General features: G+C 41.1%; 3 protein-coding genes across 3 annotated transcripts in view; 1 reads left to right on the forward strand and 2 right to left on the reverse strand.

Annotated features, from left to right (window-relative positions):
• The window catches only part of vsig8b (V-set and immunoglobulin domain containing 8b), a 5,533-nt gene extending 4,181 nt beyond the window's left edge, over nucleotides 1–1,352 (reverse strand). The window contains exons 1-2 of the mRNA XM_034091738.1: nucleotides 1,236–1,352; nucleotides 807–886 (exon numbers count right to left, since the gene is read on the reverse strand). Of these exons, the coding sequence (XP_033947629.1) occupies nucleotides 807–879 (73 nt within the window). The 5' untranslated portion in view covers nucleotides 880–886; nucleotides 1,236–1,352. The remainder of the gene's footprint in view (nucleotides 1–806; nucleotides 887–1,235) is intronic.
• A 20,644-nt stretch (nucleotides 1,353–21,996) lies between these two features.
• Nucleotides 21,997–25,178, reverse strand: lrrtm4l2 (leucine rich repeat transmembrane neuronal 4 like 2). The gene is made up of 2 exons (XM_034091661.1): nucleotides 24,933–25,178; nucleotides 21,997–24,520 (listed from the first exon to the last, which is right to left on the reverse strand). The coding sequence occupies exons 1-2, from the start codon at nucleotides 24,934–24,936 to the stop codon at nucleotides 22,902–22,904; spliced, it is 1,623 nt and encodes a 540-aa protein (XP_033947552.1). The 5' UTR covers nucleotides 24,937–25,178; the 3' UTR covers nucleotides 21,997–22,901.
• Nucleotides 25,179–34,127: 8,949 nt separating this feature from the next.
• Nucleotides 34,128–116,693, forward strand: LOC117452766 (leucine-rich repeat transmembrane neuronal protein 4). Its single transcript, XM_034091519.2, has 3 exons — nucleotides 34,128–34,541; nucleotides 34,978–36,567; nucleotides 115,311–116,693. Exons 1-2 carry the CDS (start codon nucleotides 34,490–34,492, stop codon nucleotides 36,522–36,524), a joined length of 1,599 nt encoding a protein of 532 aa, XP_033947410.1. The 5' UTR covers nucleotides 34,128–34,489; the 3' UTR covers nucleotides 36,525–36,567; nucleotides 115,311–116,693.
• The last annotated feature ends 27,486 nt before the right edge of the window (nucleotides 116,694–144,179 follow it).

The raw sequence follows: 144,179 nt of genomic DNA on the forward strand, positions 1-144,179 counted from the left end.
GCATCCTATCCAACTATCCAGTGAGTGCAGTCACAATAAAGCCATTTTTGAAACTGCAAAGATCTTCTACTTTTACCTCCGACATACTGAACAAATCTTTAAACAATAATTGTTCATATTCTTATTGTATTTCCTAAAGTCTCCATTGATGTTTGTGTGCAGATTTATTGATTTTTTTAAATAGTTGTTCTCCTTCCCCCCCACCCCCCAATATTTGCTCTGTTTGACACAAAGTGCTGCAAATAATTAAATCCTGCCTCCCTTTGGACTTACTAAGAGTTGTGCATGTGTTTGATAACACTTTCACTCTGCCGCTAGCATTTGATTTGACTTTTGTTTTTATTTTGTCCGTGTATCAAATTAGACAGCCTGGATTGAAGCCCAAGAGTAATTTATCCACAGGGAACAATAACGTCTCTCAGTGTCTCTCTCTCTCTCTTTATAAATGTAATGTATTATTATTATTATTATTATTATTATTATTAGTGTCTTACTTTACAAATGCACACACCAGTTTAAACCTTGGCAACAGGAGCACATTTGAAAAAAAAGAGCGAGTCATGTACATGTACACGCCTCAATGATGTCTACAATGCAATTCCCCCATACTGGGATAATCAGCTCAAAGCATCTCAGCTGGCCTGTACATTAGTGAGTCACAGAGAGAGAACCAACACCAGCTCTGTCTGTCCTTGTTTTTTATGATCAGAGTGTGAAAGATTTCCTGACAGTCGGTCATGTTGTATTTCCCTTACCTGCTCAATTAAAATCTACTACACATTCCTGGGATATAAAACGAGACTCACCTGTCTCCAGCCGGATTGTTAGCAGAAACAACACAGCCAGCTTTAGCCTTGCACTTGAGAAAACAGCTTCCATAGTAACCCTGAAAGCAACATGAAGTGAAGAAAGTGTTCAAAGGTTATTTTCTGTTACTGTTGACTTCCTTTGTATTTTGTCTCTAATTTCATAAAAAAGGAAGTGTAAAGATCTCTAGAGCATGGCTGTTAGCCACTCTTCTAACACAGTTGTTTATCTTTAATCTTTATCAGTGGGAAGTAGAAGAATTACTGCTCTCACTTGGTTCCCTTTTCGGATTGTTAGCAGAGCTAGTGAGGTCTAAAATGAATGTAAATATTAATTGAAAACAAGCAGAGGTCAGATCAAGTGTTTCTTACTTAAATAAACACTACCATGAAAGTTAAATAGAGAAAACTAAAGTAGTTCTGACATACCTTAAGGAGAATGAATAATCCACAGTAAAAGTATGTCCTTGACAGCCTGGCAGTGTCTCAGTGGAATTTGTTTATTTTGCTCTCAGGTGAAACTCAGGAGCAGTTACTAGACCACACCCTCTGTCCATAGTGCATGTGTTGGTCACTCCTCGAGTTGGGAACATTTAAAGCCACACTCAACAAGGATTTATTCCAGGAAATGTGTTTTTGTTGGTTGGAAATGTGTTAATTTGTTAACCAAATTAACCAGCGTTGTGTTGGACATACTGTTAGTATTTGCTTTGTAACCCCAGGCTTCTGTGACAGAGATGAATGATTACCTACCACTTCTGAGTTGCTCAACAAATATGTCGCTGCACTGCTTGTTCTGCTCATAAACATCTCTCATTCCATTAAAGTACATATAATGACCTCCTGTGTGTCAATATAATGTGTTATTTTGTATGCTGTGTTTGTGCATTGTTGGAAGAAGTAAGTATTTTACTCAAGTAAAAGTAATAATTCCACAGTCTAGAAATACTGTGCTAAAGGTAAAAGTCGGCTCATTCACAATATTACTAAAGTGGAAGTACAAAAGTATTAGCATAAACATATACTTAAAGTAAAACTAACAGTACTCAGTGGAGATAACTTGAATTAATGTGCCAGGTATCTTAATCTTAATAAAAAGCTGTGATTATTAAATTAATTTAATATCTGTATTAATTATTTAAACTTGCAAATTAACTAGAAATATATTTAGAGAGTAAAAAGTACAATATTTTCTTCCAAATGTTTGTGGATTAGAAGTACAATTTCAAATGGAAATACTCCAGTAAAGTGCAAGTACCTCCAATATGTACTTAAGTACAGTACAGAGTGAATGTACTTAGGTACTTTCTTCACTGCTGTAATGTAATGAATTTATTGAAATAGATTTATCAAAAATATCAACACATTGAAAAGCGGTGAAATCTTTTAACGTTTCGAATGGGCCAACGAAATGCTGAATTTCCAACCCTTCTCCGACACACCCTCCTGCTGCCACACCTAAGAACACAGACAACACAAGACACAATGTTTTGATTCATACGTCAGTGTTAAGATGGTGACAGAGCTGCAAACTGCTCAAGTATTGAGTCATTAATCAAAGTTTTATCGGGTGACTAACAGAGGAATCACTAATTCTCTGAGCTATTACAACCTACAGCCAGTATCACAACTTCTTATCAGCTATAAATGATTTACCCAAATAGAGAGTTTGATTTGGAGTTAAACATCTACAGATCAATGTTCAAGGTGTTTTACATCATCTGTTTTAATGCACACAATTCTACTGTGGCTGATGACCCAAAAAACGAAAGGAGGGAGGTTTCAGATGAAGTGGAATGGAGCGGTGAAATTACTCCATATTGATTTTGTGAAGAGTGTCCAGTAGGTGATGTGAGCACGGAGCATGACGTTTGCCATTAGGAAGTGCTGGGTTAATGCGATCCTGCCAATAATGTTCATTAACGAGATGAACAAATTACCAGTGCTCGAGATGGAACATTATCAGAGAGCACATTTTGATCAGAGAGCAAAATTAAAAGCAGCGCCATCCCCCCCAACACTTTGTTCAATGCTGTGTGTGTGTGTGTGTGTGTGTGTGTGTGTGTGTGTGTGTGTGTGTGTGTGTGTGAGTGTGTGTCTGTTTGTAAAACTGTGTTCCTGAGCTTCATTCAGTTTGCATCGTTGACTCCCCATCTATGAAGCTGTGATCCTGCAAATGTCAGGGTGTGTGTGAGGCGGTAGAGCTGCTCTAACCAGCAGGTGGTTAATTGCCCCTCTGTTGTAAGAGAAGGTTCTGGCACAGGAGCACTGAACAGGCTGCGTGACAGGACAAGGCGGGACCAAACAGACATTACTGGGACATAAGACCACCATTAAAGCTGCAGGAGAGAGCGTGTCAACAGGCTGCATGAATATATTAGTGACCTCTGGACACAGCAGCCTTTTGTCACCCGAGCTGTCTTAATCATCCAACTAAACTTCTGTAGCAAGGTAGCAAGCGTTGTCTTTCCCGCCAAGATTTGCTATAACCCCATTTATCCTTCCAGATTTGGCAAAGGTAGCCTGATCACTCCGCAGGGTAGAAAACAAACCACCTTGACAGATGTCCAAATTACAAGTAAACAGCCTCGCAGGGGAGGCAAACAAATGACCAACGCAGGGAGGGGAGCGGCTACAGAAAACAGGCCAGGCTTGCCAGCAGCCTAACTGAGATAGCATGGCAACGTGAGTCACGGTGTGTCAATGTCAGGCAGCCGGTCGGGGACATGTATTCCTCTTTTTTAAGGTGGTAGGCCACTGGGACAAAGATGGTGCTTCTGGCAGAGGGAGGTAGTCATTCAGCCTTCAAAGAGCAATGTGAGTGGAATACAGCAATATTCATGACCCTCTGAATCTCTGCAATTAAATGTCCACTCCGACAGGGAAATTGATTTTTTGTCTCTTTACAACTATCAGCCGTTATAAACAGATGTCCTGCCCATCATACTCTGCTGCCTGGGTGGTGTTAGTTACACCATGCAGTAATGAGTGAGTCTAAATCCAGTTATGTGTGTTGTCTTGTTATATTGTGAATCCGGTGTGATTATTCCCTCTCGCTGAGCAGAGCACAATTTCAGCTCCTGCTGCCCTGCATGCTCTCTATCTTGCATCCTGCAGACAAATAATAGAGGCAAATTCAAGGATTCCTCTCAGCTTCTGTGATTCTTCATCTCAGTCAGCAACCCACTAAGGAAAGGGCACAGTAACTATCAAAACATGCTTGAATGAATGAACAACACCCCAGTGGTTGCCTGTGCTACAGTGTGCTTCCATTCTTTATTAATTAGATTCAAACTATTGCAGCTAGAGACACCATTATCGGGATTTTTTTTCACAGCTACAGCACTCAAAGAGGATATAAAAGAAAATTTAGATGAGGGTCAAATGAGAAACAGAGAAAGAAAGATTAACTTCAGCCTGAGGAAACAACATCCCATACTACCTGGGCTGAAATCTGACAAGGGTGAGAGGGGTTACTACATCCAATAGCCACCAAGGACACACATAGAGAGTGTTTTTGTTCCAGTGAATCTCTTCCACTGTGAATTTCTGTCCGTGTATAGACAATTATGATCCGCAGAGAGTCCATCCAAACAAGGAATGTGTGCCAAAACCTTATCCTGTCTGAACAGAAACAATTCTGAAATTAAGCAGGTGCAGGAAAACCCTCATGAAACCAGAAGAAGCCCTGATGGTCCTGATTCATTTTCTGTAGGTCTGTCCTCAGGCATGGTTAAACTTCCAACCTCTGAACATGAAAAGGCAGCGCTCTATAAGAAATCCGGTTTATGAAATATGGAAGTAAATGTATCGTGTGTATAATACTCCATCCCTCCCTTGGTTCACAAGCTGCCCACCCACATAAACCCCAGCACAGACACACACACACACACACACACACACACACACACACACACACACACACACACACACACACACACACACACACACACACACACACACACACACACACACACACACACACACACACACACACACACACACACACACACACACACACACACACACACACACACACACACACACACACACACACACACACACACACACACACACACACACACACACACACACACACACACCTGCAACATGAGCAAAAACGGTGGACCCCATAATCCAATAAATTGTGCTTCTTGTGCTAAACCCAGTGAAGTCTGAGGGAGTCCATGGAGACTACTGTCCCCTAAACCTCGCTTGCAGGAGTGGGATAGAAACTATATTCTCTGAAATATAACTTCAGATCTCTCCTCTCCCCCGCTCTCCTTCCACGATAGCGGATATTACCCCACACATTTGGGAAATATGATATAATGATGTAATTTAAAGCTGACTTCACCATTAAAAACATTAATTAATTAAAGAAAAATTCTTGGAAAAACAGTCGTATTCACAGACTGTGTTGTGGAAAAAGAGAGGTGATGAAAATGGGTTCAATCTTCTACTTTATTGTCTGTATCCTCAGTCAATAATAAAAAACACATTTATTTTGAGTAAATTATTTCCGCAGGATTGAAACTCATATGAAATGGGTTTGTATGCTCGGCCGTGCTTGAAAGCAACATCATCATTTATAGAGTGGCTGCAATTATCATCAACACACTAACAATAGTTGGTGGAAAACAATTTGCATTTGTTTGATGCTGGTAGTCTGTGTTGTTTGCAGCAGCTACATATTAGTGAACTTGCGTCAGGCAGTTATAGTTAATTTGTGGCAGGAATAAAAACATGACGCTGTCAAACACACTCTCACAATTAGCAATAACACACTGACTGCTATTAATAATAATACATTTAATTTATATAGCGCTTCTCATCTGCCAAGACAAATCTCGAAGCACTTCACAGCAAAGGACACTGATACAATTTGAAAGATTAAAAAAAAAGAAAAAAAAAAGATAAAAGATCAAAGTCGGAGATAGCGATAAAAATGGCAATACTCCAGGTGTACCATACTCAATGTTTATTGGAAGGCCTGCCAAAAGACCAATTGGGAGGGCGCTCCATGTACTGTGTGTGCAAACTGCTGCTAATCCTTGCTCTAACCTTCGATGTAACTCCAACCTAATATAAATAATTCATAATTTTATGGAATATAAGTACTTTTAAAGTATATAACAAGAACTAACCTGCTCATGTGGCTTCTGTGTGGGAGAACTGATTTGTGCTTAAATAGTGGTTGTTGTGTCCCAAGCTGCTTTAGAAGAAGGTGTTCTTTTTCAGTCAGTCCTCTATGATTTAAATTACATTATAAAACTAATCAGATATTTAATAAAATATAGCCACAAGGTGATAACAAGCAACCAATGTAACACAATACATAATTAGATAAATCTCCACAATGAGAAGGTGTTTTGGATACACTTTTCTTTGAATGCCCACTTGGCTACTACTTCTGTTACATGATGAAACTACCGAGATATTTAATACGATTTATTCGCAAGTTGATCAAAAAGAAACCGATGTCTATCAAGACAACAAAAGAGATTCCAATGTCAGGTGTAGACTGGAAAGTAAAAGACACAATGGAGGGTGTGGATCACTTCTGTTTTGCTTAAGAGAAATAAACTTGACTTTAACCCTTTCAAAGTCTGTTCTTAATTAATGAAAGTTCATTGTAACATCGTATTAGCCTAAAAAAGTATTGTTCAGCTTTCAGTTGTAATAATCCTTATCTTTGTTGCTAGTTCTGGTTAATAAAAGCAAGATAGGGACGGCCAAAATATCGCACATGTAAGTTACATGTGTTAATCATTATGTTCACAGCAGGTAGTGTAGAGTTGTTTTTTTAAAGATTTCTCACGCAGCTGGAAAGTATGGTGAAACTATACCAAAACATTAAAGTCTTGGGACATAAAACAAAAACAAAAAGACAATAAGAAGCTCTGTGAAACTGCTTGTGACGACTGAGTCAGGTGATAATTATAAAAGGGTTTATCATTATGAATGAATGTAATTTTTTTTACTATAAAAATATTTTTAGAGAACCGGTTTAACTTATTATTAACTTTGGAATCAAACTACAAGACATTAACTAAACAAGGACGAGCCAGAATACATCTGAAGGTCTGGCCCTGACACACCAGGCCGAAATCGTCCGTTTTCGTTAGTCGGACGACGAAGCGTGCCCTGTCGCCCAAACTGAATTTGGTGTGCCTTATTAACACATGAACACTAGTGTGTAATATATTTTATTTATATTTATATCTAATAAGTACAATATAAGACAGGCTCAAGTCTCATTGGTGGGCCATAATCCATTATACTTTTAGAATTAGCTGAGGGACAATTAAAAAATGGTCCGTGGGCCGCATTTCGCCCCCAGGCCGTAGTTTGGACACCCCTGGTCTAACGCTCCCCTCTCCCACACAAACACACTCAGACACAGCATCGACCCAGATATATGAGTGGTGGATGGTGTGGGTGGATTGCCGGCTCTGAATTGAGCTGCCCATTTTAACTGGATAGGGAAAAAAGATTTGTCTGACGTGATAAAGAGAAAGAAATCCAACCAAAATAGCCGCTGCTTTTCATTTTGGGATTCTGCTGAACTGTGAACTTCCTGCAGTGAATCCTTCGCTTTGCTCCACTTAAGACACACAGACGCTGAATATCACACAGCTCAGTGAGGAAGAGATGGGCAGGAGGACCGTCCAATCTGTGCAGTTTTCTCCATTGTTCAGACGGACTGTTAAAAACAATGGTGCCGATTTTGAGTTTGAACGCTGCCAGGACCATAACAGTGCTTTAGTGCATAGCTGTTAAGTCTTCATACCCTTAAACTAAATGATTAATCATGTCTTACTCATAACAGTTTGTGAATTTACACAGAGGAGTTAGCAATCGACATATTTTATGCTGTCTACTGATACATTTTAACTGCTCCATATATTTATTCTCATTTACATCCGGCAATATATTCTCATCCACATTACAGCTCATATTTTCCATGGTAGCCAGACACATTGGATGGATAAAAAAAGCTTTGCATGTCCTGGATTTGGTTATGAGTAAAAAATAAATAGGCTTTAATTTGAAAATGTTGTCTCATTTGTTATGTTGCAGTTGAAACACTGTTTCTGCAGCAAAGTTCAATATCCTGAGTGTGTGTGTGTGTGTGTGTGTGTGTGTGTGTGTGTGTGTGTGTGTGTGTGTGTGTGTGTGTGTGTGTGTGTGTGTGTGTGATACGGTGCTGTATGCTCCATCAGTTGCATGGGTCAATCCTCATCAAGATGTTTAATGAGTGCTTTAATGACTCAATGCGCAAATGAGCTGAGAGGATACGGTTGTAGACTGGACGTGACCAGTTTTTTAGATCTGCATCGTGGTACACATCTTACATCTTATGATACATCTTTGCTTCGTAAATTAAAATAGATGTGATGCATTGTTAGGATGCATAAACGTTTATCCTGGCTTGTAGTGTGCATTGACTGCAGCGATGGTGGCTATCATGCACAATTTCCCGATTTGCTCATTAATGTGCCACTTATTTAAATGATTTTGACTTGGAAATTAGATTGCATAAATACATTGTGGAGAGACATGTTTTTTAATCAAGATTAAGCTTTTTAAAGCATGCTTTATTACTTGCGGCACTGCCAACTTAATGCAAGGTTTAAAGGAAGAGTCATATGTTTTAATTTATCATAATAAACATGGGCCCTAAAGATTGTTTTGAGTGGATCTCACATACAGAGTCATGCTGTCGGAAACACTCACTGGAGCACTGAGACGTGACCTCACACATTTGCTATTTAGTCTGGTTCAAGTTATCTTTGATCATAAAGCCCTTTTAAACTCCGTTCATGACTCTTTTTGAAGGTTACCGTTTTTAGTATAAAACAATTATGCTTGGGGCTGAGAACCGCAGACATGCTCCAGAGGTCAGAATGTATTGCGATATTGTTGACAATAACATTATTTATTCATGTTTCTGAAAATAAGTCTTTATACTGCTGTAAATATGCAGATTAGAGTAGCTAATGTATGAATGTGTTATCTGAACATGTTTTATTCATTTTGGTGCTGGTTTTGAAATTCAAATGCTTCTTCTAGATGTCATGTACAAACGATAGCATGTTAAAAGAAAATACTGATATAATTTCTACAACTTCTAGACATAATTTTCCTTTAGGGGTCGTTGACAGACACAGAAATGTCAAATACAACCATTTACAACGCCCACATCAAATAAAAACATTGTCAGTTAGTAATTTAGGCCTTTCTGCTGCTCTGGTGTGCCTTTTGTAATAAATAAGATAAATTACTAAAATCTGTTTTAAAATGTTTAACATGTTGTCTTTTTATTTTTTTATAGCCTTTATTTAACCAGGTGAAGCCCCTTGAGATCAAAAGATCTCTTTTTCAAGGGTGACCTGCAGGACATTAGTTACACATGTAACATAAAAACAACAGAACAACAATAAAGATGACATACAACATAATGTACAGGGTACAGTTTACAAAACTCTATTTACAGTGACAGGTACCATGAGTATCAAACAGCATGTCACCCAGCCGAGTTTTAAAATGATGCAGGGGAACCAAAGTGCTCAGTTTTAAACAGGTTTGCAGACTGTTCCAATTTAGTGGAGCTGCACATCTAAAAGCTTTCTTCCCTAAGACAGTCCTAGCACTTGGCACATTTAATAAAACAACATCATGAGATCTCAGGCAATACGTACTTTCAATTCGTCGAGAGATCAGAGAGCAGATATAAAAAGGTAGTTTACCCAACATGGCTTTATAAATTAACATGTACCAATGACTGAGCCTCCGTACAGTTAGTGAAGGCAGACCTGCCTTGGCATACAGGGTACAGTGATGAGTAAGTGCTTTACAGTTAGTAACAAATCTCAGAGCACTGTGATACGCAGCATCTAACTTTTCCAGGCAATGGGCAGGTGCATTCATATATATCAAATCACCATAGTCCAGCACAGGTAAAAAGGTCACAGTGACTAGCTTTTTCCTGGCTTCAAATGAGAAACAGGACTTGTTCCTGTAGAAGAAACCTAGCCTAACCCTCAGCTTTTTAAGCAGATTAGTGACCTGAAGTTTAAAAGTAAGACAATCATCAAGCCAGTTACCAAGGTATTTGTAACAGGCAACAACTTCAAGTTTTGTTCCTTGCGTAGTTACAATATCAAAAACAGGCTCTGGTGTCTTTTTTGCTTTTGAAAAGAGCATTACCTTGGTTTTATCCACATTGAAAAGAAGCTTTAATTCAGAGAGCTGAGTCTAACCAAGCAAGGGAATTTGCTATGACAACACTCATTGCACATGACAACACAAGTCACCCTAATGTTATGATGACTGCATTAATATCAGAGGGCATGAATATTGCAGCAATGTATTTTGGTTAAAAACTATTGCATCAAATCTAAAAATGAAAATCATGCTAATTTAATCAAAATCAAAATAATTCAATAGACACCCAGCAGTGATGAATGGTATTATTCTGAGAGCAATTTGGGCAACAAAGTCAACAATGAAATTCTCATCAGCTAGCCACTAAATAATGAGTTCGCTATTCCAGTAGTAATTAGTAAGTTCATGGTGATCTGCAGAAGCTAACTTCTGTGTTTGAAATGCTCCACGCCGAAGGTGTTTTATAGTCAAACCCCAATTCATAAATGTCAAGAGTTATAGATTAGACCGGGGAGCTACAGAGCAATCATTACTTCAGCTGATTAGTGTGCTATTGAACTGGATGGAGTAGTGCTTCTATTATAGAGGAGAAACTTTTCCCATTCGGGCTTGTTGTTCTGAAACAAAAAGCAGGATGATCACTGTTATCAGACCCTTGCAGGCACTCTCATGTGCAGCTCTTAAACTGATCAATATTTAAACCATGTTCTGCTCTCACGGAAAAAAAGCTTGAAAACAGCAAGTGGCTATTTAAATCAGCAGGTAGGTCTTTAACAACAATAGTAGGTGTTAGTATTTTAATGGGTTGATGTATAGGACTTCAAAATGGCACTGTTGGTCAACTGAAATTATTCGTCAACAAGTGAGAGTGTCACTGTCCTCCTGGCTAAAATGAGCAATGCATTGTGGATGGAGCTATGACCAATAAATCTAATCCTTAAGCCAAAAAATGTCAAACAGCGTTGTAGTGACACTCCTTTCAGATGTGATATACGTCCACTTCTGCTGATGGATCTTTGCTCTAATTAGCAAACAAGCCCCACAAAAAATGTCTCTTTATTATTTATGAAATACCGTCAGCTGTGCCATGCTGATGCTGATGTTACCACAGCTCTTTGGCTGCCAGAGGTCGATACAATGCTCAGTGTTGGGAAAGTTCACTTTCTACATGAACTAGTTCAGTTCACAGTTCACATATTTTAAAATGAACTAGTTCAGTTCATAGTTCATAATTCAAAATGTTGAACTAAAGTTCATGGTTTCAAAAATGAACTAATTTTATAGTTCTTTTTTCAATACGTTGCTGCGAGCTATTATTTGTCTCCTGTACGATGTTAATGGGCCATTGCAATGTTTACAATATCCTCAGAGGGCCGTACAAGTTATTGACCTCTGCTTAAAAAAACTAAAATCACAGCCCATTCATTTCATTCTGTGCAAAGAAAAAGCAACCTCCTAATCCAGATATCTCACCATGACTCGCGTATGCATGCACGTGCAGGGTGTGGCGTGACCACCAACACAGAAAGATATGGACACAAGATGTGTGCAAATGTATTTAGTTTCCTATCCATGTGAACATGGTTTAAGTGGGGGGGACCTAACCTCCTCTAGAGGGGTCCGGGGGGGCATGCTCCCCTGGGAAGATTTGTTGCACTTTGAGAGCAACATTAGGAGATCTATGGACACATCTCTCAACACCCAAACACAACTGTAAGCAGATTTTCTTTTAATGTATGGATATTTGACAAATCACTACCCTTTCAAACTGTATTCTTCTTTATTAATAACTGTCATATAGTATTTTATACCTGTTTACTTTATTCTCTTATTTTTTTTATAACTTTAAAAATGATCATATAAAGATGTGCCTTTACCTCACTGGTTGTAGACAAAGCTTCTTATATTCGTTAGCATAGCTAGCTTACCAGATGCTAATGATAACAACACAGTTATTGACTGTCTGATCAGAATGACAGATGAGCAGATCGCCACTGGGCTTTCAACTAAAGACACAGACACGCAGAAACTGCGGCATGTGTATGGACTTATCGGTACTGCAATTTCTGAAGTGCTGGAGTGGCGTTCTGGTGCTCTCCGTCAGAACTGCACCCCTGTCAGTCGAGACATATACCACGTGATGACACGTTAGGCTCGTGTTGTGTTCAAGGACCCTGACCTTGGCCAGGAAAAACAGGCACTCGCTTGTTTAATTGTTTTGCGGTCTAGATTTCTTTCATTTTTTTATTTTTTGCGTGTGTTTATAAATTACCTCGAGGGCCGTACCAAATTGTCTCGCGGGCCGTATACGGACGGAGGCCGGAGGTTCCCCACCCCTGCCATAGAGTCTCACTCTGAGCAAGTGCTGCTGCAGCTGCTCTCGGCTTCGTCCATACTAATTCATTCATTCATTCATTCAATGCTCGCCGGTTCCGCGGTTCCACATTGTTTGTTGTGAGGAGTCTGATATATTTAGTATATTTATATTTTAGTGCGACAGCCAGGGGTGACAGGCGCGTACGCGTCACAGGCAGCTTGCTGTTGCCAGATTGGGTGGTTTTCCGCATTATTTTGAAGCCTGTTTACGGTGTGTTTTAACTGGGTTTTCGGCTGAAAGGCATATGAAATCTGGCACACTTTTGAACGCCGTTATAATACAGTGCTGAGAATGAACGCACTTTTGAACGCCGTTATACAGCGCTGAGAATGAACGCGTTCTCAATTACGTTCATCTCGCGGAAATACAGTACGTTCAGTTCACGTTCGCCGCGTTCATGAACGATCGTTCATTGAACGCGTTCAGGTACATCACTGACAATGCTACAGATTACTCAATGCCACTTTACAAACAACTGTATAAGAATCTGCTGCACACAAACCAGAAAGTGGCCTGTTGGGAAAATCCCAGCGGCTATAAGGTTGAAGTTGTTAAAGGCAGTCGAACTTCCAACAGCAAATGCACTGCTCATTCATTTCTGTGTAACTTTCCCCCCCTGCCCTTTAACAGCATTCACTGTGGAGTCTCTGCGGTAATAAAGATGGGTTTGGTACGTTTTTATCTTTATTAGGGTGTTTCAGAGCACTGTATGCCTCGGCTGCTCTAATGCTGCGATCATTCATGCAGTACAGTAGCAGAGAAGCCCACAGCATCGAGCCTGTCAAAAAGATGCAGAAAGAACTTAATAAGAGCAATATATTACAGTCGTTTATAATGGCACTGTTTACGGTTCTGCTGTTACATCCTGTATGGTGAAATGACAACATTATGAGAATTAGTTTTTCAGAAGTTAATTCATTCTTTTTCTCGTGTTTCAATATTAGACAATAATGGAAAGACTGGACAGGATGTATGCCTGATTCACATTTTTTGTATTATTGTTATTTTTTGTTTCAGTTTTCTCAAGTCAGCTGCCTGTCAGTCACTCGGCAGCTGTCAAATTGTTAGACTGTCTTTGAATGAAGTGTGTGTGTGTGTGTGTGTGTGTGTGTGTGTGTGTGTGTGTGTGTGTGTGTGTGTGTGTGTGTGTGTGTGTGCGCGTGCGTGCATGTGTGTGTTTGTGTGGGTTTGTGTGGGAGGCTATCAAGCAGGGGACATTTATTTCCACAGAACTGAAGGACTTTTCCTTTTTAAAGTGGATCCTCCGCGGACGCTGCCTCACTCTCTGTATCATAGGAACCATAGTGGTGTTTTATTTTTACGAAGGAAACCCCAGTATGACTAGCTGGGCTGCTTATAAATCTTATACATTTAATTGTTGTTGGCTTTTGGTTGATTTCCTGTTAGGATTTGTCTGTGTTAGTATTTTTCGTGTCCTTTTCTATCTTTGGGTTTCCTATTTTATTTTGTAAAGTGTTCACCCCCGTTTCCTGCCTGTTTGCTTTCTGTCGGTTTCCCTCCCTGATTACCCAATTGTGTTCACCTGGTACCTATGTGTTTTCTCCTCCCTCCTCACCTGTCTCGTGTTTATGTGATTAGTCCTGGGTGTATTTAAGTTCTGTGTTTTCTGTCTCTCTTTGTCGGGTTGTCTTGTGATTTGGCTTGTCCTCGGTGAGTGTTCTGTTCTGCCTGCCTGCCTGCCTGCCTGCCTGCCTGCCTGCCTGCCTGCCTGCCTGCCTGCCTGCCTGCCTGCCTGCCTGTATATATATATATATATATATAGCCTTGAAATAAAGGAATTATTTTGACTTTAATCTGCATTTGGGTCCTACCTGCTTCCTTCGCTCTACCGTAACATTTCCCCTGTGTGGGAAACAGAGCTGAGGAAGAATCGGGGGAAATAAATCAAAGAAACAACGAAAACATCTCTAAAGAAAGCACTGTATTGCTGTTACATCATACAGTGTGCATGTACAGCAAGTGTTAGATACAAGATACCTACGTTCTGAACATGTGGCCTGAATATATATAACAATGATTTAATGCCCTGCATGTGGAAGACATTTTGTCAAAGGGAAGTATAAATGCAGCTATAAAAGGTCAAGCTTTTAACTGGCTTTATGCTACAAATGATCTCCTGATGTTAAGTAAACCAAAGCTGCAATGGGATCATTTAAAATGGTTGAGAAAGTAAACTCGTAAAATGTTATATATCGCTCATACCACAACCTTTCCTTCTGCTTCTTATAATGGCACTACGATTATATAATATAGACATGTATTATTTGGGGCTAAACTTTGAATTTCAGCACAGGAATATATTTGTCGACTGCTGATAGTCTATTTCTTTAGAAAATGCAGGGCAATTCCTCATTAAGCATCCTGTTTCAAGTGAGTAATGAATTGGAAAGTGAGAAAGCAACATTTTCCTGGGAGTGGTTTGCTTTTTACAGCACACTTAAAAGTCTTTCCGCTTTCTCACCACTAACAACACTTTTCAGACTGACAGAAAAGGAGTAAGGTTTTTTCTCCTCTGAAGGTCTGCTGTCTGAATCGTAACAAAAGCATTAGCATTCAAATGAATTGTACAGGTGACATGCCATGCACAAAAGGTGGAGTGACAAAGAAATCCTGTTTTGGAGCACAGGAGATGGGACAACTTTTCTCCCAAACTGTGCCAACTTTGAATAGTTTCATACATCACTGACGCTCATTTCAGTCAACGTTAATCATTTGAAATTGACAGCCCGGAACTCATTATGACTATGGCAAGCTTAAAGTATTTAAATGTATAAATACAATTTAAATGTATATTACGATCGTCGATGCTACTAGTACAAAATAAAGAAGGTGAGAGAAAAAAGAAAGAAGGAAAGAAAGATGTTTCTGTCTGCTGAGCACCAACCCTCTGGCTCGATAATCCTTGAAGAAATCCCTTCGAGTAGATGCCAGGCTGGTATTTGCAAATACAATAGGGACTGCAATGATGAAATATGCTCATTGAAAGGAGCTACACGCATTTATTGAACTTAGCAGCACATTAGCACAATTGATTTGCTGATAGTTTGCAAAAAACCTTTGCTTGGAGGAATTGTTCACACTTTCACACTTTTGGAAGTATGCTTATTACCTTTCTAGCAGAGCCTAAGATGGTTGATATCTGTAATGAACACAAATGGAAGCTAAAGCCTTAGCTGTTAGCTCATCATTCATTTTGAAAACACAGGAAACAGCTAACTTTGAACAAAGGCAACACTTGACTTCCAGCACCTATAAACCCACATTAAAAAAGTAATTAAAGGCAATGATCCCAAAAAGTCTTCTCCCCTATTTGATCTTTTGAACCTGATCTGACTGGTAATCGAACTTTGTATTGACGGGGAAATGGTCAGATTTGACTTAGTTTCTTAAATAGTTGATGCCATAGCAAATTATTACTCGGCTTAGTTGAATACTGGATTGTGATTGGTCAATTTGGACATTTCAAAGGTGGTTAATACTCGATAACAACGCTGCTTAGCTAAATAATGACTGTTGCTAAGGACGATCAAGGGAGAAAAGGAAAGAGGTTAAAAGACAGCACTGGATGTCAGAGAAATCAACAGAAGAAGGCAGACAGGAAGTAAACACTTACGGGAACACAGTATGGGTTCTAGCATTGTTTAAGGTCTTGTAAGTGGAAAATAAATTTTAAACAGACTTACACAGTTACAGTAAACCTTGATCAGTAGTTGTTGTTGCAGGTCCAGACGCTAGTCACCACCATGTGGGATAATGTGCAACGAGGCGGTCATCGATGCATGTCGGGTTCCATGATCACCTTGTTGGGTGTTGTTTTTTCATTAATGACCGCCTGGCTGCCTATTATCCCTTACTTATATATATATATATCAAATGGTGCTGTTTATAAAACAAAAGGAAACATTTTTGTTCTACTACTAATCAATCTACTAAGTGTGCATAATAAATCACCATAAAGACTACGTTTGTAGGAACATCGACGTTCCCAGGCAACCAGCAGATAATTGAGGAAGTTATGGATCTTGGCTACAAAATATTCCAGTATATGAGCCATCATTAAAACTGTACCTTCACCTTATTTATGATTTAGATTTTATACAGATTTACACAAGGCAGATTTAAAATAAGCAGATTCCGTTTTGATTTGATTTGCACCTAGCCAGGATAGCTGTTTCATCTCTTCATGAGCTAATGCTCTTCATTACAACTAGTTGCTGAGTTTAGTGTTATATTTACTGGACTGGATGAGAGTAATGATGATCTTTTCATCCAGCACTCAGCAAAAAAGCAAATAAGTCTATTTACCTATTTGCCTATTTTGACGATAAAATTCTATCTCTGCTGCTTTTTGGTTTATTGTGCCTACATTTTGAATCCCCAGCATTACCATTGGCAAAGATGTACAGAATGTTGCACACATGTTACCTAAAAGATGCCCAGTATGAGAAATACATCTGAATTACATGCCTGCCACCGAGGGGCTTGACAAGTTACCCCCTACAGAGAGTGTTTATAGGAAGTGCAGAGAAAACACCATATTTCTGGATGTTTCCAGGCAAGATTTATTTGATTCTGTTTTTGGCCTCGTTATCAGCTGGAGTACCTTGTGTCAAAAGCACATTTTTCATATCTTGGAGCCTATGATAATAATTATAATAATAATAAGATAATAATGTTTATTTTATTAGCTTTTCTTTTTTAATGCTTAATGTCTTTCATTTTTTTTTTTTTTGTAAAGCACTTTGAATTGCCTTGCGTTGAAAATAGCTATATAAATAAACTTGCCTTGCCTTGCCTTGCCTTGCCTATAGGCTGTTTTTTTTAAAGATTTTGTCAATGGAGTGTAATCCTATTCTTGCATTCTGCTATACATCAATACTGTGCACTCCCACAATTCTTCATCCGAACAAAAAACAGTAATGATCTGCAAGATGCCGACCACAGCTCTCCAATCAGCAATCTTTTCACAGCCACACAACACCAAAATATTTTCAAAACACAGGGAATTGGTTTTCATCAGTCACTATATGACAAATCAAACACTAATTACAATATCTGCCAAAATGATATCAACAAATCATTTGTTCTGTTCGTATTACATTTTTTGAATGCCCTGGCATATTTTCCTATTGGCCCTCAGAGAAAATGCATCATATATGCATGTGTTGGAAACTAATGAGGTTAAATTGTTAACATAGGTTCAGGAGCATGGCCACGCCTAAAACTCCGCCTCGAACCACGGCCACCCCTATTTATATCCGGCAAAACTTCCGGCCACTGCTTGTCTCCATCCTTTCAACCCACCATCCCTCTCCCTTCTAACCATACAGTTCCCCTTCCGACTCACACCGAGCGATACATCCATCCATCCCTTCTTCCCTCCCTCAACATCCCTACAGCCCCCCATCCCTTCTTCCCTCCCTCAACATCCCTACAGCCCCCCATCCCTTCTTCCCTCCCTCAACATCCCTACAGCCCCCCATCCCTTCTTCTTCTTCTTTCCTACCTTCAGCAGTCCACAGCAACCCAGCTTCTGCTTACCTTCCTCCCCTAGCAGCTAACCCCGTAGCAACAGCGCCTCACCCAGTGAGCAGATGCTCCGGTCTCCCTCTCTCTGACCCTCGCAGCGAGCAGACGCCCCGGTCTCTCTCTCTGACCCTCGCAGCGAGCAGACGCCCCGGTCTCTCTCTCTGACCCTCGCAGTGAGTAGACGTTCCGGTCTCTCTCTCCGACCCTCACAGTGAGCAGACGCTCCGGTCTCTCTCTCTCTGAACTTTGCAGTGAGTAGACGCTCCGGTCTCTCTGTCTCCGACCCTCGCAGTGAGCAGATGCTCCGGTCTCTCTCTCTCCGACCCTCGCAGTGAGCAGATGCTCCGGTCTCTCTCTCTCTGACCCTCGTAGTGAGCAGATGCTCCGGTCTCTCTCTCTCTGACCCTTGCAGTGAGTAGACACTTCACCCGGATTTGCTCCTGTGGGTATTGTCCACAGTACATGTATAATACCAATGTATACTTGTAAAAGCGCCTCGATGACCTCGAGGCGTGAAGATGGACGGTGTGGCGCAGTGTGCTGTGCAATGATCATCAGATCAAGGGGTGAAACCCGCCGCTGCTGCGTCTGTAAAGCCGGTGTGTCCTTGGGCAAGACACTTCACCTGAACTTGCTCCTGTGGGTATTGTCCACAGTTTCTGACCATTGCATGTATGATATATGTGTAATGTGTGTATATGTAAAGCGCTTTGAGTCATTGAAAAAGCGCTATAATAAATGTAAGGAATTATTATTAGACGTTCCGGTCTCTCTCTCTCTGACCCTCGCAGTGAGCAGATGCTCCGGTCTCTCTCTCTCTGACCCTTGCAGTGAGTAGACGCTCCGGTCTCTCTGTCTCTGACCCTCGCAGTGAGCAGACGCTCCGGTCTCTCTCTCTCTGACCCTCGCCGCGAGTAGACGCTCCGGTCTCTCTCTCAGGAAAAATAATACAAATAATAAAATAAACTTCGCTAGCCAAGCCGCCGGCCGCATCAAGCCGTTCAACCAGGGAACATACCGGGGTGCTCCGGACTCCGAGCGTTACCGCCGCATCTTCGCAGCACGCGCATCCCTCTCTTGCCAATTACGCGGAGCCTCCCCCCACCCGGCCTTAGCATGCTTAGTCAGCTCTCCACCATCTCAAACACCTCACTCACTGTCCTCTCCATCACGCCTCAGACTTTAACCGTCTATCACCCGCAGGGAGGCAGGATGGTGAGCAACAATTTCAATGACATAGGCTGCTCTTTTTCTAGCTGCCGCCTCATGCACATCTGCTCTTTCTGCGGCGGCGCTCATACCAGGAGCACCTGCCCTCACAACCCAGATTGACTAGCACGGCACCTCAGCACACCCGTCAAGATAAGCAACTTGGCTACCGACTCAGCGAATCATCCAGATAGTCCGTTTACTTTCTCACCAATGGCATGGTTCCCACCCAGGCATAGCAATACTGTCCGACACATCTCACATCTGCCACAACCTTCAGTCCGCTTTAACAGAACCTCACACCTTCGACACCTTACTGGCCAATGAAGTCAAAGAAGGATTCATGATAGGCCATTCGATAGTCCCCAAACAAGCACAGACTCCCCTATGTGCTCCATCTTCTCGATGACTTTCTCACAGTCACTCCACCATCCTCACCCCCCTGCCACGGGCTGAGCACACTCATACAAATATTTTGCAGACCTTGGCATTCCTCTGTCTGAGGAGAAAACCTCAGGGCCTACAACCTCCATTGAGTTTCTAGGCATCACCCTGGAATTAATGTCTTTCCGGGCTTCTCTATCCCAACATCCCTCATCCCAACATACCTCATCCCTACATCCCTTCATCCCTCATCCCTACATCCCTTCATCCCAACATCCCTCAGCCCTACATTCCTCATCCCTACATCCCTCATCCCAACATCCCTCATCCCTACATCCCTCATCCCAACATCCCTCATCCCAACATCCCTCATCCCTACATCCCTCATCCCTACATCCCTTCATCCCAACATCCCTCATCCCCACATCCCTCATCCCAACATCCCTCATCCCCACATCCCTCCTCCCAACATCCCTCATCCCTACATCCCACATCCCTCATCCCTACATCCCTCATTCCAACATCCCTCATCCCTACATCCCTTCAACCCAACATCCCTCATCCCTACATCCCTACATCCCTTCATCCCAACATCCCTCATCCCTTCATCCCTACATCCCTCATCCCAACATCCCTACATCCCTTCATCCTAACATCCCTTCAACCCAACATCCCTCATCCCTACATCCCTCATCCCAACATCCCTCATCCCTTCATCCCAACATCCCTCATCCCAACATCCCTCATCCCTACATCCCTTCATCCCAACATCCCTTATCTCTACATCCCTTCAACCCAACATCCCTCATCCCTACATCCCTCATCCCAACATCCCTTCATCCCAACATCCCTACATCCCTTCAACCCTACATCCCTCATCCCAACATCCCTCATCCCTACATCCCTTCATCCCTCATCCCTACATCCCTCATCCCAACATCCCTTCAACCCAACATCCCTACATCCTAACATCCCTCATCCTTACATCCCTCATCCCAACATCCCTCATCCCTACATCCCTTCATCCCAACATCCCTTCATCCCAACATCCCTCATCCCTACATCCCTCATCCCAACATCCCTCATCCCAACATCCCTACATCCCTTCATCCAAACATCCCTCATCCCTACATCCCTCATCCCTACATCCCTCATCCCAACATCCCTTCATCCCAACATCCTCTGCCCGTCAACATTTATATTTAAACGGTGCATATTTATATACTGTATATACTAACATTTTAATCCCAGGTATTGTCTGGGGGGCCCGTAATCAGCCCACGCAGATCATGCCGGAGACGGAACCCCCACTCTGAGTCTCCCACTGCACGGACCACAGATCGTCCTCCCAGATCATCTCCCTCATATCATTCACATGTTACTTCAATAAACTTACAAACATCAAACTGTTGTGGCGTGGTTCCTGCTAGTAAAAATATATATGGATATAAATTCTGTGCCTCCATGCCTGCCTGGAGGGGAGAAAAGCCTGAGTCATGTTTGGAAAGTGAATTATAGGAGATCATAAATCCTTATCTGGAGAACCTTTGACAAGTCTAACTTTCAACATAATCCGCACAGATGTGTAAACATGCTAATGGTTGATCACTCGGAGGAGGAATCAAATATTCACAACATGTCTGAGATAACAACCGACAGCTGTGAGGGAATGACTGTAGTAGATTATTGTTTTTTGATTAAACACGCTCACGCCAGCACTGCTTAATCCTGCCTTCCTGCTTTAACACATGCACATATGTCCCCCAGGTTCATTTACTCTCCTCGGCTCACAGTGAGCAAGATGGTGAAAACAAATGTACGATCAAGGGGAGAAGGAAAGATGGGACAAGTAAAAGATAGACCAAAGGGGTTGATATCTCTGCAATAGCAGAACTGCCTTGACCCGTAACACCCACTGTCCCTCGGCAGCCAGCCTCTATTCTCCCAATCCTTTCACAACCCAAGAGCAGTATTTCAGAACTGACTGAGTATACATATTTTATAAAAGAGTGATTCCTAATCGTTTTTTGGTTTCACGGACACTCACATCTTTTTCTCTCCTCTACAAAGAATGGCATCACCGTTTAAGGCACCACTTGCACTAAAATCAAACCGATTTACCAGAAAGGCGAGAGTATTAAACAGCGTTTTTTTACTGCATTTATGTCCCAGAGAATGACATAGGCTTCCCTGTGTTTGAGGTAATCCAGATCAAATCAATACTACTGTCAATACTGTCGAGCCAGGAGAGGACAGAAGAGAAGACAGCCAGAAAGCAAGATACGTGATGGAAAATATGTCAGCTCCTCTTGCATGCAGCTGCAAATCCAATGAATTGTATAACATCAAAAGCACAATGCATGCAGAGAAGGGATATTTTTACCTCCATGTGATGCACCAGTTGTCGATATTCTCACAACACATAACTTCCTCCATCAATTGTCAATTTCTTTCTTTTAATTACAGTCATTATCACATAGAATGCCATAGAATGCCAACTGTTATGTTTTACACAAACAATGCATGATCATAATGGAAGGAATAATCAATAAAAAGGTACTTATGAAAATCAACATAGTTATCTTTGACAAACCAAGGCCTTCATTGGACCCGACACATTTTTACAGCTTTGAAAACATCAGTCCTGAGATTAGACTTGAATATAGTTAGTTTGTTTGGCGTTCATTCACCACAATGACCAAAACGCAACTTTGTCCTCGATTCCAAATGATCATTAAATAAGAGAAAGGAGGATCTCAGGTGGGGAGAATTAATTCATGCAAAATATCTCAGGACGGGATGTCCTCCACTTCTTGGAGTATTGCTGCTTTTAGTTGCTGCACTAGTATGCCAAATGTACAGCAGTTTAGCTGGAGAATAGCATCATGTGAGAATAATGTGCAACACTGTACCAACCAAGTTAGTAAACCAGAAGACTATCATCCCGACAACACAATCACACTTTGACTCAAAGATACACTTCCTATGCTTTACAAGCTACATGATAAAAAAACAAAACTAGCAAGTAAAAAGTGGCTTTGTTGGTTGGTATCTTCCAATTGCAATAAAGTTTGACATGGAATAAGATCAGTCTTTCTACAGGTTTGCCTTCTACTGAAGAACAGGTCCAGTCATTGAGTTTGGATGGTAGGCAGCTAACCTGGCTGACCCCACCACTGTTCTGGTGTCAGTCAGAGTGATAATTAGCTACAAATATATCCATCTGTTCCAGTCTTCTTCTTATGTGCACATAATTATATTGTACTATGCCCCCAAGTATTTCCTTCAGTGCTGCAGAATCTATCATCTCAAATTAGAGATGAAAGCACTTCATCTAGTGGAAAAATCATTTTCCCCTCTGCTCAGCAATTGCACTTTGAGTCTCGTAAGGTGGACTTGGCAGCTCAGACCTCACATTCGATGGATCCTGAAATGGTGCACGTGCACGGCCTTGACTCATTCACCAGAGAGTCCATTGTCTCTGAGTTTGAATGGTAGCTCAGATAGTACTCTTGCAATTGAGAGTTAAGGTCCTGTTCCTGCTTATGGGCCTTTTTTCTGCGCTTATGGTTGACTGAGTGCTGCTGCAGCTGCCTCATGGTGTTGGGGTAGCGCCTCCACGAGACATAAATAACCAGAAGGATCAATGCCACTGACAGGAACAGGGCTACGCTGCCTGCAATGATTTTATGGAAAGCCATATGTTCAAAGTGAAGCTCTGGGATAAGCAATGTAGGGGTTTCAGGGGAGAAGGGTGATGTGGAGCTCATGTTTGTGGACTCTGTTGTCTTTCTGTCAGTCTCAGTAGGTAGAACAGATGAAGGGGATAACCTCTGTACAGGTGACTCTGTACCATAATCAGTAACACCAGAGGGAGAGGGAGGTTTTGTGATGTTCACAACTTGGGTGGAGGTCAGAAGGATTAGAGTGGTGGTTGAGAAAACATGTGAAATGTCCACACACGTTGAGTGATTCTTCACCACATCCACAACTCTCTCACCCTGCACAGATTTGGGACTGCTGCATATCATACTGATGTCCTTGGCCTCTCTGATGTTCATGAGCCACCCCATGAGAGGGCAGATGCTCGGGCTGCAGTCCCAGGCGTTACCTGCCAGGCTGACGGTTATTAGTGAGGTCCACGCTGCCACGGCTTGTACAGGCACGCTGCTGAGCTTGTTCGATTCAAGATTGAGTATTTGTAAGTTTGGCATACACTGAAAAACCGCCGGATCCAACATTTGGATTTCATTCCCTGACAGGTCCAATTTCTGTAGTTTGTGCCAGGTCCAAGGCACACCTTGATTGATGGATCGTATGCGGTTCCATTGCAAATAAAGGGCCTGGAGGTTAGTTAGACGTGGGAAAATGAAGAAATTAATCCTGGAAAATTGATTGTGCTCTAAATGAAGTTCCTTCAACTTAAACAGCCCTAAAAAGGTTGTGCGGATGAGGCTCCGCAAGCGATTGTAACCCAAGTCCAAAAACTCCAGGCTGCGGCACTCCATAAACGTACGAGTGACAATCTGTTTCAGGCCATTAGATCGAAGGTGGAGATGTTGTAGCTTTCGCAGACCATTAAAATGTCCTTGCTGCAGAGACTGCAGCTGATTGTAGGATAGGTCCAGGTTTCGAAGGTTTGGTATAGCGCTGAATGTGTTATTGTGAAGATCACTTATCTTGTTGGAGCTGAGGATGAGTTCTTTGAGTCTGCGCACACCATGAAATGTTAAAGCGTCTATATCTTTGATGGAGTTGTGGTCCAAATAAAGCCAGATAAGCTGATTGAGGTGAGCGAACTGGTACGGCAACAGAACCAACAGGCTGTTATAGCGCAGAGACAGACCCTGGCATCCCGTGGTGATGTTTTCTGGGATGCCTTGGAAGATGCCAGACTCGCAATAAACAATCTTCCCTTCGCAGCGACAACTCGCAGGGCACATCCTCTCCCCCTTGCTGAGCAGCAGCAAAACAGCTGCCTGCAGAAGAAGCCACGATAACCTCCAGTCCAACATCACAGAACCTGTTGGGGGTAGAGTGGGGCCCAAGCAATCAACGGGGTGTTTAAAAAATACGTTTAAAGACTTTTACATTAGAAAATATGATAAATATATTCTTTAAAGAGGAAATCAGGGAGGAGCAGCTTGAGGTCTGATGTCTGAGACACCAGACCTGCTTCATGAAGAATTAATAAGAGGCAGATGTTAGCAAAGGTGAGGAAATGTGAAAATACAGAAAACCAATTGCAGGGGAAATTGAATTTCAATGTACATTTCTTTTTATTAAACAGTAGGATTCCTCTTTATTCTTTAAATGTCAGAAATACAGTTTAGGAACTGTTAAAATGTGCAAGTATAATTGATCATAGCTGTCGTTTTGGCTACATGCAGCCTCAAAAGAGGGAACTGAGTCAGTAAATGTGAAAAAAAACTTACCCATCGTTAGGGGGGAAAGGAGTAATCCTCTGAAATAAAGAGCACATTAAACTGCTCTCACATGAGAAAACCGCCGTTCACGCAGCCTCAGACTCGATCCACATACCGAGCATCACTTATGTCTTCAATTACAGGAAAAAAATCAAATATATGCAAGTTTTTCCGCAGCGGTGTAAACCCTTGAATGTGTGTCTGAGGCGCGGAAACAGGACGCCCTCACTCGGGTCGGAGTTGGAGTCGCCACTCGCTATAGTTCAGCCTGCTGTGTGCGCAATAACCCATTTGAGCGCCAACTAAACCTCACTTCATGCAGTCTCTCTCTGTCTCTCTCCCTCTCTCTCCCCCCTCGCTATCTCCCTCTCCTTCTGTCTGTTCTCCCCTACTCCGATGCGTATGCGTCCATAAGCACACATAAGCCTATCATAAACATACAGTATACCAACCAGGCATGTTCAGTTAGTATTTATTTTATACCTAAATTAGTTGTTGTAATTGTTTTTCATGAATTGTCTATATTTTATTTAAATAAATATTCACAAAATATGAATACTGTAAAACAGGTTGAGATATATTTACCTTGCTCAATGGGGGGATCGTTGACGTCTAACATACATTTAAAAAGATCAAATGTGCTTTGTCCATGATGATGAAATAATATTTCCTTGATCAAAATCAACCGTTCATTCATTAGCACTCATTAAAAAAGAATCACAGGAAATAACAGGAAGCTGAGTAATGAGGATTTGGGGTCCCCATCAGCTGCTTGTTAAAATCATATTATGTGAGGAATTAGGTGTGATGTTGACACACAGCATCCGACCACACACTCTCAGGCAGCAGAGGGAGTGTGTAGATAAACAGTTAACACCTCCTGGTGTGTAGGGATGCTGCTGAAGAGGTGGCAACAGGGAAATCGCTTATGAAAATGTTAAATCAACAGAAAGGAAAAGAAAAACAGGATTTGAGTAGAGTGGGGGACACCTGTACTTCTGTGGTCATTTTCATACTCATTGTTCACACTTTGCACAGATACTCATGGCTTTGGACACAACAGTGTGGAAACAACATTCTTGAGACTTTGAGAGTCTGAGTTGTAATGTGTGGTAACAGCAGCCCCTTGTGCACACAGACAGAAGTGTCCTGTTTCAAGAGCTGCTGAATGTAATGTACATACAGCAAAGAGAGAGAATACAAAACTGGAATTCTCTACCCACTCAAATCTAAGACATACATACACATACCACCTTCACAGCTCACTTAAAAACATGGTTCACTGAGAACTACACCTGCACACACTAGTCTGTGTTGCGTGAGTGTTACATGTTGTGTTACATGTTGTGATCATGGATGTTGCCCCTCGTTTCTGTGATGTGATTGTGATGTGCTATATGTGACATGTACTGTATATAGTAACGTGTGTTGTTTATTGTTCTCTTTTATCCTCTTTCCTCCATTTTATTTTATTTTATATATTTTCTTATAACTAATGCTGTTGATATATTTTAATTTTAAGGGTGTCTATTACCATCTGGCCGGGGACAACAGCTGGAAATTAGCCATGTCGGCTAAAGCTGCACCATTTACTGTTTTTGTGACAGTTCATCGATGGGGACTGTCCACGACACTATAAATAAATAAACTAAACTAAACTAAACTAGAGAGAGAGAGAGAACAAGAACACGATTTGGGGTTATAAGAAACAAGCTAATTAACTCATATCGATGTTTGTCATGGAGTGTGGTCATATTCCTACTCAAACTGAATTTTCTCTAATGCCTGTGAATTGTTTTGAGAAGAAATGTATTCATTAAATCAGCTCCATGAACTCCACAACAGGAGTCCACAGTAAGATGTGCGAGCATTATCTATTCTGTGTGAAGATAATACCTCTCGAACTCCAGTAACACCATTTTCAAATGAATGTCAAACAAAATCATCTCTTCAAAGGGCACACTTTCGCATCATATGTCATTCAAGAAATGTGCACCTGAAGAGGAGGGAAATGTTCTGCAAAGTGACAAGCCGCAGAGTGAGGTTGAACAACACTGGGAAAAGCCATTTGCATGACATTTTCTGGTATTAGACAAATGTTCTGATAGGTATTTGTGTTTCCATCAGACAAGGAGCATAGCGTTCATTTGAGTGTTTGGAAAACCATTTCAAGACAGATATGATGTGATTTTCAGAAGATCCCCCGCCGCTCGTGCAAACACAGAAATCTCAGTCACAGGTGCTTTATTAACATTTTATTTGCACATAAAAGACAAACATAGTCGGAATATTCTGTCCAGCATTTTGTCAACAAGCAACAGACATAACAATTCTGGTGCCTGAATGAGCGATACAAAAAAAGTTACTTAGTAAGGATGAATACATGATTAAAAACAATGCTGTACTCTATATAGTAGATTTTTTGTAAGGAATGCACTTTCGTGATCTTGATTGGAGATCTTTAAGACTTTAAGATCTTTAAGACAGATTTGAATAACCCTACAAATACAAATATTTCACAAACTCCTTTGTGAATGAAGAAGAATCGCTTTAAAAAGCAGCTGACTATTTGTGTTGAACAAATAAAAGTGGAAGTGCTGAGCATGTGATTATCATCATACAGTACGTGTGTGTAAACTTGTTTTAACCACTGTGTGTGTACACTCAATACATGCACTGCAGTGTTTAAACATGCACTTAAGTACTCTGTAAACTGTGAAAGTGTATCAGGGCTCACTTTGGAGAAACAACCCGGATCCCTGCAGCCATTGTCACCTTAAAAAAAGGCTGTGCTTAATGGAGTGTGTACAGTTGTCCGTCATTGTACGTTGTGTGAGCTGTCTTTAGAGAGACGTCTCCCCTTGAATAATAGTCTCCAGTCTGAAAGAGCATTCAGACCTGGATATGATGGACAGGACCGATTTACATTTCCTCATTTCCTGTTTAAACACAAAGGGGTCTCTATGTTTCATTATGTTACAGTATGTTTTATTATTTAATTTGGTCTGTACTGTCGCCACCCTCTATATATTAACACCACAAAGGCAGATAAGTTGGTTTTGACACTTGAAAGATTAACATGAAAAATAAAAAGGTGCGTTAAAAAAACAGGTTGATGGCAGAGAAAGGAGGCTTTTATTAACAAAACTTTTAGGGAAAAGGAAACATTGAGATATCCGTTAAAGTAAAATTAAGTCAAAACAATTTAAATAAAATAAAAACAACAGCCTTCCTTTCTTACCCCTCACTGTATTTAAATTCAGCCTGCAACACTTAATTATAGATATCATATTCTACTGTTTATGTTGTAAAAAATGTTTTCGTATTTATTTTTAAATATTCTCGCACAATGCATATATTTTTAACTAAGATATAAGTTATTGCTGACATATCAATATATCTCTCGGTGCAAACAATAAATACTGTATATTTGTTTCATTAACTTCAGAATGATCCAACCCTCTGCTAAGGGACATAATCAGGGAAACCTGTTTGCATTTGACTTCATCAAGCTGCTAAACTCATACAAACTGTAATCTATAATGTATTAAATAATTGAGTCACTAAAACATTTGATTAAAAATAATAGTGTACCAGACACAAGGCACTGATCATTTGTAGCAACAGGGCCAAGTGGAAAATGAGAAAGTGGAAAATGTTTCGAGGTTCTGAATAAATGTAAAAAATGTACCTTTTCCACCTTTACTTAGAGAAGAGCCGTTATAGGCACACCTGGGAACACTTTTTGATAAATAAATCTCTTTGCCCTGTGGTACGGTGCTGTGCCATAGCGATGAATTATGAATGAGAAAATGTACAACTGAACTGCAAAAAACAACCTTTACATTTGTGATGCATGCAGGAGAGCGCTCATTTGGAGGGTACTATCAAGTGGCTGCTTGACGTAGGATTTAAATGCAGAAGCCCATTATCATCATCTCTATAATGCATCACCAGCTGATCCTCACAGGCTTCTTCGCAGAAAGGTATTTCCTTATGCATGAGAGCGCTATTCGAAAAGTTCAACCTGCTTTAACCTACTTTTATGTGTTTACTATAGTTTAACTTTGTTTACCTGTGTTTAACCTGTCTTTAACTTGGTTTACCTGTGCTAGATATAACCTGGTTTAACTTTGATACTGTGTTGAACCGTTGCTAGATTAAACCTGTGTTTTACTTGGTTTACCTTTGTTTTACATGTGCTATAGGTTTAACCTGGTTTAACTTTGTATAGCTGTGTTAACCTGTGCCAGATTTAACGTGTGTTCAACTTGGTTTACCTGTGTTTAAATTGGTTAACCTGTGTTTAAACTGTGTTTTAACCTGTCTTGAGCTTGGTCTATGTTTAACTTGGCTTGACCTCTGTTTAACCTGATACCTGATTTAACCAGGTTTACTTCAATGTGAGTTTGTCTTAAGAGAGGGGATGCTCTTCACACATGCATGCAATGAAACCGAATATGAATCCAAGTCGTCTGAACAACTTTTAGTTTTCTATCTTGAGAAAACTAAAAAACATTCCTCCTGCACTTCAGGTATTCTGACCCAGAGGGAGAACTTTTACGTGGATAAAAACCACACATAGAGACATCATCAATGAATGCTAAAGAAATGGCTTCATACAGACAGTAGGATGCCAGAGCAAAGTCAGTATGCAGCCCTTGGTATTTCAAATAACCAGTGTATGCAGTATTTTTCTTTTTTTACCCTCCCTCATTCAACTCTTCAAAGCAGCAGGGGATTAAGTGCCAGATGTTTTGGGACCAACCCTCTGTCTCCGAAATATTTACCTGCTGCTTGGACACTTTGTAGGTGTTATTTGTGGCTAATTAAGGTAAATTATACATTTAGGAGTCAGGGTCAGGGTTAATAAACCTGCTTCCACATGGTTTTAAGTCTTTCTTTGTTATAATTAATTTACTATTTATACATGTCTTCACTCTTGTTTCAGTGGGAGTCATTATGCTGCAAAAAAGCAGGTCCTTCCCTTGCTCTATTATTCAGGGCTCAGTCAGTCACAGACAGTCATCAAAGTTTCATAGGAAGCAATTTGGTTGCGGAGTTATTTGCAAAGTGAGGTGAGTGCATAAGGTGGCACCATACCTTTCCCTGGCTGGGGATTCCATGTTTTTCATGAGAAGAGAGCGGCATGCTGTTCTCTTGAGTGGAATTTTACTTGATGACGACTGTGGGAACATTACAAAAGATGACAGATGATCATCAAGGAGTCAGCGGGGCCACAAAACACAACACATTTTATTTGAGGAATGTTTTGACAAGCAGTCAAATTCCAGCTGTAAGGCAGATAAAAAGCAAGAACTATTAAACTTGGCAGAGCTTTAAAAAGTAAGTGATATTGCTTCTAATGTTGAAAGTTGACTGTTTCTAATTTAATTATTGATCCATGCAGCTCTGCATTGTTCGCATAAGCCGGAATCGCAAAAGACAGCCCAAAAAAACTGATGAAATGTAAAAGTGAAAGTGGGTCATGTCAGATTTGTTCGACAACACAAATAGGAATTGATGCACAGACCACAGGGAATACAAAAAAAACTGTGCAAAGGATGATTGCACGAGAGCAACGTGCTGTGATTGTTAAGTGATTATGAATGGAGATAACTGGCAATTAATCAATTACAGATGTGACAATATTCAGACCAACAAGTATAACACTCGGAACAACAGACCTGGATTTTATAGTATATTCATACAAATATAGAACACTTTTCTACCTTAAATATGATATATAATATAATATGATATACGGATATGTGCATTTCTGATTTAAATGGCAGAATTGAATCTAAGCAACAATAGGTTGAGACAATTTGAGATTATTTCTTGGTTATTTTCTGATATATTTTCTGATTATATGTTAATATTCTTCCCTTTTCTGTTTTGTTATGTTATCATTACATTCAGGGTTCTTTCTGGGAACGTTTATGGTATCTTGTAGAAATATTTACGCTGCTGTGCTCTTGACATTTTTTTGTATCTTATAATTGAAATGCAGTTAATTTTTATTGTAAGTACTGTATGCTGCCTTTTATTAACTTTAATCGCGCTCTCGTGGGGTGTTTGACTTTTTGCTAATCAGTACCAGATGATTTAAGGTGCTTCTGAAGGCACACAAATAGTTCTGATTAAGCAACATGTGAAACAGGTAGCTTTTAAAAATAAGTGTCATTGTGTCTGCTGGAACTGAAACTCCTTTGGACCTCAACAATAAATCGGAGGACACAATTCATGATCATTTACATGTGAAATAAATTGCTGTCTTGAAAGACGAGTGTGGGTATGTTTTTCTTTAAATTGTATGAAGAGGGGATGAGGGGTATCATAAACCACACACCCTCTATAGAGTTCATAAAATGCACTCTCTTTGAACAGAAAGCTTGGCCACATTCCCACATCCTCACCCCCACCTTAAATGGGAAACACATTTAGCTGGTTTGATGACTGTTAGTAATACAATGTAAAGCTCAGAGCTGGGTTACAATTGAGAAGGTTGATTTATGGAAGAGCAAGTAAGGCTTACTAAAAGGTATATGAGTGATATGACTCCACTTATTTTTGGCAAGTTTTACCATTAGAAATACAAATATTTAACTTAAATTGTGGCAAAGCTTTGAAAGTACTTTTCTGCGTATAATCGTGACAAACTAAGAAAGTCACAATTGTCACAAATCCTAACTGATGAGGAAAATCTGGTAAAATGTCACTTCAATTTTTTAGCAGTAATGCAGCTCAATGCTCTCTTTGGAATATGTCGGCTTCAGTTTAATTCATGTTTGGAAAGTATCTCTTCAAATGTTATATATCAGTTGTATCTTAATCTTTTGTACCATATTTTACAAAGCCCCTAAAGGTTCATGGAGAGAGCACTTTCTCGTGCGCACAAATTAATAAAGCGTGGCCTCGTTTTATTTATTTTTCTCTCTAAGAACCCTCCAGGGCTCCGTAATATTTAGTTACACTTGAGCATCATCAGACCATATTTATGTGAGTATATCCTGACGGACATTCTACATTCAAACCTGTGCGATATGTATGGTAATGCATTTGCCATACTTTCAGTCACCTTGGTGTGTGTGAGTGGAAGAGTGTGTGTGTGTGTGTGTGTGCGTGTGTGTGTGTGTGTGTGTGTGTGTGTGTGTGTGTGTGTGTGTGTGTGTGTGTGTGTAAGGTACATGCCCCGTCCTTAAACTCCAGTTAGCGTATTGATCTAACAATGGAAATTAAATCTGTGACTGCCGCTGAAGTGCTAAATGGATCAGTTTTATTTTTGTTGCCACTGATTTCTCGTCAAAAACTGTCTTCACTATGAGCTCATTAATGTCCATCACCCGTAATTAGGCTACTCATTAAGTAGGAGTGCAGAGGGACCCATTAGAAGTGATAACTTTGACCCTGACTCACAGTCCCATTATGAGGTCTTAAGACCACCCTTTGTTTACACGTGACGCATTTCAGTGTCAATAACATGCGAAACGATGAGCTGTGAAGAAATACCAGCTGAGCTTTCGTAGCTTATTTTCTTGGCAAGGATTAAAAAAGGGCTTTCAAAACCAAATAAATGAGATAAAAATATACATGCTTTGCGACCCATCTGTGGTTTTCCTTTGTTTGTTAAACCCACAACTGCCAGTCAAAAGTTGTTGTTTTTATAGCATTTCTAATTAAATAACAAACAATGCTTATTGTTAATACATTGTCAGAGAATATGAGAAAGCAAAGTAAGAAATGTGTTTTAGTTGATTTAGCTTACCTGGGGTACCTACCTGTACCTACCTGTAGAAGAAAATGTACACGATTTGTCTCGCTTGTTATTCTGTTCTATGGCGACACAAATTTGGACTCAGCTCATATTTTCATTATAGTTTACCTATGAAACACTAATTTAGATTCATAGCAGCTGATACAACTCGAATCAACACTTTAACAGGTAAGATAATTATAAATATATACTGCTGATACAGCGTCAGGTGCATTTAGGGTATACAATTGTTGTGAATGCATTAAACCATAGGCATTTCAAACCACAACCGCAAACAATTAGACTTTATATTAATAAAAAAAGTAGTTTAAGGAAAGTACATTTACTGTAATGTAATTCAATTCCTTCTTGAGGGACTTTTGTTTTATGTTACTTTCACTACATTAAAATGAACACAATTGCTTATTTTAGCCCCCTGCTAGCAATTAGTTACTTGAAGGTTAAGTTGTGACAACAAATATAATGAACTTCTGAAGAGTAATGCATTCTTATAAAGTATACCACCCAATAGTATTAAGGCAAACATTAAGGCAAGGCAAATGTATTTATAGCACATACCAACAACAAGGCAGTGCTTGACACACAACATTAAAAGCATCAGACAAAGTGAAAAAAGATACACACTATAAAAGGATGGTTAAAATAAATTGTGATGGTTGAAGAGCCTGTATGCTAGAAAATTAAAACAAGCTGAAATCAAATGAAACAGATAAATACAAGAATAAAAGCTATGTGTGCAGTGTAAGAAATCAGTAATTTGATATAAGTGAGTCGCAGAAAAGACGTATGGACAACAAATGGACAATATAACCATCGGCTGCATTCAAATTAAATGTTAATGCATTAGTAATTATATTCCAACAACATATTGTATGTATATACACATTAAGAGGTCATTTACAGCAGCATTAAGAAGGGCCATTCGGTATAATGAGTACTCTTGCTTCAGTGGTCGTGTTTAATCACAATAAGATCATAAAAATGTAACGACCATCTTTCTGTCTATTTAAGCCTGAGATTACATTTATATGAAAATGCTCAGATATAGGCTGTTCAGAGGCGTTTGACTGGCAGCTCCTCACTGAGCACAGACTACCCCCCTCCTTTAATTGATATGCAGGCTCTGCTCACGAGGACAATGAGTTGTACTTTGGTGAGGGCTGCGGAGAGTCACACATTGACCAGGAGAGGGCATCTCAAGTCCTGAAAAGAGCAGCAGTGAGCTCAGTATAATCCTACACCAACATCATTCCTGTTGCTATACTACTGATTTATTCTTGATGCCACGTTCACTGAGTGAAATCCACAGCAGACATCGCCTTATCCCCCACATCTCCATCTGGATACAACTTGGGTTTGGACTTGAGTTTATTCCTCTCTGATTTCTTCACTTGGTCGGGTTTCTGGTGTCTTACCTGGCACTTAACCTTAACAATGGGCGACTCTGTGTTCAAAATGTATCCAGCCTGCCAAAGCATGCGCTCAACAGTGTGATTCTCATGAGGCTGTAACAATCTTGAGTGCTTCCACCCAAACGGCTTTGAAAAGGTGGCAGGATGAAATATGCATCATCCAGCTGATGTTGTTCGGTAACGTAGGAAACTATAGACGGGGGTTGATGCGCACCTTTTGGAGCTACTCACATCTCCGACAGGTGTGCGGCTGTGCGCAAAGCGGATCTGACTGCGGTGCAAAGTGCTAATATTCTCCGGGCAGACAGTCGTCCTGGGTGCGTGTCCAACTGTTTGGACTAAACGCCGAGTGTATCTAACATGTGGACCTGGGACGCATGCAACAGAGAGCCCTAACCATGAGGAGGAGCCGACACCGCGCAAATATGGGTATGTATACACCGTTCCGCATGGTACTTGTGCATTTCAAGTCGTTTTCCTAATTACAATTCACTTAAAGCCAATGTCGCTGGTGTCTTTGCCCCCTGTGGTGTATGAGTGATGACTGCAGGCTGGGGGATCGGATGGAGGTTTTTCTCTCAGCAACTATTTTACGGATACTGCCTGATGCATGTGGTTATCAATCTCCTTTCCAATGTTCAAGAGCATGACTTTGACTGTGCTAATGAATGTAAATGTGTGTCTAAATGCAAATGAAGTAGGCTGCAAATAACCCCTCTGATAAAAAATGAATATGGGTTAAAATGTTTGGTCCCCTGATTCAGATAACATTTTATTCCATTTATTCTCTTCTTGTTTGTGTATAATAGTTTTGATTTCTATTTATGAGTGCTCATACGTCTATCACTTCTCTGTGTGTCTGCAGGACTTCTCTTGCTATTCAGATGGCTTGTATTCACAGTGGTGGTGCCCGCCTGGCTGCTTGCTGCTCCAAGTGGCATCCGTGAGCGTCCCTGCCCCCAGAGCTGTAGATGTGATGGGAAAATAATATACTGTGAATCCAATGCCTTCCGTGACATGCCAAACAATGTGTCTGTGAGCACCCAGGGCCTCTCCCTGCGTTACAACAGCCTGGTGAACCTCCGAACACACCAGTTTGCAGGCCTGAGTCAACTAGTGTGGCTCTACCTCGACCACAATTACATCAATGATGTGGACGGCCAGGCTTTCCATGGGATACGGAGGCTGAAAGAACTGATTCTCAGCTCAAATAAGATCACACTGCTCAAAAACAACACTTTTCATGATGTTCCGAATTTACGCAATCTAGACCTTTCCTATAATAAACTGAAGGTTCTCCAGCCTAATCAGTTTGTGGGTCTGCGAAAACTGCTCAGTTTACACTTGAGATCAAACTCCTTGAAAACTGTCCCCATGCGAGTTTTCCTTGACTGTCGCAACCTGGAGTTTCTTGATATTGGCTACAACAGGCTACGGAGCCTCACACGTAACGCCTTTGCAGGACTCCTTAAGCTCATCGAGCTTCATCTGGAGCACAACCAGTTCTCAAAGATAAACTTTGCTCATTTCCCCCGCCTGACTAACCTGCGGGCGCTGTATTTGCAGTGGAACCGTATCAAAGTGCTGACCCAGGGCCTGCCGTGGATGTGGACCTCCTTGCAAAAGTTGGACGTCTCTGGGAATGAGCTCCAAGTGTTGGATCCGAGTACGTTTCAATGCCTTCCTAATCTGCAGACTCTTAACCTGGACTCCAACAAACTGAGCAATGTGTCTCAGCAGGCAGTGGAGGCTTGGATCTCCCTCACCACGATCAGTCTGGCTGGTAATTTGTGGTACTGTAACCCAAATATATGTCCCCTAGCGGCCTGGCTCAAGGCCTTTAAGGGTAACAAGGAGACCACTATGATTTGTGCCGGCCCAAAGGAGGCCCAAGGAGAGAAAGTGACTGATGTGGTGGACACTTATAACATTTGCACAGCAACACCGGCCCCCGTCCCATTAACAACATCTCCCCTCACCTCTGCATTTCAACCTGAGCTGCTGCCTCTTCCCACAGAGTCTGTGGATGATAAGAAGCAGATCTGGAACAGGACAGCCTCCCCTACTCCCTCCGAGGCCTCCCCCACCTTCTCTTTGCCAGACACTGAGTATGTTTCCTTCCATAAGATCATAGCTGGTAGTGTGGCACTCCTCTTATCCGTGGCTATAATTCTGCTGGTAATCTATGTCTCGTGGAGGCGCTATCCCAGCAGCTTAAAACAGCTTCAGCAGCGCTCAGGAGTCAAAAAGCGCCAGAAAAATGCAAGGGAGACCGAGCGCTCCCTTAATTCACCACTGCAAGAGTACTATGTGGACTACAAGCCTTCACACTCAGAGACTATGGATGTGCTGGTTAATGGGACAGGACCTTACACATACACCATCTCAGGCTCCAGGGAATGCGAGGTATGACCGTTGCCCTCCAAAAATCCATTTCCACTGCGAGGCATGAGAGGTAAATTTTCTAACAATCTGTGGAGAAAAAACTTTATTTTTTCTCCTCTGCTCTTGTCTGTTTTGGGATAAGGAAGCAAAGGTCAGTGCATGGTGACTTGTTTTACAATATGCTGGGTTTGTTCAGTTCCATATGATTACCCAGCTGTTGTTCTGAATCATACAGTTTTCCTGCTAAAATATGATTCCCATTAGCTGAAACTGCAGAGCCAGCTCTTCTCCCTGGAGAACTTGCATTATGCACAAAGGAGACCCATCTTTTATTTTTGACATGAAACAGCCTATTGATGAATCTATGTATTATCAGCCAGCCTATTATTTATTCACAAATGGCTTGCTGTCCACACAGGAATGATAACAAATCAAGTCACTCTGTAGTTGGTCCTTTCCTCTCCTGTGTGTTTGCTGCAACAACTGTAGTGGCAAAAACACAAGTGGTGTGAATTTTGATATCTGTTTTTATTTGCTGTATCAAATATGTTAATATTTACAATCATATCAGCTGATCATAATGTCTCCTTGTCTGTCTCTAGCAAGCATGTACTTACGATTTTATTTAATCTACAAAATGAAAATAGTCACTGCAGGCTGGAGAACACTATAAAGGCCTGCAGCCAAATAAAAGATAAATTATGCATTTGGGCTCGATACCTGTCTGGCTTAAGTGTACTAATGCATTTACAAACTTCAATATGCTGATTTTGTTAATCTCAAAAAGATAACGACAATATTCGGCATCACAAGTGAAACTTTTGTCCAAAAAGTTGAAATTGACAAAGCCAGACTCCTTCACACAGCAGACTCTGAACCACTGTATGACATGGAGGGATTAAGACAAAAAGCCTTGACAGAAGGACTAATCAATCTGCTCATGCTTAATTAGGCACTTTTTCGCCTGTGTAGTCTTTTTCGTCCATTAATGCTACGCATCTGTCTTCCTCTGTCCAGTATCTTTTTTTTAAATTGGCAGTATGGTTAAAGTGTGATTAACAGGACATGTTGTGTTGAGGGAAGACATTGTGTCACTGGAAACCTAGTTGAACCTTTTGTCGGACTAACCCAACACGTTGTAAAGTCCAGAGGACATCTTTCTTCTTAGTTATTTCTGTCAGTGAAGCTCAGAGACACAGTTTTATCTAACACTCCCACACAGCTCATTAAATATATTCCATATGTACCCTATGAATCATTCCATAATATTTTTTAAGTCAGTGGATTGCACTGTAGCCTGACTCACGTTCTTGTTTTGCCCTTTACTGAGGTGAGGACACCAGAAAGACCAGCTGAAATATGTCATGGTTTCCAGTAATGTCAGCTACTTCGAGGTACACAGGTAGCTAAATCAGCTCTGTGTTAGATTATCTGTGGTAGAGCATTTCTCAAACACAAAAGTGGCTTGAGGTGAGATGGTCGGCTCATTAATCTTGTTGCTTTCATGTGAGAATGTGGCATGGGAGCATTAAATGGCAGACCTAATGGGGCTTCTACGAGCTAGAATAACGAATAGCCCATCAGAGGTAAGGAGCTGAGACTTCCCTCAGCTTTGTTATTTCTTGCCCTCTACAGTTCAAGAGGGCAGTTTTTCACAACAGTAGTTGTGAAAAATGTAATAGGATTTTGTTGTCCCTTTCTGTGTTTGTGCATATTGGGCCAAACATCGCAAGGATACATAATACAGCAGGAGACTTTCCAGACCAACAGCAGTTTTTTTCATGCAAGTAGACACAATTTCAAACTGTTCGATCAGCTGCATTGTTTAATCTATTACAGTGTCATGTTTATTACCCATGACACTTCATCAAAATTATAGGTCGCAGTACAGGAAGCTCATAATGTGCAGTGATAGTGTCTTATTAGCATCACAATACAGGCAATGAAGCACAATCTCTGCATATACAAAATAAGGTTGCTCCTCAGTTTAATTTAATGGTACACAGTAGATAGTGTAGAGAAAGATGGAAGAGATAGAGATGTTTCTGAAAAAGGCTTCTCTAGAGTTTAAACCAGTAGTCAGTATAGTCATCACCCCAACATAGTGAGCCCCCTGCACATTATTTTAGCTTTCCCAGATAGCAAGCACTTAAGCTATTAGCTGTATTTTCAATTAGGAGAAAGAGCTTTGTAAATGAAGTCTGTTATCTTCTGCACGTGCCTGGATCAGCAAACTTGTATTACATTTGTTTCTATAGGTTTCCTCCAGGACAGCTTAGCAGGTTGGTTTTGACACTGCAATCCGAACCCGGCAAGTGTGCATTTCCATGAACACTTTGAACTGTGCGGTTACACAGCCTTCCTGTGGCTCATTATTTAAACAAAAAAAAAGCCCTCTCTTCCCTTGAATGCCATCCACTTCTGAGCTCACAGAGCAGCTGCAGTCGTTGACGTCCGCCCACGGATCATCCGCAGCAAAGTTAGCTCAGAAAATATCACCGTGCAAATACTGTCTTACCCGAAGGCGATTCTTGTACTTGGGCAGAATTTGCAAGCATTAATAAGGTGAGGGGTTCCTGCCAGTGGTGTAGTGGGCGTTGGACGCGGGGGTACGCCGTACCCCCACTTATTTGGAGCATGATCTTTTTTTTATAGTCTAATAAATATAAAATCATTGCCATTGTTATCAGTTGCAAGTGTGTATTTGTTGTAATAATGACAAAAACATAATACATTTCACAGTAATTATAATACAAAAAAAAACCGATTTCCTTAAATAATTATGATTTGTCATCACGCTCGTGACCCTGCGGAGAGCTGGGGGTGTGTCAGTGACACACCCACTGGGGAGAGCCAGCTCGCCGCCCGCCGATTTTTCGGCAGCTCTTTCCCTCAAGAATGCTAAAGAAAAAGCTCTATAATGGCAGGCAAACATTTTTTACTTGACTTCTTTTCTAAAAAGAATATAATTCACAAGAAGAAAGAGGCTAGCAGCACCGAAGCTACAAGTGAAGCTGCTACTAGTACTACATCATCAGAAGAGCTGCCTAAAGACGTGGATAATGCTAGCACTAACGTTAACGTTAGCTATAGCAACGTTCCTCTAGTTAGCTCAAACTCACCTTTCCCAGATGCATGGACGGAGGAGATGTGGCGGAGAAAACAAGAGGCATAGGCCTACCCGTGGATAGACTGCAAAGCTGGGAAACTGGGCTGCAAAGTGTGTTCATCCATTTCGGGTTTATCAGTCTTCAAAACACAAGGTGTGTGTGTGTGTGTGTGTGTGTGTGTGTGTGTGTGTGTGTGTGTGTGTGTGTGTGTGTGTGTGTGTGTGTGTGTGTGTGTGTGTGTGTGTGTGTGTGAAGCAGCGCTGTCTGTTTATTTGCAATGTAGGCTAGGCCTAATCAGATTAATCCAGATTCAGTTGTTTGCATAAATAGGCTATATTTTTCGTTTCGTTTATTTAATAAGTTAATTTCAGGACAAATTTTGTTTGTTTGTTATGAGTTTTAAATAGATTGAGAGAGAGAGGTCTGCTTAGTTGCAATACTGTAGTTTATGCAATTTAGGCCTATAGGCCTACATTGTTTATGTAATTTATGTGCCAGTGTGTCCATGGTTTTGAATCTGTGTGTGTGTTGAGCGCAGCGCCGTCTGCTTTTTGCATAGTAACAAAAGTGGGACAAAGCATACCGTTAGTTTCTGTGGACCTGTCTGCCCGTTTTGTGAGTGCACTGCACGCGTGCGCACTTGTGTGGCATTGTTTGGGATTACCTAATTCAAATAGCGTCCCCCCCAGTAAAAAAATCCCCACTACACCACTAGTTCCTGCTCACAGATAATTTAAGTGGGCTGTGAGATCAGATTAAGTGAGGAAAAATGAAGGTGTTCCACCTCTGCTGCTGCATCTACCGACTGATACAAAGCTGCCTGAACTAGATTTAAAATTATTTCAATTTTCAATTCCACTCATTTTTAAGCTCAGGGGCTTTGTAATGTAAAGGTCACCTATCATGCAAAATCCACTTTTTCATGTATTGTATACGTGTCCTCTCCAGTGTTGGGTGTAACGCATTACAAAGGTAACGGAGTTACAGTAATAGGCTATATTACTTTTTGCTGTAACGAAGTAATGTAACGCATTACTAATGAAATTTGGGTAATATATTACCCGCTACAATGCTCAGTAACGCAGTTACAACACATTTTAACCCGAAATGAAATGGTGTTTTGTTTTTTAAGAATGTAACATAGCGAGACATTCTGACACCAGACAAATTGTGCGGGTAGATTAGTAAACCTGGTGTGTTTACCCTTCAGGCTTCGCGTCGGGATCTTCGGGGGCATGCATTGCACCCCCAGTTGAATGTTATGCAACCTCTATTCAAAAAAGAGAACGGAGCGAAAAATACTAACAACAAATTGTGTCAGGTGCGCGTGACCTGCTCCGCTGCGCGTGCATCATTTCCAAAGTGCTTCCACAGCAGTGACACACATCTGTGGATAATCATTTATACGAACATGGTTAAAGCAACCATCACCAAACGCCAGCAACACTGCATCTACTGCAGACCGTAGCAACAGATCAGATGGGGACATCACGTTACCCTCCGTTGTGGACACTAGCTTACTCCCGCCTGACTCGCCGCCCTCAACCCCGGAGCAGCTACGCAGCCCCTCTGCGGCCCGCAGGTGCCAGGATACCACGGCAAAACAGAGCCTGCCCAGGTATATCTAAACAAGTACCCGCCTGTGCAGTGGGGTAAGTAGGCGGTCATTTTGCAGCTCGTGGTATACAAATAGACTGGCTAGAATATTCATGTGAAAATAGTGCCATATTCTGACATGCCTGGAGAAATGTTGGGTCAAAAATAATGCATACAATGGCACAGATGCCTTCAGCACGAATGGCTACAAAACTATCTCATATCCCAAGCTTATCAACGAGCTAATGTTGCAGCTGAAATGTTCTCCAGGTCACAAAGTCAACCTCACATGATGATGTACCAGTTTTCAAGGACAGTAAATATTCTCTTCCCAGAGTATATGATGGGACCAAAGTGATGTTTAGTAGGCTACATGGTTTTAATAATACTTTTGCTTTTCAATGTTTGCCATTTCAAACCATGAGCTGGTTTAAATAATATTTGCCTTGATTTACAATATGTTCTCATTTGTGTTATCAGTACAGCTTTGAAGCTTTTGTGCTTTTCTTTGCCACAGTCCACTTTGGACTATATGGAATATTTCACTTTTAACTCACTTGAAATGTTCTCACTTGCTTGGTTTCAAAACATAACAAATGCCATAATCTGTTCATTGGGGACCATAACATCAATGCTATTTTTCATTGCTGTTGCCGGCCACTATTGCTCATGTAAACCTGCTACTGCTGTGCCCCTTGTAATCTCAGAGGCACCCCGAGTCATTTTGTTCTGGAACCGGGCCTGTACACGGCCATATACTAAACAAACTACAGAGTCCATTCCGTGTCCTGTTATTGTTTACTTCCTGTCTGCCTTCTTCTGGTGGTTTATCTGACGTCCAGCGCTCCGTCTTTTAACCTCTTTTCCTTTCTCTTTCTTGATCCTCCTTAGCAACCTTCATTATAGTCCTTGACAGCGGTCTGTACTGCTGGATTAACAACGTGTCACATGTTAAGAATTTACAATCAGAATCCAGTATTCAACTAAGCCGTGTTATACAAGTTGTTAGTAGCCTTAAGGGCCTACACAGTTGTTTTGCTATACCACATCACCCTTCACTGGATGTATAATGAGCTGCACTAAACTACATTTTAGCATTTAAAATACCTAGCCATTCTTTTGCGGTTATTTTGGTGAAAGTAACTAAAGTAGTGTAACTCATTACATTTCAGAGACAGTAATATTGTAATGTAAATTATTACTTTCTAAAAAGAGTAATACGTAATATGTAATATATTACATTTTGGAAGTAACTTGCCCAACACTGGTCCTCTCTGTGTAAAGAGATTCTGAAAGTTTCAGTAACAAAGATTTGCTCACTTTTTGTCCGGATCCATATAAAAACCTGCCTGAAAATGAGCTGATCAGATTTTGGCCACTTTATGATGTCAATATAAGATTTTTTGGCTTCTGTAACCATTAGCCAATCACTAACCAGGGTTATCACCTGAATCACCTTATCACCTGAATCTCCTCCTAGAGCACCATTGTGTTATTTTTAACCAAATATCTCTCAGAGGGGCGTGGGGAGTGGCTCCTTATTTTCATCTAAAGTAACAGACAGAGAATCAGCACTTTTGAAACAGGGCTGAAACAGAGGGGATTATGGGATGCTACAATGCAAGATCTGTTTGGTATTTGGAGCCAAACACTTCAGAGACATGTTTTGTATATGTCTGAGACCTATAATATATTGATTAAAAACAGTATAATAGTGGACCTTTTTAAAGTAACGATTTAGGCCATCACAAGCCTTAATCATGCATTAAGTCGTTTTCACTTTTCATTGCTCTCTGAAATGTGGCACCCCGCATCTTCCTCGTGGTTATATTTCAAACTAATGGCTGATCTGGATCAAACTAGTGTTTGCATCTTTCAAATCCTGCAGCTGTGGGTACATTTCATTCAACAAACATTTGTTTAATTCTTAGGATTTAGAAGCTGATCCCTGTCTTGAAAATGTCACGAATAAGAAACAAAGATGATAAGCGATCAAAATATACTGCTTTTTCTTGCCAACATGGCAGCTTGCACTTCATCTTTGCGTAAATGCACAGAAGGCAGGCTTTCATCCTGTGAAGGGAGTTTGACAGCCTTCAACATTTTTTGTTCACTTGCCAAATAAATGTTAACCACATGAGTAGAACTGCCTCTTGAAAAAGACGTGTCATTTCCTGACACATCTGTTTTTACGTATGTTGTGGGAAGAACGTTGGTGTAATTTATTCATGCTGTGATGAAAGAATACTGTATGATAAATGACACATCATTTGTGCTTTAGACATTCTATAAAAAGGTAATATCCGACCTATGCCATTAATTCTAATTTTTCTTGGTTGCCTCTTGTTTAGTGGATTTGGAAATTACTCTTACAACAAAATCGTATGGCAACGATCCATGGTTCCAATAAGTAGAGTACTTAGCTTTTTATCATACCTGATGATTTTCTGAAAAATGGGCTTTGGTCATCTTGACTCGATTCAAATTCAACTGCTGCAAAATACAGGGAGAAACAGCCTTTTAAGTGAATTGGCTCTAATGGCTCTTACACAACATCATTTTTAATGTCATGTATTATTTATCATCAGTTGTTTACATGTATACACTTATGGAAGCTTTACAGCAACAGGATAACGTCGAAATCCAATTTTTTTAGATGTTGAAAGCAACAGTTGGATATTTTGTAGGGCTGTGCAATTTAATCGATCTTGCGATATATATCGATATTTAGTTTTCCGAGAAAGTATCGATATTTCAGCTGCGGGTATCGATACATTAAGTCTGATAACTGTGTTCGTTATACTCGCGTCCAGGAGAGAAGCTTTAAAAAGGAGACTAATTGAGTCTCTGAGAATGTTCAAATGTATACTTTAATTAATAAAAAGCGCGGTAATGTTACAAGCAGAAGATGGTTCAGTCAGAAAAACAGCTGTGTTCTGGCTGTGAGCGAAGGGAAGAGAGCGAGCTCCACCTTTCCAGCTGTTAAATATCGTCTGCTGGCTCCTCCCTGTGAGCCGGTTGGCGCTGCTGGGGATCGGCCCTCCACGTCTCCATTGTTCGTTGTTGCGCATTACAGAGGATTCAGACATTGCACATTAAATATATAACTAAACACGCATTTTCTCCTCCTTATCTCTTTCATGACTTTTCATTTAATACATTTTAAATGCTGTAATCAATAATCCAAAAATACCTCACGGCTGGTATCATTTCCGGTAGTTCCGAATGTTGTCTCATGCTACCCACGTCTGTAAACAAACGTATTCAAATAAACTGTACCTTCATTTAATATTCAGCAATAATAATATCTCGACGTCTATAGTTGTAGTGTTGAAATCAGTAGGTTTCGGTGTGCAACACTCCGTGTCATATCGCTACTAAATTCACCTCTATAGGAAATTGTATATTAGCCACATGCTAAATGCTAACCGGAGATGAAGGATTTTCAGAATAAAAGCTCAACAACTGGTTGTGCACAACAACTTCTGGTTTTTCAGTATAAAACAGCATTTAAACTGACGGTATGTTTATGGTACTTTATGCCATCAAAACATTGATTTTAATTTCTAACAAGTCTCATTCAAATCCCCCGTGTTCCGCCACCTGCTGCACCTTTTAGTTCTCCATTGTCCATTGTGATACTGCACTTTACAGCTACAGTTTGCACCGTTTCAATAAATGAAACTAATTTTCTCACCACATCTTTTGATTCATTTTGTCCAGCATTTGCAAGCTGTAGACTCTCTGTCAGAGCCATATATTGTATAATTGATGCTTTCAGTTTTCAGTTGAATTAATTCAATCCAAGTCAATGGAACACTCACAAGATGTCACCAAAATCCCACTGTCCCTTTTAAAATCTTTCAGAAAATGATATAAGTGTATCGAATTATATCGAATCGTATCGGATCGTATCGTTGGCTGAATATCGTGATATATATCGTATCGTTGGCTGAATATCGTGTATCGTATCGTATCGTGAGATTAGTGTATCGCCACAGCCCTAATATTTTGGTAATCTTAATCGCTTCTTGTTAAGAGTTAGATTTATACTGCTCTCATTCTAAATGTAGCTAGCCTGGTTCTGTACAAAGGTAACTAAATCCATCTACTGCTAAAATGTCTCAGTTTACCAACATGATAAAGGCTTATCTTGTTTTCATCCAGGCAAATGTGTAAAACAGCATGCCCGTGGTGATATGGGGCATTATGTGCCAGACTTGCGTGGATTCCTTAACAGTCATAATAAAAAAGGAAGAAATAACTCCTTTTCCACTCTTTATGTGAAAATAAGCTAACCAGCAGTAGCTTCATATTTAGCATACGTATCAATCTTTAAATAACTCCCTGCAAGACAGTGAAAAAGTATATTGTATGTTGATCTACTCCTCGAATGAACTATCCATACTTATCTGCTTTAAGTTCATATTATTCAGTATTTACTTAATCAATAGAAATCTATATTAACTGTATACTAGCCTATTTGTGCGAAAGCCAGTGTTTAAGTGTAGCATGTATGTAAAAGTGTCTAATGAGACTTTCACACCGGACGTCTAAACGCTGCAATGTGATTCATTAGCTCCAATTATCATCAACTGAGGCCTATCTTTGGTGTTAAGCACTGCTCAGGTTGCTCTGTGTGTGGGGTGAGATCAACTCTAAATAAACATACTCTGCTATATTTATGATTCTGACTTTTGGCAGATGTTCCCTTCTGGAGGTGTGATGTCTGCTGTGGTGAGGAGGTGGAATACATTTCACAAAGCTAGAAGCAGGAAGAGGAGACACAAGCCTGTAATCCAACATGGTTTGTTTAAACGAAGACGGCAATTTGGTTGCTTCATAATAATTAATCTTAGCATCTCCTCTTTCATCCAATAGATGTTTTCAGGATTGTATTATTCTCATTATGATGTACTAATAGAGCATGCCCCAGCCTGCTAATAGCTTGATCTGGCACAGGCGGGAAATGTGATGTTCTTCCTCCATGCTTCGACACAGACAATATTGAATTTCACTCCGGGTTAGATGTACTTATTTACAGAACATGTACAATGAACTGCTTTTTGCGTCTCTGACTGATCATCACAGGCTCTCACAGAGGCTTAAAGCCAGACGAGTGATAGTCGCAGGTAGATATCTGAGAAAACATTTTGCCGCTGAGGAAAGATAAATGGAAATTATTGCTTTGTTGGCCTCCAAACCTCCGATTTAAATTGAGGTCAGCATTGATTGACAGCATCATTAACTCTGATATGCACTTGATATTATACAATAACCGGGCACTTCACTTTAAGCCCAAGATCAAATTAACTTGTCTGTTATAAACAAATCAGGTGACTCTGACATTTACTACACTGTAAAATTCATTTTAACAAAGAACTGTTGAAATGACCAAATGGAATTAGAGGACCCCTTTTTACCGAAAGTAATTTGAGGGAAAATGACAAAGACCACTGAGATAAATCAAGCTAATTCAAACATTCCCATCACACAATCTGCAGTGGTCCTTCCCTCCTGCAGCCACACATAAACCATGATGAATATTTAATGGGATATTACACTTGTCTTCTCTTTTGTGTTCATGGCCATTTTGTTCCGGCGATTGTGAATGAGCTAAAAACCAATTTTGTGTTAATTAGAAGTATGTTTTAATGGAAACCCTCTCTGATACTGAACATCTCACACTGAGTGAAAACAGCTGATGTCAATAATTAACTGGAAGAGTGTAGACCTCCGCCAAGGACAATGGTGCATTCACTTACAGCTCTGACAGTCCCATTTTTCTAGTTGGGAATTCTTACTTAAGACTTCCGTGTGTTAATGAGCTTTAAATCATAATATGGAAATAACATGGACATTTAAAAAAAAAAAAAAGGTGTGTGTATTTTATTGCTCACAACCTTTAGCCTACAATTCAAAATGAGGGCACAGTCACGTACATTTTCCAAGTCAGGAACAAATGTTCAGCAAATGAATGCACCACAACCAAAGAGATGATTAGATGCTTCCGATTTAACCAGCCAACAGTCTGACATTGACATCCATTATAGTCATTGTTGCAAAATGAGTCTTCTGTAAATGCTTTTCAGAACTAAACGGACTGCATTTCCTGTCTTAATCTCTCCCATTCTACAGGCCAATTAAATAAAACGAACAAATAACTGTGAAAAAACTATTCTTAGGTAGCTATCTATTGACTACTACTATCTAAGTAGTATTCATATACAGAAACTATAGATTTTCTCTCTCAGTGATCAGAGAATCTGCCCTCTAGCTATAATTTTCCTATTTTGCCGTTTTTGGGACATTTCTTGGTGTCAACTTCTAAGATCATAATCACAAAAACCAAGAGAACACACACACATAACGAGATGAAACTTGCTACAAAACAAGAGGGAATCTCTGGCTTTCACAGTCGGGAGGGGGGAGCACTTCTAGTGTTGTTGTCCTAGGCAAGGGGTCACACTTGTTGTGTTATTGTGTTAACAATGCACAATCGACAAGGTTAGGTTTAGGCATAACACAAGCTTAGGGAAACATTGTGGTTTTTCATGAAATCAATACTTTGACAGAGACAGGACTATTTAAAAATGAGGTGAGGAACAGGTGGAAACAATCAGGGGCGGGGCAGACACTGATGATGGCGGGAAAAACACACAAGGGGAGGAAGAAAACAGGGCCTGAAATTAAAGACAGGAGGTAGATACTAGGGATGTCCCGATCACCTTTTTTGCTCCCGATCCGATTCCGATCATTTGATTTTGACAATCTGCCGATACCGATTTGTTCCGATCTTTATGCAATGCATTAAGAGACAAAAAAGGAAAAAAGCATTCAAGTTGTCCCTTAAGGTTATTTTTTTATTTAAATAACAGTACCCAACTATCCATTCTATCCAACATGGATATAGCTTCTTTTTTCACAGCAGCATTGGATCAGTTCAGTTGTGCAGCATTGGATCAAAACAAAATAAAGCTTATCAGTGGTCCACCACAAAATAACCATGTAAACAAATTGAGTGCAGATAGTGCAGTAACAAAACAAAAATAACTCTACTGGAAAGAGGTAGCTTGACTAGCTTCACAAGTTCACATTCAGTCACAAATAATAAAATAAAATAGTTGTATATGTCTTAAGTGTAATTTGGCTTGGCTTCCTATTTGTGGACATGCTTTTATTTTGAAGGAGAGGTAGCGCTGTTGACAGGAAGTTGTTGTTGCTTTGGAAACAACGTGACGGAGATTAACGGAGAAAAGTAATATCTACATATAAAGACGGAGAAAGTAAACGATAACGTTTATGGTTAAGTGTTGGCACCCCCCGAAGAGGCACAAGCTCTTACGTTGATATTGGAGATTTCAATAAATTCAATTTAAAAAAAAAATCGGGGAAAAAAATGAAAAAACAAACAATCGTATTAGATTGGTCGTGTTGAATGTAGCTCTGTTCTTTCCACCACGCGGAACCTCCTTCTTGCAAACATTGCATCTGGCTGTTACACTGCCTTCGCTTTCAATTTTATAATACTTCCAAACTGCTGACATTTGCTCTGTCCCGACTCCCGAGTCACCAGCTAAACGTAGCCTCTCGTTAGCTTACTGCTACTATTAGACACTGCGCCCACTCTGTTGCCAGATTTGAGAGAAATAAGCAACCAGGTCTATGAAAACAAGCACAAAAGAAGCAACACATACATGATGTTGTGTAATCTTAAACCAAAACTAAGGCCTCAGGATGACTTTAAGACATGAACATGGTCATTTTAGTTTTGTAACATTAAATAAAATAATTTTTTTAAGGATTCCCGATCCCCGATCTTTTTCTCCCGATTCCGATCTTTTAAAAATCACGTGATCGGATCGGGACATCTCTAGTAAATACAAAATAAAACAGGACATGACAGACTGACGGCCCAGGCTGATCAGGACAACAATCGTGGAAGGCCCTGATCAGAGTCTTATCAATGATAAGTGCGGGAGCTACCCATAAGCGCTCCTCAGGACTGTATCCCTCCCAATCGACCAGGTATTGATGTCCCTGGCCCCGTTTGCGGACCGCTAGTAGCTTCCTGACCGTGTATACCGGGCCTCCGTCGATGATCCGGGGTGGTGGAGGGGCCTTGGAGGCGGGAACCAGAGCGCTCTCCTGAACAGGCTTGATTTTGCTGACGTAGAACGTGGAGTGGACCTTGAGAGACCTGGGGAGTCGGAGACGCACCGCGACAGGGTTTATAATGTTCTGAATTGGGAAAGGACCCACGAACCTTGGTGCCAACTTCCTGGAATGAACATGTAGGGGCAAGTCTTTAGTGGACAACCAGACTCGCTGACCCGGTCTGTAGATGGGAGCCGCATGACGGGAACAATCTGCCGCTGCCTTCATCCTAGCGGATGTCCGAAGGAGTACCTGCCGAGCTCCGGCCCAGACCTTCCAACAATGTCGGACCATGTCGTGCGCAAATGGGACTTTGACCTCCTCCTCATTGGCTGGGAACAGCGGGGGTTGATATCCATAGGCGCACTGGAAGGGGGAGAAACCTGTAAAAGCTGAAGGAAGAGTATTGTGGGAGTATTCCACCCAGGTGAGTTGGACGCTCCATGACCTCGGGCTCTGGGACACGAGGCATCTGAGGCAGGTCTCGAGGTCCTGAGTTAGGCGTTCTGTCTGGCCATTGGACTGGGGGTGGTAGCTGGAAGACAGGCTGACGGTGGCGCCTAGGAGCCGGCAGAATTCCCTCCAGAAAACGGAGATGAACTGGGGACCTCGGTCGGACGCCACATCACTGGGGAAACCATGAATCCTGAATACATGGGTTAGCATGACCTCTGCCGTTTCCTTGGCAGAGGGAAGTTTAAGCAGAGGGATAAAGTGAACCATTTTGGTGAATCGGTCTACTACCGTCAGGACGGTAGTGTTACCTAAGGTGGTAGTCTGGTGATAAAGTCCAGCGAGATATGGGACCAAGGGCTTTGGGGCACGGGCAGAGGCTGAAGAAGACCCATCGGAGCCAGGGATGAGGTCTTGTTACGGGCACACACGGGACAGGCAGCCACGTATTCCGTCACCTCCTTCACCATGGCTGGCCACCAGAAACGCTGTTTAATGGTGAACATCGTTCGCCGGATACCTGGATGACATGTGAGCTTCAGGGAAGGTGATTGTCAAGTGCCAACAATCAGGAGAGATATTTGATAGTTAGTGCTTGCATCTGTTAAGATGGCGACACGAGCGAATGCTGCGAACGCAGCGAACGCTGATCTCCTAGAAATTAAGGGCGCTTTATCCAGTATTACCAAGGATATAAGTGACTTAAATAAGACCCGAAAGGATGACAGCATAACAATTAAAAAACTGCTGGAAACGATCGGAAGCATGGAGAGGATAATGAAGGAAAAAGACGAGAAGATTGTCACGCTGGAGAGAAGGATCAAGGAGCTTGAACAACACACCCGAAAAGAGGATGTTATCGTGACCGGATTAAAAATCATAAAACCATATGCCTTCTACAGACAGAGACGGACATGATTCGGTCGAAACACAGGTGCTCGAAGCACTTAATGATCGTGGCGTGTACCTGAAGTCTGAGGAGATTGAGATCTGCCACACACTTGGGAAGCCGTCGGAAAGTGGATTCCAAAGGGTGATCATAAAACTTGTGAGCAGAAAGACAAAAGTTCGTATGATGATAAACGCCAATAAACTGAAAGGGACCGGAATCTACATTAACGAGCACCTCACGAAAAGGAACGCGGATATCGCAAGAACTGCGAGAGACCTGAGGAAGAGGAACAAAATCGAAGCTACCTGGACCAGGGACTGTAAAATATTCATCAAAACAAACAAAGGAAAAGTATCGATTGTGAAGGACAGTGAGGACTTATCTATATTTTAATGAACTCTGAGGATAAGAATATTACTCCCGCTATTGGTAAAGTATTGACAAATAATGCAATTACATCTATGCGCTATTTTCCCTCACTTCATTCATTAAGCGGGAGTCAAAAGTTATATCGACCACTCGATAATAATCCGTTATATTCAGTTTTGTATTTTGTCCTGTGTGTTAAAATCAATCCTCTGTATTGTATGATCAGTCATGAACTTACCTCCGTGTATGCACCATGGACTCAAATCACCCAGTCCCAGTGACCACAGTGACAGGAGTAAACTCTAAGGATCTAAATCTCTTTGATGAAAATCCAATAAGACATAACGTTTCGACTCCCACATTGACCCAGACTCTAATTTCTTCAGGAATCTTACTGTACCAACAACTGCTGCTACTATAGTGAAACACTTTTAACTTAGAACTTAAAGCTATTAATGGTTTTTCATTAATACACTTTAATGCCCGTAGCCTTAATGCAAATAGTGACAAAATCGAACTATATCTTCAACTCATAAATAGATATTTTGACATCATTGCAATCTCAGAGACCTGGCAAACTGACTCAAACACTGTTGACAATTTTTTACCCGATTTTCATATGAATCGTAAACTCCAAAGAGGTGGAGGGGTTTCACTGTTTGTTAAAAACACACTTTCTGCGAGATTGGTAGAAAGTATTTCCCTCTGCTGCAAGAACCTCCTTGAATCTGTCACTGTAGACATTGAGCTAAAACAGAACAAACATATACTCGTCTCATGCATGTACAGAAAGCCTGGAAGTAATCTTGAGGAATTTAATGGACAAGTAGAAAAAATGCTCAGACCTCATAGAATTAAAAACCTTTATGTGTGTGGAGATTTCAACGTTAATTTATTAAAATACAACTCGCTCCAACAGGCGAGACACTTCATGGATATGTTTTCTTCTCTCTGGCTTCTCCCTCTAATAACCAAACCAACCAGGTTAACTAGCACTACTGAAACGTTAATCGATAACATTTTCACTAACGTCCTTGAAACGGAACATCATAGTGGGGCCCTCATCACTGATGTCAGTGATCACCTGCCAATATTCACAATTTGCGGAAAAGAACCTGTAAATAACAAAGAACAAAATACATACATAACTAAGCGGACATTAAATGACAGTTCTCTAAATAAATTAAATATTAACTTAAAAAATGAAAAATGGCAAGAAGTATTTGAGATTAAAGATGTAAACAAATCCTATAATGAGTTTGTAAGGATTTTCATGCAAAACATGAACGAATGTTGTCCATATATTAAAATTAAGATTGGCAACAGGAATAATAATGACTCGTGGACTGAAAAATGCGAGCTGTAAGAAAAATGCACTCTATAGGACATTTTTGAAAAGTAAAAGCACTGAAGATGAAAGCCGTTATAAATTGTATAAAAACAAATTGACTACAATCCTTAGAAACTGTGAAAAACGATACTTCTCTGAAAAATTAGAAAATGCCATAGGAGATATGAAAACCACTTGGAAGGTAATAAATAGCATAATTAAGAAGAAAATAACTGACAACAGAAACGAATTCAAGAAATTCCAAACCGAAGGAAAAACCCCAACGGATGTTGCAAATAGCTTTAATGAGTTCTTTATTGAAATTGGCCCCAACCTGGCGAGTAAAATCAGCCCAACTTCATCTAAAGTGGATGATTTTCTGAAAAACTGCAACCAACAGAGTATGTTCCTGAACCCAATTACAGAAAATGAACTGCTTGATATTGTTAATACTCAACACAGTAAACAGTCCAAAGATTATTTAGGACTTAGTATGAATATTGTTAAACAAGTCGCACCAAACATTGTAGCCCCCCTAGTAAATATATGCAATAAATCGTTCCAACAAGGTATTTTTCCCAAATGAAAATCGCGAAGGTGATTCCGGTTTTCAAATCTGGTGATAAATCTAATTTTAATAATTATAGACCCATTTCTTTACTACCACAATTTTCAAAAATCCTGGAAAAACAATTTAACAACCGTCTGGAGTCATTCCTTAGCAAATTTAATATACTATGCCCCAGCCAATATGGATTTCAGAAAAATCACTCCTCTACAACAGTAATTGAACTGGTTGAAGAAATTACCAACAACATTGAGAAAAAAATGATTACAGCTGGTATATTCATTTACCTTAAAAAGGCTTTTGATACTGTGAACCATACCATACTGCTACACAAATTAGAACATTATGGCATAAGGGGTCAAGCCAAAGAATTGGTCAAGAGTTATCTGATAAATAGGCTACAATATGTGTACATAGACGAGGTGAAATCAAACAATCTTCCTATAACATGTGGAGTCCCTCAAGGATCAATTTTAGGTCCAAAACTGTTCCTGATTTATATTAATGACATTATCAACACCTCAGACATGTTAAAATTCATTTTGTTTGCTGATGATACCTCCATTCTCTGCTCCCATCATAATCTTGGTGATCTTGTTAAAATTGTTAATGTAGAATTAGAAATACTATGTAACTGGTTTGCAGTTAATAAATTATCCCTTAATGTGGCCAAAACAAATTACATGTTATTCAAAACAAAGTCTGAGAGTAGAAATGACTGTATTATACGGATTTGCAATACTGAGATAGAGAAAGTTAGTGCATGTACATTTTTAGGAGTCATTGTTGATGAAAAACTCAACTGGAAGCACCATATAAATTATGTACAAACTAAACTGTCAAAAATAATAGGTATTTTGTATCGTACTAAGAACATTCTCGAGGAAAAAATACTCAGAACTCTTTATAACAGTCTATTTCTCCCTTACCTTTATTACTGCTCCGAAATATGGGGAAACACGTACGCAACAAATCTACAAAAAATAATAACATCTAAAAAAAAAGTATTACGAATAGTCTGTGGTGTTGGTAAATATGAACACACAACTCCCATATTTAAAAAACTCAATCTATTCAAATTTGTTGATATAGTTAAGCTTAAAACAGTACTGATTATGCACAACATTTACCATAACAAAATGCCTACTAACATTCAAAAGCAGTTCCAAACCACAGTCAGGAAATACCCAACCAGGCATCCTAACTGGTTGTGTAGCAAGCCCTGTAGAACAACCATCAAATCACACAGCTTATCCATAATCGGAGTTAGAACGTGGAATGGACTTCACCCAGACCTTTCCAGTATTACTTACTAGTCATCAACAATTCAAAACTAAAGTAAAAACAATTATATTTGCAGATTACTCCAGCTAACAAGTATTTGATATTCCCAGTATTACTTATATATGCATTTACTTTTTTTTCTTGCCCTAACTTTTATTTTTATTTTTTCCAGTTAATTTTGTTATAGTTTTCTTTATATATATTGTTTGTACTCCTTAATTTCTATACGTTTTTGATGAAATAAGTGCCATTATTATATTGATGCTAATGATGATGCATGGGAGGGCTACTCCCCATAAGCTATGCTTCAGTGTGTATGAATTATACGTTTTTGTATGATTTTAGTAGAATAAATAAAAATAAAAGCTTAGAGGTGTGAGCCCAATGGATTACCTTGGAGCGTAACGACACAGGGACAAACAGACGATTATTCGTTCACCCACTAGGTGCTGGGCTGACAACTTAAATTAGCCTGCTTCACATCATTTTCTATCTGCCAGGAGACCACCCCAACCACACAGTTTAGTGGAAGGATTTCCTCTGGTTCCTTGGCAGTAGGCTCTGGCTCATAGAGTCTATATGTTTGGTTTTCCATTCTGAGTACCCGGTCGGAACGAAATTGTGAAGTTGAATCCGTTGAAAAACAGAGACCAACAGGACTGACGTGAGTTAAGTCTCTTGGCGTTCCTGATGTACTCCAAGTTATTATGGACTGTCCAAACAATAATAGGTTGCTCCGCCCCCTCTAGCCAGTGTCTCCACTCCTCTAAAGCTGCCTTGACTGCTAACAATTTTATCGTTAAAAAAGCACATAAAATCATTACTACTGAGTGCTATGGGAATAGAAGGCTCAATGGAGCTGTGGCTCTCTGTCAGCCTGGCTACAGTACTGAAAAGAAATCTTGCATTATTCTTATTCTCATCTATTAATGAAGAGTAGTAGGCTGCTCTCGCTTTACGCAGTTCTTTCTTATATTCATTGAGAGTAATATGCCAAATTAAACGAGATTCTTCAAGTTTAGTGGAACGCCATATCCTTTCAAGTTGTCTAGACTTTTGCTTTATTTTGCGGGTTTCGGCATTATGCCATGGAGCTAATCTATGTTGTTTTATTTTCTTCTTTTTCAAAGGAGCAACAGAGTCTAATTTTATTCGCAGCGCATCTATAGCACTATCAACAACATGATCAATTTGGAGTGGTGTACATTTTGTATAAGTTTCCTCCCCTACATGCAGACATGCTATCGAGTTAAGTATTGGTGGAATCTCTTCCTTAAATGTGGCTATAGCACTAACAGATAGGTTTCTGCTGCAAGAGCTTTTGACTAATGCTTTGTAGTCTCGTAATAGTACTTCAAAAGTTACTAAGAAATGGTCGGATAAAGCAGGATTATGCGGTTCGACTAATAGTTGCTCAATTTCAATACCATAAGTCAGAACAAGGTCGAGAGTGTGATTATAGCAGTGGGTTGGTTTATTTACACTCTGACAGAAACCAACACAATCTAATATAGAGTTAAATGCAACAGTAAGGCTATTTTTATCATCGTCAACATGAATATTAAAGTCACCTACGATAATTACTTTATCTGTTTTAAGAACCAAAGTTGATAAAAACTCAGAGAATTCTGATAAGAATTCTGAATAAGGACCTGGTGCACGATATAGTGAAGACCAACCTTGAATGATGGGTTAGTAGCCTAAAAGCTTTAGGAATCCAAAGTATAACATATAATAAGTACCCTGTATCAAGATTGAGGCAAAACAAGTGACATTTGACCTTTTTAGAGAGGTTTATGAAAATAAAGTCCAGGCGGAATAAGCTTTGGGCACATTTGGTTCCATCAGTGCCATTTGACCTTTTTCAGGTACCAGACTATAACAAAATCATTGTATTACATTGAATCATCACTATAGGTATTCATTCCACCCAATTTAAAAAAATTTAAAAAAAAATCTTAAAAAATGTTAAAAATATTTTTAAAACAATTTTACAAATATTTGTGTGTGTAGGTGTGTAAGTGTAGCTGTGTGTGTATGTAACTGTACCAACGCACTATACAATAAAACTACACTGTAGGTCATTGTGTGTAGGTGTACTTGCACAATAAAAAAAACGGAAACATAGGTAACATTTGACTCCAACTGGGGCAGATTTATTTCAAACATTTTACCAACACACTATAGGCATGTAAAAACAAACATTTTACCAACGTACTATACAATAAAACCACACTGTAGGTTTGTAAAAACAACACATATCTTACCAACACACTATACAATAAAATCACACTAGGTATATAAAAACAAGTATTTTTTTTTTTTAAATAAACACTCGCAAAATGTTATACCTACCTGAACTTTATACCTACCTGAATGTTCCAGTATTTAGGTCGTGCCACTCCCTGAAACAGTTCTTTTTGACAGTGAAGCACAGAGGGACCTGGCACTTCCTGCAGTACACAGGTGTCTTCACCCTTTTGAGTCCAGCATCTAGGCACCTCCTGCAATTCTTCCTGACCTTGGTGGCATCTTCCCCATAATACTCGGGCATGCATGTGAGTAATGGAGGAGGGGGTGGTTGGAGCTGCAGGGCCTTCAGCAGGGCCTTCAGCAAACTCCAACAATTCTGCAGCAAGCTGCTCCCTGAAAGTCTTCTGGGTGTGTGGCTTTGTCCTGCTCGGGTCACCTCATCTAACAAATGTGGAAAAACAAAGAGATTAGATTAATTCACTGGCTTATACTTATAGGATAATATTGGACTATAAATGAATAATATTACACCAAATAAATAAGTAAACACATGTATATTCATTCACTGGCCATTCATTTAGAAAATGTAACTCCAAAAAGACAAGTAACACTATTTAGCATTTTGGCTAATCATTCCTGTTGGCTAAGCTAACACTGTGATGCAGTTCCACCAAACACAAAAGTAATATATAAAAAGGATAATATTGGACAATAAATGAATAATATTACACCAAATAAATAAGTAAACACATATATATATATTCATTCACTGGCCATTCATTTAGAAAATGTAACTCCAAAAAGACAAGTAACACTATTTAGCATTTTGCCTAATCATTCCTGTAGCTTCTTGGCTAAGCTAGCACTGTGACGCAGTTTCACCAAACACATAAGTAATATATAAAAACAGAGAGATTACATACCTGTTGTGGAAGTTCAACATCCGTGTCACTACTGTCCGGATCCAGGTCTGGCTGGAGGAGATCTTCATCATCCGACGAAGAGTCATCTGGTATGATCATAGCTATCGTCAGCTAGCATCTCTAGCACCTGCTCTGTGGTGAAGCTCTCCCTTCTGGCTGCGTAATGCGTAATGGAGCCAGAGCAGGTGTAGTTTATAATACGCAGGATCATATCTTTGGAACCCATTGGTCGATTTGGGTGATTGACACCTTTTCTGAACCGTTAGAGCCAATAGAATCAAGTGACAGTTAGTAAGTCCCGCTAAACACTTATGTCAAGTAGAGAGAGGTTTGCGTAAACAGCACGTAAAACAGCATTAGCTCGGGACTGAGAAACTTTGTACCTACTCTGCTGCCATGAATGTAATGATAGATTATCAGGAACAATTCTAAAGTGACTAAGAGACATTGGATTAACCTTAAGCAGCGTTTTTATTCCCTTGAACAAGAGCTTTGATTACAAAACAGCAACGGTAAGACATAATTATTGTTATGGTTTTGAAAACTGTTGTTTTTTTTCTTCTCTGTTCTGGCTGCTAGCTCAGTGAGTTTGTGTCCTACAGTGATGATACTTATAACAAAAATAATCTGTGGAGTATCATCTTTCAGATGATATGTAGTTTGTGCAGAAAATATTAAGTTTTAAAGATCGTTTTTGCTAGTTAGCACCGGAAGTAGCATCTGCCCGTTTTAGCTAAGGGCTAATGCTAACGCTTCTTGTGAGACTTGTGTTTTGTTTCTGTAAAAATGGTTCGTATTGTCAGTTAGCTGAGATTCTTCTCGTTAATCTGGTATAACACATTAATAGGTTTTTAAATATTAAGATGCCCTGAGACACAGTGTTGTGAAAAAAAAACCCAGGGTCCCCTTCGGGCTTAACAGGTTAAGAGTCCTGAAGGCGGTCTCGGCCTGGGGACTCCACTGAAACAAGACTTTGAGGAAGTGAGATTATGCATGCGGGAGCAGCAACAGAGCTAAAGTTCCGGATAAACTTTCGATAAAAGTTTGCAAACCCTATGAACTGTTGCACCTTTTTCTTGTTGGTTAATGTGGGCCAATTAGCCACAGCACTAACCTTGGAAGGGTTTATCTATACCTGGTTGGCGGTTACAATGTGTCCCAGAAAAGAAACGGTGGCTGCGTGAAACTCACACTTCTCGGCTTTGACGTACAAGTGGTTTTCCAGTAGCTTCTGGAGGACTTGACGAACCTGTGGAACTTGGGTTTGACTGTCTCGGGAAAAGATTAATATATCATCCAGATGTACGTACATACACAAATACATTCAAGAAGTCTCTTAGAATGTCATTAACGAAGGTCCGGAAGACAGCAGGAGCGTTACATAATTCAAAGGTCTTGACCCGGTACTCATAATGTCCACTGGGGGGTATTAAACCCCGTCTTCCACTCGTCCCCTTCTCTTATCCTGACCAGGTGATAAGCATTTCTGAGGTTGAGTTTGGTAATAATGTTAGCGGACTGAAGCAGTTCAAACGCCGATGACATTAATGGCAGGGGGTAGCGGTTCTTTGTGGTAATGGCCTTAAGTGGGATGCACAATGCAGTCAATACATGGCATGAGTGAGCCATCCTTTTTATTCACAAAGAAGAATCCTGCTCCTGCCGGTGAAGAGGAGGGACGGATGATTCCCGCTTTCAGGGAAAATGAGATGTATTCACCCATGGCCGCTCGCGTTGGTCCGATGAAATATATGCGTCCCTTAGGAATGGGTGTGCCGGGTAGCAGATCGATAGCACAATCAAAAGGGCGACGTGGAGGTAGTGACAGAGCCTTGGTTTTGTTAAAAACCTCTCAGATTGTGGTAACATGCAGGGATCTTAGACAACTCAGGATACTCATCATAACCATTAACTGGTGTGGTCTCTGAGTTTTTACCGGACATGATGACTGGGTGAAGTCTGATTGCCGGGGTCTGCGTTATAGCACAATAACTACAATTTTGCTCACATTCCCCTCCCCATTCCTTAACTTGGTCTGGTTTTTTTAACCAGGGGAATCCTAATACAAGTGAGTGCTGAGGGGAATTAAATAATAATAATGAATTTATAACATTTCAGAATGATTCTGAATAGCTACCTGAACGGGCTCGGTATGATCAGTGATTTGACGCCGTCCAAAGCGCTGGCATTGATGCAGGGCTCGAGCTTAAGGACGTCCCGTCGTCCTGGGGCCGAACAAAATTGTGTCGGGGATAGAGATGTCCCGATCCGATCACGTGATCGGGGATCGGAGCCGATCACGTGATTTTCAAAAGATCGGAATCGGGAGAAAAAAATCGGGGATCGGGATTTATTTTATTTTATTTAATGTTACAAAACAAAAATGACCATGTTCACGTCTTAAAGTCATCCTGAGGCCTTAGTTTTGGTTTAAAATTACATTAAATGCTTTCTTTTGGGCTTGTTTTCAGACCTGGTTGCTTATTTCTCTCAAATCTGGCAACAGAGTGGGCGCAGTGTCTAATAGTAGCAGCAAGCTAACGAGAGGCTACGTTCAGCTGGTGACTCGGGAGTCGGGACAGAGAAAATGTCAGCAGTTTGGAAGTATTATAAAATTGAAAGCGAAGGCAGTGTAACAGCCAGATGCAATGTTTGCAAGGCGGAGGTTCCGCGTGGTGGAAAGAACAGAGCTACGTTCAACACGACCAATCTAATACGCCACCTGAGAAACAAACACCATCAACAACACGACGAGTACACAGCGGCCACTCAGGTAATGGCACTGAAACAAACGACACTTTCAGAGACTTTTAAAAGGAAAGAGAAACTGCCCCAGAACAGTGACAAGGCCAAACAAATAACAGCCAAGATAGCTGAATTCATCGCGTTGGATGGCCAGCCGTTATCTGTTACCTTTGTTTTCTCTTAATGCATTACATAAAGATCGGATCGGGAAAAATCGGTATCGGCAGATTGTCAAAATCAAATGATCGGAATCGGATCGGGAGCAAAAAAAGGTGATCGGGACATCCCTAGTCGGGGAGGATAACAAATAATTTTGGGACGAATTTGGGACGAGAGTTAAAATAAAAATACCCTGCTAACTCTACTACAAACGGCGATGACAACGAAACCGACTGCACGTTTTGTGTAGCACACAGTTATTAAACCTCCTTGTCAACATAAACACAAACGCACAACACATTTAGAAACCCGCGAAATACACACACGGTACGTAGCTACAGCTGTGCCGCTGGCTGTCAGCCAGCCGCCCAGCTGGCTGTGCCCGCGAATTCCTGGAGCGCAAATTCGCGGGTCTAGCTATGTACTGAGTGTGTGTATTTCGCGGGTTGAGTGATGTACAATGGCATCCCGTGGAGGAATTCTGTTTTACCGTTACATCACAAAAACGCACAGCAGAACCAGACCCTGGAGCGACGGCCTCTTTATTTACTTACTCCTCTTCATCCCCTAATAAGGCTGAGAAGAGAACCCTCCATCGTATTTAGTCCTCTCCCCATGTAGGGATGGGTACCGAGCCCCGGTATTAAACGGGCCCCGGGCCGGAATTATTAAAGACAGTGGTAGCGTTAAGCTCCGACGTTATCGGACTTTTTATCGGTACTGAAGACATTTAAAAAATATATGTCATATGTATTATTGCTACATACACATTATATCGCAGTTTTAGTTTCACCAACTCCGTTTCTAATATGCAATAAGACTACAACATGCGTCTATGATGTATTTTCGAGCTTTCCAATCCAGACGAGATCTCTCTCTGTGTGCGAGGGGCAGGGCAGTTTGTAAAGGTCTCCTGACTGTGTTACAGACTGTCATCCTGGTTAGTGGTTGCTCTGGGTTCTGTCTTCAGGACACAGTGTTGGATTTTTTTGATAATTGGATGGGACTTGATTGGATTCAATATTAGAGTAATTTTCTCGTTTGTGTGTTTGTTTAAATATTTATTTATTTATATATGTTAAAGGTCACTTTGAATGATTTTAACTAATAATAATGTAGAAAAACTAAAACAAATTTAATTCGGGACAGCCCACATTAATTTCGGGACGGCTTAGATTGTATTTCGGGACGGTTCCGGGAGGATGGGGAAAAAAGTTAGTCGAGAGCCCTACATTGATGGGGTGGGCCAAAGGAATAGCCTTAAAGTTAAGTAGTTTGGCTAGCTCCCAATCCATAAGACTCTCGTCGGCCCCAGAGTCAATCAATGCCCCTTGTGTGTGTTCTTGGTTACTACCTATGTAGTGTTACCTGAGTAAGTGTGCGTGGAGGGTATTTCTAGGGGAATTTGCTTACCAGTGCCCTCCTCATAGCCGGTGAGCTTGTCCTTTTCCCGGACATGCGGCATGCTGGTGACCCGGAAGTCCACAGTAAAAACAGCTTCCCTCCTGTAGTCGGCGCTGTCTTTCCTTTGGGGAAATCCTGGTCCTTCCCAGCTGCATGGGTTCCTCCCGTGATTGTGGAGGCGCTGTTCCTGGAGTTGCAGAATCCGGCGGAATCCGCGAAGAAGAATTCCCATGAAAACGCCCCTGGTGGCTTGGAGGTCTAGGTGTGGCTCAACGCCTCTCTCTCTCCCTCTTGCCGAGACGATTATCCACTCGAGTAGCCATGGAAATTAGGGCTTGAGGCAATTCCAACGGAGCCAGGCAATCCTTTATGGGATCTGACAGTCCGTTCATGAAGGCATCTATGAATGCGGGAGTGTTCCAGCCACTGTCCGAGGCTGCGGTCCGAAATTTTATGGCGTTATCTATGACAGGGTAGGAGGGCTGCTTTATCTGCATAAGAGTCCGGGTGGCCTCCCTGGAGGTTGAGGTCTGATTGAACACTCGGCTCATTGTGTTGTAAAAAGCGGAATACGACCTGCATATGGGAGAGTCTCGAGCCCATTCAGCCGTGGCCCATGCCGTGGCTCTGCCGGTGAGGTGGGAGACCATGAAGGCGATCTTGGCTTCTTCGGAAACAAACGCCACCGGATTGTGTTTATAATGTAGACCACACTGGACCAGGAACGTTCTGCAGTTTCCAGACTACCCGGAAAACCTCTCTGGTGATGCCAACTGAAGTGGAACAAATGCTGATCGAACCTCGGCCTGGCCAGCGGCATGATCGAAGGGAGGTGGCGCCGTCGGCACATCTGGAGTCTCTAGACGGGTGAGGATCTGTTGAAGCTGTGTCGCCAGCTGATTGACCTGTGCGGTTACGGCGGTCTGCAAACCCTCCTGGCGGTCCGACAAACCTCCTACTCTGTGCCCAATAGCTGTTAGCTGCTCTTGATTGTTACACTCTCCACAAGCTTACAGGATTGAACTCACAATGCTGAACACCAGGAGACAGACTTTATGAGGTAAAAAAGGTTTATCAACCAAAAAACCTTTCAGGAGACAAAAGGAGGGATTAGATGTCCACTTAATCCTGGGCCAGGGTTTTCACCAGCGGAGGTGCGGAGATGCACGGAGGTACGCTGGCGAGGTGAGCTGAGGATTCAGAGCTGGCGAGAGTTTACCGGTTGGAGCTGGTGTGCGTGGAAGCACGGGGGATGGCGAGGAGAGCCGGGGATCCAGAGCTGGCGAGAGTTGACAGGCTTGAGCTGGTGGCTGGACGTGGCAGGCAGAGGAGTAGGCAGACGGATACAGCTGGGTCCATTTTTGGTCAGTTCGTTCTGTCAGGACCTCGACACAAACTGATGAACCCAAATGCACGACCCAGAGACAAAGTCTTGAATGTAATAAAAAAGTGTATTTATTTTAACAGATCAGGTAATCCCTCTTAACAGAGTAGGTAGTGGAAATAACAAAAAGTGATCACAAGGAGGAAAAAACTAGCGTAACACAAAGAGGACTTAATAAAAACGTATGCCTAACAAAATAAACAAACATAACAAAACCTGACATGAGTGAAAGCACAAGGGGAGGAAGAAAACAGGGCCTGAAATGAAAGACAAGGTAAGTACAAAATAAAACAGGAAATGACAGACAAAATACATAAACATAACTAACACATTTGATGAGACACAACAGTTATAGCCCAAGCTAACCTCTATACATTCTCTACTGACTCTGTGGAGCTTTAATATTGTGCCATGACAACATTTCTAAATACTGTTGCTGAATGTTGTGTAATGCTTTTTGGGGCATTTTTCAAAACAACTGATGTTGTTTTTCTTTTGCTGTTGGGACGATAATTAGGGATGCACGATAATTATCGGTCCGATATTAGGAATTATGACGTCATCCCGATAAACCCGATACCAGTATTAATAGCCCCGATAATATACAATATATTTTTTGGGTACAAAAAAATAAAAAAATACTGCGGTGTGGGTGGATTGGGATGAGGGGCGCTTGTTTTTCACTCGGCTCCTCCCGTTTTGCCAGTACTGTGGTATTGGAAGAGGGGAGTTCTTCACAAATCCAGCGCTCCCTAATACTTCGAACCTGATCAGTCACCTGAAACATCGCCATCGCTACGATGGTGTGTTAAAAGCGTACGAAGACAATAATACAATACAAAGTGTGTGTGTGTGTGCGCGTGTGCGTGCGCACACATACGTTAATCGCGTAATAATTAGTGGCGTAATTTTTTTGTTTATCAGTATCGGTTTCAAAAACCCAATATCGTGCATCCCTAACGATAATCCTTATTTATTTCTTAAACAGTTAAAAATAAACTAAACTAAATTGTCAATTTGGTCTTATCCGAGGCCATAATTACAAATGCCTTAAAGGAACTGCCTTATCAAACCGTTTTAATGCTCTGCTTATCGGCCATTTACCTTGCTACTGGACGGAGTTTGTTGTTTGAAGATGTAATCCACTGCAACATTATAACTTCAGGGGTGAACATCTCGTTTTGTTGTCAGACACTCTGAAAGATTGGCTCACAATTTCACTCCGGCATTCACCACTCCATTATAAAAGAGAAATGTATTATAGAAGAGGCACAGAAACCAATTCCTCTGCTGACAGCAGCCTTAACACACCACAATGCAATGAAGCATGGTGATATGCTGTGGTTTGAGTGAGTGTTGTGCGGTGCCTCTTTTGACTCTCACTATATGCTATCGCTCAACACATACGGCCCAATGCAACAAGCTGAAGCTCACTTCCCTGGCAGTTGTCGAAAGGCATTTAGGGGAATGCAAGGAAATCACTAACTGAAGTCGAAGCAGGTGTGGCGAGTAAGGGGAAGTTGGGTATCCGAAAAATAATTTGTCACCTCAATGCTAAATCACTTCTGGCATGCACCAAGCACCACAGTTGATAACAATGTAAGTGTATCCAAGGGAGGATTTTCCATCAAGCCTTCAGTCAGAGTTAGAGCAGAGGAACAAAAGCACTATTTCAATTCCCAGGGAGTCCAGGCCAATTTTTCCCTTGAACAAAGTATTTGCCAAAATCTGTAATTTTCCCATATTGCGTGTCCTATTATTATGGCATATCTATCAATGATCACATGCCCTGGATTCCCTCAGTTTAAGCTTCTGCTCACTCTGTCAGTGACACTTCTGCTTTAATGGGATTTGACAGCTTATCTACCACTTTACGAAAAGTCGGGCAACACTGACAGAATTAATAATATAACATGAAAACGTTAGACATAACATTTAATGCTGTTTTATGGTCACAGCAGCCGCGTTAATTCTTCAACTCAGCTTGAAGCAGTTACTGCCTAGTTAGGCCTTTTTATTATGATTCATTTAATTAAGGTTATTAAGTTAATTTCAATGAGATGCTGTAGTTTTGTCTACTGGGTCACTTTCATTCCCTACATAAGAACTTGAAAGTGAAACTTATAATAGAGAATAAAATGTTGACTTGGCACATTTTAACTTGTGCCAGTAAGTTGGTGGATTGCAATTTGTATCTTCTCCCTTCTCGGGCATAGAGACAGGACAGTTTCTCTTTATCTATTTCCACTGGGAAGGATTTTGATGTAAGTCTACCTCAAGAACAGTATTGGGATTTCCCCAGAAACTAAAACCCCTTCATCATGTAGCGATGTCTCAGTGTGTCTGATGGGACAAAATGGTGAGTCAGTGAGCACCAACTGAGAATGATGCCTCTCTGTCAGCTTCTCCTCCTCCTGGTTGAGAAATGCCTGTCAGGCAGCTGCATGTGTAGGGGGAGAATAAGCTAAACATAAGCAAAACATGGCATCTTTCTCTTGAGCTGTGTTCTTACTTTTGTGTGGTCGATATAGACACTGCTAACACAAAAACAGATATTACTAAACATTTAAATAAGACCAGGAGTCGACAGCTCTGCGAGACTGTATAGATTATACAGTAGGGCAAGGCGTCTTTTGTACTAAATTCAAATGTTAACATGCTATCATTCTTACATTTAGCATGTGTACACAACCTGTTTTTTGCATAAGTTCAATTTGCTCAAAGAAACACTGTAAATGTGAGAATTTCTGTTTTTAATGGTCGCAAAAGCTTTTTTATTTCTTTGAAGAGGTGGAACAATGGAAACAGACATGGCAAATTACTCATGATTTACATAAACCATGAAACTTTATTTATTCATGCTTCTGCTTTAGAGAGATTAACAAATCTGTGTGGAGCCTTTAGAAAGTTGGAGTCATTCTTTAAATTAATTCATTATATAAAAATGAATTCAATTTTCCATCCATTTCCTACATTTCTTTCCATCGTCTGAGGTTGTGGTTGGCACTCCTTTAATTAGTTCATCTCAGTGCACTCTCCTCCTATGCAATTATTGAATGGTACCTAACTGTAGAAGTATTATTACATTACATGTTACTTGTTAGACGCTTTTATCCAAAACGACTCACATACATCCAGTACTGTGGACAATCCCCACAGGAGCAATTTGGGGTGAAGCATCTTGCCCAGGGACACAACGACATGCTGACTGCAGTGGGGTTTTGAACCTGTGACCCCTGATCCCAACACCAAGGCTCTATCCACTGCGCCACACACGTCCCGAGTATTTAAACCAACTCTTTATCTTATGAGTCCAAATGTTGCATTTCGCTTGGACTGATCTTCTGTAATTTCAGTTAAAATGATGGAAACTATAATACTAATGACAAACTATAATGCTAATGAAAATGCTAATGTTTAGCAGGTTTTAGATCAGCCATTAGCATTCTAACTAATAAATAAACACAAATACACAAAATACAGCTGAGTCCAATGGGAATGTTATTTTGGAAGTGTTTGGAATTAAATTATTGAACAAATTAATATGTTATGTGATAAATAAAAAGTTAAGAGTAGACACAAGTGGATTTATCATCATGGGAACATGAATGTCTGTAACACATTGTATGTCAACTCATCAGACAGTTGACAAGATATTTCACTCAAAAAAAACTTATAGTAGTGCTAGATAAAAAGTCAGGGAATATGGAATGAATTATCTGGCAACATGAACACTTCGAGGAAATACATTACATTATGTAGTAGGGTTGCCAGAAACTGACCATGATCAAAATCGATTATTCGGCAGCCCTGCAGCAGCAGTCTGCTCTGCACGCAGGCTTCCTCCAAGTTTACAGTAAAACAAACTGGTGGTGTGACCAATGGCCATTTACAATTATTAATACTATTACTATTATTAGCATTAGTCTATATTTTGGTTGAAACTAAGCCAGAAAAAAAAAAAAACATAAATAATAATAAAAAAATATATAAATAAAATCGATTTTTAAAAATAATATTCGATTATGGAGACTGTAACGAATAATCGAATAATCACTGGCATCCCTATTATGTAGATGTTGAGATATTTCACTGAGTGAAAACCTTTGCCTACTGGTGGCATTAGATAAAGAGTGGAGAATCCCCATTTTCCTCTGAGTACTATCTGTATCGCATTGTATATCTGCTGGCGCATAATTTGTTGTGACATGTATTGTGCACAGGTGGAAAAAGAGAAGGGAATGATCTCTCCGTTTTCCCTCCTCGTGCCACTGTATCCTTTTCAAATCACACAAATGGGGCAGCCCTTTGTTTCAGCAGAACATTTGTACTGCACGAACAGGAAGACATGTAATGTTCTCTGAACGGCGGTTGCAATAAACATCTAAAATGCTTTCTGGATATGAGTGGATATCGACCTACAATTTCATTTCCATGGTGGGCGAAATTAAAGCAAATTTGGTCAGTCACAGTAAAGAGAAACAACGCTATCTTCACAACACAGCGGGACAAATAAAGGATTTCTGAATCTGATACAGTGTTTGAGGCAGATCATCCTCTCAGGATTATATGTGCTCTGAATGAGCAGACCTGTGCTGATGTATTTTCCCTCAATCATCCATTCCCTAGGTACCATTTACTACCAATTGCTTCTTCTACCCATGTTCCTCTAGTCAATGACAAAAAAACAAACAGTGCAACAAAGCAGGTATCCTGCAGACATGACAGATACAAGACTACAGAAATCTGCTAAGCAGGATTTCAAATGTGATGTTTGGAACAGTAAAGCAGAGCACAATGTGCTTGTGTTAGTGTGGGGAAAACAATCCTTTTTACAGGTAGTCATAAAAACACTCTTATTAAATTAAATACACAAGAGAGCAGCAGAATTAGCCAATTCTCTTGGAATTTAGCTCATTTTCTTCTTCCAATAAACTCTGCAATCAAATATATTTGAGAGTGACATATTGAGATAACATTCTAATTTGGTCTTAATGTTGGTGGATGGGCCAGATCATATTGAGATTATTGAGTGCCAGAGTAAAGGGAACTTGGTTATGAGGTGAAATCATATCTGCATGTCATCAAATAATTCATTCTCATCAAAACCATGCCATGCATATTAGTTTTTGCGATATGAGCCACATGCTGAAAGTTCCCTTGCATAGATGTTGAAATGTCACATCTTCTAAAGTAACACTAAAGAGTATTTTTCAAAACATGGTGGTAGTGTGTACTTTATTATAGGAAATAGCTTTAAGGTGCTTCCACTCCCAACCTGTTATGTTCAGCTCAGCCGAGTCTATCTCTGGAGCATTGCAGTTTGTTTGGGCTGCAGTGAAAGCTGTCCGTCAAACTCTGGTGCAGACGAAACAATTGAACTGCAATCGCTTGAAAAAAAGGGTCTCAGTCCACTGTTTTCATTTGGAGTCTGGTGCAGTTCATTTTTGTTCTCAAACAAAATAGACCAACAACAGGCTTGAATAGAAGAAGATATAGGACTTTAGTATGAATCTGTGAAGCAATCTTAAGAAATCTGTATAAACAATACAGCATTTTTTTTTACTGCAAATCAGATATCTTTCCTAGTCTTAGGAGAATCAAGAGTGGTTAAAATTGTCATATTGAACTTCTGACATACTCTCTGATTTTTGGCAGTTCATCAAGTGCTTTAAAAAGTGTGCAATGTAGCAACCTCACGGATCAAAGTCTAGTAATGCTAAAAAAAATCACAATCGCTTATTTATGAACTCTTTGTGACATCAAAGAACAGAAATATCCACATCAGAAGAAAGAGTGTAGGGCTATGTTCAGCCGAACGCTAAATGTTATGTGTCAAAAATGCCACAATTAACTTGTCACGGACCGAATGATGTAAAGGTGTGAAAGTGCCGTGTGTGCTTCAGTGCTGCACATATTTTGTTCTTCAAACTAAAACTCAATACAACGTTTGTCATTGCCTTTAAAATGACTTCAAACTCTGCTGCCCCTGTATGTATAACGTCAGGGTGTCTCATAAATGTCGCAAATTACAGTTATTATTATATCGTTATACTGTTGTCTGCTTGGACCGCAATAAAATATTTAACTGGGCTCTGTGCCCTGCTGAGGTCCCCGGTCAATGATCTCTAAAGAAAGCAGAGCGGAGTTTAACTTAAACAAACCGTTGAGTGTGATAATGGCAAGATATTGTTTTAAATGCTAATCCAGTAACAGTTGCTGGTAGGCATGGCTCAAATCCAGTTTTGTGAATATCCTCCAGTAAATGAAGATTAAAATAATCTTCATGTAGATTAAAATAACTACATTACAAGGGATAGGTAACCTTCATGTAAAACAGCTTTGTTAGGGTAAAGCAATGATGGTGGTCATATCTTTTTTTTCTCTTCATAAATCTGTTAGTATTTCATGGGATTGAATCCCAATGGAACAAAAACATTTGAAACACAAGAGAACAACGATCAGGGATACTGCATGTTCTGCAGAGCATACCACAGATAAATCAGTGGATGAGATGATCCCTGGATCCAGGAGAAGAGGCATTTCATCAATTGGAGATCAGGACTTTGTATTGATCTCGTAGCGTATGCATGTTTGACATTACTCTTGGATCTTAGTCAATCTCCATTTCCATAGAGCACAGAGGTGCTACCTCGCTGCAGTGGCATAACTGATAGGTTTCGTGCTTCTGAAGTAGGGTCTTTCTACTTTTTTCCAGCATATTGTCAAAGTGTTTTTGTCGTGTAATAGTTTAACCACATCGCATAGACAATGTCCTTATATGCCCGGGTTTTTTATTTATTGCATTTTATTTTATACAAACCTCATTTTGTGGTTCACTGTAAAAAATGTTTTTACTTTTTAAATGCAAATATGATCCTGAATTTTGAATGCATATGTTTTACTTTTTTGGCTCTATTGAGATCTTTCAATGAAAACAATAACACGTTTGGTGGCATTGTAGAGTGACATGGGATCATTGGAGTTATTGCAGTTTTCTTCTGTTTCATCGTGACATCACTGTGTAACACTCGTGCTCCAACGCGTTGTACGTGAGGACATCTCTAAGTGGTTGACCAATCACATCAGGGCAGACTGGGCTCTGGTTTCAGACAGAGGGTGAAAAGAGGTGCAGCGTGTAAGGAAATATTTGTATGTATTCATGCAAACTGTGAAGAAGCTTGAAAATGATTTGAGTAAGAAAACTGAACTGTTTTTGGGGCCTGTGAACATTTGGTTTTGTGAGGACAAAGGAAGAGGGGGAAGGTGTGGAGTTAACATACAGTCATCTCAGATCCCTGTGATAATGAAGCTGAGCCACTGGGATTGGGGAATTTAAGCAGCCAATCACTGGTCTGGAAGGGAGGCGCAGATAACTCCTCCTTTGGTCAGCGAGGTATTTAGACAGGAACCCCGCTGTGTTCGCTCTCTCTCCTCGTGCCGCTGGGACTGGGAGGTCGTGGCGGCCTGTGGGCAGGAGCCAGGAGTAGGCCAAACTCCTGACATTACACATATGATACGATATGGTTGTGTATGGTAATGTATTTGATTGTATTGCATTGTATATTACCATTAAAATGGATTATTGTTAAACGGTTACTTGTATGCTCTGGGTTTCCTTCCTGTAAGATAACGGCTTGTGTAGGGACGCAAGGAGATTTAAGAAAGCGGACGAGTTGTCCACTAAATCTCCTAACAAGCGGCACAGGCAGCATGAGAAAAATAAAGATCTTTCTGAACATTAAAGCATTTAATGTCACAGTAGAGGCAATAAATACAAATATGGAAATAAAAATAAGCTTACTAGGGCCACTTTAAAGCTGCTTAACAAAGAAAGTATAAAGATTCTTTGGAATTAATGACAGAAGCCATTTTCCCCTGCAGATGGCCCACATTGGATTTGATAGTAATGTTTTTCCAACATCTGTTACAGCAGCATTCATTGTAAGATATCTATTTTTGCATGTCTGTGCCAGGACACGCTTGAAAGGACCTTCATGCATTCAGATGTCTCAAGTGAACAGAAAACGAGGCTGTTGATGTGAATCGTTATGAGCAGCAACATTTAGTTCAATCTGCATCGTGGCAACCATCAACCATCAATTCAAAGAGATGCACATTCACACATACTGCTGGAGTCATGCAAGGCTTGACATCTCTCTTACAGTCCACACACACACACACACACACACACACACACACACACACACACACACACACACACACACACACACACACACACACACACACACACACACAGTAACATTCATTATCAAAAAGTGGCGAGAAGAACAAGGTGGCAGTTACGTTCTCCAGCAAAGTGAGGAAAACAAGTTTCATTGTAGAAATTATGAATAAATCATCATCTGTTTGTCAGCAATTTACAAGTCAGGCAGCTGGCAAGGCCTTTTTCCAATTTAGTGACAATTACAGCAACAAATACTGGAAACTCATGACAGGGACCCTAACGTGTGTGTGTGTTGGCTGAGAGCCTATAATGTTCCTGTTAACGTACTTGAAAGATGCTGAATGGGGAGATTTTTCAGTCCCATGAATTTGTCTCTCTCTTAAATATGTATTTATATTACTACAGGTCACATACAGTGAAAGGCTTCTCCTGTTTTAGTACTAATGCAGCAAAGGCCCATTCAGGGTGGAATTCATGTTGCGGTAATGATTCAGATTTTGCATAATGTGCGGGAATGAATTGCTCCCTGATTTTTTTAAACTATAATTAAAAGAAAATCCTGACTGTAGAAGTATGAAAAGGAAATTGGAGAAAAGGAAAATCCTTAAGTTGAACTTCCTGGCATCTCAAAATTACCTCCATAAATCATAGCTTATGGAAGCCAACAACCATGGGACTATTTACAGGAATCAATGATGCGGACCTCAGCCGACCCTCCCAACATGGCGGAGGGGAGGCAGGACACCGGGCTCCGCTCAGATCAATGAACTTCTCACCCTGTTATGCAAAGTGAGCCGCGCCGCTCTGTGAAGGAATCTCATTTGACTGCTAGTGCCGGTAATGACGACATTTCAGGCTCGCATAGCTCAGGGGGTGGAACAAAAATCCACCAGTGAATCTGGAGCTTTGCTTTGCAGCCCAGATATTTATTCAAGCCAATGTCATTCTAGGTAATGTGACCTCAACATACCTTTGTCTTCTTGTTTTTTATACAATACAAACAAGAATGCAAAAACAATTTGTGGATTCTTCTACCTTTTGTAGACGCACTCACTTTGGGTACTGATGCAGTGTTATCTATGCATGGCTCACCAACATAAAGGAGTCTTCAAATAGGAAATAGAAAAGTGAATCAACTTGATTTAGCTAGGACTGATAATGTGAGGATTTGCAGTTCTCCCTCCTTCTTCTCCCCTTTGTTTTGTGTATGTTTTTGTCTGTCTGTCTGTGTGTTTGTCTCCACTTCCAGGGGGTATACTACAAAGCAGGATTTTCGCTTAGCCGGCTAATTTCAGGGAAAACTCGGGGTTTCCGATCCTACGAAGCTGGTTCTCTTTTTAGCAGGCTAGATCTCCATGGTAACTTATGCTGTGCGGCTAACCTGGTCGGGACCAGGTTAGGTTGCAGGCTAAGAGCTCAACTCAGTGAAAGCACCGCCTGCTGAGCTGACCAATCAGAGCTCAGTGTGCGGAGTTTAAAGCGATCAAGTCATATTACAGGAGAAAGGAAATACAGAAAAGCTGCCGTTGCAGGAAAGACGGCCGGCAAAAATCACCGACTGTGTGAACGTGAACATTAATAGAATATCACCTCCCATCTTCAGAGCAATCTGACTATTATAACATTAGCGTTAAGAAAGCTTACTTAAATATCTGCCACAACATACTGTAAGTAACCGGATCAGAGTAACATTAAGTACAGTCCGCGGCATATCAGATCATAATGTATCATATATTTCCTTATCTGAGTCAGCTGAGCCGTATCTGGCCGTGCAACACTTACAGTGTCACATGTATGCAGAAGTATTATTTTAAGCAACACATTAAGTTGACGAAACACTCGAGACAAATGTAATTAAAGTCACATCCACTCGTGTCTTAGACGGGGCAGTGATATCATAAACCTGTTAATGTAGGCCTACGCATTCAAACATTTTTTCTTTTACCAGCTGTATTCACCTTGCAGGTGCAACTATGTGGCTTCCGAAAAACTTCCGAAGAAAACCCACAGTTTAAAGGGAAAAAAACGATTTGAAAGAGCTAATGGAAGTGATAACAGCAGAAATGATTAAAGTAAAACATTGGTTTGACACAAACAAATTATCATTAAATATAAGCAAAACAAAGATTATGTTATTTAGAAAACATAAAACATCAGCTGGAACAATCAGCTGGAAACCTCATATCACTCATATCATATCATTCATGTAAAAGCAAAACTGGCTAAAACTATCGCAATATTGGGAAAAGCCAAATACATTCTGGACTATTAACTCATTGTATACTCTATATAACACACTAATATTGCCATATCTGATTTACTGTGTGGAGATTTGGGGAAACACGTACAAAACCAACCTACAGCCGTTATGCACATTACAAAAAAGGGCTATAAGGGTTATCAATAATGTTGGATATCTTGAACACACTAATGTATTATTTTTGTAGTCACACATATTGAAGTTCATTGATCTGGTTAAATTTAAAACGGCACAAATCATGTACAGAGCCAGACATAATCAACTTCCTAGGAAATTAAAAACATTGTTCATAGACGGAGAAGGTGGGTATAATTTGAGAGGAAATCTACATTTTAAACAACTCAAGGTCAGAACAACTCTGAGAAGTATGAGTATAACAATCTGTGGGGTGATTTTATGGAATGTTTTGGAGCAGGAGTTAAAACAAAGCACAAGCATAATTCAGTTTAAAAGGATGTACAGAAACACTTTTTTGGAAAAATATGAGAATGAAGAAAGGTGATGGAAGATGAGAAATGATTGTATATGTATGTATAAATGTAAATCTAAGTAGGAATAACTTAACATAACATAATTGATTTAAAGGACAATCATTGATCGAGTAAGGGGTGGGAATTAATAAGCATTTGCTTCCTCCTACTCCCTTTCGGACACATGATTTATTATTATTGTTATTATTATTAATATGAAGACTTTTTTTGTTGAATATACAAATATTACCATGAATGTGGATAAATACTGTATTATAACAATACGGTATTCTGTTTTTCACATTTGTTATTTTTTATTTGTTATTTTTTAATCTGTTCGAAATAAAGACTGAAAAAAATAAATAATCTGCTGCTGCGAAAATGTGGGGCAGGGATGAAAAGTGGGGGGGGCAAAGTCTAAGTTAACTTTTGGAAGAACCAGAGAAAAGGGGTGAAAATGGATAAATTGTATCCCAAAATAGTGTCTCTTAAGGCGGGTAAAAGTTATGTGAATATGGGGTGACGTATATGGACACTTGAGCACCAGCAAGACCCCCACCTCCATAACATTGTGCACCAGGCGAACCTGTGTACCCACACTTAAGCACTCCCCCACGGACTAAACCAAGTGTTACGAATGGGTGAAGCAGGTAGGACTCAAATGCAGAATAACGAAAAGCGAGCTTTATTAAATAAATTAAAGCTGTGGCAAAACAAGGCAGAATCCAAAATATCCAACACCAACGAGCAGCACAAGGAACACAGACCGTGGAATTACATGGAGGGGAAACACAAGGACAACAGGTGAACACAATCGGGTAATCAGGGAGGGAAACAGACAGAAAGCAGACAGGCAGGAAACGGGGGTGAACACTTTACACAATAAAACCCAAAGACAAGAAAAACACCAACACAGACAAAACTACAAATGTGACATAACATGAGAATCGTGATAGAATCGTGACACCAAGAGGGAACACCGGTTAGAAGTTCGTGCCCCTGGTAACACTGAATAACAAAAATTCCATTAAAACTGCTATGCATTGAGGATTTTAGATGAGTGTTTATCTGCGGGTATCTTGTGTCAGCTTCGTGGACCCCAAATTAAAAGGAAATGTCCATGATATTGACAAACATATTTATATACAGAATGATGATTATTTTACCCTCAGACCAGAGTCCTGCACGGGTCTGATTTTCAAGACCCGCTCCCGCCCCGCACCCGCGATGTGCAATACCGAACCCGCCCCGCTACCCGCACATATTGCCAAATAGTTCTGCAACCCGACCCGACACGTCGGCACAAGATCCGCAACCCGACCCGAACCCGCATATACAGTGGGGCAAAAAAGTATTTAGTCAGCCACCAATTGAGCAAGTTCTCCCACTTCAAAAGATGAGAGGGGCCTGTAATTTTCATCCTAGGTATACCTCAACTATGAGAGACAGAATGAGAAAAAAAAATCCAGAAAATCACATTGTCTGATTTTTAAAGAATTTATTTACAAACTATGGTGGAAAATAAGTATTTGGTCAATAACAAAAGTTCATCTCAATACTTTGTTATATACCCTTTGTTGGCAATGACAGAGGTCAAACGTTTTCTGTAAGTCTTCACAAGGTTTTCACACACTGTTGCTGGTATTTTTGGCCCATTCCTCCATGCAGATCTCCTCTAGAGCAGTGATGTTTTGGGGCTGTCGCTGGGCAACACAGACTTTCAACTCCCTCCAAAGATTTTCTATGGGGTTGAGATCTGGAGACTGGCTAGGCCACTCCAGGACCTTGAAATGCTTCTTACGAAGCCACTCCTTCGTTGCCCGGGCGGTGTGTTTGGGATCATTGTCATGCTGAAAGACCCAGCCACGTTTCATCTTTAATGCCCTTGCTGATGGAAGGAGGTTGTCACTCAAAATCTCATGATACATGGCCCCATTCATTCTTTCCTTTACAGAACACGTCTAGTTGAGTTTTTACCAAAAAGTTCTATTTTGGTTTCATCTGACCATATGGCATTCTCCCAATCATCTTCTGGATCATCTAAATGCTCTCTAGCAAACTTCAGACGGGCCTGGACCAGGGTTTCCGCTAGGATTTTTTCTCACCGGTCAAATGTCTGGGCAGAATTTATTTTACCGGACTAATTTGAAACTTACCGGTCATATTTCAATAATAATAAGAGTTGTGTAGCAGAGTTGCCGTTAGCAGGTTATTACCGGACTATGAGCAGATATGCTGATGTTTAAAACTCAGTTCACAGGCTCATTTTTATATTGCTTCAGTTTATAATCGTAACAGATCGAAAAATTCAGATTCATTTTTCAATAAATGATTCCACAAACAACATAATTATTACATTCAAACAAACTACTTGTAGTAGATAACGTACATTATTCAGAAGTTTACATTACTTTGAATAATAACACGGGAGAAACGGATCCTCTCTTTTCCCCTCTCTCTCTCCTGACAGCACGTCAGTTTCTCATGCAGCGCGCTAAACAGAGGGCGGGGCTTCAGGTGATTATGCAGAGCTGCGTGTCTCGGTCAGACTCAGCAGCTGATCTGATCTCTCTCTCTCTCGTCCGGTTACACTTCACTCGCGTTTATGTCCATATCGCTCAGACCCAGCTCTCCTGATCGGCCTTTATAGAGAGCACCGATCAAACTATTAAGAGTGAATATCGGCCGATAATGACCGGCGGCCGATCGATCGGAGCCTCCCTAATTATTACCAGACATGTTGACCGGCAGGTTTTGAATTTACCGGTTTTTAATAAATGTTACCAGCTAAAAACCGGTAATTACCGGCTAACGGAAACCCTGGCCTGGACATGTACTGGCTTAAGCAGGAGGACACGTCTGGCACTGCAGGATTTGAGTCCCTGGCGGCGTAGTGTGTTACTGATGGTAGCCTTTGTTACTTTGGTCCCAGCTCTCTGCAGGTCATTGACTAGGTCCCCCCGTGTGGTTCTGGAATTTTTGATCACCGTTCTTGTGATCATTTTGACCCCACGGGGTGAGATCTTGCGTGGAGCCCCAGATCGAGGGAGATTATCAGTGGTCTTGTATGTCTTCCATTTTCTAATAATTGCTCCCACAGTTGATTTATTCACACCAAGCTGCTTACCTTTTGCAGATTCAGTCTTCCCAGCCTGGTGCAGGTCTACAATTTTGTTTATGGTGTCCTTTGACAGCTCTTTGGTCATGGCCATAGTGGAGTTTGGAGTGTGACTGTTTGAGGTTGTGGACAGGTGTCTTTTATACTGATAACGAGTTCAAACAAGTGCCATTAATACCGTTAACGAGTGGAGGACAGAGGAGGCTCTTAAAGAAGAAGTTACAGGTCTGTGAGAGCCAGAAATCTTGTTTGTTTGTAGGTGACCAAATACTTATTTTACCGAGGAATTTACCAATTAATTCATTACAAATCCTACAATGTGATTTCCTGGATTCTTTCCCCCCATTCTGTCTCTCATAGTTGAAGTGTACCTAGGATGAAAATTACAGGCCTCTCATCTTTTTAAGTGGGAGAACTTGCACAATTGGTGGCTGACTAAATACTTGTTTGCCCCACTGTATATGAGCACTGAAAACGTGCAATTATTAACACACGCAGTTGCATATTTGTCTCAAAAAGCGTGGGATGTTGGTTATTTTCTCCATCTACGATGACACCAAAAGCCTCCCAGATGTTGGATTTCGCTCTTGAGGAAGTGTTATTGAAAATGCTGTATTCTCCGCTAGAGAGCTTCACCTCAGCCATTTAGAATGTGGCGCGCACAGCAGCAGATTGATGCGCTGCAGAGGTTATGATTATGCGCGGTCCCGCGGGGGAGAGGTCTGAGGATTTTAAACATTAAACTAATTTATTATTATTTTAATATATTTATTATGCAATACCCGCGACCCCAAAAAAGCGTTTGAAAAAATACCACCCGCGAATCACCTTTTTTGTACCCGCGGGTCCCCGACCTGATGCAGGACTCTGCCTCAGACACATGCATAGAGCACCCCCAAGTTTTGGTTTACAGTTGGTAAAATGTGTCCTGCCAGGGGCAGGGACTTTGCATTGGAAGTTGACATCACATTTCCATTGTGCGGACATGTGTACATTTGAAGGACAAGTCCCATGTTAACTCTGTCCATAAGGCAGACCTTTTCCTTACATGAGCAAACAGGCTATGTCAGACTTCCATGAAATACACCGGGAAAAACACCTCTCTGTGGCTGCTCCAAGACCCCCAAATCACGGACTAAGCACCTCCAGCATCGCTCCCTGACATGAGCAAACAGGCTATTTCACACTACCAGGAGACAGAGCGCGAAAACCACCTCTTTGTGGCTGCTCCAAGACCCCCAAATCACGGACTAAGCACCTCCAGCATCGCTCCCTGACATGAGCAAACAGGCTATTTCACACTACCAGGAGACAGAGCGCGAAAATCACCTCCCTGTGGCTGCTCCAAGACCCCCAAATTCCGGACTAAGCACCTCCAGCATCGCTCCCTGACATGAGCAAACAGGCTATTTCACACTACCAGGAGACAGAGCGCGAAAACCACCTCTCTGTGGCTGCTCCAAGACCCCCAAATCACGGACTAAGCACCTCCAGCATCGCTCCCTGACATGCGTACTTCCATAACCTTGCGCACCTTGGGTCCCCGGGCCCCCGAACTTAAGCACTCCTCCACGGACTAAACCCAGATGATCACACCCTCAAGAACCTCGTGCCCCTGGGAACCTTAAAGGGGGGGTGGAGTTTGTGGTGCTTTATCGTCCGCCCATCGGCATCCATATTCGTCCTTATTCACAGCACCACCCATCCTCCTGTGGAGGATGTTCTCATGGCCCTGGTAACACTTAAAGGTGGTGGATTTTGCGGTGCTTTATCGTCCACCCATCGGCATTCATATTCGTCCTTATTCACAGCATGTGGAGGATGTTCTCATGGCCCTGGTAACACTTAAAGGTGGTGGATTTTGGGTGCTTTATCGTCCACCCATCGGCATTCATATTCGTCCTTATTCACAGCACCACCCACCCTCCTGTGGAGGATGTTCTCATGGCCCTAGTAACACTTAAAGGTGGTGGATTTTGCGGTGCTTTATCGTCCGCCCATCGGCATCCATATTCATCCTTATTCACAGCACCACCCACCCTCCTGTGGAGGATGTTCTCATGGCCCTGGTAACACTTAAATGTAATGGCTTTTGTGGTGCTTTACTGTCCGCACACCAGTATCAATATTCGGCCTTATTCACAGCACCACCTGCCCTGCTGGAGGTTCACACTTTAACTTTTTTTTTTACCCTCCTCTGCCTTACACATCCTCCCACACTTGAGCACTCCTCACTCGGAATAAACCCCTCCATGCACACCCAGACTGCACCCAGAGAACAGGCTGCTTCACAGCACTTTGCAAGCCAGGAAAATTAATTGAATCCTGGGTATACATGTTTTAAATAGTATGGTACCTCCAGGGCGCATCACCACATTTTACAAGCCAGGGAAGGTGCCTGAATCCTGGGTAAACATTGTTCAATTGTTTAAGTGTTTTTAAATGTGTGAAAACAGTGTTTTGTCACTTTCAATACTCTCCCGTCATTGACCGGATAAATTGGGTCGATGTTGTATTCAATCTGACCGTTAATATTCCAGTGAGACGAAGTACGTACAATGACCGGAGTGATCCCATGTTAATTTTGTCCCAATACCGGAGCATTCCCTAACCATGTATTGACTTCCCCTGATTAACTCAGCTTTTGAACCTCTCCAAGGTGCCACCATCTTCTTCAAACTCAACCTCAGAAATGCATACCACCTGGTTCGAATTCGCCAAGGAGATGAGTGGAAGACAGCCTTCAACACCCCCCTTGGTCACTTTGAATATCTCGTCATGCCCTTTGGACTCTCTAATGCCCCAGCTGTCTTCCAGCCCCTTGTAAATTATGTCCTACGAGATTTCCTCACCCGACATTTTGATCTTTTACAAGAGCCTGGAGGAACATCAGGACCACGTCAGTCAGGTTCTACAGAGGCTGCTTGAGAACAAGCTGTTCATCAAGGCTGAGAAATGTGAGTTTCATCAGGAACGGGTCAGTTTTCTTGGTTACATTATCAGGCAAGGCAAGTTGGAGGCAGATCCAGGAAAGATTCTATCGCCGGTTCATCAGGAACTATAGCAAGGTAGCAGCTCCACTCTCCAGTCTCACTTCTGTCAAAGTCAAGTTTTCCTGGACAACAGATGCTAACAATGCCTTTCTTCTTCTCAAGTCCCTGTTCACTTCTGCCCCCATTCTCACCCAGCCAGACTCAAGCAAGCAGTTTGTTGTTGAGGTAGATGCATCTGACATCGGGGTTGGCCCTGTTCTGTCCCAGACTGCAGTGCCAGACAATAAGCTTCACCCTTGTGCTTTTTTCGCTTGTCGTCTTTCTCCTGCTGAGAGAAATTATGATGTGGGAAACATAGAGCTTCTGGCGGTGAAGATGGCATTGGAGGAGTGGCGACACTGGCTTGAGGGCAGTGAACAGCCTTTTCTTGTTTGGACTGACCACAAGAACCTCGAGTACATCCAGTCAGCCAAACGACTAAACTCCCTTGCAAGCCAGATGGGCCCTCTTTTTTGGTTGTTTCAATTTCTCCCTGACTTATCGCCCTGGTTCAAAGAATGCTAAGCCCGATGCCCTGTCCAGATCGTTTCATTCTGAGGGTCCTGTAACCTCCTTGGACTCTATTCTCCCCCGGAGTTGTGTGGTGGGTGCCCTCACCTGGGAAATTAGTAACTCGATTCGGGAGGCGCTTTTGGAGCAACCTGACCCTGGTAGCGGTCCGCCTAATCGTCAGTTTGTCCCCAACTCAGTCCGTTCCCAAGTTCTGCAGTGGGTCCACAGCTCCCGTTTTGCCGTTTTCATTTTTGGTGGCCAACAATGGACAAGGACACAAAGGAGTACGTTTCAGCCTGTTCTACATGTGCTAGGAGCAAAGCCTCTCATCAGAGACCTACAGGATTGCTTCAGCCCCTTCCAATCCCTAGTCGACCCTGGTCACACATAGCACTGGTCTTTGTCACCGGCCTACCTCCCTCTCAAGGAAACAATACTGTTCTAACCATTATTGACTGTTTCTCAAAATGTGCCCATTTTGTAGCTCTGCCCAAGCTCCCCTCAGCCCTGGAGACCTCCCAACTTCTCACTCAGCATGTTTTCCGCAATGCATGGAATCCCGGCTGACATCGTCTCCGACCGAGGCCCTCAGTTCACCTCTCAGGTCTGGAAGAATTTCTGTCTTTCACTTGGTACATCTGTCAGTCTAACCTCTGGTTACCATCCCCAGTCAAACAGTCAAACTGAAAGGGCCAATCAAGACCTGGAATCTACTCTCCGCTGTGTTGCCAGTCGCAATCAATCTACCTGGAGCTCCCTTCTACCCTGGGTTGAGTACTCCTTCAATTCACTCACGTCTTCAGCTACTGGTCTCTCACCTTTTGAAGTCTCCTTAGGGTACCAACCTCCCCTGTTTCCTGAGGAGGAGAGTGAATTAGCAGTTCCTTCCGTCCATCAACACATTCAACGGTGCCGTAAGATTTGGAGGGACACTCGCTCAGAACTCCTCCGGACTTCTGCCAGAAACCAACGGTCAGCCAACTGTCACAGACATGCCGCTCCCCCTTACACCCCTGGACAATCTGTTTGGTTGTCTTCCAAGAACATCTCCCTCCTCACCGAGTCTAAAAAGCTGTCCCCTCGGTTTCTCGGCTCTTTCCTCATTGAGCGCATCATAAACCCCTCTGCTGTCCGCTTGAAGCTCCCCAGTACCATGAAAATTAATACCACGTTTCATGTTTCCCAGATCAAGCCAGTCCACACCAGTGACCAGTGCCCTCCAACCGTTCCCCCTCCTCCCCCCCGAGTCATCGATGATCATCCTGCCTACACCGTGCGTCAGCTTTCAATACCTGGTTGATTGGGAGGGTTACAACCTGGAGGAGCGTGGCAACCTGGAGGAGCGTTGCTGGGTGCCTCGGTCACGCATTATGGACCCTGTCATGTTGAGGGAGTTCCACAGGGCACACCCAGACAAGCCTGGTGGTCGCCAGGAGGCTCCCATTGAAGGGGGGGTACTGTGAGGATTTGCAGTTCTCCCTCCTTCTTCTCCCCTTTGTTTTGTGTTTGTTTTTGTCTGTCTGTCTGTGTGTTTCTCTTCCTGGCTGGGCGTGGCTGACCCACTTCTGTTTCCCGCCAATTCATCCCCTCAGCTGTTGCTCATCATCCGGATTACAACTACTCACCTTCACCTGCATATATACCCGGTTCCTCCATCCAGTATTCACCGGTTCGTCGTTTCACCACGCTGGTAATCAGCTTGGTATATTCGCTATAGCTAAACTATACTCTCTGTGTTCTTGTAATCCTTACCTTGTGCTCTCTCTGTCCAGTATCCGTCTGCCTACTCCTCTGCCTGCCACGTCCAGCAACCAACCCCTCGTCTGTGTTCCTCCGTGCTTCCACGCACACCGGCTCCAACCGGTAAACTCTCGCCAGCTCTGAATCCTCGGCTCACCTCGCCAGCGTACCTCTGTGCATCTCTGCACATCCGCTGGTGAAAACCCTGGCCCAGGATTAAGTGGACATCTAATCCCTCTTTTTGTCTACTGAAGTTTTTTTTGGTTAATAAACCTTTTTTATCACATAAACTCTGTCTCTTCTTCCTGGTGTTCAGCATTGTGAGTTCAATCCTGTAAGCTAGTGGAGAGCGTAACAGATAAGTGTTTTTATACCCTGCCGTTAAAGCCACGTTAAACTTTTTTTGGACAGAAGGAGGTAGAAGACTGTCCAAAATGATCTCACTTGTTCAGTCATTATCAGCCGCGACCCTGTGTGGTTTAGTTTTTGCCTTGTGAGTCTGGGTGTTTGTCATCATGGCAAAATATGGTCAAGTGAACACCTACTGTGGTGAGAACTACCACAGAGGGAGTTTTGAGTAATTTTCCAGCTGTTATTACTATATTTCGGTCTGTTGGAGTGCAATTTTCCCTTTTTTGTGACTGATTGCAATCATCCATGTGGCAAGGTTGCCTTTGTGCTAAGAACACAGTAGGCGCAAAAATGGAGGGAAGAAAGCTCCAGGTCCTGACTGAAGGAGTCAAGACTCTTTCAGACAAGGAATTTGAAAGTGACAGAGAAAAAACCTATTTGCGATTTTAAGTCATTTAAGTTTTTGGGTGTGTTGATTTGCATGTTGCTTGTTTTTATTACTCGACTGGTTTCGTAATGAGGCCTTCTTTGCATCAAAAGGTGGCACATTTTTGCCGAACCTATATTACTTTACTTAAATATGTACAAATAGCACAGGATTACGAGACAGTATTTTTCTTGCTCACGCTGGATGCATTCGACCCTTTGCAAGTGCTTGAACATGTTTTGTTTTTTTGTCTAATTATTTAGGGTTTAGCGACTGCAAAAGCAATCCGTATGTAAATAAAAATAATATTAATAGCAATAGTGAGCAGTAAATTGACATTCAGCCACATACAGTACATCACATTCATTTTCTGTCCTCACAGATGCAGTGTTACAACACTGTCATTTTTGCATCTAAGTTGCAACACATATTTTGGGGATCCTTAATGATATTTGCATTTTATACTCAGTCATGTTTAACTGTTTCATATAAGCTTAACAGGTTTTTATATCTACCGTGTTACCAAACAGCTGCCGACCCACTCATCTCCAAAATACAAACAAAGCTGCATGTGTTTCCTATTACAATCCTCCTTCTCACTATAGTTGAAATCAATCAAATGCAATTGCATCTACAGTTGCAACAGATGTTATTATGCTTAGGCTATATGTATTTGAAGGTACATGCCTAATTTTTATCACGATAATAACAGAAAATATGTTTCCTAAACTAATTTCCTTTACAGCTATATGTATATTCAACTATTAGACCTTTATGAAAGTGTCTATGACTGTTTTTAAATTATGGAACACATTAAATCCAACAAAGGTACTTTATCCACATTGCTGCCGCTTTGTTGTCGCTTTTCTCTCTGACCGTTGACATGCAACTGCTTAACAGTGACAGAACAGCTGTATCTCATTTAGGAAAAAAACATGTCCCTCTAAATAGTGTATAGCAACAAATAGCATTTAATCTTGTTCCATGTTGCTATAAAGACACACATGTGAATGCTGAGTGACATTAAAGACTACATACACACCACCCACACCGAAGCCAGATGCATTGATGACTCAAAAATGGCTTCAACAGTAGGCGTGTGTGCGTGTGTGTGTGTGTGTGTGTGTGTGTGTGTGTGTGTGTGTGTGTGTGTGTGTGTGTGTGTGTGTGTGTGTGTGTGTGTGTGTGTGTGTGTGTGTGTGTGTGTGTGTGTGTGTGTGTGTGTGTGTGTGTGTGTGTGTGTGTGTGTGTGTGTTGTGTGTCGTGTGTGTGTGCGCACTTGTGTGTTTTCCTGCCTTCCACTTAATGCTCACTTGGATTGGCTCCAGCTATTGGACATGAATGAGATGTACAATGCGGAACACAGGAACCAGATGTTCACTGCTATTGAGTTAGTTCTGTCCAAGTCAAATGTATTTGCACATATCTGATATGGACAAACTGCATTTAAATAAAACCTTGATTATGAAATCAAAAATGTCTGTATATAAGTGGTATAAATGACGATGTCAACATCATTTGAACATAAAGCATTCAGTGGAATGGAAGCCAAATGTCTGCACAGTCTAACAAGGTTAGGATGAAAGCAGCCCTCAACTAACTGTGTTCACACCTCCTGTAGTCCACACACTTTCATCACCCAGCTTGGTCATGAAAGTGAAGTCACACACTTACAGGCGGTGGTATTCTTTAATAAAAAAGAAGAAGAAACAAGCAGGATGGCCATCAAACACGTTTGGTGGTGTCTGCTTGTTGCAGGCAAGTGAGAGTTCATGTCCTTGTCGGCACAATGATTCGTTCTTGTTGTTCTGTGCAAAAGCATCCTTATCTAAGGATATAGCTCAACCTCCCAATGCTTATATCCTCCGGCTGACAGGAAACAACGAAAAGAGGCAACAACTTTGAATACATTGAAAGAGACACCTGGCTGTCTACATTTTGATTTTAAAAGGCTAATTAAAGGGAGACAGCCCATTGGTTAATTTGCTATACTCACACTGGACTGGCCCTGACTTTCCCCCGCCCCTCCCCCCTTTGCCCTCTCTGTTTCTTGTTGAAGATGCCAAGGCACAGAGCCAAAAATCTGTGGATAGATAAGGCCATCAAAAGGGATAAACCAAAGTGCAAGGGTGGTCCGGAAAAGCTGCTGGCAGAGTAATTGACGCGGATGTTGCAAAATGTGCAAAAATAACTGACGGCTTCAAAATCCACAATACCTGACATTGTGAAGCAACAGGTTGAACTTCCAAGAGTTGGAGACCATGGCAACTGACAGGATCCCTCTCCGAGGATAATCGGAGTCGACGTGTAATAAGTGTCATGTGCTAGAATATAAAACATAATAAATTAATACATAGACAATCAAAATGTCAAAAGTTATAATCTGAACGTATGTAAACATGTAAATCAAGAGGGGTGTCAAAAAGCTTCAATGTGTTGCCAAGCAAAACATAACTTAAAGTAAAATAGAAGAGATTTTTCTTTCATGGTATTTCTACTTTTTTTTTTTACATTTATATTTTATTAGACATTTTCAATGGTATTTCTACTTGAGTATGTAGATGGTGTACTCCACGGCCACCGCATGGTCAGGGAGTCCGTCAGAGTTAGAGAGCACACTGGTCCACTTGTCCATGGGGACTGAGCTTTGTAGTGTATTGGGGGAATAGTACAGGCTCGCATATTAAAGAGGATGGAAAAAGATGTTGTACTTGAGGATGGTGTCAGGGCCGAAAAATACCTGGGGCGATTTTTTGCTCAAGTCCAAACCTGCTTATTGGATTGTGTAAACTGTGACTAGAGAGAAGACAAGTCCGTTCACATCTTTTGAAGGCTACTTTTCACCTTTGCTGATTAAAATGTAGCTAAGAGAGTGCCAAGACCACAGGGCTAATTAGTCGTTCTTCGGTGATTGATATCAAGGATGTAGAGACATGCTGAATGAGTAAAGCCTGAGATGAGTCACGATGCAGGATTAAGCAATAAAGTCTGAGGAATACTTTTTGGAGTACAAAGATGTCGGATACTTTGCCAGGAAATGTTTTGATATATTATTTTTTCTTGATGATGGACACAGTTTATGATGGATACGGAGAGAATAAAAGCATGTGTATAAATGATACTCCTTTCTACTATGTTCGGATCAGTCAAATAAAGACTGCAGGGATGCTGGCATTCTCAGATTTACAATGACTGGCTTACGTGATTTGGTATTTAAAAAATGACACTGAGGAGGTGTCATGTTGAGAGCTTTATTTGTGACACTGCTGCCATCACTCACAAAAATAAATGTCTTATTCACAGCAGCACATGCTCCCAACAGCAGAAAACCAATTGAATTATGGGTGACCCTATGACCCCATGATTCACCTCAGTGCCACCTTCAACTCAACCTTGGGCATGAAAAAAACAAGTCTCAAACTGCTTTTTCAAATTTCCACAGAGCACAGTATTGACTATGAGGGAAATGGTTAACAGGGGAAACTATTGGACCTCGTCGGAGATCTGCTCTCTGAGTTTTTGATTACTTATTGGCTTAAAAGGAGGATGCTCATAATTGACGAAGCATCCTAAAGCGATGTAAATGATCTGTTCTCTCATATGGTTGTGAATCGCTTCACTGATCCAAACCCTGGGAAATTATCTCCTATCTCTGTTGAAAATCAGCATTTCAGATAACACTAATTTAAGAAAGAAAATCATAACACATCTTACTTGCACTATTGTTTCACTTCCACTATTTTACCTCCCTACAGTATGTTGCACTGTTGGTGGAGCCTTGGACTCAACTATTATAGTTACGCTCGACAATAAAGCCTTCAAATCCTTTGGAATCCCATGTCATATAACCCATTAATTAGCTGTACAGTAGCATAGATAAACAACAGGCCTACGCTTTATGAAGATTACCAACAGAAAAAGGTGGGATGTGTGTTTTCTGTTGAATAGTATGGTGCTACAAGAAACCTAGGAACCCTTATCTAAATGTAAAGGTGAGCAAAGGCTACGCTAGACTAAGCTACTGGGTTTGTTGTAATGGTACTGGAAGTCCTCTTGAGGCAATTGCGTCTCCTTCACTTGTCATTGTTCTAGAGCTATATTTAGAAACACCAGCACTGGCTCTGAATGGAGCCCCTTACAGGCTTACATTATTGCCCAACCTGTATGGGATTACCGTCAGTATAACCATTCATCTTTGTCCATTCTCCCTTTTCTAATGTGGAAATGAAGTGTGTAGGGGTCACTATGTCACTGATTTGTGTTCCTGTTTCTTTCAAATGGTAAAATGTGTCCTAGTTTTACTTACGTATTGTTGTTGGATTACTGCTGTATCAAAGGACATGTGCAATGTCAAAGGTATTGCTTGTAGTGACTAACCCACATATAATAAGGGTCATTGGAGAGCTCCGCCAAGACCAATGGTGCATACACATATTCCTCAGATGGTCTCATTTCATGGTGTCATCCTTCTGGGGTTTTTTTTATATAAACTTTGAGTCATAATGTTTTCCACAGCAGCATGCTACAGAGAAGATGTTGTATTTTTTTATTGGAGAATTTAAACATCACATTAATACACATTTTTCGGATTATTCTGAAACAAAGAAAATCCTTTTTTTGCAGTGTTATGACTAAAGGAAAAATGATTTGCGTATCCACCCCAGTACCATATTTGCTCCATAATTGAATAGGCCCTTCCTTCGCCCATGCTAAACCCTTCTAAAAAGTTAGATCCTGATGACAACAAAACCGACCTAAAACGTAACTTTACTGTTGCCACTTTTATCAACCTTATTTCCAATCACATTTAGGATTAAAAAACAACCTATATAACCAACTGTATGTTAGTTGTTCAGCACGGAACAAAAGACAGGCATGGTTAGGGACTCACTCAAACTAACCAACCTCAAGTAATAGCCAACTTTCTACCATACTGTACATTGAGCTCTCATGCAACCTTATTTGTTTTTATTATTCAGCTTTGCATCCTGCAGGGAGTGTGGCTTTACGACATATATATGCCAACACTTACAGTAACATCTGGCTGGAAAGTCTCAGACCACTTCCTGCAGGATTTCAAACTGTTCTTAATACGTCTTAAGTGTTTTTGAGCCGTTTCTTTCAGTGTTAATCCCTATCCAGATATAATTTGATTGCTCAAGATGCATGACCACATTAACTGAACTGGGTAAATTGCAGAACAAGTGTACTGTATAGTCAATATGTTACTTTCACAGTCAACACTGTGTAGTGAGGATGACATAATAATTAAGTAAATGCACAGTCTGCCTCAGTGCTGCAGGAAAGGTCAACAGCCATCAAAATCAATACATTTCTTTCGGTTTGCTTCGTGTAAATATTCATTGTATTCCAGCATCTTTCTTTGAGAACAATATGTTGGTCAGAGGATAACACACACAACAGATTGACCAATGTGGTCACTTCTATTAAGAAACGGTTATCAGGTCAAATATTCATCTTTAATTCATTTTATGTTTATCGGATTCAAAATCACTTTAATTTCCTGGTGCATAATGTTTGAGATTTAACACCCACATGTTTCCCATCTGCAGCGCCAGAGTATTTTTGTTGGGTAATCTATGGTAGGGCTAACCCATACAGTGGTGGGGCTCGCTCAAGTCAGTATTTGTAATGTAATTATATACACGCTATATCGCCCCCCTTGACAGTGAAACGCCAAGCATGAGGCTTTTATTAGCTTTTATTAGTCTCCTTTTATCAGCAAAATTACATCGAGAGCAACAGGTGTGAGTTAAACAATACAATAGCCTATTCTGCTAATTCCACGTTGTTACAACATGCTAGGCAGCGGCAGAAACAAGAAAAGTTGGCATATAGAATTGACACAGAGAGAGAGAGAGAGAGAGAGAGAGAGAGAGAGAGAGAGAGGGAGAGAGAAGAGAGAGAGAGAGAGAGAGGATAGAGAGAGAGAGAGAGAGAGAGAGAGAGAGAGAGAGAGAGAGAGAGAGAGGTAAACAGAGTGAGACGGACACAGCACACAACAGACCTGTGGCCTGTGTCTCTATTGTCATACAAAACACTTTTTCAAATTACTATTACAAAATATATTCAAAACTCACTATTCACTCTTCATGTGGGTCGTGTGACTCTGGCACCTGTTCGACTTGTACCTCAAGGCGAGGGCGTTTAAGAACAAATCTATCCATCCGAAATATACAATTAATCCTAGAAGTTCTGCTGTCTGTCTGCAATTTACTCGGCGCCTGTTTGGGGACTTTTCACTGTGAACGTGACGTCTCGACGTATCAGTAATGCATGACGCAGCAGACCCAACGTTTCGTTGCTCTGATTGGCTGTAGGTCTATTCAAATTGCATTCAGAGGCATTTTGATCTGACCGCAGCCGCGCTGATATTATAACGCCAGAGAATTTTCACACCTTTAGTGTATAAAACTCCCCCACTACTTAGACTATTCCTTGCACCCCTCTAGCATAAGCCTGAATTGTCTCAACCATATTGCGTCAGTAACGTGCACTTGTTGTTACAGCAGGATCAGTTTGTGTGTTGTGGACACGACTGGTAGATTTTCACAATCCGTGTTCTCAACATGCTTACTTTAACATACTTTTTCATGGACGGGCTAAGGTGGGGCTAAGCCATTTCTTGGTATGGCTGTAGCCTACCCCAGCCATACCCTGGCGCCGCCACTGCCCATCTGCAGCTACACAATTAGTTTGAGTGCCAACAGTCTGTTATATAATTTTCTAAATTCACTTATTTTAACAATTTAATTAAACAAAAAAGGTTTCCATCACATTGTTCCTTCATTTTTCAAAGCTAATTACACTTTCCAATGCCCCTTTACTGGGGGCCCAAGGCATGTAATAAACATTTCAAAAGCCCCTGTGGCATGGATATATAACAAACATCTCCTTGCCCCATCAAATGAGATCTGTGCCCTTATTCGCACCAAGGTTCTGAAGCTCCATTTCTCCCACAATGAGGGGAAACGGCCACAAGGCTGGCAGATCTCGTCCATGGGCAAGAGAGGTTCAATTACTTCAGTTGTCATGGAGCAATAAATGACAAATTAAGTGGCTGGCACCGAACACTGCTTGAAGGGGGCTGTATCAGAATACTAATGTCAGCTGTGTTTGACAGTGGGTAAAGAGAGAGACAGCTAAAAAAAAAGTTTGGCAAAGTAAATTCAAATAACTTTCTTTCAGCAGGATTTGTACTCAATTCAATTCAATTCCAAACCTTTATTTATCCAGGTCAAATCCCATTGAGATCAATGATCTCTTTTTCAAGGGAGACCTGCAGACTCCTTGACCTCGTAGAAGAATAGTTATGCCTGTTTGTTCCTTGAAAGCTAGAACAGAGATATTTAATTGCAAACAATGTATTTAGACATACCATAAACAGCTGTGTTCATTGTTTAGTTGTGTATAAATAAACTGTGCAGTCCATGATCTCGCTGCGACAAACTGGAACAGGCATCGTAATCCTGTAATTAGTGTTGTATGTACTGTGCACACAGATTTAAACACTGGCTAATGGAAGTGCTCTGTTGTGCCAGTTTTCATCACAATAAAAAGCCAAAAGTCTATAGCTACACTTAAGACTTTAATGCTTGTTACACACTAGACAACAACATCTTTAGATAAAGCATGAGACATTGTGCTACACTCAAATCCTTACCACTAGTCGGATATGATAAATCAAGTTGGACCTTATTGTAGTGCTAAAGGCAACAGCAGGTACAGAAAACCTTTCAGAATTAGCTCTTACTGTCAGACTTAAAGATTTTCATTTAATTTAATCTTTGTTCTGGTACTATTGGCAATCGTTTACTATTTTCTGTAACTTGTGTGACCTAATTAACATACTTGTAAAAAAGCCAAACCATGATATTTTACTAAACCTAAGCAAGGTTTTGTTGTGTTTTGTTATTTTCAATTAAAAAAATAAACCCCCTGTCACAAGTAACCTAATCTGGGAGAAAAAAGACACTTACATGGTAACATACAGTAATTAAGAATGCAGTAGTTGACGGGGAACGTAATTTTCACTGTAGACTGTAAGCTGTTCACCAACACCTCCCTCACCCGCCTCATTAGATCAGGAGGAGGAGGACTGGGGATAAATGAATAATGTACGCCTCAGACACGCTTTTGCAAACTGAGAAGCAAACACACACCTCCTATCCCTCTGCCAGCTATGACCCACAAGCTAACGGTCAAATATGGTTATGATGGTGTTTGCTATTGCTCCGAATTACATTTCATTCGATAAATGTATGAATAAACCCCAGATTCAATATCACGTATCATGTTTTCATTTTACATACAGAAAGAAAAGAGAGGATTTTATATATATATATTTAGAAAGATATATACAGAATAAACAGGGACACAGGATTAGAGGTTTGCTCATATACTTTTCATTTACGGGGACTATACAGCTAGGCCACCAGCATTGATAAAACCCACAGAAATGTTTCAAGCAAGTTTCAAAGTTAATGTGATTGTTCGGCATAGTAGATTAAAAGTCAACCCTGACCTGCGTGTTGTTAATTCCCTATTTTGTGCACCGACAAAAAAACAAAGTAAACCTTTATACCATGTAGTCAATTATATTTGCTCCATCCAATCCTGTAGGGCTTAAAGAACAGATGTAGGGTTGTGCTTTTGCCCACAAAACATAAAAGTCATCTTGTACCACTGCAGGAGACCAACAGACCCCACTGACATCTTTCATGACCCCCCATCCTTCATAATACCCCTGAATGTAAATGCATGTTGTTCAGAAAACACTGGGGTTGCTGACCTCGAATCCCCTGCTCCTTTCATTCTCTCCACTTGTTTTTCTTACATGATTTATCACCGTGCTTTCTCAGCTGGGTACATTTCACCCTGTTCAGCAGACAGACAGTGTACAGTAACTGAGTCATGCTGCAGCAGCTTTGTAAGGACAACAAAACGTTTGTACTGGCACTGTGAACTTACATCCCAAGGTCACCTCCAGGGAGATCCTGTCAGGCTATCCAAGGTGACAGCTGAGCACCTACGGTACAGTCAGCCGCGCACACTGGGAATGTTGTGCGGTAAAATTAAGGCAGACGTCACATAGATGAGATTCATTCATCTTAATAAAGTTGACCATCAAACTGATGTGTCTGCAGCGGTGCTAGTTAGACAGAGGAGGAAATGCAGGAAGACGGAGAGAGGAGAGAAGCAGACAGGCAAGTGGAGAGGCTTCTCGGCTGTAAACACAATGTTCTTTTCCCACCATCACTCCTCTGAATAGAAAAGTACCCGTTTACCTGTTGGCAACATTCTGGCAGAAAAGCTAATTTTGTATAAACGCTGCAAAGCATGTTTTGATTTGACACTCAAATGCCCGAAAATTACTCTTTAAAAGTGAAAATCAGTCACACTTTCATAAAAAAAAGAAGAGTTTTGCCACTTCAAATCATGACTTCCAACTGTAGCACTATAACGCTTCAAAGCTAGTCACTAACAGCTTTGATATTACTGTTTTAAAAACTGTCTGTGGGGTTTTACCATATGATGGAATAATGCAGCAGTTTGTCTGTAACAAATATGGTAGGCAGCTACAAAAAGAAGCAAACAAACAAGGAAAATAGCCACCAAAAGAGGCTAAAATGTCATTAACTTTAACAGAAAATGCTCAGAGAAAGACCTCATTTTGATTGACAAGTAATCTTGTGCGGAAATACCACAGCAGTGACAGCTAATACCCAATGCCAATATGGCAGTGGAAATAGGTATACTGCAGAACATCTTTATCCTACCAGCTGCATTCTTCCCTGTGATATTTAAAAATCTCACAAAAATAGTACCAACCAAACTGAGATTTGAATAAGCAGTCCTTGGCGATTGCAGTAAAAGCCTTTCAGGTGTTCGCTAATTATATTGGCAAGTAGCAGGATTTGAAGGCACTTGTTGTAATGTATTTGTGACTCAAGTTGGAGAAATATACTACTATTTATACTATAGTATATGTAAGGAGACATAATACCATATTTATTATAGTGCTGTTGTCAGTAATGTGGTCCTCTAGCCATGTGGACAGTTGTAATGCTATTCCAGCAGTTTTAACATTGTTATGTGTGTCTGTGTAATGGAGGTGATCTCTGGGGCCATAGATCTCGGCCTCCGTTACGGATTCTGTAGCTTCATTGGTGGCAAAGTGTATGTAGTTTGTGCATCTGTCTGTGTTTTAGTTTGTCTGTCTCTGTCTCTGTTTCCTGGTTTTATGTTGAAAAGTGTTCCCCTATCCCCATGTCAGTTGCTGATTGTGTGCACCTGGTGCCCTGTGTTGTCACTCTCCTCCCCCCTCACCTGTGTCCCGTTAGTTTGATTAGTGTGGGTGTGTATTTAGGCTCTGTTGCCCTGTCTGTTGGGAGGCTGGTAGTGTGCTGGCTGGTGACTGTGCGCACAGGAGCAGCAGATTGAGGCTGTGTCATATCATATGTGTATGAGTTAATAAATGCCCACACCGGGTTGTATTTTTGGACGTTCTGCCTCTGCCTCCTTGCTTGGTCGGGCCGCTCAATTGTCAGCTTCACAGTCTGTAAGCACAAATGATTTCATTACAGTTACTATGGCGCACATACAAGTGAGCAGTGATTATATTACCTTTAAGATGAAATATCAGAAATGCAGGAATTGAACCAAACCACAGAACCATGTGTCGTTGCTGCCTCAAGCTTCTTGTATCTCCTCATAGTGAGATTTATCACAGCTTTGTTTTGTCTGTGGCATGACCTCACATGTTAAGCAGGCGAAAACAGAATGGTCGTGATCATAATAAAATATAGAAGCACAGTTTTTACCACAGCTAGAGGGGTGCAACTGCCCACATGAACCGCATGATTCAGGTGTGCTGTATCATGCCTTAGGAACAGCCTGGTGTACTTTAAAATGATGTTCCCATACAACGAAAATGTATTGTTTTAAAAAATATATATATAATGTCACCAGATTACTACTGTTTTTTACATATCAAAAATGTTTGATTGTTTGTAATCCAAGGCGACAGATGTCGCCATAGCAAGGAGGTCCGGCTGGATGTTAGAGACAAACAAACAGTGTTATTTTATCGAGGACAACATTGATCATGAAACCAAAAGTCAACTTTGACATACATGTTTATTTAAAACCAAACCAAATTCCTTTGTTTTCATAATACAACCAAATATATATTTTGTGCCTTCTTTTTGTTTGTTTTCTTTTGTTTCAGTTTACAACGATAGCCACGTGTTTAAAACTGAGACCATATTCCGTGAGAAGAAACACTTTATCCTCAAAACGTTACACAGGTCGCGGTTTAGTTGTGAAAGAACTTCTTTTTAGAAAACATATTTGGTGGGGAGGAAGCAGACCGCATAAACAGCCGAATTACATTTTGCTAAAATAAAAACATAAATCAGTTCCATGAAGATGAGAGTGTGAGACAACACAGTTTCATCACCATCAGTCCATTTGTTTGACAGAGGGAAGAGTAACAAGGTAATGGACATGGGTCAATGCAGCAGCAGTGTGAAAGAAATCACTGGCTTCATGCAATTTAACTTGGGTTGAACTGCAATATTAACATCTCATCACCACAGATTAGATTAGTGCAGATCGTCCCTCTGTGGAAAATCACGCCATGGCCAACAGCTGGCTCCGGTTCATCTCTTGTCGCCTTATATCTTCAGCCACATCAATATTGGACAAGTCTGTTCAAATTTGGAGGCTGTTTGAGATGGTAGCACTCAAACAGATGGCTGTGCTACTTTGAAGGCTGCAGACATACAGAACATTGATAAATTAGATTAGATGTTTTCCCCTGCAAATCATTGTCTTAAATATCTAGTGCAATCAGTTGTTTTCCTGATAGATATGTTCAACCAATCATGAGGGGATCAAACCTTGAGCTGGAATATGATGAGCGTGCGTAAGTGTGTGTCTCTCTCTGTGCCTATGAGATTGCTGGTCAACATATTTAAATATTTAATATCAGAGCAGAGACTAAAGTAGATATTCATAATGACAGAGCACATAAAATATCATGTGGCAAATACACACACACACACACACACACACACACACACACACACACACACACACACACACACACACACACACACACACACACACACACACACACACACACACACACACACACACACACACACACACACACACACACACACACACACACACAATCGTCCCCAGCATTAAGACTTAGACATACAGCCCATTCTTTAGAGTTATCACCATGGAAACTGGACAGGAGTGAAAAGCCTGTACTGTGGTGGATGAAGCAATGGCGCGACAGCATCCTGAGTCCTACACTCTGACATTTATATGGTTTAGCACCACGTATAAACTTAATCTGTCAACTCTATGAAACACAACAATGTATAGATTTCATTTTACTACATCTTTTGTTTTGCTGTAGCGACACTGAATTAAAGCAGCTCTGATTCACTGGAAGGGGTCAGTGGTGTATTAGAAGCCAGTGACAGTGATACAATTTTCTCAGCCATTATTCAGTTATACATCAGTAGCCTAACAGGTTCACAAGTGGTAGCAACTCTGACTTAAAGCATGGCTGGATTAAAGCCTCCCATGGGCAGTGGTAGCCTCAACGGTTAAAGAAGGGGGTTTGAAAGCATTTTGGCGGTTTAATCCCCAATACCGCACGGATATATAATCTGAGTGGTAAATGTGACAGTGGGAAAGATCCATCCATCTGCTTTTAAGCATGGCACTTGCTGCTGCTCCACTATAGCTGTTCAGTTGCTGGCAGACTGTAATGTATTGGGAAGCTTGTGTGAATTTGATAAGGGCGTTCCTGCAAAAGAGAGAAATGCTCTTTAAGACATTGCCCTGTTTCAGAAAGTCATCCTCCAGACATGTTTAAGGAAACGAGCTGTAAACACAAACTCACACAACAGCCCATTATTCTAGTGAGTAGTAACATTGTTAGCCCTGACTGATCCAAACTACAATCACAAAACAAGACTTGTACAAGTTGTTGGTTTCTCGTCTTGCACACAAACCTGACGAAACATTAATTCAAAGTTTTTCCAAATAGGCATCATGATGTCGTTTTGAATCCTCTTAATTGTGTATTGTAATTAAATTACGGCATATTGTGTTTATTTAAATATAAACAAATTCTGATTCAAACTGTCGGATATGTCCCCTTTATTAATTGTATTGTCCAATGCTCTTAATCTAATAACTATCAACAGACAAAAGTAATACCTAATGATGTGTTCAAAGCCATATTTCGCCTTCACTTCAGTGTAATGAATGAACCCAAAATAAACACACAAAAAACTAAATATATACAGAATATAAACTCTGTATCTCATTATTCCAATTTGTTAAACTCTGAATTATTGTTTTGTCAGGTTTTTGATGAGAAGCAAAAAACGTATTCATGTTTTGTTTTGTGATTGGAGTTCGGATCAGTCAGGGCTGTGCTAACATTGGTACTACTCCATAAATAATGTTTTATTTGGTCAATTTGTGTTTTCAGCTGGTTCCTTGTGCCCACAAGTGGCCAAATAATCTCTAAATTAGCCCTTTGTGTGCATTAGAAAAATGTATCTCTGTTTTTGTTTGACAGGAAGCCAAGCCTTTATCAACAGTTGCTTGTCATCTTCCTTCTCAATGCTACCATTTTTGAAAAGTTCGTTTTTTTTTTTGTTCCCTTACATAACTGAAAAAGTTTGCCAAAAGTTGTAAACCCCGCCACAATTCAGTTAAAAAAGGCCCCCCTGAATCCCAGATATTCAAATACAGATTCTTCAAATGCAGAACTCTTAGCAGAGCGCTCATTATCTTAATACAGTACTGGAGTAGAAATGTTACCAAGGGACAGACATATGACTAATTACCTGCCTTTTGCATGTGGGCGGAGTCTTCCTTAATTAGCAGATATCTTGCATAGTTTGGCTGCTTCATGTTGTTGTGTCTCTCAGACAATTGCAACCGAGACTGGAAATGGAGTGGAGGGAAACAGAATATAGTGAAAAAGCCAGCAGGGAGGATTATAGCAGCGACCCCTCTTGAGTTAAACCGATGTGTCCCCCAAAGCTGAGTTAGGTTTATTCCAACCCCATGTTTAATCCTAAACCCCAATCCTTAGCCTTTCCTTATTCTGCAATTTAACTGTAATCCTCTATTTAACCCCTACAACAAAAACGCAGTTATCCTATTCACATTTTAAATTATAGCTGACCTCAGCAGACTTGTGTCTAATAAATCTCTTAATTGGATTCAAACTAATAAACGGTGGGCAGATTACCATACCTCTGATATTCTAGACCAGAGGTGGATTTAGGATTGTAGGAGATCCGGGGCTTAGCCCAGGAGTTGTTGGGGGGGGGGGTGCAGGGGTAAAGTGCTATTTTTGTACAAGTCGGGGGTGGACCAAACATCCTTTAGGGGGTGTCGTCGCCTCCTCTAGGGGGGTCCGGGGGCATGCTCCCCCGAGAAGATTTTTTTTTTTTTAAATATTGAAGTTGAAAGCATCAATCTGGTGCACTTTGAGAGCAACATTAACCCTACCTTAATAACACCTTAAAGCGGACAAAAGGCACTGGAGAACACTTATTAACACCCTTTAATGAAGCAAACTAATGCCTTAACTCACTCAAATAGTTGTTTACTTATTAAGGTGAAACGAATGTGCGTAGAGTTTTAAAGGATGCGGATAGTCTCTCCTTGATTCTGGCGCATTGCTTATCGTTTTATAGATCTATTCTCATCCACCATCTTTGTTTGTGACGTAAAGAGTGTAAGAGTCACGTTTCTGAATCGGACACTCTGAGTGGATGCAGTCACAGCCATCGGAGTCTGATTCAGAGGGTTGCCTGTCAGTTCTGTTGTTATGTGTACTGAAACAAGAGCCGGTATAATTCTACGCGCGAAAACAAAATAAAAATTGGAATACGTTATTTTAGTGTCTTAAAAGTAGACTGAGGTATGAAGGGTTAACGTTACATCTTAGAATAATTGTTAGTCATGTTCTGTATACATACTAACATATAAGGGTTTTGACTTAGTGTGGTTACTCCATGTTTACTAGCTATAACATCACTCTTTTTCACTTCTTACTCAGTCAGCCAGAGTGCAGATATCACCATTAGATTAACAAACCTGAAACATCATCCATTTCCTCACTGCTGGTGATGACATTGTTGTCAGCTGCTGATACTGCTGCTGCTGCAGCTTGTGGCGCCTGCTTCGATGACAATAACTTTCTAATATCCATAACTGTAGAGGCTATTAGCTTAAAACTCGTCAGGCACTAGGAAGGATCACTTCTTCTTCAGGGCAGGCTACGCAGTACGCAGGCTAATGTCCCACAGTGGCTGCCTCTCTGGTGGACTCCGGTACTGCACATTAATCCCGAGACGTTTTAAAAAAAATAAAAATAATAATAATTTATTTTTTTATTTTTTTAAGTGAAATATCCGGGGCTTTTCAGAAAACATCCGGGGCTTGAGCCCAAGTAGCCACCCCCTAGCGCCGCCTCTGTTCTAGACTCCTGCAAATCCACCCAGATGTAAATTGTATTCTTAAAATGACTGCAGACTCCAAGTCGAGACTCTATCTGTAAAATCTTCCTATCAAACAACAATATTTTCTGAATCAGTCATCCGAAAAATCAATGAGCATTCAATCAGAACCAAAGTGATTGTATTTTTACCATTTCCATTAAACACACATCTGTCCGTGTAGTTTTCCCTATATCCTTTTTCACCTCACAGCACTAAATGATCTGTGATTTGCAACATTAGCTTGGTATCTCATCCGGACAAAGCAGGGCTGATAAACTCTGGAGATCCATTAGAGAATGAAATAGCTTGGCCTAAGATCACTGAATCCCTTTAGGTCTTTCTTTTAGTGTAACCATCTATGTCTCGACAAACCTCTTTTCTTTTGGTGGGAAAAATAAGTCTAGGAAAACCAATCATGTAATATGAAAATTATTATTATTATCGGTTTTCCTTCATGAATATTTTCATTATGAGGGGGGGGAGGTTGCTCCTACCTCCAGTGCATGCTGGGCTAGGCGCTATCCATCTGAGGTGACCGCATTATCACCTTTTAAGTTGATAGGTGTCAGGTGTCAGCAAATACCGCCTACTGTATTTATACATCAAACTGATCCGGAGCAACATTATCCTTCATTTGGTGTGTGTTTCTGGCGACCTGATTATACACTGAACAAAAATATAACACTTTTGTTTTTGCTCCCATTTTTCATGAGATGAACTCAAAGATCTAAAACATTTTCTATATACACAAAATAACCATTTCTCTCAAATATTGTTCACAAATCTGAAAAAATCTGTGATAGTGAGCACTTCTCCTTTGCCGAGATAATCCATCCCACCTCACAGGTGTGGCATATCAAGATGCTGATTAGACAGCATGCTTATTGCACAGGTGTGCCTTAGGCTGGCCACAATAAAAGGCCACTCTGAAACGTGCAGTTTTGCTTGGTTGGGAGGGTCCGAAAACCAGTCAGTATCTGGTGTGAGGGGTAGGGTTAGGGTTAGGGGTAGGGTAATGTTGTGAATTGTGTGGCCCGTGGTGGTGGTGGGGTTATGGTATGGGCAGACGTATGTTATGGACGACGAACACAGGCCACTCGATTCACAACATTACCCTAACCCTAACCCTACCCCTAACCCTAATCCTACCCCTCACACCAGATACTGACTGGTTTTCGGACCCCCCCAGACCCCCCCAATAAAGCAAAACTGCACGTTTCAGAGTGGCCTTTTATTGTGGCCAGCCTAAGGCACACCTGTGCAATAATCATGCTGTCTAATCAGCATCTTGATATGCCACACCTGTGGATGGATTATCTCAGCAAAGGAGAAGTGCTCACTATCACAGACAACATTTGAGAGAAATGGTTATTTTGTGTATATAAAAAATATTTTAGATCTTTGAGTTCATCTCATGAAAAATGGGAGCAAAAACAAAAGTGTTGCGTTTATATTTTTGTTCAGTGTAAATCCAACATCCACTGTCCTTTTATCTTTTAATCTCTGTCAACTCCTGAGGGAAATATCTGCCTCTCGCTGCTAAATCATCCACTCTGTTTGTCAAAGGACAATGTGGACAGTAACTAAGTCCAAGTACAATAACACTTAAGTTGAGTATTTCCCTTTGCTGCAACTTTATATTTCTATTCCATAACAATTTAGAAAAACTATGTTATACTTTTGACTTCACTACATTTATTTGCTAATTTTAGTGACCTCAAAGTTTCTCAATCAGGGTTAATATTACAACATACTGTATAATCAACAGATATGTTGTATGTGTTATTACAGTATAAATAGAGATCAGACTTGATTTATCCCTGGAGGAAGTCAAAAGCTATCTGACAGTACAGATGCCATAGTAAAAAACTAAAACATACTGTAAAATCATAATCCTATAATATATTATTCTGAAATTACCTGTTGGACCGTACCTTTTGATGCTTGATACTTCTATTTTAAAATCGTTATGAATGCAGTACTTCGCTTTGTAAGTATTTTTTCAACGTGGTAGTTGTTACTTATACTGAAAGACATGTGTACTTCATTCACTTCTGTATGTTTGGCTGCTTACCGTTTGGTGATGGGAAAGTAGTGTACACTTGAGTTTTTCGCCCAAAAATAAATAAACTGCAGCAAATAAAATCGAGAGCAGTGAGTGTAAACCAAACAAAGATGCGGGATGGTAAACAATTGAATGACAATCTCCTTAGAGCTAATGGGAACTGCAGGATCAGGTAATAAATATATTTGTGTTATCATCTAAAGAGGTCATGTGACCTATTTTAAATATCCAAATGTTGATGATGAAAATGATATTTTAACAATAGGTCGAAAAAACGAATTATATTTTCCTGGTAAAGCATAATCTGTCTGCATGCAACCAGAGCTCAAATTAAATTATACCATCATCTAGCATTACAATGTATGGTACTTGTTGTACATTGTGGGCATGAAGGAGCTCTATTAAATTGAATTACTTAAGGTGTATGTGTGCACTCAGGGACGTGTGTGGGAGTGTAAGAAGAGAGGAAAACAGTCAACGAGGGAGAATGCAGCAACACTGTGGTGCACATCGCTTCTCATCATAGGAATTCATCTATGCATCTATATTTTCTGGTATCCCTATTCAGGTTACCTATATACATACATACATACATACATACATGTGGAAAGACTCTTTAGTGACTCATAAACTGTTGATCCAGTAAATAACATAATCTTAGCGTGCATTGCCAACATTGATGAGCAGAAAATGGGATGAGCTGCATTAGGAGAAGATAAATCCCCACATCTGATGGATTATGGTTATTTTGACAAATGCAAAGAGCTTTTCAAATAGAAATGTAATTACATGGTGAATATTAAAGTCAGCGAAAAGATGATCTTTTTAGAGTTCCATCTCATGCAGTCTTACAATGAAAAACTTTGAGTTTCAGTTCAGATACAAATTAGTTGTTTCAGTCCTTATTTCTGACGGCCTGCTGTGTAATATGTGTTCAAAGATGTGTTTAACATTACAAGGAGAGACTACAGGCGATTAAGGGAAATGTTGTATCTTGTTAAATCACCATGGAAGTTGAAGAAACACACTTACTGTATGTTGCATTTCAAATGTTCTGAAATGCGGATACAAGCGGCCGAGATGGGTTTTCTCTGCAGGGTGGCTGGTGTCTCCCTTAGGGATAAGGTGAGAAGTTCGGTAATCCGGGAGGGACTCGGAGTTGAACCGCTCCTCCTTCGCGTCGAAATGGGCCAGTTGAGGTGGTTCGGGCACCTAGTTAGGATGCCACCTGGGCGCCTCCCTAGGGAGGTGTTCCAGGCACGTCCAGCTGGGAAGAGACCAAGGTAGACCTAGGACCAGGTGGAGGGATTATATCTCTTCGCTGGCCTGGGAGCGCCTTGGGATACCCCAGTCAGAGCTGGTTGATGTGGCCAGGGAAAAGAAAGTTTGGGGCTCACTGCAGGAACTGCTACCCCCGCGACCCGACCACGGATAAGCGGGAGAAGATGGATGGATGGATGGATGGATGAAATGTTATGTTGAAATATGCTAATGGCACTTAACTTATTACATTTGCTCTAATTTTCAGACATTTCCAGAAAAGAGATCTGAATGTTAGATAAAGCCAGGTATATTGTTTTCAATATGCAAATGAGGCATTTTCTGGAAGAAATCCACATACACAAAGTGTAATAAATAAATACCTAATTTGTATTTAGGAATTCATTAGTCAAACATAAGACATGTTATTGAAGTAATTGGGCCAACAAGGTAAAACAAATCAGTGCAAGAGAGCATTATTCTAAGCTTTTGTGTATATGAATGCAACATAATAATTCACAGGTATAATAAACCATATCTGACTCTAAACGATTTATTAAGCGAAGTTGTTATCAGCTTCATCTCTGTGCCATTCACCCTGAAATCATTTCTTCATTTATCCATACCAAGCAACAATCAGGGTAGAGTGTCTTGTTTCCATTAGCATGCTATTCAGCATCCGTGTGTAGTCTAATAGACAGCGATGATAATAGAGGCTTGTCTGTGCTCTCCCGCCGCAGCGCTGACCACTGAGTGAATTATCTCGCTGACAGAGAGCAGCAGCACAGCGCAGGCGGAGGATGTTGTTAATATGCCAATGAGAGCTCATGCCTCCCTTGCCAGTCTGAGGCATGCTGGCATGGTGCAGCTGCCTATCACCTAATTGGGAATCATTTAGCTGCAGCTTGACCTACATTCAGAGCAGTGCAAAGGGGGACCACCCATGTTAATGTTTTTATTAGCAATCCAAAGTAGCTTGGGAATTATAATGAATTGCTGTGTGCTGTGTCACACAAGTTTATATCATTGTCCTTTTCCACAAGTGCTTTAGAGTGGATCAGTGGAGTGCTTTGAAGATCTGCGCCCTTTGTTATAAAACACTAGGATTGCCAAAGAGCCAGTTTCAGTTCCAATTTAATGTTTGTGACATAAGGGCTTTGCAAAGTGTCTGGAATAATCTGGTTTTTTTTACTTAGTTGTGTCCTCTGTATTTTATATGTCTGTGTTATGAGTAATAATGTGTAACGTTGCTGCCTTCTTGGCCAGGTCAGCATTGTAAATGAGATTTTATCTCAATGCTTTTTATCTGGTTGAATTAAAAAAAATCATATTTTGAATGATTACACTTGAAAATATACTCTTTTTAACTAGAGAGTAGAGTGCATTTGGAGCTGCTTAGCTTAGTTAATAACGGGAAACAGGGGGGAAGAGCTAGCCTGAAGTAACACAAACCTACCAGTACCTCTAGGCTCTGTGTGTGTTTACAATATGAAGCCGTTTGTAATAATATGTCCAAATAGCTTAGTCATGTTAGCATTATAAAATGGCTTGGTGATTGCTAGACATTGTTAAACCTAACACTGCAGTGTTGGGCAGAAATTATCTCACTGTTTCATGCCTGCTTTAATTTATTACTTCCAAATTAGAAGTTTATGTTTTGGTAATTTTAATGTATCTTTTGTCTAACAATGACATTCTTTCTCACTACTGATAAAATTGTGTGTTATACACACTACAAAAAAACAGCACTATGGTTTATAATAATAGCTGTTACCACTTAAAGCCTGAAACACTTTGCGGACCAACTAAGAAGATCACTTCTTAACACTTTAAACTCTTGAGGTTTCCGCTGATACAGAGTGAGTCATTCTAGCTGAGAAGAAGATACAAAAAAGTGTTTCATTAAATTAACATGGGATCACTTAACCTGAGATATAAATTACCCACACTTACGGCCCCTACACACGGCGGCGTGCGTTACCGCTTGGCGGTGGGCGTGTCTTGAGCTTGGGGAGACAACGCGAGCAACACGACCAACAACCAATCACATGAATGTCCCGCCCCGGACATACAAAGCAAAGCATTCATGCTACATCCATGTGGCTAAATATACTGTCTATGCTTGCTAGCTGTCCATTCAAACGAAGTACACTGGATATAAACTCCCCAAACAAGCGAAAACCTACCAGTTTCACCCACTGTCTCTGCCACCTCCCCCCATGCCTGGCTCCTCCGGTTTGTATCCCTGTATGTAAAGAGGTACTGGTCATAGAGTACCGGGTGATTCCCTACCGCCACGATAATTTTCTCCTCCATTTCTTGACATATGGGAAATAACTGCAGTCTGGCTCTCCCAACATACACCCGGTTTGATTGGCTAGTGCTTGTACTGTACTGTCAGATTTTCATACGAGGGATTTGATTGACTGACGCCTCCGTCGAGGCGGCAAAAGTAGAACATTGCTCTACTTTTGCAGCGAGCACCGCGAGAGAAGCTACGCTTTGCTCCCACAATGCAGTTCGGCGAATCGTGACGTCACCCCATTCAAAGTGAATGGGCAGAAGCGTTGAAGCGGCAACGCACGCCGCCGTGTGTAGGGGCCGTTACAGCACCTGGGACGGAAATGTAGTTTCAACAGGTAGCAAGCAGCCTTTGTAATCAGTTTACTTTGTTCTCTTTTAACTCATTTCAGGATAAACACATTGAGCTGTAGTTTAAACAGTTAACTTAAAGTGAGGACAAGATCGGACTGATGCCAGATGCCCGCTTTATTACTTTGGCTTGACGCCAGTGACTCACTGGATACCGTCTTACAACTGTCAAGAGGAAACAACACTATTCCTGGAAAGCTATTGTAATCAAGAGATTTGAATTCATTTTATATTTATCCGCTTAGGTTGCACAAAACTAGATTGTAAAGGAATTCGTCAGTCATTAAAGTGGAGGGAAGATGGTGATCATGCCTCAGGCAGAATCTGAGTGTTTGCAGCCCTAAGCAGCTCGGCTGGCCACGCTCCAGGCTCTGCTAGCCAATGACTCACCTCTCTAAGAGCTCCAACCATACCAGCCAACATTTCCTCAATATTCCTGATTAAACCTGAATGCTCACTCAGCTTAGTTGGCCGAAAAGGCTTTGCTTATATTCTTCTGTGGTAATTCATGCAACTGATCCTTTTTCTAGTTTACCGACTTTGAAATGCAGATATTTAAACTCCACCTCACACATTAAGAAAATCCTGCATCTGCACAGTATGGATTGAAGATGTAATACAATATTTGGTTGACATATGAGATGTACCAACATAAAATACAACATTACCATTAAATCAATGTAATGACTCTCAACTGCATCAAACCTTCATCAGACTTATAAAGAGAGCTGGCATTATGTTAATGGACTTTCTTTTGACATTTGGTATTTTAGTAATTAGATGATGCTTGTTTCCACAAGGACCGACACTGAGGTAGAGAAGCTTTTTGACATTTTTAACAAAAACACGGAGCGGTGGTAATGATCTGTCAGCTAATTGAAAGACATAAGGATGTTGTTGTAATTAAAAAATGTGACCTTTTGGTTACAAGAAAGTTTAAATTTTTTCCTGATAACTACAGCAATATACTATCCTAAATTAAAATCATGTTAGTCTGCAATATCCGTGCAGATTCAATCTTCCTATAGTTACAGTTTATAGCTTTTTTCAGCCTGACTATACTGATGGCAATCTTGGCTTTTTTGTTGTCCAGTTCATCTCTTTGGTCCAGATAACTATAAGAAAGATTGCAGAGGAATTTGATACAGATATTTATGGGTGAACTCTACTGACATTGTTGTATCCGCTGGCTTTTCCTCGAGCACTACAATGACGATCACATTTGTGGTTTGGAGTAAAATGTCACTGGATGGATGTAGCATCATAAAACGCATTGATGTTGACCTCGGGATGAATTGTTATCACTTCTAGTCTTCTGACTTTTCCTTTAACCCCAACATCAAGTCAGATTTTATTTGTCCAATATGTTTCCCACCTGCATTCCCATCAGCCCCTGCTAAGCATCAGCATTTTAGCATTGTCTTTGGGAGCATGCCAGCATGCTAGTATTAGCACTGCAGTGCCTAAACACAGCTTCATACAGTCGCTTGATGGCATGGCATCGGAAAGAAACGTGATGGTAACAAATCAATTAATATATTCTAAACTGCAAAAAGTAATCCACTCATCCATTAGTCGATCAAACGAACGTTATTTGGTATCCCTGCTTGTACAGTATCTGTTGAAATTTAAATGAATATCTATATTGAGAATATGTCTTTTTAATGATGGGTTTTTTCTTACATTATATAAACTGATTCATCTAGAAAACAATCAATCTTAAAAAGGAAATTTAGATTTAGATTAAAATACAGATTATATTTCTATACTGTTTACCTCATTGCAATGAAGGATAACATAAATGCCAGCGTTGTAACCTTGTAAAATTCTTTATTGCTGTATTACACAACTACAGTGCATCATGTTGGCCTGTAAATTACACAGTCATACTCAAACTGGTCTTTCTGGATCGTATTTCATTGTCCTACCTCCACATTTCCATTTTTGCAGCCCATTGCTTTGTTTTCAGGCAGCGCTGATTTCTGTCTCTCCGCATGGTTTGTCTTGTTAAATTTAATATGTATAGAAGAGGGGAGATTGACCCAATATACATAGAGCAGAGGAGATTACATAAAATGAATGCCATTAGAATGACTTGTACTGTAAGTGTGAAATCCCAGTTTCCATCACTTGCTGTTTCACATCCCACTGCTTCACTCACAGAAACTCATTCTTTATGACGTGTGTTAAAGAGTTGCACATTCAGTGATGTTTCTGTCTCTCTTTAACTCTGTAATGTCAGACCAACAGTGTATTGAATTCATATTTATGAAGTGCTTGAGAGGGCTTATCTGGGGCAAGTCATATGGGCTCAAATGATTCGATTCAGTCCTACTTTGCAATTGTTATCAGAGAAAAAGTTGCACTTATCACCCTTAAATCAATGAAAACATTTTAAGGAGGACCTTACTAAAATTTGATAGACCCAATGAAATATAAATTATGTTTTTATCATGGTAAGCAGCTACATAATAACAAGCAAATGTAGTGAACTGCAGGCTAAGAGTGCACTTTATGTAAGCTCTGCAATAGGTGACAGTTTAGGCAAAGTGGTGGGAAAGGCAGCAACTGACTAAAGTGTTTGAGGAGGAGGCAATAGAAAAAACTCAGAGAGGTCATGAAACAGTGTGGTTGTTTTTTAAGAACCAAACTTGCTTGGGGGATAGTATGTGTTTATCTGCGTGTATGACTGTATCTCTGCATATTGAAGTGCTTTTTTATTTGTAGCATACAAATCTACACTGGACAATTCTACAAATGTGCATACATGTTGTTTTGAATATTTGTTTTCAATGCTTCCACTTTTTCCTTTGAGATGTCATTGCGTCACAGCACTATGTCTAAGCCGAGGCATTACCACACTTGTTGCATCACATTTTAGTTCCTTGGCGAGCAGAAAAATGAGGTGGACATTGGTCAATTTAGAAACTCTGATCCATTATAAGTAATTGTTAAGGTTAATGTATGGGACATTTATAACGTTTCTATCCCTTCTTTTAGTCTAAAATGGTCTAATTTCAAACACCAATTGCAGACACAGATCAAAGCTTTAACATTGATACATTTGCCATGGACTGAATACATTGATAAAGAAATTAGGGACTTAATTAAGAGTAATATTTTGGCCCAATGGAGATACAGTATCTGCCTAACTCTAATCTCCTAACATTGCTGATTCACCATACATTATTGCCTATGCCATTAGAATACTTGTTACGTTCCGAAATAACTATCTGCCTAAGGCATCTCTTTGACTTCATACAAAGAGGCTCACCACAAATGAAGCATTAGCTCTTCTATTTGATTCAAGATCGAAAGTAGTGACATGGACACCTGGTGACAGATTGAAAGGAGAAACGGGAGTTGAAGCCTCCAAAGCAGCTCCTGATATATGGTCAGAAATGGAAAAACTGGAAACATATGACTCAGGCAGTTAAGCTATTAGGCTAACGCTATACAGTAGAGAGCATACAGTATATATTGTTTTTTTGGCCCACAGCAGAAATAACCTGACATAACTGGCAGTCACTATCAAAAGCTTTTCACTGCAGATTTAAACTATTTCACACTCTCTTTTGATTATTTTGAACCAAACAAATCCTTCAAAGAACAAAATCCTATTTTAGTCCAAAAAAAGGCAAAATGGTTCCCCATAACTATTTAAGAGGTTATACTCTTTCTATTTTAAGTCTTTTTATCCTTTCTGGACTTTTCATGCAGTGGGAGACATATATAATAACAGCACCTCACATTGTTTAAAGGTGTATTTATTTATGTATTGACTGAACTGTGGAGGGAAGGCAAAAAATGCTTTTATTGTCTCAGTAACTGCAGCTCGGTTTACTTTATGGCACCTTTGGCTTTCAGCCGTGATAAACTGGCAGTGTGGAAGTTAAATAGAGGAGGCAAGAGATGTTGAAGAGGCAAAGGTTGCAAATGCTCTGCCAACTACTTCTGTACACACACAGAGAAAGGGCTATTGGTTCAACCAGCCAACCGACCAAATTAATATGGACTGCGCTTACATGTTGGACTCTTTCTATTGCAATAATTGGAGAAAATAAATCCTTCCCCCTGACAATTTGCACAGAGAACTCCCGGATTCAGATCCCCCTCCCTTCATTTTAAGCTCATTTTGCATTCTGAGCATTGTTTAGTATATTAATTTTTTATTAAGGCCTCTGAAGTAGTGTGCAAAGTTCATCTGTTGAAAAAACAACAGCCTGTTTTCAACTAATCTTCTTTCTTAGAGTGAAAAGCAAATATCCTGGAAAACATAACCCTTTGACCTTAATTTTAAAGGTCGAAATGGGGATGGCGTTGTGAAATGTAACGTTACCAGAAATAGAAAAAAACCTAAATCTGACAACCATTTCACATCAAATCAGTTTTTAAATAATCCCTTTTGTGGCACAATCAAATAATCCAACATATTATACGATAGTTCTGTCCACAGCTCATAATACGACAGATTTTCGAGCTGGCACTGTGTACTAATATATATTTTTGTATGATTGTCCTTCATGCTTTTAAAGGGGCCCTCTTATGCAACATTTCAGGTTTCATAATTGTATTTTCTGCCACTCCTGTGACATATTTATACAGTATGTCTTAATATTTCAAAAGTGCTTTATTCTCTAATTCTGCCTGTGCTGCAGCACCTCTTTTCAGCCTGTGTCTGAAAACCAGAGCCAAGTCTGCTCTGATTGGTTAGCTGGCCGGCTCTGTTGTGATTAGTCAACCACTTATCCTAACATATATAATTTGTCCGAGCGCTCACCAATAGAAACAAAAGTGTTACATTGTGATGTCACTGTCACAATTCACATTTTATGTCACGTTTGTAGTTTTGTCGGTGTTGGTGTTGTTCTTGTCTTTGGGTTTCCTGTCTTATTGTGTTAAGTGTTCACCCCCGTTTCCTGCCTGTCTGCTTTCTGTCTGTTTCCCTCCCTGATTACCCGATTGTGTTCACCTGTTGTCCTTGTGTTTCTCCTCCCCTGCCCGGCTGTTTCTCGTTGTCATGATTACCCCTTCTTGTATTTAGTCTTGTCTCTGTCTGTGTTCAGGGTTGGGTCATTGTTTGTTGGTGACGGAGTTCACCGGAGAGTGTTCTGTTCGGTATTTATCTGTATCCTTGAAATAAAGGGTTTCTCAAGAGTTATCTGCATTTGGGTCCTGCTTCCTTCACTCATCCGTGACAGAATGACCCAACCAGGAATGGACCCAGCAAACAGCTTGTACGCTGTAAAGTACAAGTTAACATGCTTGAGGAATGACTTTCGATATGCCTCCAGTACGGAAGAGAGGCAGTCAGTTATTTCTGCGGCACGCCAGGAGGTAACCTCAAGGCCCTGGTTGAGGGAGTTGCTCCCCGAGTGGGTGGAGGACTTTTTGGGCAGCGTTGAGGTCAAACCTTTTTCCCGGCCTGCTAGCTCCAGGCATGCTAGTCCCCTACCTCCCAATTCCCAACCTGACACCATACGTCTCGGCGTGTTCCGTCTGGAGTCAACCTCTGCTTCTTCCCCAGTTCCTGCTCCTGTTCTGGAGTCATGTGCTGGAAGTCGTCAGGCTTATGGAGGCCCACGGAGTATTCAGGCGGCTGCTAAGAAGAGTCGTCGCAAGGCCAGACAAGGAGCACGGGCCCCAGCAGCCATGGTTCCAGTCCCAGTACGGGCCCCAGCAGCCATGGTTCCAGTTCCAGTACGGGCCCCAGCAGCCATGGTTCCAGTCCCAGTACGGGCCCCAGCAGCCATGGTCCCAGTCCCAGTACGGGCCCCAGCAGCCATGGTTCCAGTTCCGGTCCCAGCAGCCATGGTTCCTGCCCCAGTGCAGGCTCCCGCAGCCATGTTTCCGGCTCCAGGGCCGGCCCCAGCGGCTATGGTCCCGGCTCCGGGAGCGCCCTATACGGCCGTGTTTCCGGCGTCGAAGCTAGAGCTTATAGACAGGCTTCTGGCTTCAGGAGCCATGTTTCTGGCGGCTATTCCGGTCCCTGCAGCCAGGGTTTCGGCCCCAGTTCTGGTCCCAGCAGCCATGATCCCGACCCCAGCTGCCTTGGTTCCAGACCCGGATCTGGTCCCGGCTGCCACGGTCCCATCTCGGGTTCCCTCCTCTGGTTCCTCCTCGAGTCCCCTCTCTAGTTTCCCTCTCGAGTTCCCTTATCTAGTCCCTCCTCTAGTCTCTCCTCTAGTCCCCTCTTTAGTCTCTGTTCGAGTCCCCTCTCTGTTTCCATCTCAAGTTCCCTCTCCAGTTCTCCCTCGAGTCCCCTCTCCAGTTCCCTCCTTTAGTCCCTCCTTTAGGCCCTCCTCTAGTCCCTCCTCGAGTCCCCTCTCTAGTTCCCCTCTCGAGTTCCCTTCTCTAGTTACTCCTCTAGTCCCTCCTCTAGTTCCCTCTTTAGTCTCTGTTCGAGTCCCCTCTCTGTTTCCATCTCAAGTTCCCTCTCCAGTTCCCCCTCGAGTCCCCTCTCGAGTTCCCTCCTTTAGGCCCTCCTCTAGTCCCTCCTCGAGTCCCCTCTCTTGTTCCCCTCTCGAGTTCCCTTCTCTAGTTACTCCTCTAGTCCCTCCTCTAGTTTCTCCTCTAGTCCCCTCTGTAGTCCCTTCTCGAGTCCCCTCTCTGTTTCCATCTCCAGTTCCCTCCTTTAGTCCCTCCTCTAGTCCCTCCTCGAGTCCCCTCCCTAGTTTCCCTCTCGAGTTCCCTTCTCTAGTTACTCATCTAGTCCCTCCTCTAGTCTCTCCTCTAGTCCCCTCTTTAGTCTCTGTTCGAGTCCCCTCTCTGTTTCCATCTCAAGTTCCCTCTCCAGTTCCCCCTCGAGTCCCCTCTCGAGTTCCCTCCTTTAGTCCCTCCTTTAGGCCCTCTAGTCCCTCCTCGGGTCCCCTCTCTAGTTCCCCTCTCGAGTTCCCTTCCCTAGTTACTCCTCTAGTCCCCTCTGTAGTCCCTTCTCGAGTTCCCTCTCTGTTTCCATCTCGAGTCCCCTCTCCAGTTCCCCCTCGAGTCCCCTCTCGAGTCCCCTCTCGAGTTCCCTCCTCTGGTCCCTCCTCTGGTCCCTCCTCGAGTCCCCTCTTTAGTTCCCCTCTCAAATCCCCTCTCGTGTTCCCCTCTCTAGTCCCCTCTGGAGTCCCCTCTCCAGTCTCCTCTCGAGTCCCCTCTCAAGTCTCCGCTCGAGTTCCCTCTCCATTCCCTATTCAAACCCTGTGTCCTGTGTCGTTGGAGGTCCCGCCGTCTACTCCCCTGCCGGGGGTCCTGCCAACCCTTTCTCCTGTCCCGTTGGAGGTCCCGCAGAATACTCTTCTGCCGGGGGTCCTGCCAGCTCTGTGTCCTGTGCCGTTGGAGGTCCCGCCGTCTACTCCCCTGCCGGGGGTCCTGCCAACCCTGTGTCCTGTCCCGTTGGAGGTCCCGCCATCTACTCCCCTGCCGGGGGTCCTGCCAGCTCTGTGTCCTGTGCCGTTGGAGGTCCCGCCGTCTACTCCCCTGCCGGGGGTCCTGCCAACCCTGTGTCCTGTGCCGTTGGAGGTCCCGCAGAATACTCCCCTGCCGGGGGTCCTGCCAGCTCTGTGTCCTGTGCCGTTGGAGGTCCCGCCGTCTACTCCCCTGCCGGGGGTCCTGCCAACCCTGTGTCCTGTGTCGTTGGAGGTCCCGCCGTCTACTCCCCTGCCGGGGGTCCTGCCAACCCTTTCTCCTGTCCCGTTGGAGGTCCCGCAGAATACTCTTCTGCCGGGGGTCCTGCCAGCTCTGTGTCCTGTGCCGTTGGAGGTCCCGCCGTCTACTCCCCTGCCGGGGGTCCTGCCAACCCTGTGTCCTGTCCCGTTGGAGGTCCCGCCGTCTACTCCCCTGCCGGGGGTCCTGCCAGCTCTGTGTCCTGTGCCGTTGGCGGTCCCGCCGTCTACTCCCCTGCCGGGGGTCCTGCCAACCCTGTGTCCTGTGCCGTTGGAGGTCCCGCAGAATACTCCCCTGCCGGGGGTCCTGCCAACCCTGTGTCCTGTCCCGTTGGAGGTCCCGCCGTCTACTCCCCTGCCGGGGGTCCTGCCAGCTCTGTGTCCTGTGCCGTTGGAGGTCCCGCCGTCTACTCCCCTGCCGGGGGTCCTGCCAACCCTGTGTCCTGTGCCGTTGGAGGTCCCGCAGAATACTCCCCTGCCGGGGGTCCTGCCAACCCTGTGTCCTGTGTCGTTGGAGGTCCCGCCGTCTACTCCCCTGCCGGGGGTCCTGCCAACCTTTTCTCCTGTCCCGTGGGAGGTCCCGCAGAAGACTCTTCTGCCGGGGGTCCTGCCAACCCTATATCCCGTGCCGTTGGAGGTTCTACCGGGGGCCCTGCCAGCCCCATGTCCATCACCGGTCTCGCCGGGGTTCCTGCCAACTCCTGGTCCTTTTCCGTGGGGGATCCTGCCGAAGCCTGTCCGACCGGCTCCGGTTTCTGTCCGGCCGACACCGGGTCCTGCCCGATCTCCGGAACTGGCCCATCAGCGCTTTCCTGCCCGGCCTCCTGATCCTGTCCGGTCGACACCAGCTCGAGCCCGGCCCCCTGAGAGCCGCGGTCTTCGCCCTCGAGCCCGGCCCCTTGAGAGCCGCGGTCTTCGCCCTCGAGCCCGGCCCCCTGAGAGCCCGGCCCCCTGAGAGCCGCGGTCTTCGCCCTCGAGCCCGGCCCCCTGAGAGCCGCGGTCTTCGCCCTCGAGCCCGGCCCCCTGAGAGCCGCGGTCTTCGCCCTCGAGCCCGGCCCCCTGAGAGCCGCGGTCTTCGTCCTCGTGCCCGGCCCCCTGAGAGCCGCGTTCTTCGCCCTCGGACCCGGGTCCCTGACTCTTCCTACCGCTGCCTTCGGTCCTCCATGGTCCCCACCTTGGACTCTGTTTTGACCCCGGGCCGTCCGCCCGAGACCCCTTCCTGGTTCTCTGCCTTGTCCCCGGGCAGTCCGCCCGAATCTCCCTTTTTGGACTGTACCTTGCCCCTCGGGCCATCCTCCCGTGACCCCTTCCTGGTCCTCCGCTGTGTTCCTGGACTGTCAGCCCAAGACCCGTCCTCCGGACCCCCTCCGCCCACCCTGCTTGGGGTTTTGGACTTTTTTGTTTTGTTTTTCTAGGGACGTCTGGAATCCGTCCCTTGAGAGGGGGGTTCTGTCACAATTCACATTTTATGTCACGTTTGTAGTTTTGTCTGTGTTGGTGTTGTTCTTGTCTTTGGGTTTCCTGTCTTATTGTGTTAAGTGTTCACCCCCGTTTCCTGCCTGTCTGCTTTCTGTCTGTTTCCCTCCCTGATTACCCGATTGTGTTCACCTGTTGTCCTTGTGTTTCTCCTCCCCTGCCCGGCTGTTTCTCGTTGTCATGATTACCCCTTCTTGTATTTAGTCTTGTCTCTGTCTGTGTTCAGTGTTGGGTCATTGTTTGTTGGTGACGGAGTTCACCGGAGAGTGTTCTGTTCTTGTCTGTATCCTTGGAATAAAGGGTTTCTCAAGAGTTATCTGCATTTGGGTCCTGCTTCCTTCACTCATCCGTGACAGTCACTATGTTATGGAAGTAAACAAAGGAGAAGAAGGCTTTTTATTTTGGCTGTTCAATGGTACAACCCATCTGACAAAAAACTATAACATCATCATGATGTGTTCAAATGTACACAGCAATATCAAATAGGTATATTAGAGATATAATTATGTTCTATTTAACTTCGAACAATAACGAATATGCAAACACAATCGAAGAGTATAAGTTGAAGCTTTCTACATAGGATTTACTGTTTTGTTTTTGGTTTATCTTATTATCAAATTGGTAAAAAGAGTGGAATTGTACTTGTATTGATATTGTCTACTAACTCTAGGGATCATGACAACTTTGGCTGACAAAGCACAGTTTAAACGTATTCCATCCAACCACTGAGAAAACTTCCAACAAATATATTGAGCCCATAAAAAGGTGTCAATATTAATATAACGTGCAAAGAAGAAAAATTTGAATATGTAACAGATAATTCAAATGTCTGAACAGTAGTGTTAATGTACAGTGTATCTCCATGTGGAGGTGAATGATACATAGTACACTCAAGTCCTGTATGTGTCCTCCATTATCTCTCATATTTTGTTTAAAAAGCCTCTGTAAACACAAAGATATTAATATCAATATCGCACAGGCCATGATGCAGCTATATTCCTTTTAATTGACATAATTCAGAGCACACTAACACGTAAAACCAAGAGGGGTCTTTGAATCAGCAAAGTGCTTGTAATGTAATAAGCACTCTCTTTCTAAATGGAGCCTTGACTCCATTTAAAAGAGGGCAGAAAATATGTGGGCACTCTTGCTTAAGGCTTACATCTTGCATATAAATCACTCCCGCTGAAAGTGGGTGTTTGAGCACCAGATTTCAGGTCTTGGGGCGCGCCAAGGCTGCATTAATGACAGTGCTGAGCCACAACTGCATGAAGTAAATTAAACCAGTTCCAAATATTCTGGGAGCTGATAAAAAATGTTGAAACTAAGGCTCTTTGGATGATTTTGAAAGCTTACTTGTGGTTCTCATAATTTCTCTCCTTTCCCTTTCCTGCTTCCTGTTTCTGACAGATACCGCAGCAGCTGAGCGCTCTTACGTTGTATAGGTGTGAGCAGTCGGCCCTGGATTACTGCCATGCCCACCTGTCGCTGCACCTCAACATGGGCATGGAGCAACCAACTCAGGCGTTTGGAGGTCCGAGGCCAGCCAAGTACCACCCTGGCCTCATGCCTCCCCTCCCCTCCGAGCCTGTGCTGCCTTGCCCCCAGACCCGCTCCCTCCACCAGTGAGCTGTTTACACTGTGAGCCTCTGTGTCTGAAATACTGACTGCTGCACAGAATCAGTGCACACATGAAACACCAGTCTGTGTGGGAGGGAACTGGGACTGGTGAAGAAGCAAAGGAGACTTATTAATCTACTGCAGAGCATCCTGGACCCAGGGTAATGAAAATGGAGATATTTCTCAGTGGAAATAAAGGGGTGCTGCCATATTGATTAGTAAAGCTTCTGAACCACCTGACCCTCAATGTCCTCAATTAGAAAAGGAGGCTGAACAGCAGCATGACCTTCCGCATTCTGCTCTGCCTCCTAAGGAGTATTAAGGCTAATAATTTAATGATTTTGTTAATCTTAATAAACGTGTTTCCTCGGCTGCTCCTCATCTGGACACCTCTCTGCTGCGTCAGGTTAAATAATCAAATCCAAAATGCTATTAAACAGAGCAGGGAAACAGTATACAGTAATAAGCAGTTGAGAAGCAGAACAAATGAAAGATCAGCCAAGCTAAAATATTTTCTGCTGCTTTCTTCTGATCATGCTGTCAGTCAGAGCGCTCTCCCCCACTCAGTCCCCGTGGCGTTTTTCATCTGGAGGAATGAGCCACCCAAATAAAAATTAACAAAGACAAGATAAAAGTGAAAATAACGGACAGTAATTGTTATATAAAATGTACAGCCTACACATCTTGCCGGCAGTAAGTATAATTTACATGGTGACTTTTGATTTCCCTCATGATTTTGGGTGTCGATCACATTATAGTTGATTCGTGCTGAGAAATAAACAGATGAAAAATAAACACCAGATCTCGGTGCACTGGGATGTTCGGATATTTACTTTTCGTCATCCATTTAAATCACTCTTGTAGTTAATGTTTTTTTGTTTTTGAAATGTGTTCTACAACCAATAATCTGATTGTGCACTCATATATCTACATGTGTGTGCTTTTTACAAGATGTTGCATTATAATATATGGTAAATAAACTGTGGTAAATGACCAATAACAGTGTCTTTCATCAAAATCAGTGGTATCAACCCAACACACTCTCTGCTGTATTTAAACAGCTGTGTAATTAGTTAAAAATGGAAAGTGCAGCTCTTAAGGAAAGCCTGATGAAGAATCATGTGTCTGTTTTTTGCATTACTGATCTCTTCCTGTGACTGTATGTGAAAGTTATCTGACGTAATACAGTATACTCCACTCTCTGAACCTTGTGGTCTTTTATGTTGCTTCCTAAGGAAAGCTTGTGTGCAAAAATAATACCCAATGAAAGGTGCAGGGTATTTAGAGACAGGAGCTAAATGTTTGTCAGGAATTGACTGTTAGTTATATCTTGCTATCTACAGCGTTTTTTCAGATGGAGCATTTAATTAGTCATCTACATTTTGTGGGGTTACAGGTAAGACCCTAAGACCACAGAACCGACTGTATGAGGGTCCTATACTAAGAGTGTAGGGTAATCAATCAATCAATCAATCAATCAATCAATCAATCAATGTTTATTTATATAGCCCAATATCACAAATGTTACATTTGTCTCAGTGGTCTTCACAGTGTGTACAGAATATCAGTATGACAATACGACACCCTCTGTCCTTAGACCCTCACATCGTACAAGGAAAAACTTCCGAAGAAAACCCAGTTTAAAGGGGAAAATGGGAGAAACCTCAGGGAGAGCAACAGAGGAGGGATCCCTCTCCCAGGACGGACAGACGTGCAATAGATGCCGTGTGTAAATTGAAAAGATAATACATTTGCAACATAGGTAGTCCAAATGTTTGGAAATGCATGTGTGTATAATAGGAAGATGAATCCACGAGGATATCCATCCAGGACCGATGATCCAGGATCACAGCCACGACTCGCGATCCAGGGCTCGCGATCCACGACACAGGACCGCAGGATCATCCATGACTCCGGATCCCGGCGTATATAGACACCAAAAAGAAAGACATTTGGGGAAGCTGGGTTAATCGGAACATGAGAGTACACAGGTATAGACAGAGAGAAGGAAGAAGTAAGATGTCCCCCGACAAACTAAGCCTATATCAGCAAAACTAGGGGCTGAATCTAATCAGCCCTAACTATAAGCTTTATCAAAAAGGAAGGTCTTAAGCGCACTCTTAAAAACGGATAGGGTGACTGCCGCCCGAACACAAACTGGAAGCTGATTCCACAAATGTGGAGCTTGATAAGAAAAGGCTCTGGCTCCCATTGTACTTTTAGAGATTCTAGGAACAACCTTGCATTCTTGGAACGCAATGCCCTAGTAGGACAGTAGGGTATAATGAGTTCTTTAAGGTAAGATGGCGCCTGCCCATTAAGGGCTTTGTAGGCGAGAAGAAGAATTTTAAATTCTATCCTGTGTTCTATAGGGAGCCAGTGTAAGGCAGCCAGAACAGGAGTAATGTGGTCCCTTTTCCTAACTCTGGTTAGTACACGAGCCGCAGCATTTTCAATCAGCTGAAGCGACTTGACTGACTTCTTGGTACTCCCTGATAATAAAGAGTTACAATAATCCAGCCTAGAAGTAACAAATGCATGGACTAGTTTCTCTGCATCGTTTTGAGGCAAGATATGCCTGATTTTTGCAATGTTACGTAGATGGAAGTAGGCGGTCCTTGAAATTGATTTTATGTGGGCGTTAAAGGATAAATCCTGATCAAATATAACACCAAGATTCCTTACAGTCTCACTGGAGGCCAAATTAATGCCATCCATAGTTAGTATATCTTTAGATAATTTGTTTCGTAGATTCTTCGGGCCAAGTACAATAACTTCAGTTTTGGTCGTGTTTAACATCAAAAAGTTTAAGGTCATCCACGTTTTTAAGTCCTTAAGGCAGTCTTGAATTTTATTTAGATGATTAATTTCATCAGGCTTGATTGATAAATATAGTTGAGTATCATCCGCATAACAATGAAAGTTTACAGAATGATTCCTTATAATATTGCCTAACGGAAGCATATATAATGTGAACAAAATAGGTCCGAGCACTGAGCCCTGTGGCACTCCATGGCTAACTTTGGTTTGCGTGGAAGATTCATCGTTAACACGTACAAACTGAGAGCGTTCAGATAGATAGGACCTAAACCAGCCTAAAGCAGTTCCCTGTATGCCAACTAAGTGCTCTAGTCTTTGCAATATGATATCATGGTCGATAGTATCAAATGCAGCACTGAGATCGAGCAAAACAAGAATAGAGACAAGTCCCTTGTCTGAGGCTATTAGAATGTCATTTGTGACTTTAACCAGAGCTGTCTCTGTGCTATGATGTGTTCTAAAGCCAGACTGAAAATCTTCAAATAAATCATTGTTTTTTAAGTAATCACACAACTGTTTTGCGATCGCTTTCTCAAGAATTTTTGAGAGGAACGGAAGATTAGAAATAGGTCTATAGTTGGCTAAAACCTCTGGATCGAGGTTGTGCTTTTTAAGAAGCGGTTTTATCACTGCTACTTTGAATGATTGTGGAACATAGCCTGATAATAAAGACATATTCATAATATTTAATAAAGAAGTGCTAATTAATGGAAAAACTTCCTTCAACAGCTTAGTTGGAATTGGGTCTAACATGCACGTTGATGGTTTAGAAGAGAGAATCATTGAATGTAATTGTTCAAGGTTTATGGCTGAAAAGCATTCTAGTTTACTATCTAGTGTAATATTAGAACTTACGTTTCCGGGAGCTGTTGATAACACTATACTGGTCAAAGGCAAGAGGTCATTAATTTTGTTTCTAAGAGTAACAATTTTATCGTTAAAAAAGCACATAAAATCATTACTACTGAGTGCTATGGGAATAGAAGGCTCAATCGAGCTGTGGCTCTCTGTCAGCCTGGCTACAGTGCTGAAAAGAAATCTTGCATTATTCTTATTCTCATCTATTAATGAAGAGTAGTAGGCTGCTCTCGCTTTACGCAGTGCTTTCTTATATTCATTGAGAGTAATATGCCAAATTAAACGAGATGCTTCAAGTTTAGTGGAACGCCATATCCTTTCAAGTTGTCTAGACTTTTGCTTTATTTTGCGGGTTTCGGCATTATGCCATGGAGCTAATCTATGTTGTTTTATTTTCTTTCTTGTTTTAAGGAGAAGCTTCTTTTGAGGACTGCATTTTGAAATATAAGTTCCATTGATTCAAAATAACTAAGAATTTCAAGTGGTAAATTGTCCCTGGTTTTAAAGTGCTGTGCGTCAACACAGAGCTTAGCAGACGTAGCAACTGTAACCAAGGGGCAGGATTTAGTAAGATGTTAATGTTGCTGAGTGACTTTTTATTTGATAATCAAACTAAAAGCTTTTGGACATGCAACATAAATGAAACTGTCCTCAACATTTGTTATAGTCCAATTGTATTTGGGTTTTAATAGATTTTATTTTTTGGGGGGGCTGGGGGAGGGCATAATTTACAGTAAATTAAATCTCCAATAATGCAAAAAGGTGTAATCTGAATATTTTCAAAACTGAGTGCAAAAAATCAGCAATCAAACCCCATAATTACAAATCAATGACGCATTGAGTGCTCACTTGTTTATCAGGTTGTCAATAATTCCTCAATAACAGACATTTTGTAAAGGCTCCAGCTGGTGTTTTCCTCTGTAAAAAAGAAAGGCAGTGCAGAAGATACATCTTCTTATGACAACACGTTGTGACACATGACAGATTCACGCTGCTGGAGGATTTACTGCTCTGCGGCCTCACACACGTAACAGTTTAACGACACTGATAGATTGCATACAGTGCACTCACTTCAAGTGTTCAGAAGAGCGCTGCCCGAGAGAATCAGGACAGGGAGGAGCGGGCCAATGCAACCGAATATCATTCAGACTTATGTGTTCACAACATGCGTTTTCACTAACAGGCTGATAATTCATGATGCTTCAATCGATAACAACCTCTGAAACAGTTCCGTCTCTACAACTTTACAAACTGGGAGAATAATAATCACCCGCAGCACATCTCAAATCTGTGACTGTGTGACTCATACAAACACAAGAGAAGTTTCAATAAACCACGAAAAGTTACTCGATACATTTACAGAAAGATTATTTTGGGATGTCAAAAAAACTTTGGGAATTGAGAAATGGTATCATTTGAAGCATTGAAATGAGTCGATGTGTAATAAAGACTGCATTTTGAAAGGAGGGTTTCCAACAGTGTATAATAACAGGCTCTGTGCTCCTGACTCGGTGTATTTCATATCCTCTTCCATCACAGGCCTATTTTACAGGAATTTAACATGTGTAAAGTGTTAAGGTAGCACCAGATGTTTTTTTGGTTTGTTATGACATTACATCTATTTGGACAAGATATTAGTCTTTCGGACAATCTGTTGGCTCTTCTTTGGAAAGCAGAGACAAGCTATTTCCTCCGTCTTGGGAGCTGTAGACAATGTAACAGTGTTTATTATGTGGGCTTAAAATCCTCTCATCCCTCATTTTGTTCAATTGATTTCTTTCAGTGATCTTATTCAGGATGTCATCAAGAGAGCTCTCTACATTTGACAAAACTCATAAAAGCAGAATAAACCAGGAGAAGTGTAAAGGAGGTGCACCATAGCTCCTTCATTTAATGCAACTTCTGCAATTCTGCCCAAACGACTATTCGACTCAAATCCAGTGACTCTGTATTCATGTTTGCCTATCTCAAATCCAATAAAATTGGGCCAGATGTTTTTGCCCATGGCATCTTGTAACCTATATTTCTCGTCTGAATGCAGAGCGGAATGAATAACAAAAAACAAGTGGGAATGTTTACTTTTATATTTAGAAAGAAACAGATGTACGTTTCATTTAAAACTTTCAGGGTGAAAGCTATACACGCTTTCATGTTCAGCTGCACTTCAGGCAGCAGCGTATTTATCGGGAAACACAAGGCTTTGTCTCACCCACAGGTTCATGGTGTATTTGAAGTATTTCAATAGAAGGTCAAGCTCAAGTTTCTGTCTGTCTTCGTCCGCTAACCGTGTCATTTCTGAGTTGTGTTGCAACTGCTGGCGGGCAGGGCAGCTGTGAAAGCTCCTGATTTCCCCGGGGAGGTACACTGCTGCTATGCCCACACTTGGAGATTACCATCTCACAAGCTCACTGTGACACCGGTGCTGCTAGTTTATTTTTAAACTGTCTCTTGAATCCCAAGCCAATCGACTACCTTCCTCATACATTTCAGGTTCAAAGATGTGAACCCTTTTTAAATCTACCAATGACTCATAACTCTGTTTGTCTCGTTATAAAGTTGCATTCATCCGGCATCCTTTTGAAGGGAAAAGTTTTATGACTCCCACAGGCTGTGGCTCAGGATGTTAAGCGGGTCGTCTTCGAATCAGGCAGAAAAAGTACTCATGTCTTTTACTAGCAGAAGTAGAAATAATACAGTGTAAAAACACTAAATTACATGTAAAAGTCCTGCATTATTTGATTGTACTCCAGTAAAAGTACACAAGTATTAGCATCAAAATATAAATGAAGTACCAAAACTAAGAGAACCGAATATGCCTTTACATTACATTAGATGTTAATTATTAGACGCTTTTATCCAAAGTGACTAACATACTCTATACTGTGGGCAATCCCCACAGGAGCAATTTGGGGTGAAGTGCCTTGCCCAGGGACACAACGACATGCTGACTGCAGTGGGGGTTGAACCTGTGACCCCCTGATCCAAACATCAAGGCTCTATCCACTGCACCACATGCCTCCCAGAATCAAATCATATTTTAATTATAATTATTGATGCATTATAGTTTTCATAACTTCAATGTTGCACTTGGTAAAAGTTGGATTTATTGAAATAACCTTACATACTGCCAGGTAACTAAAGCTATATTTTTGACATCATAATGTATTAATTGAATGCAATTAGCTATGTCAAAAATGTGTAAAGTAAGTTAGCACAATGTGAAATGTTAGTTGTTTTTTTCTCTTATTTTCTTGTAAAGCGTCCTTTAGCACAGGGAAAAGCGCTATATAAATATTATGTATTATTATTATTATAACCACTATTATTATTATTATTATAAATAAGTAAAGTACCTCAAATTTCAGTACAGTACTTGTAGTAAATGCTACATTCCACCACTGCTAATCACAAGACGCAAGACATAAGTCCCTAACCCCTTGTCATCTGCTAATGCGGAAAGAAAATCCTAATAAAAATGACATCTTTATAACTTTAAGTAATAAGAAGCAATTCACAAGAGGATTTCAGCATTGTGGATGAAGTTTTAAAACCTAAATCCAATAAGCAACACAGGCTTTTCCTTGATTCCACAGATTTACTGTGCACAATGGGACTCCAAGAAAACACAATAGGGAAAAGACATGTTGATGCACTGAAACAGGGTTAATGCAGGATGATGCTTAAATGAGAGCACATTTGGTAGCAGGGTTGAAAGGCAATTCACCACTACCGGTCACAAAATAAACAATGAAGTGAGGTTAGAAAACCACGGGCTGAAGCCGCAGCTGTGTCAGCCACCGTCTCTCTGGTAGCTGAGGCCTGAAAGCCATGATAATGCATATTTAATTGCAGCTATTTAAATACTTTCAGAATCCATCTCTCTTAATGCTACATTCAGTGTCGAAAATACAAATCAATGATCATAAATGGAGCCACAGTTAAGCTGGTATTGTGCTGTGTTTTTTTTATTGAAGGCTGAATGCCACTCACTTTATATATGCTCGCTTCAGGATTATAGTTGTGGAGTGTGCTATATAATGTGGAAATTCTCCATCCAGCACTTAATGTAGTCAATCTAGTTCACATTCAGCTGGAGTTTAGATGACAGGCTATTTGGTTGTCTTGGATTTCTTACAACATATATTTCCCCAAGTTGCCTCTATGCTGACTCACAGATACTATATTTTAGATGTGAAGTTTGTGTTCCCACATCATTTATTTCCTTAAAAGCTACAAGAACAAGGAGGAAACATGTTGCATACATGGCCGACAAGCTATGAAGCTATAATAACAACATTCACGAAAAATATCAACCATTATTTTCATTGATCAATGTGGCATATGTCCTCGAATATTTCTTTGTTCCGTAAGGTGCTACGTCTGGTAATTCGCCCTTGCATAATAATTACATGGGTCTTCATGCTGCTGAGAGCACAGATTGGTGTTTGTACTGAGGAAAAAGGTTGCTAGGCAATCCATTGAGATCTAAGAAAAGGTCTGTATGAGATGTGGAGAAGACAGAGAGCTGGCAGTTGCCGGGTAAATTGCAAGTAGACAATCAAAGTCATATCACACTGCGCTGGGGAGTCAGAATGAGAGGAGCAAGCTGCTGAATGAAGCTGTTTACCTCCTGTCCTCATCTGCGGCAGCAAGTGGTTGGGATCAACAGTTGTGTGAACAATCGAGTGCACCCTATAAAATAGTCAGTGATTGTTTATTTCGGGGCAAAAAGAAAAGACAAACATGCATTGCAGTCTTTTCAGGATATGACATGCTTGTATCTGTGACCGACATAGTTAGAAAGGCCTGGATTTTGAGAGACTAGTGAAGGAGGTGGCATAATTGGGTTCACACTCTGTGGAGACTTAGTGACTCTAAACCCCCCCCCCCCCCTCTGAGTATCTGAAGAAAAAGAAGCCACCTATAATAAATAATGTGCTGTTGATGAAACAGCACAAATGTCTTACACCCGACCGAGTTCCCCCACTGACATGGCACGGCCGGGCCGATTGAATTTAGCTGTCTTTCAACTTAATACACAGGTGCGGCTGTGTGCCCTGCGGAGTGTGGGGGGATTTATGGCTTGGAAGACTGTAGCTGTCATGTCCCTGCAGCAGCAGCACCACCACCACTGCTCAGCATCTCTGCCAAGGCGCAGTTTACTCTGCCAGCACTGCCCCTTGCATCCCAATGAGTCTGCATGCAGGAAACGGCTAATGTTACAGCCTCTCATCATGTACCCTGGGATGTGAGCTCAATTAACTAAACATAAGCACTGTCAATGGGGATCTGAACAGATGCAAGCCTTGTATTTAGCTGTGTCCATAATTACAGTTAAGAGCACAAACCAAGAGCCACACAAAAAGCAGGACGGGACCAATGTAATTTATAGCTTTCATGTCAGATTTCTTTGTTTTACTCCCCTTGTTTTTGTCTGTAATCCATCTTTTAGTGTCTGTAAGCACCAGCCGGGGCATTATGGGTGAACTCCGGGCCGGGAATAAACCAGAGGATGCTCCATCAATTTTACTTGCTATGCTGATTTACATCTCCCTGGCAGAAGTCAATTCATGACTTGCGGAAAAACCAGCATTTTCCCCCTATTTTCCACATGGCTGGAAATCTATCAAGGCAGATCTAATCAAGAACTTCAAGAAAGGATACTGGAAGGATCGCTTTGCATCATGTTTCATCAGTGAGCTTGGATATTTAATCAGGAATGAATCTGAATACTGAACCTGGCTAAAGGGGAACTACAGTACGCTCTATTTCAAAATTCATACATGTTAATTCTTAGGTCTGAGACAGTTATACATAAAAGTGAACACAACAAATATCTCCCGAATCCCTCAAAAATTGTGTTTTAAAACTCAAATTTGTAATATCATCAGGTCACAATCTTCAATGCTGTAAAACGTAGCCAATGCAGAAGTGCCTGAACTGGATTGATCTCTATATGCCAGTAGGGGGCAACAAAATTAAGTCTGATTGTATACAAATCGATGGAAAAATTACCCCAATTCTCGCTTTATTTTGTATCAGTTTACATGTTCCTGGTATCATTTGCTGGTTCAAAGTCCTCTTCAATACTTTTGACATTCATTTTGTAAATGTTAGTCTAATTTAAAGTAAAATAGACGCTAACGTAGCATATGCTTAGGGTGGGAATACATTATATTACAAGGTACTGCCAAGGCGTTGCACGGTCTTGGTGCTAGGCACGTTTCCGTGTCAGCACTTAAACCCTGTCACAGTATGGTTTTAAGTTCATGATTGTGGTAATAATGACTTCTTCAGCAAATGGTTGTACTAAACTCCACATTCTGTCACTTCTGATGCAGAAAAAAGGACAACATCTAAAATTGCAATGACCAAAATCAGTCTTCAAAAACGTAGTCCACAGACCAATGTGTGGCTTCACTTTGACTAAAATCACTTTGTATACAGTTTTATGGTTTGGCATTGAATAGATCATGTTAACACATTTGGACTGAACTTTCCATGGAAAAATCACATTGGAATTAGCCATTAAGGTGGTGTTCCCCTTTAAGTAAAAGGAAGATCTGTTTCTGTTGGAGCTTGTATGTATGAGTGACAGCCAGAGGGGCTTCAGCACAAAAAAGCTCTTTGTAGGGTTTCACTTGTGAGTATAGTGTTTTAGGTTAAACACAAACACCTGGCAGGAGGGAAATCCATCCGATAGCTCCGAGCTGGGTGCACAGCGCTCCTGTCTCTGTTTCATTTCAAGCTGCTCTATTCTTGTATCCCTCTGAAAGCCGGTCCATGTTTCAGTTCATTTTGTATTCATAACAGCCTGATGACACATGTCATAACTCATTCAAGAATTCCTTTTATAATGTCACATGTTTTATATTATCTAACTGACTTCATAGAAAAGTTCAGGATAAAAGCCTTTGTAAAGAAATGAATGAGAACTGTATTCAGCAACCAATGTTTTTTTCTTAATGTACATCACTATCCTTGTATTATGAAAGTGTAATGAAGCTTTGAAACATGACTATTGTCCTATTATAAATAAGCCTGCCTATAAAACACTGTATGTGTAGCCAGCATCCCAACATTTTGTATTTGATTTGTAAGGCTGTTTTTCCCCCATTCTCCTGATTTCATCACTTCACCCAATAAATGAATCAACAGCTGATCTCTTGTTTCTTTATTATGATGACAAGGCGCACAATTAATACAGAATATTTTAAATATATAAAAAGGATTGTAAATGAGCAAATGCTGCAGGAAATTAAAGTTATAGTTGTTCTTGTCTAGCCAATATCACAGCTATTAGTTCATATCTTTTCAGCACCATCCTAGGAATACAAGTGTCATGATTGGCTGCAGAGTTCAAAATTAGCTTTCCTTACAGAGAATGTTTGTTGGTGTTTTTTCATTCGATTTGTTGAGTCTTCAGATGTTAAAGCATGTTTTTTGTGTGTAAACCCAAGGGGCACTGCTGCAATGATTTAATAAGCTGTTTGCCTCGCAGTAACATCTAATATCTCCAATATTACAGGAGAGCTGGAAGATGTTGAATGGTGTATCTTTGCTGCAAAGTGACATCTAGAGTAGCCTCACACACACACACCCCCACACACACACACACACACACACACACACACACACACGCACGCCGTGCATGCGCACACACACACGTGCACGCACACACACACACACACACACACACACACACACACACACACACACACACACACACACACACACCATATGACAGAGGAATAGTGACTTTAACTTTAACAGTTTCCAATATAACATACTGTATCAAATAGAGCAGTCAAAATGATAAAACATGATTTTTTTTATATGAAAAGGAAAATCGTATTGTGAGAAAAGCAATATTCAGAGATGTGACATATGTGTGCCGTCTGGAATATACAATAAAAAATGGGTGGATCATACAATACAATTATTGGTATATTAATATTGAAGAGGTTGTAAGAAGATTAAAGGTAACTTTGGCAAATGTTTAGATGTTAGGTTAGTGGTAACAAAATAATGTATTTGACTATTTATGTGCTATTTTAAACAGAATATGAATTTCCCTTTGAACTACTTTTTTTATACAAACTCATTTAATTTAGAATTAATGAGTAATTTTAAGTACATTCAGCCTACAATATTTACAAACTCATGACCCTTTTAATTCCAAGTCTTACTTGCAATGGAGTTTTATATAACTGTATTGCTACTGAGGCTTAATTAAAGGGTTTGAAAACCTTCTTCAACATTAAATAATACATTCAATAAATAAAAAAATAAAAAACCTAGTTCAATATGGCTTTATTATAATTGATTTAATTAGCACTAGGCACATTAATTGATCATTTAATTAAGCCATCTTTCTGACTGCGTAAACAAAGAAAGAATGAAAAGCAAGCAGTGATTTTCCAAAAGCGCTTTATATAAATGTGGGAGGAAGAATTTGGAGGCGCCTTATAGGCGTAGAGTGTTGCTCTACGGTGAAAAGACAAAGACACATCTGTTATATGTGAAATGCAGAGTCAGTGTGCCCCAATTCCATCCCACATACATAAAATCTCTGTGGATATTGTTTTTAGTATACAATAGATCAACATACTTAACTGTTTCATACTAACAGGAAAGGATACAACATAACATACGTGCGCAGATGTCAATTAAACTGCAGAAAGCTACCACGCATTAAATAAACATGTTTTTCCAAGGATTTCATATTTATGATTTCATATCTGGGGCATTCACGAAGCTGTTTCACAATCATCCTCAATTTGCTTTGTATGTTTTCACAGTCTGTGGGAAGCTCTACAATTGTGTATTGCATTGTGGGAGAATAATGTCCATCAACAGCACACTTGAAAAAATTTAAAATTGTTTTTTTTCGCCTCCTGTAAACTCAATGTATTCTTCCACTGCAGTGTGAACACAGCACAGAGGTAGTTATATGTGGTGTGGATTTTGGACACAGCTTGAGACTGGGTTTCTGGTTTTTGGCATCACCACACCTGAGACCAACAAGCACTAACGACGGATTAACTGAGATGAAGCATTCATTTTTAAACTAGGGTTTGGCTCAGCACTTGTTTCCTCATGTTATTGAAAGATTAAAATGGAATTATCAGCGACATTTTATTTTGCTGCATATATACATACAGTTAATCATTAAATGATAAGGCCAATGTAACATTTTGGTGAGTGATATTGAAGACTGCGGAAGTTGGCAGCAGCGTTCACCTTGGCTGAACGGACGCATCAAAGAGCGACATCTACAGAAAACCAAACTCGACAAGAGATCTTTGGATGTGCAACACCACAGGAGTCAGCATCAAAGATGAAGCTAAATCTGAAGGATTACCACTCTGTGTCCATACCAAACCCAATAACTGTGAAAAGCTTTGATGTTTGCTCAGGTGGCTGTTAAAACAATATGCTCTTCTCATACGGTTTGGTTTTATCTGACACTGTGTACCAGAAAATGTCTATTTAAATTGAAATTCAGCACTAAACTTTAGAGACATTTTCAATATATGAATTCATATTGTAATACTTTATTCAAGCATTTTAAACATGTCCATTAAAATAAAATGTCTGTTTCCTTTTTAGTCACACAGAGTGGCTTACAAGGATGGCGTCATGCACAAAACAAACACATAATAAAGTCGCAGCTGTGCATGCCCACACTGCTAAGAGGCACGGATGAGGAAAAATGCATTGTACGCTGTCAAAGAAAGAAAATCTAAATTGTCAATCCTCTCCGAGTGCTGACATATTCTATTATCCTGCATCTATTAAAAAAAGCTGCTGTACAAAAAACACAGAACCTCTCACACCTGTCAGCTCCAGAGATCACCCGCACAACTCTGCGTTGTTTGTCTGTCTGCCCTGAACTGCTCATCAGCTACCAGGCTCTATGGACATCTACTACACACACACACACACATACTCCGCCTCCAATGCCACCCAGACCCAAGCACATCCATCATAATTATGCACAGCAGGGATTCAAATAGCTCTTCGTACTTGAGAGAAGAGGAACATTGCACCAATTTCCTCCACATTATACAGCACAAACAAAACAAGGACCGTAAAAATCTATTTTTGTTTACCGGCTATGACATTGGAAATGCTTCAGTTAATTTCAGCATAAATATGAGGAGGGAAAAAAATCAATTTGTGCTTCCTGTGGTGGCTTCATCCCCCTTTTACGCATCACTTTTGAAGTTGCTGCACAGACATTTTCAAATACCCAGAGGCTATATCGAGTTACTATGCAAACCCTTCCCCACTGCCATAACCTGTGTGGGATTGTCACATTTTCTGTGACATGTTTCACTCATATAAAGAACGGCGTCAAACTGTGCTTCCTTCCAAGCATCTTTTCCACTTTCACAATTGCGTCTGAGACTGAGTTGACCTATGAGCGGTCTACATAAATCTCCACTGTTCCCACCATGGGCGTAGGAAGCATCCTGAATGTGGGGGGGACATTTTAACGCGGGGGGTTTGGGGGTCGCTCCCCACGAAAAAAAATAGATTTCCTGTATTCTGGATACTTTTATGTGGCTATACTAGCATGAGGAAAATGATGGGTACATTTTGTAATTTCATCCATTAGTAAAGAAAGGAAACATATTTGGTTATTAATTCAGAGCCGTCTTTGAATTAATAAAAAGCAGTTTAAATGCCAATTTTTTGTACATTTAAATACAACAATAAATATTTGAGTGCATTAAGAGATATTGTTGTGGAGAGCCATTTATATATAAATCGCAAAATACATTTGTGAATCCTTCTGTGAGCATTTATTAATATTGAGACTGATCTGACTCTATACAGATGTTAAGTTCACCTAGGAATGGTATCATTGACTTAAATGTTCAAATAAATGTTGCTCTTCAGCAGGGGCGGATCTAGAAAAATATTCATGGGGTGGCAAGAGGGTGGCAGGAGAATTTCAGGGGTAGCATCCCCTGGCAGAAGTATGCTGATTTAATCGCAGTCATATGTCAATGTTAACTTGGAAAGCCACAATATTGATATTTTAACTCAATAACATTTGGTGACATTATTGTGGCACATCAGTACATATAAATATAAATATAATATATATATATATACATATAAATATAAGGTGGCACACATCATTTAATGAATTTGAACTGAACAATAACTGAATGAGTTTGTCTCACTCAATGCAGACTGCTGCAATTCACATTAATTAACTGTCTCATCGATGTTTGTCTGTATGAATATGATAATATTAACAATCATATTATTCCTATCAGCTGTCAATCACTGTTGTTACGATTCACATATTGATTTATTATTAAATAAACTATATATTTTGGAGGAGATAATGATGAATGTTCCTCAAGATGCTTGCTCACCCTCCCTCAAATTTGAAAGACAAGTAATTACTATCATATATCAAAAGAATCAAAGGAACAGTTCAGCGCCCCACAACTTCATTGCAAACAGTTACAACCTTGACTTTACATCAGAAAGAACAAACATTAAAGAAGTGACTAACTGCATCAATTAGGGTTAAAAAACGTGTATTCAGCTAAAACATATACATCGCTGCAGCTATTAACCAGTGGAAAGTCCTTACCTACTGGCCTAGTTAAATCAAAGTGGTTACTTTTTTTTGGCTGGGCAGTAGGGGTGTAACGGTTCACAGAAGTCACGGTTCGGTTCATACCTCGGTTTGGGGGTCACGGTTCGGTACGGGTTCGGTACAACAAGGACAAGCAAAAAAAAGTCCCAAATGCATCATTTTTTTTGGCTGTTATTTATTTTTAACAGTAGTGCAAGTTTTGGTATGAAAATAAGGAACTCTAACATTTGGAATCATTAACTGTATTACACAGTTAAAAACAAACCACAAACAGTAACACTCAGATGGCCATATTATTTATAATGGCTGATGTCAAACTAAAAGGTTAAATAAGCTGTACAACTAAAAAGAATGTCTTGAAAATATTTAAATAAATAATAAGAAAATGTTTGAATCACAATCAATAAAAGGCAATTTATTTTATATTTTGACAAAATATAAAATAAATACAATGATAAATATGAAACAAAATAAAATCTGTACCTTTAGGAGCAATGTCTAACATGTGTAATTAACTGTGAGTGTGTGAGGCCATTATGCCTAAATAAAGGTACTCAAGCTTTACTCTATTTTCAAGTTGTTCTTCAAAAAGATGAGTTTGTCTACGTTGTCAGTATTGAGGGCAGATCTGGTGGCGGTAACTATGTCACCTGCCGTCGAGAAAACTCTCTCACTGGGGACCAGTGGCGGCGCCAGAGTATTTTTGTTGGGTAATCTATGGTAGGGCTAACCCATACAGTGGTGGGGCTCAAGTCAGTATTTGTAATATAATGACATACACGCTATATCGCACCCCTTGACAGTGAAACGCCACGCGTGAGGCTTTTTTTAGTCTCCTTTTATCAGCTAAATTACATCGAGAGCAACAGGTGTGAGTTAAACACTACAATAGCCTATTCTGCTAATTCCACGTTGTTACAACATACTACCCAGCGGCAGAAACAAGAAAAGTTGGCATATAGAATTGACACGGAGAGAGAGAGAGGGAGAGTGAGGGAGAATGAGGGAGAGAGACAGAGAGACACAGACACAGGTAAACAGAGAGAGACAGACATAGCACACAACAGGTGGCCTGTGTCTCTATCGTCATACAAAACACTTTTTCAAATGACCCATTATTACAAAATATATTCAAAACTCACTATTCACTCTTCAGGTGGGTCGTGTGACTCTGGCACCTGTTCGACTTGTACCTCAATGCGAGGGCGTTTAAGAACAAATCTATCCATCCGAAATATACAATTAATCCTAGAAGTTCTGCTGTCTGTCTGCAATTTACTCAGCGCGAGTTTGGGGACTTTTCACTGTGAACGTGACGAATCGACGTATCAGTAATGCATGACGCAGCAGACCCAACGTTTCGTTGCTCTGATTGGCTGTAGGTCTATTCAAATTGCATTCGGAGGCATTTTGATCTGATTGCGGCCGCGCTGATATTATAACGCGAGAGAATTTCCACACATTTAGTGTATAAAACTCCCCCACTACTTAGACTATTCCTTGCACCCCTCTAGCATAAGCCCGAATGGTCTCAACCATATTGCGTCAGTAACGTGCACTTGTTGTTACAGCAGGATCAGTTAGTGTGTTGTGGACACGACCGGTAGATTTTCGCAATCCGTGTTCTCAACATGCTTACTTTAACATACTTTTTCATGGACGGGCTAAGGTAGGTCTAAGCCATTTCTTGGTATGGCTGTAGCCTACCCCAGCCATACCCTGGCGCCGCCACTGCTGGGGACTGAGACTGACTCGGATGTGATTGAGCATGTTTGACGTGTTACCACTAGCATACCGCACCGCTGTCGAACAACGCCGACACACCGTCCTCGCCCGATCCACAACTCGCACCCCATCATTGTTGTAGTCCACAGGGAACCCGAAATGTTCCCACACTTCTGATTTAAAAGAAGCAGGTGGGTCTTCTAGCTCCTGTGTGTTGTGTGAACTCACTCAGAACTGTTCTTCTTCATATATTGTGTTCGTTGTGTTGTGTTTTGTTCTTGTTCTTCATTTGTTATTTACGGGCGGCTGACTTTTAGGCGCAATGCCGCCCCCTGGATTATATATAGTGTAATACTGCCCTGAGTGACAGACTTTCTTCCCACTCGTAAAAAAAGGTGTATTCGCCGTGTGACTGCATGTGCCGAACCGTGACGTCCGAACCGTGACGGTACGGGACGAATACGGATACCGTTACACCCCTACTGGGCAGTGTAGTTTTACACACCGTCTTATTTGACTTTCTCAGGACTTAAAACAGTTTTTTGGGGGCAGAACCCCACAGAGAAGAAAAATATTATACACTACACACGTAAGGTGATCATCTTAACAGGTTATTATTCTCATCGACTCATCCGTGAGCAGAGCATCAAATTGGCATGCCTATAACAGCTGAATGTGGTGATTACCATCTTGATCAGCAAAACGCCTCACAAACGATTTAAAGCTATGGTGCGTTTTGATTCAATGCTGAGTACAGCCAAACTTGACAGGCTCTTCTCTGTCATTGTAGACCGCAAACAGTGGCGGCTCCAGAGTATTTGTGTTGGGTAATCTATGGTAGGGCTAACCCATGCAGTGGTGGGGCTCAAGTCAGTATTTGCAATGCAATTACATACACGCTCCCCTTGACAGTGAAATGCGTGAGGTTTAGATTATTTCCCTGTCTCAATCCAAATGAACTGTACTGTATGAAATAAAAAGGCACATTTGTCTTGTAGTAAATAAAAAGGGCGACCTGGAGCCAATCCTGCAACTTCCCCACAGGTGAAAGAGTTGACATGCTGAAAACCCAACCCCTGCAGGGGGGTCTGGGGGGATTCTCCCCCAGGAGATTTTTTGAAATACTAACATAAAATACACATTCTGGTACTCTCTTGAGAAGAAAAATAAATAAATCTATTACTACACGACATATTTAAAAAAATGAATGGTATTTTAGTTTTTTGTTACTTTGTTCTGAAAGCTGAACCTGCTGCTCCTCACAGAGAGAAGAGGGAAGAGGCTGTGAATTACTTTACATTGTGGATAAGGGTGGATAGCCCCCATTGTTCTGTGTGTCAAAATTAAAGACAGCCCACACATCAATCATCAAACCGTGGGGTCTTATTTCATTACGTGTTGATTTCTATCAACACGTAATGTTGTATCGATCGGGACTTCCTTCAACACCACGCCGTTATCGTGATTCTGATTGGCCAGAAGACATTATCAAAGATGTTCTATTGAGAAGACGATCACTACGTGACAAAAGTTTTCAAAACCGTTTCTAGTCTTCGGTATTTCCAGACAAGTGGCTACTGAAATCAATCTTACTAACTGCTGTCTGTGCAATTTACTCCGCGAGAGTTGGCGGACTTTATTTTGCTACCTTAACATAATTTTTCATGGTGGGGCTAAGCCATTTCTTGGTATGGGTGTAGCCTACCCCAGCCATACCCTGGGGCCGCCACTGACCGCAAATACCTCATTCCTTCCGTCTACTTGGATCCGAAATGCTTCTCGTTTTGCGCTGTCAACGTTCAAATGAAATCGCCGCCAATCATATTTCCACGCTCGTTCCCGGGCCGGGGGAGGGGTTACAAGGCTCGCGTCTTGTGCTGCATTCACTGGCAGCTGCCACCCCGTGCCACCCTGTAGAACCGCCACTGCTCTTCAGTCTATATTGGTCATATGATGCCCCTTGACTGAAATGTTTCCTGTTCAATATCCCCACTGATTTCCTTAACATCCTGGGATGAGAGTCCACATCACAATTTACTCTAAACTGTCATTTCCCTTTCATCACTCACCTCAGCAACGGACCTCTCTCCACTGTCCCTGTGTTCTGCTTCTGACTCACTCTCAAGCGCCTAGATGTCAAGAGAGGTGGTGAAGTGATCATTATGTATTGAGCAGTATACTCTTTCACATTGAATCATAACAAGTCATACTGAATGTAAATACAACTGACTCTAAAGTAAGTCCCAGTCTGTGACATTGGACATTTTGAAGACTCAAAGTCCCAAGCAGTAGGTAGAATATTAGCTAGTAATGTGCACAGAAAATAAATAGTTAACTGAATACTGGGATGGAAATGGCCTATAAGCACTCAGTAAAACATAAACACACACAACAAGCTTCTGAATGATAAGAAGTATAATTAAAACATAATGCACATTACCATTTTGAGAGAGAGTACCTAAGTTAAAGAACTCAGAAAATAATCTCTTATCGAACTGAGGCTCCAGTAAAACACACTGACTGCGTCTCGGACATGTTATGATCATATGGGGATATGGTGTTTACATGAGCACAGAGAGATCGGGTTATTCATATTCCCCGTTTACATGATAAATACTAGTAACCTGGCATTTCGATGCCTTTTCTCATCTAAACTATTCAGTATTTGTATCCAGAGATGGGGTCATTACTAAAAAAAAGTAATATATTACATATTACTTTTTTAAAAAGTAATATATTACACTACTTCGTTACTTTCCACATAAAGTAACGAGTTACTTTACTCGTTACTTTACTCGCAGGGCCGGCCCGCCCCTCTCTGCAAGGCAGATCACGCAGACTGCTAAAGTTTCAAATGTTCTCTTTAGTTCAGTTTCCATTGTCGCATAAGACTGATCCAGATCCTGAATGTTTTCCTATCTGACCATGGCTGTCCTCTGTCTCCTGCTATCTGTATATTTTTGCGCAGTCTATCTCTGCTCACGCTGTTGCGTCGGCGTGTTCTCCTGCGTGTTGGCCATGTGTTGCACTGGAACCAGACTGGAGCACACCGCAAAGACTTTAGCCGAACTGCGCATGCGTGAGTGGCAATAACTCTCCTTACCAGCAGGCGGCGGTAGTGTGTATTCGTCATTCAAAAGAAGCAACACCCGGAAGACAGAGAAGAAGAACAGACTACGTGATATAAACAAACAACAAATAGCTGTGCGTTAGCTTCACCTTAGCATGTGTTCTTTGCAGGTGTTTGTTGAGGTTTGATTATGACTGATTTTAGTAAGTAACGAAGTAACGCGTGTCGGGGCAATGTTAGTAACTGTAGTGTGATTACTGAATTATAAAAGTAGCGCGTTACACTACTCCGTTACCGACAAAAGTAATATTATTACAGTAACGCGTAACGTGTTACAACCAACTTTGTTTGTATCTCTCTATGTTACGGATGCTGTTTGTCTGCTCATTAATCTTCCTGAGTGTTTTCAGCTGTGTGTGGGATTATGCAAATGAGCTGTGTGGTTGCCCCAACATCATTGGCTGTCATCTCCTGGTCCACTTCCGAGGACACTGATTGGAGCACGCCGGGCCCGACGTTCTCCAATCCCTGTGCAAGCCCAGCGCACACCTGCTGGAGAGGACTACAAAACTGGGGACAATCATCACTCTGGAGGCTCTGTTGAGTGAACAGACGCCTCTCGCATTTTGCTCTTCATTCTGGGGTTAATCTGGTGTGTTTATCTCCGTGTGATATTGTGTGTTAGTAGAGTGTAGAGTAGGTTAGTTAGTGTTTAGAGCAGGGGTGCCCAACCTTTTTTGAACCGAGAGCTACTTTTAAAGTTGCCAGTCTGCCGAGATCTACCAGTCCAAATAGAGAGGCGTAGCTATTACTGACAGCCTAATACACACTTCTACTTGTATAAAACTGACCTTTGTACGATTAATACTTCATAAAATACTGCAGATCCTTTATAATTACCTCTTTCTAATCTACACACATACAAGTATTTTACTGAAGTTACAACAGTGTTGTTGATACAGAGTTGGAGTTTATTCACACGTCACATACTACAGTGGGTAATGTTTTCAAGAAACATTGAACAGTGCTGCCACATGTGACACAGGGACAAAGAAAAGACTCTGAACCCTTTCTTTGCCATTATATAAAAATAGTGTTGCTACAAAAGTATAAATTAGGCTTACTAATAAGACAACTCAGATCTGAAGCTACACAGGAATCTGCTGCAACAGTGCAATAAAAAAGACAAAATTAATAGAATCAAACCCTTTTTTTGTTACATTTTAGTAGATTATAAAAAGAAACGCCTTTAAAATAGGATGCAAGCAACACTAGTTTCTTAACCTGAATTGATAATAGACTATAATCAATTTAAGTTTGCATTCTTATAACATTTTGTACAATAATTATAATGAATAAGTTCAAACAAACTCAAACTCACAGCTGATTAATAACGGTATCTAACTTGAGTTTTTATTATATCAAAAACCTGTTGAAATACTGCTGTTATTTTTATTCCGCATCGGCAGCCTCCAGGAATGCTTCTTTCACAACTTCGCCGTCTTTGAAAGACTTCATGTGTTTCGCAAGAACGTGACTGACACGTTAAGATGCTATGGTAGCAGCCTTGCACTTGTTGTTGGGCCTGGTGAAAATGGACTGCTGTGCATTTAGCTGTCCTTTCAGGCCCCTCCCCTTTTGGGAGCGTAGGGCAGAATTAGGCAATAGAGTCTGGCTGCAGACCGCAGCAAGGAGGCGGATCGTATAGGGGCGGATCGTATAGGGGCGGATCGTATAGGGGCGGATCCTATAGTGAACGACGGGAGCCGGCTCTCGCCTGCGAACGAGCCGTTTTTTGTTTTGTTTTTGCGGAGGGATCTAGATCGGCATGAAGGCACATTATGCAATGTGCAATGTGGACATTATCCCGCTTATTACACATGGCCACATTCTCAACAAAGTAACGACATGACTCCCAATAATAATTGTTTCCCTTTTGTTCCCCCTAGCCAATTGGGAACGTAACACTCTATCATGACATAAAGACGAAACTCCTCTCCAGAAGTGAGACGCCGCCTTCACTGTTAACTGATTAGGCTTGTTTGAGACACATTGCGGCTCGCCTCGAAAGTAGACGAGACCTACCTGCATGTGCCATCCGACCTCTGCAGCTCATCCAGAATGCAGCGGCTCGTCTGGTCTTCAACCTTCCAAAATGTTCCCACACCACGCCGCTCCTCCGCTCCCTCCACTGGCTTCCGGTAACTGCTAGAATCCACTTCAAGACACTGGTACTTGCGTACCATGCTGCGAATGGATCTGGCCCTTCCTACATCCAGGACATGGTTAAACCGTACACCCCAGCACGTGCACTACGCTCTGCATCAACCAAACGACTCGCTGCACCCTCGCTGCGAGGGGGACCCAAGTTCCCATCAGCAAAAACACGTGGGTTTGCTATCCTGGCTCCAAAATGGTGGAATGAGCTCCCCATTGAAATCAGGACCGCAGAAAGCTTACACACCTTCCGGCGCAGACTGAAAACTCATCTCTTTCGACTCCACTTCGAGCGATAGAATGACTAATAAAGAACTGCTAACAGAGCACTTATATACTAATAAAGGACTGGCTTATCTATAGCCAGTTGAGCAGCACTTGAAACGATTGGCTCTTTGAAACCTGATGTTCTTATATGATTCTGTTTTCCTCAAGGTTGTGTCTTCCTGGTCGAATGTACTTATTGTAAGTCGCTTTGGATAAAAGCGTCAGCTAAATGCAATGTAATGTAATGTAACGAGAGTAGCCGATCGCAGCCGGGGGAGGTCTCAAAAAGCTCGCCTGAAGTCGGACAGCTCGGAGACGGCTTCTTCATCTTCTTCTTCTTCTCTCGGTTTTTTGGCGGATTCGGCTTGACTCGGTTTGCATTTATAAAGAATGCACAAATGTGTTTAATCGTTAATGTCAGATATGTACTAAGTAAATACATTTGTTCCTGCTCAAGATTAGATTCAACTTTATTGTTATTGCACATATTACAGGTACTGAGACAACGAAATGCAGTTTAGCTTCTCAGGTGCAACAAGCAGTGAAGTGAAAAGTAATGTACACAATCTACAGAATAACATATAGAATGAATTGAATGATGAATAAACAGTGAGGGGTATGAATACACTAGATATCAGCCTGTGAGCAGTATGAACAGTGTGTATGAATATGCTAAGATATATAAAGTATGAAAACGGTAAGCAGTATAGTATCAAATATATAGATATTAAGTTCATGATGATAAACATTGTGGAACAATGATGAAAAATGGGAATGGATGTGGTGACGTAAAACTGACACAAAACAACAACAAACTTTTGCCAGCCAATTGGAGAGTTTCATTAGCAGCACGTGGTAAAAACCACCAATGAGCGCTCAGCTCGAGATACCAGCGAGCCGTTTCCATCAAGCATTTCGCTTCCGCAGCTCGTGGAGAGCAACTGCGCCAACTCGCCTCGCCTCGCTCTCAAGGCTGCGGGCGTCTTTGTCCCGCGAGATTTCAAAGTCTCATGTGGGCGAGCCTCCAGAGCAAGTCGGACAAAATGACTAACCATCATGCAACGCACTAGCAAGACGTTGATCGCAACTGCGCAGGTCTGCGCAGGTCTTGCTTGTCTCAAACAAGCCTACTAACTGCTACCAGCTGATGACTTACTTTCCTCTTCTTTGAAAAAAATGTTCTTATGTCCATGTTGTCTGGGGGAGAAAACATATCAAACCAAGAGATCGTCAGCTTTGATTTTCGCTGTATTAACCATTTCCTGAACATTTGGTGTGTGCCTTACCTCCGCTACCGGCATCGCTTCATGCAACAGGTCTGAGTTGTCCGGACTTTCCACATGGTAAAAGTGGGGGGGTCTAAACGAATCATTTGAAAAGTGGGGGGGACTTGTCCCACCCTCATATGGGTCATTCCAGAATTGGAGGACATTTCATGTCCCCCAATAAAAAAATCTAATAATCCATGCCCAAAATGCTAAAACATGCACTTGTGTTAAACATACTTGTATTGAGACAAAATGTATACAAAGTTGTAGAAAAAGTAGTTTCAAAATATTATTTAAATGATCAAATAGCTCTCGAACATCCCCTAAAATGGCATTGTTCTCTTGTCCCCGGTTCTTGGTGACCAACTTGCATGTCAAATATAACATTTAAAATAGGGATTTTATTTACTTTTTTTGGGATTATTCTATTGATATATGTCTCTTTTAATGGTAAAATCAATTTGTTAAATCATAAACATATTTTAGATCACAGTAATTTTGCACAGAAGGTGTGTCCCTCAACATGCGTTCAACCCTGTTACCCAAACCTTTTTAGATTGGCACAGGAAGTGAACAAACTGTAAGTCAGATGGCACAGTGGAAGTGACATCAGCAAGCCATGTGCTAGTGCCATGGGTAGACCAAAACTTACAATCTTTTCAGTCTTAAAATAGTGTGGCACTCTGACTCACTCAACCCTGTTACTCATATTATCAGAATAAAGCATATTAATTTCAAAGTTATCTTTCTTGCATTAGATATCCAAGTTTGTCCTTGCCTTGAAAGTAGCATTACATGCTACATCTAGCAATAATTCCTGAGGTTAAAGCTCAAATTAGCATTGATTTTCAACCCTGTTACTTTCAACCCTGTTACTATAATTAGAGTAACAGGGTAGGGGTAATTCTTCATTGGAAAATAGTAATTTGATGCCTAGCTGGGCAAATCACTTTTTTTTGATGGTTTGTTATCTGTTTTTCCTAAATACATGAAAAAAAATTATAAAATAAAAGGTTCATTTTTCAAAAATGTTGGTGTCTAAATTGTCCTCCAATTCTGGAATGACCCATATAATGGCTGCGACGCCCATGGTTCCCACGCGGGCTTGTGCGTTCTTTTGTGTTCCAGGGCTAAAAGGTAAAGACAAAGCAGAGACAGATAAAGAAAATAGATGGGAACTGGAGGAATAAATGGCGGATCAGCATTGCTGTGCACTCTCTGCACTCAAGCCAGCAAGTCTGTTTCTGTTGCACAATTTCATTTATTTTAGAATCCATTTACTTAATTATATATCCCCTTTGAAGTAATATCATTTGGAACGAAAATGAACAAATGATTTGATTTACAGGCTTCACAGACCAACGTCTCCAGTTGTTTACGGACCCCTCGGGTTTGTGGGTGGTTGTGCGTGTCTGCTCTCTTTATATCGTATATGTGTTGTACATGGCCTTGAATATATGACGTTGTTTAGTGCAGGAGATAACAGGATCATTCTTGTGTCGACTTAATGCAGCTCTGTGGGATTCAATCAGCTTGAATCGTGCTGTTTGTGTGCAGAGTTTGGCTACTGTCACTACATTTATGTCTTCAAGTCTTAGGGTGACATATTGGTCATGGGGCATCACACAAAACACCCAGTGATGAAAAAAGATACGATTATTTCCGTTGAAGATGGGATTATTCTCAATCTAATTGACTGCTTATCCATTTTGAATTTTCTTTTAGGAAGACCAAAGTGTTGCACGAGATTCAATAATCAAGAAAGTGATGGTTTCCATGTAGGCCATGTTGCAGCATGTCTATATATAGGAAAGGAAAATGCACACTCCATGTCACCTTAAAGACAGGTAAGGAAAATGTAAGAAGGTAAAATGAGAATCGTGAACGTGAATCACAAATCATAAAGTTGTACATCTTCAAAGGGGAAGGTTGGTTGGAACTCGTGGGAGATTAAGTGAGATTAAAAATGCCTAATACCTGGCAGCTCATTGTTGGGCAGCTTTCCATGAAGCGGTGACACGAAAGGTGACTTTGACACAAAGAGCAGAGCTGTGAATGACATGTTGAAACGAGGCTATTTCTTCCAAATTCAGTGCACTAAGAAACTGAAAAAGATGATTTTTGGATTAATAAATGGATCCTAAAATCTTTGTTGAAGTATTGCTACATTTTAAAAAACTGCTGTCCAAACACCACAATGTAATCTTCCTCCTTTTAATAGATACTGTGCATTATCATAATGATATGGCCAGTGGAGTTCTCCTACCTAAAATTGAATGAATCTTTCTTTGTGAACCAAGCCACCCTATATTTGTTCTTTTATTAATACCCTGTGAAACCTATAATACCTGCTATACACTAAAAGTGTCGCTGATCACAGTGGCTGCAGAGAATTTCCACATACCGTCTATTTCATAAAGTTTCATTGACTTGGGCACAGCGAGTCCATGTTCAATTCCCCCCACAGTAATGTTCCCCTGAATTAAATGGGTTTGTGAAATTGAGAATATAGGAAACCTTTTTGTAGAGATACAAATATTTTTGGTACAGGGAGAGCAAAGCGTATATATCCTCTTCTAAGTGATTTCAGGGCTGCGAAAAAATCAATAGCTCTCTCGTTGCATTTCTGCCAAGTTGATGGAGGTGGTTGAGTACAGGTGGAAAGATAGATCAAGTTGGAAATCAATCAAATCCGAAACATTCCATTTGAAAGGCGAGAAATGTAGGGCACTGAAGTGAGCAAGAGTCAATGTTCCAACTCTAAAGGTTCAGTTATGTTGAAAAAGCTACAGCACCCCCTCTTTTGGGATTGGGAGGTTAGTTTTAAAGTGTCGCTGGTTTAAAGTCTATTAATGTTACACTTTTTGTTTCCTAAAAACTCTAATCTTTGGATTACTATCCTGCAGAAAATGTGGAATTAAATCATTTTAATAATACATGTAATCTACTTAACTGTTGGGATAGATATTACAGTGTTTGAGTGTGTAATTTAACATCCAGAGCACTTAAACTGTCTCAAGTGGAAATGGACGATTTTTTTGTTATTGTTTCAGCCTTGATGCAAGACAGGTTCCTTTTTCCTAGCGTTTTCCTCTTTGTTTTGATGTATTTCAGACAAGAAAAATGCCTTGCACTGTGCTGATACCTTTATCACTAGACGTGACCTTTTGGTGGGTTGAGAAAAAGTCCAACACTTACCTGTGAAATGTCACAATACAGTTGCAAGAAAAAGTATGTGAACCCTTTGGATTCTCCACACATAGCGTTGTGTGTTCCTTCCAAACAACTCAACTTTGGTTTCATCTGTCCACAGAATATTTTGCCAGTAGTGCTGTGGAACATCCAGGTGCTCTTTTGCAAACTTCAAATGTGCAGCAATGTTTTTTCTGGACAGCAGTGGCTTCCTCCGTGGTGTCCTCCCATGAACTCCATTCTTGTTCAGTGTTTTACGTATCGTAGATTCGTCAACAGAGATGTTAGCATGTGCCAGAGATTTCTTTAAGTCTCTAGCTGACACTCTAGGATTCCTCTTCACCTCATTGAGCATTCTGCGCTGTGCTCTTGCAGTCATCTTTACAGGACGGCCACTCCTAGGGAGAGTAGCAACAGTGCTGAACTTTCTCCATTTATAGACAAGTTGTCTTACCGTGGACTGATGAACATCAAGGCTTTCAGAGATACTTTTGTAACCCTTTCCAGCTTTATGCAAGTCAACAATTCTTAATCGTAGGTCTTCTGAGAGCTCTTTTGTGCGAGGCATGGTTCACATCTGGCAATGCTTCTTAAGAATAGCAAATTCAAAACTGGTGTGTATTTTCTATAGGGCAGGGCAGCTTTAACCAACACCTCCAATCTCGTCTCATTGATTGGACTCCAGGTTGGCTGACTCCTGACTCCAATTAGCTCTTGAAGAAGTCTTTAGCCTAGGGATTCACATTCACATTTTTCCACCCTGCACTGTGAATGTTTACATGGTGTGTTCAATAAAAACATGAAAACATATAATTGTTTGTGTGGTATTAGTTTAAGCAGACTGTGTTTGTTTATTGTTGTGACTTAGATGAAGATCGGAACACATTTTATGACCAACTTATGCAGAAATCCAGGTAATTCCAAAGGGTTCACATACTTTTTCTTGCAACTGTACTATCCTGGATGTCTTTGTAATTGTATTTTTGGGGGGACGACAAAGAAATAAAAACCAAAAAGAATAGTGTAGCGAGAACAGCTGTGATAACTTGGAGGAAGAAAGTAAGTCATGTATTCTGTGTGTTCATTCACGCAATTGTTTTGAAAACATTTAAACAATTTGTATTTTGTTTCTGTGACAATTATATTCTCCCAGTAAGAGGTGAGTTCTATATGAGTCTCCCCTGATTGTAATCCACTTTCAGTTTCCTGGTAGCTGTTGATAAAAACAATGACGTTTTATGACTGAATTCACAGGGGTTGTTTTGAGATAAGTCATAGGACCTCATTTGAGAAGTTTATAGAACATATTTTGATTTTGACCTGCAAATGTTAAAGTATTTTGCAAAGCATGACACAAACAGACCCAAAATAGAGCCCACACTTAAACCAACATTTCACAGTAATAATGACCCATTATCCACTTTCTTGTTTGGATGTATCATAATAAAACACAGCTATTAGCTATGTATATAGGTAATGGACATCGAACAGTCATGTAAGAGGTTAAGTTACCATATCCACTGCTGGTTGTCATTAGTGAGACAGAGGATGTGTCTTGAATCACTTGCTCATCACTATGTACTTTACTATTTGGAGATTTCCATTTTCTCATGCTG

Source organism: Pseudochaenichthys georgianus, chromosome 9, assembly GCF_902827115.2.
Source record: "Pseudochaenichthys georgianus chromosome 9, fPseGeo1.2, whole genome shotgun sequence".
NCBI lineage: Eukaryota > Metazoa > Chordata > Actinopteri > Perciformes > Channichthyidae > Pseudochaenichthys > Pseudochaenichthys georgianus.

Excerpts from the sequence above, each read along its gene's own strand:
- LOC117452766 (XM_034091519.2), top strand. The coding sequence starts at position 34,490 with ATGCAACAGAGAGCCCTAACCATGAGGAGGAGCCGACACCGCGCAAAT. Across the intron at positions 34,542-34,977 it reads CCGACACCGCGCAAATATGG|GACTTCTCTTGCTATTCAGA; the intron begins GTATGTATACAC and ends GTGTGTCTGCAG.